Source organism: Stigmatopora argus, chromosome 14 (assembly GCF_051989625.1).
Source record: "Stigmatopora argus isolate UIUO_Sarg chromosome 14, RoL_Sarg_1.0, whole genome shotgun sequence".
Lineage (NCBI taxonomy): Eukaryota > Metazoa > Chordata > Actinopteri > Syngnathiformes > Syngnathidae > Stigmatopora > Stigmatopora argus.
The window spans coordinates 15,587,084-15,730,836 of NC_135400.1; the positions used below are offsets into that span (position 1 = coordinate 15,587,084).

General features: G+C 42.0%; 6 protein-coding genes and 2 long non-coding RNA genes across 11 annotated transcripts in view; 4 read left to right on the forward strand and 4 right to left on the reverse strand.

Moving 5' to 3' along the window:
- sox8a (SRY-box transcription factor 8a) overlaps positions 1 to 3,394 on the reverse strand; it is a 4,302-nt gene extending 908 nt beyond the window's left edge. Inside the window, exons 1-3 of the mRNA XM_077619347.1 lie at positions 2,782 to 3,394; positions 2,327 to 2,613; positions 1 to 1,723 (exon numbers count right to left, since the gene is read on the reverse strand). The exon at positions 1 to 1,723 is cut by the window's left edge and continues 908 nt beyond it. Of these exons, the coding sequence (XP_077475473.1) occupies positions 1,047 to 1,723; positions 2,327 to 2,613; positions 2,782 to 3,209 (1,392 nt within the window). The 5' untranslated portion in view covers positions 3,210 to 3,394 and the 3' untranslated portion in view covers positions 1 to 1,046. The remainder of the gene's footprint in view (positions 1,724 to 2,326; positions 2,614 to 2,781) is intronic.
- Positions 3,395 to 43,892: 40,498 nt separating this feature from the next.
- On the reverse strand, positions 43,893 to 50,790 carry LOC144088562 (arf-GAP with dual PH domain-containing protein 1-like). Its single transcript, XM_077619041.1, has 11 exons — positions 50,632 to 50,790; positions 50,003 to 50,133; positions 49,271 to 49,362; positions 48,274 to 48,356; positions 47,256 to 47,368; positions 46,396 to 46,542; positions 46,030 to 46,113; positions 45,878 to 45,940; positions 45,739 to 45,810; positions 44,858 to 45,086; positions 43,893 to 44,766 (listed from the first exon to the last, which is right to left on the reverse strand). The coding sequence occupies exons 1-11, from the start codon at positions 50,720 to 50,722 to the stop codon at positions 44,738 to 44,740; spliced, it is 1,134 nt and encodes a 377-aa protein (XP_077475167.1). The 5' UTR covers positions 50,723 to 50,790; the 3' UTR covers positions 43,893 to 44,737.
- On the forward strand, positions 47,192 to 50,810 carry LOC144088563 (uncharacterized). Its single transcript, XR_013304900.1, has 3 exons — positions 47,192 to 47,318; positions 48,565 to 48,742; positions 50,719 to 50,810. It is a non-coding gene; the product is annotated as an uncharacterized LOC144088563 (long non-coding RNA).
- Positions 50,811 to 51,226: 416 nt separating this feature from the next.
- rnps1 (RNA binding protein S1, serine-rich domain) lies at positions 51,227 to 54,096 on the reverse strand. Of its 2 annotated transcripts, none has more exons than XM_077619675.1 (7): positions 53,992 to 54,096; positions 53,051 to 53,197; positions 52,762 to 52,920; positions 52,507 to 52,624; positions 52,272 to 52,425; positions 51,970 to 52,111; positions 51,227 to 51,545 (listed from the first exon to the last, which is right to left on the reverse strand). In XM_077619675.1, coding segments are annotated over exons 1-7 (828 nt in total). In that variant the 5' UTR covers positions 53,994 to 54,096; the 3' UTR covers positions 51,227 to 51,439. The 2 variants fall into 2 exon arrangements, with proteins under 2 accessions (XP_077475801.1, XP_077475800.1); XM_077619674.1 differs by having other exon boundaries at positions 52,762 to 52,923.
- On the forward strand, positions 54,019 to 57,600 carry LOC144088935 (uncharacterized). Its single transcript, XM_077619673.1, has 4 exons — positions 54,019 to 54,222; positions 54,695 to 55,302; positions 55,757 to 55,885; positions 55,959 to 57,600. The coding sequence occupies exons 2-4, from the start codon at positions 54,709 to 54,711 to the stop codon at positions 56,829 to 56,831; spliced, it is 1,596 nt and encodes a 531-aa protein (XP_077475799.1). The 5' UTR covers positions 54,019 to 54,222; positions 54,695 to 54,708; the 3' UTR covers positions 56,832 to 57,600.
- A 320-nt stretch (positions 57,601 to 57,920) lies between these two features.
- On the forward strand, positions 57,921 to 110,053 carry ccp110 (centriolar coiled-coil protein 110). Of its 3 annotated transcripts, none has more exons than XM_077619785.1 (15): positions 57,921 to 58,316; positions 58,757 to 58,916; positions 59,712 to 59,921; positions 60,789 to 61,836; positions 62,323 to 62,444; positions 62,578 to 62,710; positions 62,798 to 62,910; positions 62,977 to 63,093; positions 63,177 to 63,278; positions 63,414 to 63,530; positions 64,823 to 64,893; positions 65,023 to 65,088; positions 65,206 to 65,262; positions 66,261 to 66,339; positions 109,411 to 110,053. In XM_077619785.1, exons 2-14 carry the CDS (start codon positions 58,770 to 58,772, stop codon positions 66,334 to 66,336), a joined length of 2,379 nt encoding a protein of 792 aa, XP_077475911.1. In that variant the 5' UTR covers positions 57,921 to 58,316; positions 58,757 to 58,769; the 3' UTR covers positions 66,337 to 66,339; positions 109,411 to 110,053. The 3 variants fall into 3 exon arrangements, with proteins under 3 accessions (XP_077475911.1, XP_077475910.1, XP_077475909.1); XM_077619784.1 differs by lacking the exon at positions 109,411 to 110,053 and adding an exon at positions 105,954 to 106,640; XM_077619783.1 differs by lacking the exon at positions 109,411 to 110,053 and having other exon boundaries at positions 66,261 to 68,059.
- Positions 110,054 to 113,532: 3,479 nt separating this feature from the next.
- Positions 113,533 to 124,119, forward strand: LOC144088931 (uncharacterized). Its single transcript, XR_013304967.1, has 3 exons — positions 113,533 to 113,696; positions 123,652 to 123,759; positions 123,868 to 124,119. It is a non-coding gene; the product is annotated as an uncharacterized LOC144088931 (long non-coding RNA).
- Positions 114,930 to 139,346, reverse strand: pdgfab (platelet-derived growth factor alpha polypeptide b). Its single transcript, XM_077619672.1, has 6 exons — positions 138,774 to 139,346; positions 138,252 to 138,342; positions 135,839 to 135,985; positions 134,006 to 134,196; positions 125,792 to 125,918; positions 114,930 to 115,412 (listed from the first exon to the last, which is right to left on the reverse strand). The coding sequence occupies exons 1-6, from the start codon at positions 138,837 to 138,839 to the stop codon at positions 115,399 to 115,401; spliced, it is 636 nt and encodes a 211-aa protein (XP_077475798.1). The 5' UTR covers positions 138,840 to 139,346; the 3' UTR covers positions 114,930 to 115,398.
- Positions 139,347 to 143,753: the final 4,407 nt, after the last annotated feature.

The window sequence follows — 143,753 nt, forward strand, 5'->3', positions numbered from 1 at the left end:
CCAAGCCAAAATCGAAAAGAAAACAAAAACATGATAAAAACCACACATTTTATGTGCATAAACCACTAGAAGAGAAGGCAACAATGCAAGAACATAAATATATATTATAAGACTTTTACACTGTCGGTTTGAAACCTGTCGCTAAGAGCTGTTAAGACTTGATGCATGGAAATTCCAAAATGGTTCACGTCACAGGAATGAGTTAGTAGCCGTTTTTTTTTTAACGCTGCCCGCCATTTTGTTTTGCTCTCAAACGAAGTTGAGCGGAATGGCGTCCTTGGAAAAATGGGAGCGGAATGTTACGTTTCCGACTCTACGCTGTTGGTTAGCGTTGTCGTCGTCCAATCAGCAATCGGAGAGGCAATGGGAAGTTTTATAGCTTTCAAATAATGGCGTCTCAATAAATAATTGCATGAAAATTGACTTAAAAATCTCAACTTTGGGCAAATGCATCGTTTTGGAAGCATTTGATAGGATTCGAAGACCCTGCGAATTCCCAAATTTCTTATGATAATTGCTCAAAATGGCGAATTAGAGAGCACTTCAAGTTTTAGAGTTAAACCCTTTTATGAGCATTACGGTATGGCATAAATACGTTTGAATGTTTTGACTCGATTCTTTTCACCGTACCGTCCAATTCCCCAAATCTTAAACTCAACGAGCATAGACTCCAATTCATTTCAACCGGACGCCGCTCCAATAATCGGCGCCAATTCAACCACTGGCCATCGCCATGAAAAAACCCGCCCGTACCCGCTTTACGGCCGGCTTTTCTGTTAGTTCTCGGACGCGCGTGTGAAAGAAGCTAGTGTTTCAACTTGAAGTGCATGCTGTAAAAACAAAAATTACAAGGGGGGCGGGGTGAATATACAGGCTGGGAGGAGCCAATCCGTCCTCACGGAGGCGCCGCCAATAGTTTTCTTGGTGGAAAAAGTCAAGTGTTGCAAAGATAAAGTCTCTGGTAGAAAATCAGCAGGCACTTTTTTTTTTTGCTCGCGGCGCTCCCCGCGTTTTCCCACGGGAGCGCCAGGCGTCCCTTGCGCCCGTCAGGGGCGCGTCAGCGTGGTGTAGACGGGCTGGTCCCAGCCCGAGGCGCCGGGCCCGTGAGACGGCGCCACCGACAGGCCGCCCAGGACGGGGCTGCCGTAGGCCCGCCGGGGCGAGTGGAAGTAGGGGTACTGGTAGAGACCCGAGGGGTAGCCCGTGTAAGGGTTGTAGTAGTTGGGGGCCTGCGCGTCGCTATAGTCACACTGGGAGGCGGGGAAGGGGGCCGGCGAGGGGGCCGCCGCGCAGGCCGCGCCGCCGTAGGCGCCGTAGTCGGCCGCCGGGGGCGAGTGCTCGTCGTAGCGGCCGGGGCTCAGCTGCTCCGTTTTGATGTGGAGGCGGTGCTCGGGCGGCGAGGAGCCGGAGACGGGGACGGGGACGGCGCCCGGAGCGCCGCCGTTCTTGCGGTTCCACGCCGAGCCGGCGTAGGAGGCGGCGTAAGACGCCTGTTCCCCCGCCGCCGAGGTCAGGGGGAGGTACTGGTCGAACTCGTGCACGTCGAAGGCCTCCATGTTGCTGATGACGTCCGTGCTCAGCTCCGAGATGTCCACGTTGCTGAAGTCGATGTTCTGGCGACCGTCGGCCGGGCGCCGCCCGTCGTGTTTGGGTTCGTGCTTGGCGTTGTGGTGGCCGTCCGTTTTCGGGGTGGTGGGCGGGGTCGGCGGCCCGTGGGGTTGACCTGGCGGAAAGTAAGCGGTGGCACGTAACGTAACGGGAAACTGAAAGCGGACGTTGAACTAAGCTGGATCTGTTTGCGTGCATTTTAATTCATGTTGACATTGTTTTTGTCAAATTCAATGGAAAATGTTATTAAATCATGTAAAATTATATGCAATAGAGAGGAAAAAAAGCCTATATACAGAAATTTTCAAACTATAAATTGTAAGTCGCACCACCCAATGAACAGGAAAAATATAGTGTGATTAGAAAGAGTGACATTTTTGGTCGGCCATTTTTTTAAATAGTTAACAATAGTAAATGGAGAACAACAGGCTAAATAGCTATCGGCAACAGAACCTAAAAAACAATGTAACAGGCTGTCGGTGGTCAGAGAGAAAAAAATGAAATGTCCCACTTTAGTATTTGGCAGCAATGAAAAAAAAAAGGGATTTATAGTCCAGAAAATACGCTAATTAGAACACAGATGGCATTCGGGCCAATTTGTGAAATTTGTGATCTTCCTGATTCATAAAGCGATGTTCGCATATGCGTTTTACGAACTCGCGTCCTTTAAAAAGTCGCTTGCGTTCGTGCCAAAATACGGTTAATTGCCGTAACGAACCTGGGTGGTGGTGGCCGTCGCCCATCCCTCCGAGTCCGGCCATCCCGGGTTCGGCTTTGTACATGTGATGATGATGAGGAGGCGGTGGAGGAGGAGGAGGATGAGGATGATGATGATGATTCTGTTGCTGGGCCAGCTCGGCACCGGAGTCCGAGTCGCTCTGGCCCGGCTTGACGTTCTTCCTCCGCCGGGGTTGGTACTTGTAGTCCGGGTGGTCCTTCTTGTGCTGGACTCTCAATCGCTCGGCCTCGTCCACGAACGGTCGCTTTTCGCTCTCGGAAAGCAAACTGTTGAAAAACGGAGAAACGGACTAAGACCAAAAAACGTGGAATAGGTGCCTAAAAATGCATTTTTTTTGTCAATTTAAGGGCGGGGAAAAGTTTTCGAAAACACGGTACATTCCTCGGGAATTCGTCGGAACCCACAATTGGTTAAAAGTGTAAATTCTTACTCACCGCCAAAGTTTTCCTAGCGTCTTGCTGAGTTCGGCGTTGTGCAGGTGCGGGTATTGGTCGGCCAGCTTCCTCCTCGCCGCCTGCGCCCAAACCATGAAGGCGTTCATGGGCCTCTTGACGTGCGGCTTATTCTTCAGCCCGCCGTTGCCTCGCACGGGCATGGGCACCAGCGACCAGTCGTAGCCCTTCAGCACCTGCGACACGGCGTCCCGGATGCAAGCCGGAAAGCGCTCGTCGTCCTCCGCGTCCAGCTTCTTGCCCAAGCCGGCCAGCAGAGAGGCGGCGGCGGCGGCGTGGCCGTCGGAACCGCCGGGCGAGGACGGCGCGTCCGAGTCGGACTCGTCCTGGGACATGGAGCTGCTGGTTCCCGCGGGGCTGCACGGTTGCCCGCCCGTGCACTTGTCCTGCTCCTCGGCCATTTTCAACATGGTTGCGTGCGCCCTTTTACGCACGGCGCGTCAAAAGTCGCCTCCTTCTTCCTGCTGGCGGCGACGACAAAAACAACAACAGCAATCTTCCGCAGTTAGCGTTTGTTTTCATTCATCCTGGGCTGACGCTTTCCAAACACGAGCGCGAGTGAGCTGAACTCCTCCGTGTGAGCCGCACGTCTCATTTGGACGTTTCACTTCACGCTCCCTGGCCCCGCCCCCCGCCCGCTATTGGCCGCAAGTGAGCCGAGCGCTCGAGCCTTCCATTGGTTCCCGTTGACTTCTCCTTCTCCGGCCCCGCCTTCTTTTTTTTTAGCAGTTTTAATGAAGTGCGCACGACGTGACCGACCGTCATGTGCCACCATTTAACTGCATTGTAAAGACGGCTAAGCTAATTCAATCAGAAGTTTCGGAAGCTTGGGGAGTTGATTCCGGATTATGTTTAGATTTATGTTAGGGGTGTCACGACCCTGCTAATAAAGGCAAAATGTGATGGATTTGGAACCAGAAAGAGCAGGATCAAATCCAGCTGATTCCGTACTGAAACCAGGATATGTTGAATTTAAAAGAAATCTTTTAGGGTGTGCTTGGTACGGTTGGTCGCTCGAGTTGTCCTGGGAGTTCGATTCCAGGCGACGACCGCACGCTCTGGAGTTGCCCTTGGGAAAGGCACTGAATCCTAATTTTCTCCGGGTGAGCTAGCTGACAAGCACCGTTGCTAAATGCTGTAAATGTCGAGGTGAATGGCTGCTAATGTAAACAGGCTTTGAACATGGTGTTATTATGTGAGGGTAAGCAATTCTATGGCGCCACTTTCAAAATAAAATACAGGTTGCTACAAGCGTATGTACGTTTTGGAGTATTTGTTTGAATTTTGCGACTTGTATTTTCTTTCGTATTCAGAAAGGAAATTTTACGTTGGGTAACTTAGTTTGGTGAGGCATGACTGTATAGAAATATAAATATATTATTAAACATCAGTATAAAATAATGTTTTTGCAACAACAACAAAAAATCAATTTTCACCTGATTTAAATCCCCCAAAGCAGGGAGATGAGGCTCACGGGCCAGACATGGCTCTTTAGAGGGGTGCATAAGGCTCTCCGCTAACGTTTAAGCTAACATGTGGAACCCACTGCTGAAAGAGCTTTAGTCATATTTTTTTGAATTTATGAAAACAATTTCCATACTTGAAAAATGTTAACATGACAAAATAATGCCAATTTTTAAATTCCGAGTATGAAAGAATAACATGCAAAAATAGCAATTGTTTACGGCTCTCTCGGTCCGAAAGGTCGCCGACCCCCATGTCCATTTGCAATATCGCCGCCGCACAACAATTCGGTAGTGTGACGTTGAGGTGAGAAATTTTCCCAGCGGTCCCGCGTGGAAATCCAGCAGCGCTTTGGAGTGGCGCCAAGCCAAATCTCCGTCCAATGACGTTTGACGGCGCTGGTTTTAATCAGGGTTAGCGCTACCCCCAGCGACAGCCGCCATGTGCCGGGACCTCCCGTTGACCCTTCACCCCCGCCGCCGCCCAAAACGTCTCCTATTAAAAACGCCATAATGAGCGCTTTACCGGGCCAATTGCAGGCTTTTATTAAAAGCTGTTAGCCGTCGGCCGCGCTATTGGACGAATGGTGGCGGACTGAAGGAAACAATTAGTCGTGAAAAGTTTGAGGGTGTGTTTTTGGCCTTTGGCCACAGTGTTTTTTCTTTTTTTTTTTAATGTCAAAAGCATAAAAGAGCTCAAGTGTTTCCAGATTCTTCTCTGCCATTTCTCAACTCTTTCTTTCTGGCAGTGGTTTGGTGTTGCTTTGAATTAGGAAGGACGAACAACAAGGTTTTGGAAGCCGTTTTAGTAGCGGGATCGCTCGCTAGGAGATCTGCGGAACGTCAGGTGTCTCCGCCGTACGCCGACGGGATGATCGCTTTCCCATGTTCTTTAAAAAAAAAAAAAAAATGTAATCTTCGCCAAGCATGAAAGCGCCGGGGCAAAAGGTGCCGTCGTCGCCGTGTGTTGCGAGGGTTGTTAAGGAAATTGACAAGTGGGAAAAGCGGCAACCTCCGACTGGGAAATGGGAAATTGAAGGCGGCTCAATGTCGGGATTCCGACTCCCACAGTAACTTGAGGAAAAAAAGACTTGTCTTGGCAGTTTTTCTTCATGCATTTGTCACACTGATTTCCAGAAAACTTGGAAAAACGCTGACCTTTGACCTGGAAAGGCTGCGCTAGGACCTTGAAATGGTCTTTTTTTTAACCGTTTCCTATTTGTTCCGTCCAAAACAATGCATCTGGAAACGCCCTTTTTGTGACATCACAACCAGAATTGATTATCATTTCCCCTGGTGTGTGTTTTTAGTGGGCGGGGCCAAGAAATCTGAGATCGAAAGACTAATTATCATTTGATTTTATTGATTAGACTTCCCTTTTTGGAAGAATTGGGTTTCCGAAATTTGGTCCACATTAATTTTTGATATTTGTTTTGGTACTATTTCTTAGCAGATTAGGCTGTTTTTGATAAACATCTAATGCAATGTATTTTTGCCTATTAAGATGGTTACTCAGTCATTTAGTTAGTTTTTCACTTAGTTGGTTATTTGCTTTTTTTAACCCATTATAGTCAGTTGTTTTCGCTTCGTTGTTTCCAACTATCTATTAGCTGTAAAAGTATTGTTTAAATTGAAGTAGTATTTATGTAGTTACTTTATTGATTAGACTTCCCTTTTTGGAAGAATTGGGTTTCTGAAATTTGGTCCACATTAATTTTTGTCATTTTTTTTTGTACTATTTCTTAGCAGATTTGGCTGTTTTTGATAAACATCTAATGCAATGTATTTTTGCCTATTAAGATGGTTACTCATTCATTTAGTTAGTTTTTCACTTAGTTGGTTAGTTGTTGTTTTTTAACCCATTACAGTCAGTTGTTTTCGCTTCGTTGTTTCCAACTATCTATTAGCTGTAAAGTATTGTTTAAATTGAAGTATTTATTTAGTTACTCAAAAGTTGCGGCAAAGTGGAAGTCTGTCAGAAACACTTCCCTGACTTAAACCCAACAAAGCAAACCAACTCTCTGGAAACTCATGGACGCTTTTTGATTTCCAATCCAAAATGATTGGCGTCGGCAACAAATGTTCCAACGCCGAAGCTACCAGGTAGCGAGCGTCTGGCGCTTATTTTCCGCTTGGAAGCGGATGCGAGTGCGAGCGCGAGCGCGAAGGACGCCACTTTTTAGCCGCGTACCTTGTCCCCGAGTTTTGCCAAAGAAGCGTGGGCGTGCGTTTTGCGTTTTCCATTCTCTCCAATCGGCGAAACACTTCCCCCTCAAAGCCTTCCCTCGTCTCGCCGCCCTCTCGTCTTCACAGCATATGCTCAGAATAAAACTTGCGGTAGGCTTGTGTTTTTCCTTATTCGCACAACGGCCACTTTCCTTTGCCAGCGAATTGGACGGCGCGGGACATATACTGTAGATACGGGAAATGTAGCTAGAAAAAGCTAAGACGTTGTTAGTGTTAGCTCATTTTGGCCAATGTCAACGAAGAAAAAAAAATGATTCAATGATGGCGAGCTTTATTTACAGTGACAAACTTATAAAGTTGCTATTTTTTTCTAAAAAAGTGCAGAAAAGCGGTCAGCAATGTTCCCTCTAATTTTTCGTTGGTCTGAGCAGAAAGTCAACCTCCCTGAGCGCACTGAGTACCAGTGTGAGCGACATCATCGGTACTCGGATGATTCGCCTAAAGACGTTTCGCCGACGGACGTTTGACAGACGGGCAGGTCGCCGAATGAACGTTCGGCGGAACGTCCATTCGGCGACCTGTCCATTTTTCATGTAAAACATGCTGTAAAACACGAAAAACATAAGTGGACAGAGCTGCTGCCACTTCCTGCCGCTTAAACGGCGCCATCATGGGGAAAGGGGTAAAAAAAAAAAATAATAAAAAAAAATCCGATTTTTCTTTTTTTTTACTGCGCGCCATATGATTGCTGCTGCGCAGCGAGGACGAGAGTAGTGCGCAATTGCGCACGCGCGCAGCTTAGAGGGAACACTGGCGGTCAGTCAGTCTGTCATTTTCAAAGTTGTGTAGTAATCAGAGCCTGCGATGGAAGTTGAATGGAGTCGTCATATATATAAGGTTTAAGTTTGATTTATTTAATGATCTCATCTCATTTTCTGAACCGCTTTATCCTCACAAGGGTCGCGGGGGGTGCTTGTGCTTATCCCAGATGACTTTAGGCCAGAAGCAGGGGATACCCTGAATGAGTGGCCAGCCAATCACAGGGCATGAGGAGACATACAACCAATCACTCATAGCTAGGGGCAATTTAGCATACGGTTAGCCTAGCTAGCATGTTTTTGGAATGTGGGAGGAAACCGGAGTACCCGGAGAAAACCCACAAAGGCCATGCAAACTCCACACAGGTGGACCGGATTGACCGAATTTGAACCCAAGTCTCCCAATGTGAGGCTGACGCACTAACCACTCATCCACCGTGCCGCCCGATATGTCAATATTTGATATCATATAGTCAATATGTCTTCAAAATGATTGTATTTTTTAATTCTACTATAATTCATAGACACTGTTAAATATGCTACAATTGTTTCTCCCCTGATCATGATTTTTTTGTTTTTGTTTTGAATACTTGTTTTCAAAAACCCTGCTGGTGAAAAAAAAACAATTGCAGTTTTTAATGTACTTTTTAACGTTTTCAGTGCAGGTGATTAGATTAGATTTGAAGTTTATTTCATCCCGTATTGGGTAAATTTCTTGGTGGCTGTAGCAAGACAGACACAAGACACACAAGACATTGTAGACCTAGGTAAGAAACTGGAGCAACTATTAAACTAGTCCCAGTTCAAATGGATTGGCAGTCCATTACTGTCAATGGCGGTTAGAAATGCAATTCAATGATACTTTTGTAAACAAGCAAACATTACCGGTCTCATCGTGCATGCTTGTCCAATCCGCGTCACATGTTTTCTTCCCCCCGGGCATGAAAATAAGGAAGTCCAGTGTTTCTTGCGGTCGGCCATCCGTGCATAACTTCAGTATTCTTCAACCGATGCCACAGACGAGCCGCCCGGGGCCACCTCGCGCGCCTACAAATAAATCACTGCGCTCCCACAACGCAAACTGTTTTTTTGCTTCCGGAAAACCGGTCGGTTACGGGGGTTACGGGGGTCACGCGGCGTGGGAGTCCGCGCTAGTTTCCTGTTGTCGTTTTTGAGCTAGGCGGACCCGTGGGGACAAAGGATTACATAGAAGTACAGACGCTCCCCTACTTACGAACATTCAACTTACGAACAACGGTACATACGAACATGTCTGCAAATTGCGTTTAAGTCCAAAAATGTTCGCAAGTCCAATTTTGTATTTCGCCTTTTTCGGAGTAGTACTTCTTTTCGCCGCTAATACCGACGCCTGGCGCTGTGAGAGCTCAGCTCACCCAGCATCTACCTTCTTCGTTGCAATGCGAAAGTGCGTGAATGTATCTCCAGTGTGCAAAGAACCTTTTTCATTTGTATCATTAAATATCTCATGCATCCAATATTGAATATGGTTGGTAAAAAGCTAAAGTCTTCTATTGAGGGAGTTGCAAGGAAGAGGCATGCCATTTCATTTGAAACGAGTGGCAATAATAACGAAGCTTGATGCGCGTGAGAGTGGTGAGCGTTGCACATTCAGTACCATTTATAAACAGAAAGATCGAGCAGCAGGACCCAAATATTGAACGTTGCACAAAGTTTGCAAATCAATTGAATGATGCCATACAGTGCTACTGCATCATTTATGATGAAAAAAAGAAGAAAACTGTGCAATTGTCATTAGGTCGCTTCTTTTGGCCAGTTTCTAATACATAAATCTCTCTCTCTCTACAGTACTGTACATATTCTGTCCATTTTATTAAAAATTTTTTTTTTCAGTACAAACCAATGCGTGTTACTTATACAAGCCTTAAACATACAAATGCACTTATATAAACCTTCAATATACTTATATCGGCCTTAAACATAAATTATAATACAAAATATAGCACTGAATCAACTTACAAACAAATTCAACTTATGAACAATCGCTCGGAACCAATTGCGTTCGTAAGTAGGGGAGCGTCTGTACTTAAGTAGCATCGAGGGCTTGAAGTGTCTCAGTCCAAGTGGACCTCTCCATCCTTTGGGGTGCTTAAGAGGAACACACCTGCTGTCAATTTCGCCTATCGTCAATTCTGGCAAAGAGGATTGAAACAATGAACTGGATGTTGTCAATAAACTCGTATTCTAATCGCCACACAAGTAGCTAATCGCCACACTAGTAGCTAATCGCCACACAAGTAGCTAATCGCCACACTAGTAGCTAATCGCCACACTAGCAGCTAATCGCCACACAAGTAGCTAATCGCCACACTAGTAGCTAATCGCCACACTAGTAGCTAATCGCCACACAAGTAGCTAATCGCCACACTAGTAGCTAATTGCCACACTAGTAGCTAATCGCCACACTAGCAGCTAATCGCCACACTAGTAGCTAATTGCCACACTAGTAGCTAATCGCCACACTAGTAGCTAATCGCCACACTAATAGCTAATCGCCACACTAGCAGCTAATCGCCACACTAGTAGCTAATCGCCACACTAGCAGCTAATCGCCACACTAGTAGCTAATTGCCACACTAGTAGCTAATCGCCACACTAGTAGCTAATCGCCACACTAGTAGCTAATCGCCACACTAGTAGCTAATCGCCACACTAGCAGCTAATCGCCACACTAGTAGATAGTTAATTTTAGATTAGATAACTTTATTCATGTATTCGGGAAAATTTCACTGTCACAGTAGCAAGAGGGTGAGAATACAGACACAGGATAAGACAATTTTGGACCCTGGGTGTAAAATGCACAAACCCTGAACCACAAAAATAGAGAATTTGAAAAATATTAACTGTTAGTTAATTAATTAATCAAATAAAAAAAATAAAAAAAATACAAATAAACTAATTGTAGCACACCTTTTTCATGTCTATTGCCCTTTTTTACACTTGGCATTAAGTTGCGTTCTTGGATAATTGGATGGAACCTAAAACCAGACTTTTCCGGCCTTGGGTGACATGAATAATTATCAAGTCCATCATCATAAGAAATTTTGTTACAGCGAGCAAAAAATTTACGGCCTCGTTTTAGACTAGATGCGGTGGCTAGACAACCCGTAATAGATTGCGCCATGGCAAAAAACGCGGAGACCCGGGAAAGGTGGAGAACACGTTGGAGCACTTAGAAAAGTACTTTTAAGATACTTGTCTCCATCACAAGTCGGGCCAAAACACTCCCGCCCTTCATATTTGACGTGAACGTGTGCATTAATGAGCTGCGCCTCGGCGAGTATGCGGGTGTATTTATTGCGGCTGTAAATGGCGCTCGCTTGCTACACTTGACGGCTCTAATGACTTTTATTTTTTATTTTTTTTAAGTCAGTCACCAGTCAGTCTGGGTTGAAACCGTGGGGAACATGACTGGATGTTATTTCTACATGTAACGATAGTCGCTTTCTAGCCGTCAACGTTCTCTGGCTTTTCTTTTTTATTGGATGTATATTTTCAATCTTTCAGTGATTTGCAAATTCACTTTGCATTGCCCTTTCCAGCCGGCTAATTTAAATACAGAAGTAGGCTGCATTTGCCCGTTAGGTGTCATTTATTAACAAAGTCCCCTGAGGACCATATGGCGTTTATATTTATTTTTTTCCTTGACACATACCATGCCATGAAATGTAAATTTATATGTTTTCTGACTGAGGTGTACTTGTCGTAGTTTTTATTGGGAAAAAGTTGTGTAAAAAGAGTGCAGTGATGATTATAATGCGCGATGATAAGAAATAAAAGCTTGTTTTTATTAAGGGCACATTTTTAAAATTAGGTTTTCGATGTAAATGTCTTTGAAAAATAATAAAAAGCAATATGTTAATGTGGTAAAAATAAAAAGTCCTGTTGCATAAAAATTGCAATAGTGATTTAAAACCAAATACATTGGCAGGAAGGAAGAAGTTTGAAATTAATTGGAGTGAACTATTAATTAATTATATCTAATAATATTTCCTGGTGCCCTGTGATTAGCTTCCTTTCAGTACCCATTGCTGGGATAGGCTCCAGCACCCTTGTGAGGATAACCAGCTTGGAGAAATAATGAAATAATTCATATATCCAATCAATGAAATGACTTAAATTGAAATAAAATGTGGATTGTATTCTAGTGGAAACAATTTTTATGTTAGCATTGGCGCTAATGATCCTGCTAAAAGTGATTGACGTGTACATATTGCTCATCAGACTTTCATAATAATGATGGCTTTTCATAATTGAATAGAAAGAGGCGGCCCTTTTTTTGTTGCCCCGAATCTTCCTCGCCGCGCATCTCGGCCGTCAGCGCATCAATGCCGGCCGGGGTGCCGTGGTCGGCGCGCGCCTCGGGAAGATTACAAAGAGGCGCTTTGTGAGGCGGGCGGGATGCAGCTGCTGAAATCTGACTAGATCCAGCTGAAGAGAGAAGGGAGCAGGTGGGTCAACAACACCGCTCGGCCCGTTCCCAGAATATCGGGCTGCAGCGGCAGCAGCGGCGGCGGCGGCGGCAGGCCCAAGCCCCTCCCCCCAGACGCACAAATCCCAGCCCGTAAACATGTAGGAAGCACACATGTAATGTCAACGCAAACAACATCCAAAAGTTGAGTATCGACTAGGCAAAAGGTTCAAAACACTGCGATTGATTGGCTGACAACCAAGGCCCCGCCTACTGCCCGTCGTTGGCTGGGATAGGCTCCAGCACCCCCAGTAGCCAGGAAATTATAAATATATTTTTGGGAATTCTATAGAACTTTGCATCTCGTAAGTATAAGCGGTACAGAAAATGAAGGCGGGGTCAAAACAAAGCCACCTGATTGGCTGGCAACCAATTTAACTACTGCCTATAGTTGGCTGGGATAGACTCCAGCACCCCCAGCAGTAAGTAAATGAATGAGTGGTACAGAAAATGAATGAAAGGTCAAAACAATGCCACGTGTTTGGCTAGCAACCAATTCAACTACTATTCGTAGTTGGCTTGGATATGCTCCAGCACCCCCAGCGGCAAGAACATTTTTTTTGTTTTTGTTTGAATTCTATAGATCTTTCCGTCTCGTGAGGATAAGCCGGTAGAGAAAATGAATGAAGCTTCAAAACAAGTGGCAACAATTATCTTGGCGCTCAATAGACGTGCAGTTTTATGGACACGCTTCTCTCGTGCACTGACGTGTTTATTGGTATTCTTGCAATATCCCCACACTTTAGAAAGCTGCGGGTATGTTTTTCATTTTGTCGGGCTTCTCTGCGGGCAGCCCATGTCCTTGAAAGGCAATCGGGAGGTTGAAGAAAAGGAAAAAAGATTTGCTTTTGGAATCTTTGGACTCTTACCGAGTATCTGTGCTCTAAAAAATGGCCACTTTACCAGTAAAAAAAATGGTTCTCAAATTTCCTGTCCAGGTCATTCTTGACTCAAAAGGAGAATTTGCACGATTGAAGTTGTCATTCATTCAAAGAAATAACGAAATGAAAGATAATTTAATTTGACAACAAATGGGTTTCAAAATAGCTTCAAAAATTCCCTTTCTTTGTTACGTCTAAATTTAATCAGGCACCTTTTTAGGGCCTTTATGGAGAATGAAAAACAGCTATGACTCACCATAATTTCATGGATTTTGTAGTTTTGTCATGCAATCCTCCTACTCAAAAATAATAAAATAAAATAAACAATCTAACAACATGTTCCCAACTTTGTGTAGCCCCAAGACGGCACGCAATGGCTCCTTCTATGTTAGCGACGGCACGCAATGGCTTCTTCCATGTTAGTGCTTACCGAACCATCTTCACATGACTATAATGCCGTATTTGTCGAGGTTATCAAACGTGTCTTAATGGAGACTATGCTCCATTTGTTTGACGTTGGGAATAGTCGGCAAAAGTTCGGGTTGGTCCGTTTTGTTGCGGCGTAGATGGGGGTGCGTGGCCGACATCCAGCTTAATCATGTGCAGAGACTCGACTTTGTTCAACATGTGTACGCTCCGTGGGAACTGCCAGCGGGAATAAGGACGTTTCCTCTTTGTTTGATAATCCCAAAAGTCATATGCTAATGGGATGCCAAGGAGTTGGAAGCCACCATCAGCTGCGTTAAATATGTTTCTGACTGGTTTTCGACGCAAATGTGGGGCACGCCTTAGCCCGATCCCTGAAAACCAATGTATTTCCCCCCCTTTGAAAGAACCCAGTGTTTGACCTCAAGTCTGACACCAAGTATTAGCATGTGGCTAGTCGGGTATGTCATCGCTTGCTTCTCTGTCAATATTGGTTATGATGACGATAATGGGCGTAATACAGAAGAAAAATGAAATGTTGGCTGTAAGATGATTGGTCCAGTGGTTCAGAGACGGGAGTTGACGTATGCTAATTGCTATTGAGTTCCAGGTAGGAACTAAGAAGGTGCTTTGGCTAATTTAGCACTCTTTTTGAAGGGAACTACACAGTCACCTCTAGAGCCAGCCCTTGTTGATGTTTTGAATTTTTGGGTGTAAAACCTTGCAGTGGAGGAGGAGCTTTGTGTTGGATAATATGTTTCTGACATCCTGACTGGTTTTGGAGGCAAATGTGGGGCACGCCCTAGCACGATCCCTGAAAAACAATGTATTTCCCCCCCTTTGAACGAACCCAGTCTCAGACATCAAGTCTGACACCAAGTATTAGCATGTGGCTAGTCGGGTATGTCATCGTTTGCTTCTTGGTTATGATGAAGATAACGGGCGTAATACAGAAGAAAAATGAAATGTTGGCTTTAAGATGATTGGTCAAGAAGTTCAGAGACGGGAGTTGACGTATGCTAATTGCTATTGAGTTCCAGGTATGAATTGAGAAGGTGCTTTGGCTAATTTAGCATTCTTTTTGAAGGGAACTACACAGTCACCTCTAGAGCCAGCCCTTGTTGATGTTTTGAATTTTTTGGTGTAAAACCTTGCAGTGGAGGAGGAGCTTTGTGTTGGATAGTTTGATAACCCATCTTTGTGTTTTGTTGCTAGCATACATGACGCCCGCGTACACCCGCTAAACTGTTTTGACACTGGACACGCAGTAACATCGGCGTATTAGCACGTACAACACCCAACGTTTGCTAACATTTGACATTTTGATCCATACGTTTTAGCTGGAACGTAGGCCGAAAAACAGTAAAACGGGGGGTGCTATGAAGCAATACGTTAAACTAATTAATGTTTCCCAACGAGTGTCCCATGACAGATGCTTGTGGTCGAAAAACAGCAAAACAGGGGGTGCTATGAAGCAATAGACTAAACTAATCAATGTTTCCCAACGAGTGTCCCAAGACAGATGCTCGATGACATCGATCTCTTAATATTACGCGAAAATCACTTTCGTACAGAGTTAACGTGGCCAAAAAAGGATGTCGGTGAAACCGTGCAACTTCAAGTTTCGTTCAAACTAGCCAACGACACGACTTTAATCTTGCGATATCACCATCGGAATCTTTTGAATGTGGATTTAATCTTCATTATCGTTCAGTTTGAGTCTCGTAATATGACATTTTTCCTCTGGAAATGTGACAATTTATGACTTCTTGGCACCGTGGTTGGGAAACGCTGATCTAAATGATGACTCTGCGATCAGAATAGTCGAATCAAAGATAAATCTGACCGCCTCCCTCTCATATCGCGCCGCCATTTCTCACATCTGCTTCCCGGAGCAACGGCGGGGAAGTCTCGGCGAGGGTTCCCGGCGGACCCCGAGCGCCATGTGCGAGCACATGTGAGGCCACAACCATTTTTTCTTTCTTTTATCTTCCCTTTTCAAAGGGCAGTGCCGAGGAAGTGTTGAGAAGTTGACGGCGTTCCCCCCCCCCTTTGTTTGTTTGCTTCGGAGAAGACGAGAGAACAAGACAAAAGATTTAGCATGTTTTTTTTTTAACCATTTCCAAACCGCAGTCCGGTTCGTCTTTTCTCGTCAACCGAACGTGTAAAGAGAACTGTCGGCGAACGGGGAAGTAACGCGCGTAGGTGTAACTGCCGCATCTGCGGCCGTCATTTCCCTATTTGTCGGCCGACCGCGGCGGAATTTCTTCGCCGATGGGCATCGAGCGCTTTGCATCCCGAAACCGACGGTGAAAACGGGACGCGGGACGCTATTTGTCTATGCAAAAGTCAAAAAGCTTCCCGTCTTGCGCATACCACGCCATGTCGAAATTTGGCAAGGAAAATAAGATGCAAAACTGCCGTTTGTGGCGAGCGGTTAACAAGTCGGCCTCGCAGTATTGAGTTTCTGGGTTCGAAACCCGGGTGTATTCCAACGGAAGTGGAGTTTGCATGTTCTGCCCCTGCTTGGGTTTTCTCCGGGTACTTTGGTTTCCTCCCACATTCCAAAGACATGTATGCTAGGATAATTTAGCGCTCTATATTGTCCCTAACTATGAGTAATTGGTTGTTTTTGTCCTTGTACGCTGTGATTGGCTGTCCACCGCCTGGGACCCATGATTGGTTGGGATGGGCTCCAGCACCCCCTGACTCTTGTGAGGATAGGCAGCTGTATTTTTGTCCAGGTGCTTCGGTTTCCTCCCACATTCATGCATGCTAGGCTAATTTAGCGCTCTAAATCACGTGTCAAATTTGCGGCCTGGGGGCCAAATCTGGCCCGCTGCATCATTTTGTGTGGCCCGGGAAAGTAAATCATGAGTGCCGACTTTCTGTTTTAGGATCAAATTAAAATGAAGAGTATAGATGTATATTAAATTTCCTGATTTTCCCCCTTTTAAATCAATCATTGTCATTTTTGTAATCCATTTCTTCTGTGTTTTTAGTTCAAAAATCATTTTGTAAAATCTCAAAATATATATAAAAAAGCTAAAATAAACATTGTTTTAGATCTATAAAAAACGGAATATTCAGTTCTTTTAATCCATTTATTTTAAAAAAATCTAAATATTATATCTAAAATGGTGGGAACCAACCCGAGTCTGACACCCTTCTAAATTGTCCATAGCTGGTTGCTGATTGGATAACTTTATTCATCCCGTATTCGGGAAATTTCATTGTGACAGTAGCAAAAGGGTGAGAATGCAGATACAGGAAGGGCATAGTTATGACTGATTGGTTGTTTGTGTCCTTGTGCCCTGTGATTGGCTGTCCACTGATTCAGGGTGCCCCCAGCCTGGGGCCCATGATTGGTTGGGATGGGCTCCAGCACCCCAAACGGTTTGCATTTTACGGTATATGGGGATTTCGGGAGGTACGACTGAGTTCCAAGTTTTTTTGGTTGTTTTTAGGTGACAGCAAGAGTTTTTTGCTTCTATTATTCAATTTTCTTTGGCCCCGCAAGACTATTTTGGTGAAGTTTCTCTGGTAGAGCTTTTGCTGCCAAGCATATCATTTCCCTTAAGTGCTGACAACTGTACAAACCCAAGTTTGATTTGAGCCAATGTAATTACAGGCAATTAAAGAAGGGAGAAAAAGAAAAACACGCTCCCATTTTACAGATCTGGCACGTCATTACGCCGTCTGTCTACAATTTCTCTTTCAAATTGAGCGCGTTGCCGCGTGGGTGCTCGTTTTGACCGAATCCAAGTGCCCAATTTGGACTTTTATTTTCCCGATTCCATGTACATTTCAAGTGAGTTTACATTAGCAGAAGATATGAAACATCCCCCAAATGACATTTGCACCAATTGCAAATGGAACTATTTCCTATGTTGATTTAAGTCAGGGTAACCTTCACATGACTCCATTTTTTTTCTGATTTAATGACTCATTCCATTCCGTTATTCCGTATTTTTCGATCACTTTCAGCGACCTGGATGGATTTAGTAATAATTTAATAAGAGATTTTGTGGGGGAGGCTTTTCCCAAGTGACCAGAAATATTTTGTTCAAAAATATTGATGATCATTAGCCTTAAAAAAGAATTCCCGGGTCGATTCCCACGCCTTCCACCGCTCCCTCGGTCTTTCCCCGACACACCTCGCTTCGCTCCTCTTTGGACATCAAACCACTTGGCAGTGTTTTTGTTATGAGATCATCTGCTGATGGATGGATTTATTGCGTCCTCGACTCCCTGGCTTTTGATATTTCAGCAAATTGACATTTTGAAATTCTTTTTGGTCTCCGCAAACGTCATTCCGTGTCATAAAGGATACTTTTGATGCTACGTTTCATCTCTAGGATTTTTTAAAGAGGTGGGAGATGATGGGAAGTGGATTTAGATCACTGAACAATGTTAGAAAAGGATTTGGTATGGAAATAATTTATTGGTACGTCTGGAATTAGGTATGACAAAAGAGTGTGGATTGCAAATGGGGATTTTTGGGGGGTTTGCTGTAAGTTCAGATAAGATAATATATACTCTATAAAGTATGGAAGCTATAAAAATATATAGTGAAAAGTAGTAGAAAGTAAAGTACAGTAATCCCTCGAATATCACGGTTAATGTAGACCAGACATAATCGAAAAATCGCAAAGTAGGGTCACCCCTATTTAAAAAATAATAATAATTAATAGCAAAAACATTGCTAAATAATGAATTCGTGATAACTGAAGTCGCGATAATCGAGGGATTACTGTAAAGTGTGGAAACTAAAGTGGCTTAGATGTTAATGACAAAAAAGTCTGTTTGTTTACATTCTAAAACTGCTTTGGAAAGTAACTTTATCTGTCAAGTAATATAAAAAAAGGGCTTCCAAAGATGACATTGTTCCAAATAAATTAGACTTTTTACAAAGCAACTTATAGAAATGACATTTCTCCTTCAAATTTCCAGAAATTAACGACCATAAAATTAGGAAAAATGTCCATACTACTAATCGCTGTAATATAGTGAAAGCTAAAATGCCATTTTTTAGGATATATTTGTTAGCTAGTCATTGCTAATGAGTCAGCACCTTCAGAAAACATTAAAAACCTTGAAGTAAAAACTCTCAGGGGTGAGAGTTTATTCCTAAACATTTAGAAAATGTAAAAAACAAAACAAATAAACAAATACTAAGAGGCCGTGTGACTGATTTTGGAAAATCTACATATATTTCCAATGACTCATCCTTCCAGCAGGTTTAGTGGGTACAAAAACCGAACCCCGACTTTAAGCTCCTTAAGGAGCTTCTCAAAGCTATTGCAAACAAAAGCGCTGAGTCATATTTTGGTCCAAACATCCAAAGTTGTCTCCTCCCCGCCGTCCATCTCGCCGTCCGGCGTAAGTGAGTGAGTGAGTCATTCTTTGGGAAAAGCATCTCCGCCGAGACTCTTCCCTTTTCCGCCGCTGTCGACCAAGGGTGAGGTCGTTCTCCGGGCCGGACCACACAGAGCGCGTGGACACGCCTCCTTTTCGCCGTCAAAACGCCTTGAGCGCCCCAACCTTGTCGCATCGTGGCGGACAGATGCCGTCGGTCGGGGGGTTTTCGGTCTTTGTTGCCGCCGACGCTATTAGCGCCAGTTGAAGGTGCTGCCAAGCCACAAGAAAGCTTTCAATTGCTGAAGTATCTTGAAGGCTCCACTTTTACATAACTTTGAGCATCCTCGACTTATTCCAGAAGAGTTTACGCCATGTTAGAACGTTTCACCTATGAGTCAACGGATTGGAATCCCGTACTCCGAAGTATGCTCGGCGACGTTTGTCTTGTAAAATGCTGACCTGTAAAAGTGTTTTGTTAAGGTTAGATTAGGTTAGAACTTTATTTCATCCCGTATTGGTGTCATGTTTTTTTGGGGGGGGGAATGTGGGAGGAAACCGGAGTACCCGGAGGAAACCCACGCAGGCCCAGGGAGAACATGCAAACTCCACACAGGTGGACGTGACCTGGATTTGAACCCAGGACCCCAGAGCTGCGAGGCTGACGCGCTAACCATTCACTCCACCGGGCAACTGGAATATGTAATTTATTTTTAGAAATAAATGAATAAATTAAAAAAAAAAAATAAATAAAAAAAAATATTTAAAAAAAAAAATATATATATATACATATTCATCAGTTAGCTTATAACGGCACATTTAAACGTGACAATTTTTCAAATATATCCTTACAAAAACTTATTTTTTAGGTTGCATGACTTATGTCAATCATTCATTTGTAAGCCACATTATAAGAAATAGATTATCATTTAATAGTGTGAAACATTAAAAAAAATGCATTAGACTTTTCTGCATGCATATTTTCATTGATTAGCATTTAATACTTTAAAAGTGGTAAAATGACCCCCCCAAAAATATCACATCTAATTTTCACATTTTTACTCTTAAATTCTGAGTATGGCTCTCAAGGAATAACATTTGAAAATAGGAATTGTTTATGGCGCTCGCTTTCAAAATGCTTCCCGACCCCCGATTTAGACTCTTTAACCGATTCGCCACCATTGACGGGAACGGATGTCTAATGCGCGTTGGCGTTTTATTTTGTTAACGGCGGATCGGTCCAAGGAACCGACTCGCCGTTCCATTCCGTTGCACACGCGCGCCGGCGGTACTGCGATTAGCTTGCGGCTAGCTTGTAAGCCAAGTGTTTTATGAGCAACTGGTCCTGTTGGACTAATTGCTTCCTGAGGGAGTCGCCTCTCCTCCCAATGACTGATTAACGGCCAACATACGCTTTCTCGACAACCTTGACAATCTTTTTTTTTACCGTTTGGCGCCCCTGCGCTGTTTTAAAAAAAAAAAAAATATTCCACTTCCCCACCACAAATCTCTTGTGTACCCACTATAAGTTTCCTTTTTGGGTTTATTAATATGATTTAACGATGATTAGGAGCGCCATGTTTGCGGCGCAGGCATGGCACAGCTGCCATATAAACGGAATAGTCATCTGGTTTAGTTTTTGGCGGCACTGTGCCACATGCCAACGTGTCAAACATATTTTCGGGTGGCGGGTTTATATTTTTCAAGGTCATACTTTCCAATGTACGATTTGTAAAGATTTGTAGCCTGTAAATGGTAACGAGCTAACGCTAACACAAAACTGGCTAGCCTTATAACGCGCCGTCAATGGCCGCCGACTCATTATAAGGCTAGCCAGTTTTGTGTTAGCGTTAGCTCGTTACCATTTTTCTTACCTAAAAAGGTCAACAACCGGGCATTTTTGCCTATTAAAATTATTATTGTTCATTAAAATTGAACAAAAAAAAGGAAACAGCGACTCACAGGTATCAAGTTAATAAAGTGGGCGGATTCGGATATATAGTAATAAAAAAAATCTGATAGCCCCCCCAAAAAATGGAATGCTAAAGGAAAAAAATTATGAAAAAAAAGAAAAAATGTGAAAATATTTTGGGCGTGATTTTGTATTAAAAATATTTAAGGAAATATCTTACACTTGGCTCAAAAAATATTTGTGTAAAATACTTTTTGTCCCTGATTTAGCTCCATAATTTTCTCAGTTCAAATACATTTGACAAGACAAAAAAAATCCCTATCTTAACGAATTGAAAACATTTTTTCAATTAATTTTCCACTGCTCACACCCAAAGAATGAAAAAGAATAGAAACAAACTTTTTATTATGATGAAAGATGGAAACCTACTCCTTTTTTTAACTTCATCGTTCATGCAGCCCTAAAAAAATAATATTCTGCATAAATAAAAGTCGTAGTTGTCTTGTGACATTGTGTGAGCACGAATTAGAGAATTTACATATATAGTACACCTCTACTTACGAAATTTTCAAGTTACGAAAAAAGTCTTGGAACCAATTCATTTCGTAAGTAGAGGTACGACTCTACTATTTTCTGTTGTAGTAATGGAAAGGGCAAATGTTTTTAAAAATCCACATGTTCCGTAACAGTGAAATATTTGTAATTTCCCCATTATTTGCCGATCGAATTTTGCTACCGTCGATTCCCGGCCTCTTCCGGCCGCGTTTTCCGCTCGGGTCAACGTGTGCGTGCTTGCGTGATGATGCCACTGGGAGCCCGAAGCAGATGCTTTTCAAAAGAACATGTTCTCCAAACAGGAAGATGTGTAGGCCCGCTGATCCGTGGGGTGCACGCTCCCTTCTAGCCTGCGGGGCGGGGCGGGGTCTGGGAGGAAGGGGTGGTCTCCCTCAAGGCTGCACACTCATCTGGATGTCATCACATCGGAAACCTTCCATCCTCCAGAAGAACCACTTGGTGGGCCTTGAAACATCTTCCCTCACAAGTTGCTTTTTACCTTGTTGTCATTTTTAAGACCACGATGTCTACTATTACATTTTGTTTTAGGGGACTATATGTGAAATTTTCTCGCGTTAGCCTTGCAGTTGACCTCACATGGAGTGAAAACACAAAATTTCATATAGAATCATTTTAGCCCCAAAACTCATTTTGACCCAATTCTAGATTATAAAATGCGCCGCTGAATAACAACCAATGTAAAAATGCGCAAACCCTCGACCACAAGAATAGTATTAATTAAAATACAATAGTTAACAAAGGAATTAGTGCTCAAACTTTAGCATGTTTTAGATGTCTTTTGGTACTTTTTGAACCAGAAGAATAGGAAAAAATTGAAAAAATATGGGAGGAGGGCCTCTCGCGTGACCGGACGTTTCGTTGAAAGACGTTTGGTCCCCGGACGTTTGGTCGACCGGACGTTTGGTAGAACGGACTTTTGGTAGAACGGGTTCGCATGCAATTGATAGATTTTAACATTGGGTGAATAGGGATTTAATGACTATTATTTAACATCGAGTGAATAGGGTTAGGGTTAAACAAATGAAAGTCTCGTGACTCAAACCTCGGGACTCGTGAACATGGCGACCAAACGTCCATTCTACCAAACGTCCGTTCTACCAAACGTCCGGTCGACCAAACGTCCGGTCGACCAAACGTCCGGGGACCAAACGTCTTTCGACGAAACGTCCGAGTACCGCCTCTCGTGCACCCCTAAATAAATTTCCCCCTGGGTGGTTGGCCACTTTGCCCATGACAAAAACCGGCCCTGCATACTACCATTCCAACTCATCTTGAGTTTTTTAGTTCCCAAATCGACACATTATCTCCCATTGACGGCAGTAGACGTCCATTCCAAACATGAACATCCCAACCGACGTCTTGATTGTCTCTCATTTTCAAACCTCCCGTTCCATTCCATTTTTTCCTCCCCCAATTTTTCTGCCCAAAAACACCACGTCCCGTCCATTTTTCAGCCCGACCGTGAGGGGGTGGAGCCATTTTTTTGCATTAGCGGAATCACATTTGCAAAAGATCGGGCATTCCAGGAGCTCTTCATTGGATTAGCCGTAATGTCGTCAATGCAAGAATGTACTCTAATAAATGGAAAAGCGGCCCATGAATTAGTTATTCCCGTCAGCAAATTCCCACGCCGCCGTCCGCCATGCCCCCCCCCCTCCCCGCCATCCACGTTGCCTCCGCCGTCTGCGATATGACGCATAATTATACTAATTTCTCTCAATTGCATTAGCTGAAGGCCCGCAGGAAAGAAAGGACTTCTTTCTACGAGGCGGAGATGCGCCATCGGCCTCCCTGCAGCTCTGAGAGGGAATACGTGGGGGTGGAGGTGAAGGGGGTCACGGGGAGGGGGATCACACCGTGACCCCTGGACACCCCCGATCCTCATTTGCCTGCGCTCTTTCCTCCTCCTCCTCCTCCTCCTTCATTCCCTGCAGCCCTGATCTCCTCTTTTCTTTTCTCATTCCATATCTTCCTCCCACTCCCTTTGCTTCATGTCAGCTGAAAACACGGCCTTGTTTCCCGTCGTCCCCGATTGGCCGCTTGCATTCCCTTTTTTTTTCCCCAAAAAGTTATATTTCGGAAAAATATTTTTCTTTCAGACCTCGGGAAGAAATTGTTTTAATAGACCAAGTGGTGCGGTTTTGGACGTGATGAATTTATCTCATGATGTGAGCGCTAAATATTAGCATTGTGATTGAAAATCCAAAGTCATAAAAAGATACAAAGGAATCTGGAATTTTGCATTTTGAACTTGTTTTAAGTGAGTGGTTGGTATAGTGGGCTCACAGTTGTAGGGTCGTGGGTTCGATCCCAGCCATAAAAATATACAAAGAAATCTTGAATTTTGCATTTTGAACTTGTTTTAAGTGAGTGGTTGGTATAGCCGGCTCACAGTTGTAGGGTCGTGGATTCGATCCCAGGTGGGTCCTCCCTGTGGAGTTTGAATGTGGTTGAATAGCCGGCTCACAGTTGTAGGGTCGTGGGTTCGATCCCAGGTGGGTCCTCACTGTGGAGTTTGCATGTGGTTGGCATAACCGGCTCACAGTTGTAGGGTCGTGGGTTTGATCCCAGGTGGGTTCTCACTGTGGAGTTTGCATGTGGTTGTTATAACCGGCTCACAGTTGTAGGGTCGTGGGTTCGAACCCAGGTGGGTCCTCACTGTGTGGAGTTTTCATGTTCTCCTTGTGCTTACATGGGATTTCTCTGAGTACTACGGTTTCCCCCAAAACACGAATGCTAGGCTAATATTGTGCCCGGCGATTGGCCGCCGACCAATCAGTGCCCCCCACCCGACGGCCCAAAGTTGGCTTCGAGTTAAACCTTGGCAATCCTCCATTTTTTCTGATAGGACGCGCCGTTTCCTGCGTCAGCAAAGCGCCCGTAATGAAGGTCGGCATGGAATTCCTCACCCTCGAGCTGACAACAAATAAATCAGCCGCGATACGTGTGAGGACCGATTGTTGCGCCGGCCGCGGAGCAGATCTGATTAGAGGTGGTCTCGCGCCGTCATTTGATGGCGAATTCTTTGGCCGCCGCATCTCGATGGTGAAAAGTCGGCTGCGGCGGCCTCCCAAATGCAGATGTCAGATAGCGCCCGTCCCGTGGCGTCCCATCCCGTCCGTCTTGTCCTCCCCCTCCGTCCATGATCTCTCCTCCACTCTTTTGATTTATTCATTTTGTGCACGGTGGCCGGCCAGGCGGGACAATGGCGTCTTTCATAATTGGAGCTGTGTTCCCACTGGCCCGCCATCCACGGAGCCCCTCATTCCGGGGTGGGGGTGGGGGGGGGGGGGGGGGGACTTCTGATCCAATGGCCATGTTGGAAACTTCCGTGCTCTGCTTGTTTGTTTCTTAACCTACTTTGGAGTAGCAACACTGTAAACTTCAAGCTGTTCTCACTCACTTCCCGTTTTGGTCTTTATGACTATTACTTTAACGTGTGTTTGTTCTTGGTGTCTGATAAATGAACAAACTGACCCCTACAAAAGCAACGTATCCTCCAGTACATTTTTTTCCCCTGTTAATTGCATATTCTTTGGCGAGCGCGTCTTACGTTCAGGTGCATACATACCGAATAGGCCCGAATATAAGACGACCGATATAAGATTACCGATTATTATGAGGCAACCCCCTCTTTTTCAGTCTTATTGCATTGCAAAATCATTGTCTTATATTCGAGCCAATTCGGCATACATAATATATATACTTTTTTTATGATGACTGAACTTATGCATTCGTGACATTTGTGAATTCTATCCGTACATAATACATACTGTGAATATGTTACATTAACAGTTGTCTAGTTTGTCCATAGTTCTCTAACGTGTCTCTCGTTTCTGATAAATTTCCCACAAAAATGCTACTTATACTCCAGGGTGACTTGTAATTTTTTTCCCTTTTATTGTGCATTGTTTGGGGAGTGTGACTTATACTCATCTATATCTATATATATATATATATATATATATATATATATATATGTATATCTGTATATGTATGTGTCTATATATATATATACATATACACATACATATACATTTACATATATATATATGTAAATGTATATGTGTATATGTATATATATATATATATATATATACACACACACATACATATACAATACACATACAAATATACACACATACACATACATATATATATATGTATGTATATGTATATATATGTATATATATATATGTATATGTGTATATGTATGTGTATATGTATATATATATATATATATATATACACACACATACATATACACATACACATACACACTCACACACACATACACATACACATACACAGACACACATACACATACAAATATACACACATACACATACATATATATATATATATATATATACATATATATATATATACATATATATACATATATATATATATATTCACAGCTATACATATATATATTATTACCCACAAAAATGAAACGGATGCCATTTCTAGTCATTAAACAACGTTACACGATGGCGCCAATTTTCGGCCTCTAAAAAAACGAGCCCGATTCGTCGTATTAAAAGACAAAAAGGCAGATAAAATGTCGAGGCCAAATGGGGAGGCAGCAGTGGGCAGCAGTTTGTCAGCAGCCCATTCATCCAACGGGCGCGCAGCTGCTGCCTCAACACAGGTCCGCTTCTTCCAGGTGTGTGTGCGCGTGCGCGTGCCGATGTGTTGCTGTGTGCGGACAATCAGCTGCCTATTTCAGCCATCTGCAAAGACAAGTGCTACTATCTCCGCGCCATTGACGGGGCGCTACAGGTGCCCGCCACCACTGGCCCGGGCGCACATCTGCTTGGCCCCTGCAGCCACTAAATGAAGGCCCCTGTAGGGGAGCCAAAAGAACCCTGAGCCCCACAAGTCGGCCTTCACGCCAAAAGGGGGGCGTCGCCGCATTCATTGCCGGAACGGGCCGCGAGTTCGCCACCGCGTCGCCGCTCATTAACGGCGTCTGGGGCGGGATTGGGAACAGTCGCCGCACTGTTATTTGCCCGCCGACGACGACCCGACGGGCATCTTTCTGTACCAAAGGCGTCTTGGCGGATAAGCCCGAGTCTGTTTTTCCAACAAAAAAAAGGGCGATGACAAAAAACTGTCGGTCTAAAAGGAGGTCATTTATAAACATTTTTATTAGCTGAAAGAACATTTGTTGGTTGTGGAAAGTGGCCATTCCCAAGGGTGGCGCGTTGTTGGTGTGCTTTGAGAGATCGTCACATTTGCCGTGGGAAGTTGAGCAATTTCTTACAAATGTTGTAAAATACTTTTTACAGTGGTTTCACGTTTTAAGAAATGAAGTCACTTTTGTAACTTGAATTTTTTTTTTGTAAGTAGAGACGCTGTTTACACGTAAAAACCCTAACACACGTGGTGGCCCGGGGGCCAAATCTGGCCCGCTAAATCATTTTGTGTGGCCCGGGAAAGTAAATAATGAGTGCCGACTTTCTGTTTTAGGATCAAATTAAAATGAAGAGTATAGATGTATATTACATTTCCAGATTTTCCCCCTTTTAAATCAATAATTGTCATTTTTTAATCATTTTTTTCTGTGTTTTTAGTTCAAAATTCATTTTGTAAAATCTAAAAATAGATTTAAAAAAAAAGCTATAATCTATAAAAAACTGAAAATTCTGGGATTTTAATCCAGTTCTTTTAATCCATTTATAAATAAAAAAAATCTAAATATTATATCTAAAATGGTCCGGCCCACATGAAATCAAGTTGATGTTAAAGCGGCCCGCGAACCAACACCCCTACCCTAACACGTTTCAATACGTTAAAAATGAAACCCTAACCCAAGTTTAACCTCACAAGGCTCGCGGGGGGTGCTGGAGCCTACTTTAGACACCCTGAGTTTGTGTCCAGCCAGGATCCAAACAAACAATCACTCATAGCTAAAGACAACTTAGCATACACTTAGCCTAGCTTGCTGAAAGCAGAGTCCCCAGTAAAAACCCACGTAGGTAAGGTTGTTATCCACTGGAAATTAAACCCTAGATCTCCAAGCTGTGAGGCGGACACGCTATCCACTTTGCCTGACATCGTTGTGGACGAATGTATCGCTTCCTCCTGGTAATATTTGCATGAAGATAGCAGAGGCAAAGCGGCAACGGGCGGTTTGTCCGCAATATCAGCTGTTCCACCCCCTGTTGTTGATTTATGTCGGATAATATGATAGATTTGCATGTGGTGGACTTTGGTGGGGTTGTTGTGCGCCCCTCCCTCCCCTGGCCTGGCCTCCCTATCTGGGTGGGCCGCAGTTTATGGCTTCCAGAAGCGGGTCATCGCCGGGCTGTGGGACCGTTAGCGGCTCAAGCCACGTGGAATGACACTTGGACTTCCTGCGTGCAACGGGGCGGCATGGGGGGCCTCGGGGGGGCCCTGGCTGACCCTTGACCCTACGCACATGTCACGCTCGCCCTCACTTCCCCGAGGCCTTTTCATCATCAATTTGGAGTGTTTTCTTAATATTTGGATTTTGATGAGAGTTATCTTTACTAAAAAACTAATGAGGAGCGGTGTAGAACATGGGTGACTTATTATTGTTATTATGGTATAACATGATTATTTATTTTTAGAAAAATTCTATTAGTTCTGATGATTATAGTCATTTTATACCCCGGCATTACCAATTTTTTTTCACTCTGACCGCCGTTTTTTAGGCTATAGTTGTTAAAAAAACGTAATATTTTACATGAACAATTGCCTATTTTACTAATACTTTGACGTGAAAGTTTTTTTATTGGTTTCTGATCAATAAATCGACTTTCCCCCCAAAAATGCAAATTATACTCCAGTGCAACTTCTAATTTTTTCCCCTCTTTTATTTTGACGAGTGCGGCTTATACTCCGGTGCAATTTATGGTAAAAAAAATACAGTGTACATTTTCTATAATATTTATTTTCGGAAATAATGCATTATTTTACTCACATCATACATTACAGTCACCCCTTTTATTTTGGAGAGTGTGACTTATACTCAGGTGCAACTTATAGTCCAAAAAATAGTGTACATTTTCTCTACTATTTATTAATGCATTATTTTAATCACATCATACAATGCAAGCACAATGTATTTTTCTGTACTGCAACCTCCTTCAAATATTATTAATTCCATTTTAGCCTCCAATAAGTTTTCAGGAATGAATTTCCCGCTTGCTATTTATTTTATTTATTTTATTTTAGTTCCCCTTTGATAGGTTTTGACATTTGCTGGTTTCCAAACTTCCCAAATTTGAAATATTCTGTCTCCGGTTGAGCATAAATTGCACCTTATCAGCTCGCGAGACGATTCAATGACATACTCGTGCTCCTCCGCTCGCCATAACGCGATTAAATACAGTCAAATGACATAATCGTAGCCACCGCAATTAGCCGAGCAGGCTCGTCGATAAAGACGGCAGTATATACACAGCGGCAGATTTTTTTTTTTTTAAGTGCGCCCCAAATTGCGGCCATTAAATGCTAACGGCTGTGTTTTGGATTATTAGATTTATTGGACATAATTAGATGGTGAGGATGGAAATGCTTTGCGAGTGTGGACTTTATAAATGGTTTTAGATTGACGCATTTTTCAGGCAAGTAGTTTTAAGTTGAATGTGTGCTTACATGAAATTTTAAGTAATACTATTGTATGTATGTGTGTATATATAAATATATATATATACATTTTATATCTGTAGATGTACAGTATATACTTAAACTCAACTACAGATTTTAATTTGGATTTTATGCTACCCTACCATATTTCCTGATGACTTAGCTTAACATAACATCAATCCTCTATTTGACACACAGTTAGTTCTGATTAGTTTCATTTTTTGAGTTTGTGGTTTTTCCATGGAAAACGTGTACAAGTAAAACTGGTTCACTTGAAATTTTAAGTTATGCTACCTCGTTTTTTTTTTAGTCCCATTTTATCGCATCCCTCGAGGAGATAAAACTAACGTTCTGAGGTAGAAAAGGTACTTGTTTGTAATTCACCCAATTGGACGACGTCTGCCATTTTTTACTGGATTGACTTCTGTCAAAGGCAGAAAAGTCATGCCGGCTCCTCAACGTGGTTGTCCAATGAGGTAGCGGCTGGAGAACGACTTCAGGTGTCGTCTCCTCCAAGAGTGTTTATGAGTCTGCACGCCGGTGAAATCCAAGTAATTGTTTATGACATAGCCGGAGCCGGGTTCCAGGTAATGACTTGAGGGTGCCCTGGGACTGTAAAATCACTTCCTGTCTAGGGGAAGCTCCTCCCCCTCTTAAAGAGCGTATAAAAATAGGTGATTCATGTTACATTTTGGAAATCTGTACGCCGTTAAGCATCATTAGAAAACCAATGGTTCACACTCGTTTGGAATCAGTCTGCTCAAATTTCAGCCAATTAAAAAAAAATTGCTTATGTGCAGAATAATACGATTTTAAAACCATATAAAAATAAAATAACACAGCCTTCACCAATTGCTAAAATACGATTTTATATCCCAAAACTATATTCATGCATTCTTTAAAAAAACAACAGAAGACTAAAAACTGGAAAATGCTAAGCTATGCTAGGCTAAGACGTCACTTCAAGAAGCAAACATTTTTTGCGCGCGACTTTCATCGTCATCAGTTTTTATTAGCATAGCTACCAAGTAGCAAAAAAAAATTAAAAACAATTTTAAAAAAAAAACAGTCCCTGCTGAAGGACCATCCAAAAACTGAACCCTCAATTCCCATTGCCTCTTACGCAAAGTGACATACGCGCACACCCGCCGTAAAGCCGACAACAGCAGACACCCGAGCCGCCCCGCACACACATGTGCGTGTTCGCGCAGCTGCACATGCTTAACCGCCGTATGTACATCTGTCCATAATGCATCTGTCAGTGGCGCACATCTGCGAGTCTGCGCTCTCGCTCGTTTGGCCTGGTGTCAATCCTCAGCTGAGCGCGGCACGCTAACCTGGTGCTAACTCTTGTCCCGGGCCTAATTTTGTGGCTATTGATCCACTCGCTGGCTTTGATAGGACGACCGAGGCGGAAACGCTTGCCGAGTAATTCACATTCAAATCGCTTAAGACAGGGGTAGGGAACCTGTGGCTTGGGAGCCACTTGTCGCTCTTTGGATGGGTGCGTACGGCTCTAACCGTTAAAAGTTGTTCCCAATTCAAATAAAAATACCTTATACCGTCGTACCTCTACTAACAAAATTAATTGGCTCTAAGACTCTTTTCGTAACTTGAAAATTTCGTAAGTAGAGGTGCACTTTATATGTCAATTCTCTAATTCGTTCCACGGTCCTCACACAACCGACTAAATCCTTTAAAATGGGTCAAAGTGTCCCAATTTTGCATGAAAGATGTGACGAAAAACACAAAAATTATAAGGAAATGATTTATTAATGTCTTAAAATAAATAACGCATATGAAAATATGCCCTGCGCCGCTAAAATATCTCCCTCCGCGGGCGTTATGGATGTAATACCCGTGTTTGTCCGCCAGATGGAGGTAAGAGCCCGTTATACCAGGGCCGAAAGCCGTCCACTTTGTAGTACATTTTAGATTTTTACGTGTGCCCTATGTGTGTGTGAAAATGTGTGCCATGTTGTGATTTAATCGCTTAATAAGGGGAATTCTAAATAAAATAACGGATAAGGAAATGCATTTACCTTTGGGGGGATTTCATAACATGGATTTTTTTTGTATCTCGAGTCACTCATTTGCATATTAAAAATTTCGTAACCTGAAATTTCGTAAGTAGAGGTACGACTCTATAAAAATAAATGACCCATTTATAAGATGATATCTGATTGAAATGTAACCAATCAACTCAAAAACCTATCAACCTTGAAGTGAAAGTGTCTGAAGTGAGAGTTTACTCATCTCGTTTAAACGGATTTGGTTCTTCTTTGTCTAAATGGCAACAAACTAGTTAAAAAACGGCCTGTTTTTTTTAGTTACACACACCATCGTTATCGTCTCAACCGGCTGAGAAGTATCACCGCCGAATAGCTTTTTCGCGGGTGTCCGTTTGTCCGTTAGCCTCGGTGATCCCCCACCATCACCACGGCAACCGCTCTTTTAGCTAGCGCTTGTTACCAGACAGCCGGACGCACCGCATGGGCGCCGAAAACTTAAAAATCACCATCCGGGTGATCCGAGCTCCCGACCGCAAGAGCTTTTCTCAGGATAGTCTTTGGGACTCATCTGATAATTGGTGGAAACAAGAGAAACGACTCTAATTTGACCCAATTGTAGACGTATAGCGGCTCACTTGAGCTGACTGCATCTCAAACTGTCAGCGGCGACTATTTTTTGAGGAGATCCAGGAGGAAAATACTTGCGAACACACCCCGCACTTTTAAGATAATGGCCTCGGATCGGCTTTCAGGGACATCAGATCGTCATTTGCCGACTTTGATCACCAGGAAAGCAAAATGCCACGCTTGGCGGATTGTTTTCTACCATTAAAGATTTGGGAAAGCACTTATTTAACATGTTCAATGTTTCGCTAAGCAGATCCAGGAAGAAAAATGAGCATTCATAGATCAAAAAAACATTGAAGTTTTTTGAGGCGGTTCTTGATGGGCTTCTTTTGTTTCAGCAAGTTGACATTTTTATTTTTCTGTTTTAATTTTAGGCTCTCTTAACGTGTGGACTACTGTTGCATATGCTATTATATACCGTATATGCTACCTAGTTATAAGTAGCTTTACAAGTGCAGTGTTGACCGAAAAGGGAAGTCAGGACAGATTTGACTATTACGACTGTTTATTCTACAACTGCGGCCAAAAGTTTTTGTGCTAGATGGTATTCTAACGAGATTAAAAGTGAACTATTACAAGGTTAAAATCTAAACATGACAAACTTTAAATTATAGATGATACTATGAAAAGATTCAAATTGGGAAACAGTCATTTTGTTGATTATTCTTCTCTAACATGAATCGGAAGTTGTTTGGTTTCGAGGTCAACTTTTGCTGACGTCATGTTTGTGTGAGAACCAATTTTTTTTGCTTAATGTTAGATTTAAATCATATTTGGAGAAAAGTCATAGAATTATGCGATTTAAAAACATTACATAATTTTGTTCAGGGTCTGCAGATATCAATTTTTGGTAACATTATGTCAGTGTGAAAATTAGATTTTGGGGCTTTATGTGATTCATGCTGATAAAACTTTGATAACATTGCTTATTTTTAATATAGGCAACATAGTTTAAAATGAAAATATTTTCAGATGTGTCCCTTGAGATTTTTTCTATGCAAAAAAGCTAAAAAAAGGTTGGAAAAAAACACTGTCGTATGCTACCCAAGTATAACTAGCGTTGCAAATGCACTATTTACCGTAAGGATTCACTTAAACTCTGGAAAAGGGAAGTCAGGACAGATTTGGATGTGACTGTTTCTACTGTATATTCGACAAATGTGGCCAGAATTTTTGTTCTCTATAATCTTATGTACCGTATGTTACCTACCGTATGCTACCTAGTTATAAATAGCATTACAAGTCCAGCATTTACTGAAAGGATTTCCCAAAAAACTGGAAGAGGGAAGTCAGGACAGTTGAATAAGGGTCTCAAAACCTTTGACCGCATTTATTATGACTTTGTACGTACGTCAATGCGATTAATTGCAAGTTCTCTTGCTATAAATCGCGATTCTATTTTTTTAATCAGCATTGCCCAGTCCTAGTAAAAACAACATTGCGCAATAATGACTTTGGAAAAAATTCTCAAATGTATTTCGATGGTCAGTCTGAGTTGAGTCTCCTTAACGAGAGTGATTTAGACAGAAAGAAAAACAAGCCACCGCGCGCTCAAAGCGATAGCCGAGGGTGTCGGAGCGGCGGGCACAGACGGACGTGGCTCGCTAAAGCCCCTCCAGCGCCGAAAGGTGTCTGGCAAGACGCCCAAACGCGCTGGACCAAACACGTGGGGCGTCCGTCTCACGCTCCAGCTGTGGAAAGGCAGCCAACCACGTCACTCGGTCGGTCCAGCCTTCAAAATCAAGACGTCTACTGTAACAGACGTGATGGAAATCCACACCGGTTCGCCGGGATGTTTTGTGGGAGAAACTTACCGCTGCGTCGTTTAAGTTGCTGAGAGAATTTGCTGCTGACTTTTTAAAGCCCTGATGACAAAAACAGAAAATGTCAAGAAAGGACAGGAAAACGTACGGTGGTACCTCGAGATACGAGCTTAATTCGGTCCGGGACTGAGCTCGTATGTCGATTTACTTGTAACTCAAATGAACATTTCCCATAGGAATGAACTAAAAGCAAATTAATTCTAATTTTGTTTTAAATTTTGATACATTTCTTGGCTCTATTTGCCCCGCCTCCACCCTGACTTTCAGATGCAACCTATGGAGGGTTGTTTGCTTTTGTCTTCCCTTCAAAATATTCCCAAAATGATGCACACAAATGTCCTCACAATTGGATAACGCATGACCACTTGCCAACGAAAAGTAGTATATACTCCTCTCGTATTAGCGAACCAGCTCCGCCATTTGCACTGACTAACGGGAAAAAAAACACTGAAAAAAATGCAAGGCTCCGCCCAGTGCTCGTAGAGACATTACACGAGGGAGTTGCGACCAGAGAGACAGTAGGCCTGATGTCCGTCCGCTGTATGCTCGTATATCAAAAAGATAAATATTTGCCCAAAGTTTTACTCGTATCTCAAATTGCTCATATATCGGGACACTCGTATGTTGAGGTATTACTGTAATGGACTTGGGTGCTTCTGCGCTTTGGTATGTTTTGTCGTCCCAAGCCAAAGCCAGTCCAAATTTCATCTCCGAGCGCTCCTTCACGCTTTCCCGTCTGCAAGCTGACAATTCAATACGATTACGACTCCATTTTACGAGAAAACTCCCCGGGGCGATTTGGCGATGACACCAACAGGTGACGGGGCCACGTGTTTTTTTTTTCACTTTGGCGGCCTGTCGTTGTTGATGGCTCAACTTCATGCCAATGGGGCTAATTAGCCAGGACCCATACAGTTCTGGGTTTGAGCCATAGAGTTGCACTCAAGACTAAAACTGGGATAAGACTTGCTCAAGTTAAAAATGACTAAGAGCAAGTCAAAGTTTTTGGGGTCAAGGTCAAGACCAAGATGAAGTCTTTTGGAAATTCATATGGGAGTGCTTATCAAGTATTTCCTGTTCCATGCCCCAATGAAGATTTAATTACTTTGCGCCCAACCAAAAAAAATGTATTTATCTATAAAAGTCTAAGTTCACCTCTGCATAAGATTGTAGCCTTGTTAAAATGAAAGAAATGAGAATCAAACAGAAATTTAAGACTTGGTTTATTGTCAGAAACAAACCAAAAAAGACACGTTTGGAGTTTTTGGTGTCAACAAAGGTGAATACATTTTTTTACTTATCCTTTTTTTAAATTTTATTTTCCAATCCACGTCCCCACAGGAAGTCCTACGATTTAACCGTTCTTATCTTGAAGCGGATATTCTTCAAAATTGGCTAGACTTGGTTTATTGTCAGAAACGAACCAAAAAAGACTCGTTTAGAGTTTTTGGTGTCAACAAAGGTGAAGAAATTTTTTATTTATCCTTTTTTTAAATTTTATTTTCCAATCAACGTCCCCACAGGAAGTCCTACGATTTAACCGTTCTTATCTTGAAGCGGATATTCTTCAAAATTGGCTAGACTTGGTTTATTGTCAGAAATGAACCAAAAAAGACACGTTTAGAGTTTTTGGTGTCAACAAAGGTGAAGAAATTTTTTATTTATCCTTTTTTTAAATTTTATTTTCCAATCCACTTCCCCACAGGAAGTCCTACGATTTAACCGTTCTTATCTTGAAGCCGATATTCTCCAAAATTGGCTTGAATGTTTCACGCTTTCTCGCGTTTGACTTCCCAAAATTGGGCCAATTGATGGCTCTTGATGTCTTTGAACTTTTGACCTCCGAGGCATCATGGAACAATTTCCGTTGTCCATTTTTTCGGGGGGGGGCGTCCCAACACGTGTTCGCCTCTGGTGACAATTTGCTTTTCCTCTTAGGATTTTCACAGATATGAAATTCAAGCGACTCTGGGACGGTCTGATATTCTCCATTATTATGATATAGCTTCAATATATTAGCCATTTTGGCTCTTGTTGCATACGTCGTGATGGCAGCCTTTGGGTTTTCTTGTGGTGAGCCCCCACAAACAATCCCACCTGGCTGCCATTGAGGTTAAAGCACTCACCCAAAGCAGAGAGAGACAATCACACGCAGGTGGCTCCTCTAATGACCCATGATCCTCGGTGACCTGGACAGGAAGTGGCCCAATGACCCGGCACCCCCTGGCCGTGGTCCTTCCTGTCCCCATGATGCCTTCCAGGAATGAAGGATGCCTTTTTTTTGTTTTCTCCTCGTCCTTCGTCAGCCCAAATAGACAGAAAAAAAACATTTTTAGTGATTCCAGGTACAGCTTTAGCACCCCTTCATCCATTTTTGTTTGCGCAACATCCAAATAAGTTTTGTTTTTGTTGACAGTTTGCGCATTTACGTGAAAGGTGTCTTTTGGATTTCATTTTTTTGCAAGAGGGAAGCCAACTTGCGGCTTTCTTCGAGTTTTGACGGGACGGCCTTTTGGACGCCACGCCTCTTGTTGCGCGTTTGGCCGTCGTGGAAGGAAATCCCAATGAAGACGAATGCGAGGGAGTCACGAGCGTGCTGGGATGTTGTGCAGCCGCGCGAGGGAAGCCGACGTGGCCATCTTTCTGTCTGTGTGATGGAAAACAAATCTTTTGGTGGAAAGCAGTCGCTCAATGCCGCGCGCAGGCGGCCTTGTGCGCCACATTGTCTTCGTCTGCATCCAACACGCTTGCAGCGACCGCGATCGTAACTCAAAACATAATTATTTTTCCCCCCCCCATTTTTTCAGTGTTTTTTTCCCATTTAGTCAGTGCGAATGGCGGAGCTCGATCGCTAATACGAGAGGAGTATATACTACTTCTCTTTGGCAAGTGGTCGTGTGTTATCCTCTTGTGTGGACATTTGTGTGCATCATTTTGCGAATATTTTGAAGGAAAAACAAAAGCAAACAACCCTCGATAGGTTGCATCTGAAAGTCAGGGTGGAGGCGGGGCCAATAGAGCCAACCCGGGAGAAGAAAGGTATCAAAATGTCAAACTAAATTAGAATTAAGTTTAGTGTAAGGTTAGATGAAACTTATTTTTGAGTGTGTCTGCATTGTAATCCAAGTTCTGTTCAATGTGTTTATGTTATGTTACGAGCGCGTTGCCATGCAAAAAGTCACTCCCATCAAATCTGTCTAATTTTAGTACTATTAAACACATTTTAGCACTATTGCTTTTGCCGAGTAAACGCAGCTTATGGAGAAGCACCACCAATTTCGTCACACGCAGTTTCTGGGTGTGATGACAAGTAGGCTTTTTTGTGTTGTTGATAATGACGACAGGGCCTATGTCCAATTATTATTATTATTATTATTATTATTATTAAACCACTAGTTATTTGTTATTTTGTTAACAGATGGCAAATTAGAACAAATCAAAATATTTTTCCAATCCAATATCCTGTTTTTGGTGTTTTTTCAGAGGATTGGAACGAATTAATTGTTAAAAAAAATCATTTCTATGGGAAACGTTCATTTGAGTTACAAGTAAATTGACATACGAGCTCAGTCCCGGAAGGAATTAAGCTCTTATCTTGAGGTACCACTGCATATATATATATATATATATATATATATATATATATATATATATATATATATATATATATATATATATATATATATATATATATATATATATATATATATATATATATATATATATATATATATATATATATATATATATATATATATATATATATATATATATATATATATATATATATATATATATATATATATATATATATATATATATATATATATATATATATATATATATATATATATATATATATATATATATATATATATATATATATATATATATATATATATATATATATATATATATATATATATATATATATATATATATATATATATATATATATATATATATATATATATATATATATATATATATATATATATATATATATATATATATATTTTTTTTTTTAATATATAGAGCCTAATCAAACAAAATGGACGTGAACATCAGTCGCCGTTTCTGGCACCAGAGAAGTTACAGTTTGCAGACACCGGAAAATGCGCAATTTTGGGATGAGCTCGGAGCGCCAGGCCTGCCAAGCGACCCCGAATAATTCCGATGACCGCCTGCCACATGGCATCTGTCTGCCTAATAATCCCAATTTGATCTCCATTTATCATCAAAGTATTGCATAATTGAGTGTTTGCGCGGTAAGACGATCCTCGTCTCCTCGTCCTTCTTCAGTCGGGAGGCGAGGAGTGAAAGGGCCCCCGTGAAAAAAAGGAAAAAAAGCCCGACGACAACTGCGGCTTCGCGCCGCGGTTCTGGCCGGGCTGGCGCTGGGACGCGGCCAATCGCCGGCTTTGTGAGAAGACCAGAGCGCGGAGCGAGGAGGAGCGACCCGGACGAGGGCGACCCGCTCGCTTCGGCGCCAGTTGTCGCCGCCTTAATCCTCCTGGCGCGATGACCTCATCGCAGCCGTCGGGCCTCCGTGGCTGGCGTGACCTCGCCTCGCTTGGGCCAATCAAAATGTTTTGGTTTCGCCAAAACTGCCAGTACGGATGCGTGTTAGGTTGACAGGAATTTGGAAATGACAACTGGTTAGCCATTAACAAAAGTGCAATGCAATTCAGTGCAATCGCAAAGAGCTGGGGCAGATTTTTTTTTTATATGTTGACCATAACATGACACAATTAGCCTTTCAAACGTAACACCAGACTTGGCTGAAATATATTCATTCATTTTCTGAAATGCTTATCCTCACAAGGGTCACAGGGGGCGCTGTAGCCTATCCCAGCTAACTACGGGCACCAACTTGAATCGATGACCAACCAATTATGAGGATTATTTTCCAAGTTACACTAGTTGTTGCTAGGCAGACTTCATCTGACTCAACTTGTTTCATGTGTCAAAACTTCTATTGCATATAAAATTATTCTCTTATTAGGATTATTTTCCAAGTTACACTAGTTGTTGCTAGGCAGACTTCATCTGACTCAACTTGTATCATGTGTCAAAACTTCTATTGAATATAAAATTATTCTCTTATTAGGATTATTTTCCAAGTTACACTTGTTGTTGCTAGGCAGACTTCATCTGACTCAACTTGTATCATGTGTCAAAACTTCTATTGAATGTAAAATTAATCTCGACATGAAACAAACATTTTTTTGGTGAGGAAATGATTTTTTTCAAGTGCAAATGAGGAAATTGTACACCGTCAAATGTCTGGCGTGGAAGTGGATGTTTTCGGTCGGCTGAGCGGGTCAGCGGAACCACACGTTTGGCCTCAGGAGAACCACAAGGCGGAACTTCATTTCAGGCCGCTGATCGTGATGGTTTTTGACGGACTCGCCACCGCACGTTTCGGTTTTAACGTGCTTAAAAAGTCGACCACTCGTTCCATCTTTTTTTAAGAATAACCACGAATGTTCCTTCGCCTTCTTCAAACCGATCAAGTGTCTAATTCCTTCTTTGGAGCCCGGAAACGACAACCCTGACATGATTTTCTAATCCTAATATAATAAGGCCCTATTGGATACGTTACATTTTCACTGTGAAAGTTGAAGAAAAACTATAAATTACACGAAAAATGGACATACAGTCCTACCTCTACTTACGAAATTAATTGGTTTTTTCGCAACTTGAAAATTTCGTAAGTAGAGGTGTACTTTATATGTAAATTCTCTCATTCGTTCCACGGTCCTCACACAACTACCAACTAAACCCTTTAAAATTGGTCAAAAATGATAGAAAATTATAAGGAAATGATAAGGAAAGCATATGAAAATGTGCCCGGCGCCACTGAAATATCTCCCTCCGCAGCCATTGCAGATGTAATACTTGTGTTTGTCCGCCAGATGGCGGGCAAGAGCCCGTTTTACCAGGGCCGAAAGCCGTCCACTTTGTAGTACATTTTCTACCTTTACATGTGCCCTGTGTGTGTGTGTGAGAGAAAATATGTGCTACGTTGCATTTGTATAGTTTTTATCCGCTTAATACGGGAAAATCAAAATAAAATAACGGATAAGGAAATGCATTTACAGTTTGGGGAATTTGCTAACTTGGATCTTTTTCGTATCTCGAGTCACTCATTTGCATGTAAAAAAAATGTTGTAACCTGAAAATTTCATACCTAGAGCCATTCGTAAATAGAAGTACGACTACGTGTTTATCATTTCAAGACGCATGAAAAAATCTCTTGCACCACCGACAAAAAGTCGGCCATTTTAGTTTAACTGGGACATTTTGTGCTGGTGAAGGGAATGCGTCATCAAAACAGCAGCCTGATTTGCATCCCGTCTCCTCCATATAGTACCAAAGACCATCCGACCCTAAACAAACTAGCCGCTAAACACAGATGTACACAATGTAAGGCAATGTACAGTAGGGCAACACACCCGCACACACACACACACACACACACCCGCATACACACACAAGACGCGTGTGGTGAAAATAAAGAGACACTTGCTCTTGTTGGCAGCTCCTCCCCTCACACACACCGCCTCCACTCCCTCATCCCAGCTGTCACAACTGCAACAACTCCACAAATACGCAACACACACATTCACAGTCGCTCACCCACACACACACACACACACACACACACACACTCGGACGTACGCGGGCACAGCACTTTTTCCCGCTCACACCTATTCCCGCTCGCCACGGCCGACTCCAGTTGGTGCCCACTCGCGACTGCCATTTGTGTGTTTTTGTCGAGATGTGTGTGTGAGTGTGTGTATTTGTCAAGTTGCCATCTGACACCCGGCGTCCAATCCGTCATTTTGCTGAATAGTGTATATCCGAAAATTTGGATGAGTGATTCAGTCAGTGGTGTAGGTCAATCTTTTTTTTTTTTAAACATGAGCCATAGAGGTCATAAATCCGATCGCCACGGCAACGTAATCTGACGCCATCGGGAAGCATCGCAGATTAGGCGGATTATTTCCGAGACGTGTTTGGAGGTTTTGGAAAATTTAGTTTTTCAGCAAAAAGGTGCACCATTCGTTAGACAGATGACAAATGTAGCAAAAATTGTATTTAAATATATATGTATGTCCTGGGATGTAAATATTTATTAGTGTGATGTTTTTTTTCCTAGGGGGCGGAGTCTTTGGAGGCCGTCTGGAAATCGGGAGAAATCAATCTGGATTGTGCTTGGAAATCGGGAGATTTACGACAAAATCGGTACATATGCGGGAATTGAACCAGGCATGTTAGCATCGACAGATCACGTAAATGCAGTCCCACTTCAGTCCAGTAGAGGGTGGTAACGGGACAGAAAGCAGAATTACTGTATGAAAAGAATTAATTAGCAGCTTTATCTTAATTAATCCATCTTCCTTTTGTCTTCCAATTTTTTGACGGCAGAAAATGCCAACTAATTCTTTCAATCTAAATGTAATTAAGTAAATAACCAGTGGCTGATATTGGAAGCTTGTTTTGGGAGACCAAATTTGGCGATTCTAGCTCCGCTTGCCTCATTTCTGCCGAACGTCTGGATCCTTTTAAGTCTCCGGGGACCGTCGGTAACGTAATATTATTTGCAAGACTTCGGAATAGTGCCGACGGACCCCATGCCGAGGAACGCCGACATTAAACGCGTTACGAGCGAGCCTCTTGGATGCTGCAATGACGTGTGTGGAAAGCGGCTGGTCGTAAAAAGTGTCACTTTTACGGCGGCCCGCTAAGAAAATTCAGTGCGCTGACAAATGTTGAGGTTTGGATTGGTCCCGAGCGGGTAAAAAAAGGCCTCGAACGGAGCACGCCGAAGCAATTTGACGGTAAATTGACGTTTGCGCTTTGCCCGAAACGTAACGTGGCGTACACTCCAAGTCGTAAATGGGAGCATACTGTGAGACCAATTAAATTGCTCATTTGGAACTCTCGTACCTCCAAAATAATCCGGACTCGGGGAAATTTTGGACCACTTGCTTGCTAGTAAATGTCCAAATCAATTAAGCGGGAAGGTTGGCGGCGAATAAACATTGCTTCATTCGCTCTCCATTTGCCGTCAATGGCAGTTTATTTACTTTTTGGGGTTATTTTTGAGAGCTCAAATGATGTTTAACCTATGAAATCTGAATTAGTTAGTTGATTGATTTTATAAGGGCAGCACATATTAATGAACATATTTATATTCATGTTAATGAACATATATATATATATGTGAATATGTAAGATTGTAGTCGCCGGCTAATTTCCATCTTTAGTCACGTGACTATGACCAGGCAATCCAGTTGAAGTGGGAGGGATGGCAGCAAATGAATATGATTTTTTAGTTGTATTTTTTTTTAAAGAAAAGAAAGACAAATCTTCATTTTTGGGTGTCCAAATGTTAAGTAAAATCAAAATATATGGCATGTAGTGATAATAGGCGATCCTACTTTGCGGTTTTTCAATTATCGCGGCCATGTTTGGTCTACATCACGTGTCAAAGTGGCGGCCCGGGGGCCAAATCTGGCCCGCCGCATCATTTTGTGTGGCCCGGGAGAGTAAATCATGAGTGTTGACTTTCTGTTTTAGGATGAAATTAAAATGAAGAGTATAGATGTATATCACATTTCCTGATATTCCCCCTTTTAAATCAATAATTGTCATTTTTTAATCATTTTTGTCTGTTTTTAGTTCAAAAATCGTTTTGTAAAATCTAAAAATATATTTAAAAAAAGCTAAAATAAACATTGTTTTAGATCTATAAAAAAATGAATATTCAGCGCTTTTAATCCAGTTCTTTTAATCCATTTATTTAAAAAAAAATCAAAATATTATATCTAAAATGGTCCGGCCGACATGACATCAAGTTGACGTTAAAGCGGCCCGCGAACCAACCCGAGTCTGACACCCTTGGTCTACAATCCGTGAAAAATGAGGGATTACTGTACATGAAAACAAAATGCTCTGAAATATGGAATTCCAAAATATACAGTACACAACTAGTGTATTTAAGAAATAGAAAGCACCCATATGGAAAATCCCCGTCCCGAATGTGAATGTGGAGTCCTTCCAGCATGCAGTTTTTCTCGCACATTTTCTGATGCCTCGGGGAGCAAAGCAGCGCCAGGCAGTACCAGTCCGGAAAAGGCGGTCCTTGCCAAGGGGGTAGCGGCTGGGCGGCGGGACGGCGGGACGGCGGGGTTCCCCACGACCCCCCTTCTGAAAGAGCGGCTCGCTCCCCAGAGATCAACAGTTGCAGACGGCTGCACGGCGCTCAGACCAACATTTAGGGACACCTGACCCCGCCCACGCAAACCAACGAATGGCCTGCACGCATACGGCTTAGCAAAAGCTGGTCAAAAAAAACATTTGTACATTGTACATTTGAAAGCGAGGGAAATATGATACAGTATTTCAATAAAGTTGCGAGAGTGTGGCTCTTTGTCTCCCTCTAGTGGTAGGCAATCGAATCACTGCCCGACAATTCGGTTGTATTTAACTTTGACATTCTTCGTGACGGAAGTTTGTTTTCTTAAACATTTTATTTATTGGGGAATCATTAACTATATTTCATTTTTTTGTATATTTGTAACTTTTGATGTTTTCAGTACTTTAATACTTTACTTTACCATTTGAACTTCTTTCTTTCTGGTCTGTTCCGTTTAAAAAAAAATCTCCAATGTTAAGCATGTTATCTATCTTAAATGAGTTGTAACTATGCGCCTCCCGTTTCGTAATGACAAGACGGCGACGTGTTCCCTCCTAAACGTCCAGTTGTTGCCACGGTGACAGCTGCCCAGGCCGGCAGAATAAATCTCAGCTGTCAGTCGCAATATGCCGCGGAAGGTTGGCGGATGATTTGGTGCGAGATTAGGCAAGCAAACTTCAACTTTTGGGGCTCGGACGGCTAAAAAAGAGAGCAGAACTGCCATGTTTCCATCATGGATGAAGTCAAACCAAAATGGCCGAAACCTTGCCCGTGTAGCAAACTCCTCCTAATATTATTTTAAAGCCATAAAAGTAATATCTGTCTCATTTAATGAGCATATCAGGCTTTGTATATGCGGAGCCGACATCTTCGCCTAACATAAACGAGCTGTGGCAACTGCTCCATAAGTGGTACGTTGATCTTGGACTCTTCAAACGTGTGCCGCAATTATAAGATTGCATCCGGCGCCCTTTGGTGCTGATGAGACAGGGTTAGGTCTGCGAGGGTGTTAAGCTGTAAACCAAATCATCATGATAAAATTGCAAAAAGCTAAAAAAAAATAAAAAAAAATTGAATTGTTGCAACCTTGTGATTGGCTGGCCATCAATTCAGGGTGTGTGCCCCACCTGCAGCCTATAGTTGGCGACTCATGTGAGGATCATCGGTCCGACAAATGAATGAACTTGCAAATCACAAGGAAAATAAGTTCATGTATTTGAAAAGTCAAGTGTGTCAAGGTGTTCGTGTGTTACCCTCTGGTGGCGCTTTGGTGTAATTACACTGACTTCCACAGGCCAAATGTATCTACACGAAAAATAACAATAATAATAATAATAATCCAATCTGACAAAGAGCTGTCTTGGTGGACATTTTCTCCCGGCTCGGCATGGAACGTGTATGAATGATATAAATGTTCTATTAAAGGTTTTTGCGTTGCAGGAGTTTGGGGTTCCCTTCACGGAGACCAGCCCCAGGTCAGGTCTCAACGTAGACTTGGTCTTCACCGCCGTGGCCAAGTAAGGAACACCTTTCTCTGTTATAAATTCCCCCCAAATTGTGCTTTATACGTATATTTTGCACAGTGTAAATTAAGTATAGCATGGAAGAAATTAGGAGGATTAAAAATAGACACATTTGTGTTCAAGTTCGTGTTCATTGTTGACTTTAATATTTAAGCGTTGACAATTTCGGAGCATATTTAAGATGTGCAAGAAAAACACAAAACAGTATTCTAATGTGTATACTTGTTCATAAAAAAATACAAAGTACTTGGCAAAAATAAGTTTTCAAGCATTTGGTGAAGTCGTTTTGTTGAAATTGACAGTTCCTCAAATAATACTTGAATAAATAAACATAATAGAGATGAATACTCCAAGTAAGTGTAGTTACAAATGGTGCTTGTTGACAAATTGCATTTTGCTAACCAAAATAGCAGCATTAGCAAGGTGCGTGTTGTAAACAAGTTTTCTGCACATTACAGTAATCCCTCGAATATCGCGGTTAATGTAGACCAGACCAACGTGGATTTTCACATTTTTTTGAACTAAAAATAAATTATTTTTCCCCCAGAAAAAAAATCAGCGGTGCAGTGAAGCCGCGATATTCGAGGGATTACTGTACACTCTTTAAAACAATGAGGCGCGAATTAGCATTTGTAGCTTAGCACAATGTCGGTCAAACTATTGAACAATTAAAACAATGTCTTCCTACTGTAAAATAAAAAAACTGGCAGTTTTTAGGAATTTTCAGTCATCTGGACTTTAAACCATGTAAGTCTATAAAAATGTTGCATAGCATTGAAGTTGCAGGAACAAAACAAAATGTCTCCCCGTACTGTTAAAAAAATACCTAAGCAGCAAAACTGGCACTTTTTAAGACTTTTGGAGTGCAAGAAAAATAAATAATGTAGGTTTTAAGCCATATATAAGTAAGTCTGTTTGTTCTTACTTGCGCGTTCGACAGGGAACATTTAGAAGAATCCTTGTTAGTCGACTCCTTCTTCTAAAAGCCAAACAGTCACGGTTTGTGTTTAAAATGGGCCTCCACTGCGGAAAGAACAAACACGCGTCATTCAGTATAGCACACCCCACCGGCTGCCAAAGACGGTGACGGCCGTCCTATCTTTCGGTAAAATACCAGCGTAGTCTTGAGGAAGCATGGGTCGCTCCACCACGGTCTGAAAGGTCGCTATCCATTCGCTCCGATCCCGCTCGCTCTCGCACGCCAAAAGGAACTTCCTGTCCGGCGTGGCTAGGGTGATCCCGAACTGCCAATGGGAGCCCTGAACGCCCGGCGGGAGGCCCGGCAGGACGCCGTAGCCGCTGTCCTCGCTGCCGATGAACACTTCGCCTCGGGCGTAGGCGTCCTTGCGAGGCGGTTTGTTACGTTAGAGACGCAAATACAGAAATGCCTCGAGATACGAGCTCAATGCGTTCGTGTGTCAAAATCACTCGTATCTCAAATCAATTTTTCTCATATAAAATAACTACTGTATTTTCTGGACTATAAGTCGCACCAGCCAACAAATGCATAATTAAAGTAGGAAAAAACATATATAAGTCGCACTGGAGTATAAGTCGCATTTTTGGGGGAAATTTATTTGATAAAATCCAACACCAAAAACATGTCATCTTGAAAGGCAATTTCAAATAAAAATAATAAGTGTTAATAATTTCACACAAATTGATCCCCCGGCCAAACGATGAAAAAAAAAAACTGCGACTTATAATCCGAAAAATACGGTAAACACAAATGAATCTGTTCCCAACCTCTGGAAAAAACCCACCAAAAACAGGATATTACAATGAAAAAATATTTTTTTTAATTGTTCAAATTCACTACGTACTCACAAAATAACAAATGTCTATCTAGTAGTGGTTATGATCTTCAATACTAAAATGTGACGTTATTCTGTACAGACAGGAAACAAATGCTCTGAATTTTCCTCGTATGTTGGGACACTCATATGTCAAAGTATTACTGTCTGGGAAGGAAGGAAGTAATTGTGAGGTACTCACCAGCGGATCTCTGAAGTACATGAGCCTCCTATCGTCCAGAGCGAACCATCTCTTCCTAAAACACTCAGTTTGCTGTCAAAAAGATAAGCGCCGTGACCATTTTGCACCCCACAACAACAGGCAAAACGGCGTCTGTCACCTTAGGACCGGTCTTTTCCATCAAGCCCTGCTTGACGTAGTTCCTGGTTAACTTGGGCGACAACTGGAAAACAGAAAGAAGCAAAAGTAGAGGAGTTTTTGACCCGATGCGATTGCAACACAACAAATTATTGGGGTGTGAAATGGACTTACAACATCTGCGGGTGCTCCCGGGAAAGCCACTTGGAGGTAGTGTAACCGGGCTGCTCGAATGGCGTTGAACCAGTCCACCATTTCCTTCACGAGAGGACACCAAAATTACTAAGTGACATTGAACGTTGCACGCCAACTAGGAGAAAATTGCAAAGTGAACGTTGCTAGGATTTCTTTTTGAAAAACCTAACCTGCAGATATTGATATTTTTATTCAATAAACAACAGCCCACGGCTTTAAAATGTAATACTATATTGATATCCTTTTTTTATGTGATAAGGGTCCAACAATGAGCCAAATGTGAGCACTGCCTAAACAATGGTACTATATGAGCGAATATACTCATTGCGTGCTGTTGAACGCCACCTTGCCGTCCTCGTGATAAACAAAGATATTGCGAGTGCTGTTGTCCTTCAAATAGGTTATTTGAAGCCCGTGGGCGGTGCCAATTTTGGTTGGCTGGAAGCTGGCGTTCACCGAACTCAAGTCCATGATGGCTTTGGGCTCTCGAGCCTGGAAAGAAAACCAAAATCCTGACTTTGTTATCGGCTCGTTGTCGTTTCCGAGCAATGTCTTGCAAAAATAATCCAGAGTGGTGGTGTCAAATGTGCGGCTGGCGGGCCGCTAGTGGCCCGCTGGGGGGGTTTGATCCGGCTCGTGGGGGGTTTCTGTCTAACGGGTACTTTTGTAGCTCAATCATACTGTGTGTGTATTCATCTCATCTAATTTTCTGAACCGCTTTATCCTCATTAGGGTTGCAGGGGGTGCTGGAGCCTATCCCAGATGACTCTGGCCCCGAAGCGGGGGACACCCAGATGTTTTTGGAATGTGAGAGGAAACCAGACTACCCGGAGGAAACCAACGCAGAACATGCAAACTCCACATAGGTGGACCGGCCTGGATTCGAACCCAGGACCCCAGAGCTGCGAGGCCGACGCGCTAACCACTCACCCACCTGGCCACCTTCTACTGGAAAGTCCCCCAAAATCAAAAGGAAACGATCTAAAATTTACCGTAAGTACCCTAAAATGGAAGCTATTGATTATGACAGATGTCCAATTCACTCAAACTGCTTGCGGATGTTCATCTTTCAGGGCCAATGACGTCAACAGCGACCAGGAAGTGGCCCAAAATAAACCGGTCCGGTCCAGTTGGCATGAATGCGGCCCCCCAAACAAGAGTGTGACACCCCAATGACAGAAGAAAGACAGAAAGTGACTACTAACGTCCTGCTTGTTGAAGTACTTGAGCACCCCCTCCTTTTCGGACAGGACGAACTTTCGCCTGAGGTACTGCCCGTTGTCCCGTCCTCGTTTCCATAGAAACCCCTCGCGGTAGCCTGACGCACCATGAAACAAAAGTGGCAGGGATTAAGCATCATAAACATTAGCTAATGCACAGGTATTTTTGGTAATATAGCTGAGGATTAGTTACTTATTTGTATTTATAAACATCAAATCTATTAGGAGTGGCATTGAGTGATCATGTTTTACTGCCATTGACAGCAATTTACGTTCAACACAGTGGCAGTTAATGGGTTAACATTCTAAAATAAAGAAAAATATATACATATTTTTTTAATCATTTTTAGCCCCGAAAATGACGCGATCGGAGCCGATTTCCGATCACGTCAAATCGGATCCGGGACATCTCAAATCTTGATAAATCGAAAATATTTTAGCGACTGTCATCCGTTTGTCCTTCCTATCAACAATTGGGCTTCATCTCATTTCCTCAATGAAACCAAAAATACTTTTTTTCTCATCTCTCGTCTCTTTCCGCCCATGAGCAGAAATTGCGCTGCAGGAAGACGCGTTATCGTTGCCCAACACGCACCCGAGGCTCAACCACAAAAGGCAACGGAACAAAAAGAAGAAAAAAACAACAACAACACTGTCATGTTCTTTTTTTGGGGGCTTGCTGCTAACGACAGTCATAAAATAGGCAGAAAATAAGCCATAATGTGATTTCTCCCAAAGAAAGGAAGCCTTTTCATTGAAAATAGCAGCAAAAAGAGGAAGATATAACATCTGAAATACATTTCCCGGCAAAGGAAATGATGCTAGCGGCTAATAATTCAATAACGGCGACACAAAAGAGGTGCTTTCTTCTTCGCTGATGCATTTCACAACACAACACAAAGCTCTATTGACAGAAGGCAGTGCAAGTCACGGAATTGGCAAAATACTGTGTTTTCCAGACTAAATGTCACCCTTTTTTGTATCCGGAGTGAGTTTTTGTTACCTGCCGAGTACGGCTCCTGCACCCCCGCAGGCGTGAACTCCTTCCTTTCGTACTTGGCGCGAATCCACTGCTCCCTCAAAAGTCTGCATGCGGGACATTGAATTAAATTGAATGCTTTTTTGTGTATTTTTGACCAATATTTTTCAAAGAAAAAATAAGAGAATATTTACAATTATTGTAAGTTTTCTGTTTTATTTCAAAGAAATGGGGATGTAAATTTGACAATTATTAGAAGTATTAAAAAAGATCAAAATAGTTGTATTTTAAGAGTTTTACCTTCTTGAATTACAGAGAGAGACTAACATCAATCAAATGAAAGAATTTTTGATTCTACAAAAGTCGACTCATCTAAAAAAAATTGCATTGTCACCATCTGATGGCGATGACGCAGCGTTAAAATTGTTTCCGGATGAGACAAGAAATACCACTTGCAGTTTGACTCCGCCCCATTGGAAAAGTTGATTGACAGGTATGTACAATGTATAAATCATTTTTTTTACATTTAAAATTAAATTTTAATTTCAATTAAATTTAAATGTAATTCAATTTAATTGTAATTCAATTTAATTCCATTGAATTCCATTGAATTGAATTAAATTGAATTAATTTGGAAAAGTTGATTGACAGGTATGTACAATGTATAAATCATTGTTTTACATTTAAAATTAAATTTTAATTTCAATTAAATTTAAATGTAATTTAATTGTAATTCAATTTAATTCCATTGAATTCCATTGAATTCCATTGAATTGAATTAAATTGAATTAAATTGAATTGAATTGAATTAAATTGAATTAAATTGAATTAAATTTAAATGTAATTTAAAAAAGACTTCCTGTGTGTGGCTCCAGTTTCTTACCTAGGTCTACAATGTCTTGTGTGTCTTATGTCTGTCTTGCTACTGCAACCAAGAAATTTCCCGAATACGGGATGAAATATTGTTCTAATATAATCTAATCTAAAATAGAAGACATGGTTATTTTTGGGGGTCACTTACGCACAGTCTTTGTGGGAGGGCCGGTAGTAGAAAATGGGGACCTTCTGCTCAAATTTGGCTTTGGCGCCGTGGTTTCCCACAGAGTCCATAAACTGCATGAGAGAAGGAAGTGAAATAAGATGTTTAGCAGCGATACGCTATCTCCATGCACGCGAGCCGCCGCTCTGGTGCTTTTTTTAAATTGTTGCTTTTTAACCCTCCAACCCACTGGTCAGGATTCATAAATTGTAATATTCCGGGAGAAAAATCGTAATATTACCTGATTAAAATGGAACTACTATGAGATTAAAATTGAGAGGACAGGACGAACATTACGTCGGCCTCACAGTGGGGGACCTGGGTTCGAATCCAGGTCGGTCCACCTGTGTGAAGTTTGCATGTTCTCCCCGGGCCTGCGTGGGTTTTCTCCGGGTACTCCAGTTTCCTCCCACATTCCAAAGACATCCATGTTAGGCTGATTTGCCCCTAGCTATGAGTGATTGGTTGTTTGTCTCATTGTGCCCTGCGATTGGCTGGCCACCCATTGGGTCGATGTAAACATTTTTGGAAGATTTTGGAATTGTTTTTGGGGTTCATATGATTCCTGTTGATAAAACTTTGATGATAACGACTTTATAATGCTAATATAGGTGATATCGTTTTAAATGAGAAGATTTGGTGGTGTGCCTTGAGATTTTTTTAATGCAAAAAGTGGACCGCAGCTCAAAAGGTTTGGGGAAAAACTGTTCCAACCTCCAACTGGTCCGTGGTCCAAGGGTCCAACAGAAGAGATTTGACTTTGCTGATCTGAGCGATGTTTCTGTGAAGGCCCGAGCAGCTGTGACATACAAAAACACCCAGAGTATACGACGCCCATTCTGGATCTGTGGCGACAAGAAATTGACTTCTATTTTATTTTTATTTTTTTTCTTCAAATGTCAGCAAAAATGGGCCAAAGTGACCCCAAAACTGGCTGTCTGCACAATGATTGGCTCCTTTTTGAGACTTATTTGCTCATCTTGAAATGTAGACGAGGTCACGGGTGATCACTTACTTACGGGTTTGAATAAAACAATGAAAGCGTGCGAACTTGCCAAAAGTTAGATTTGTAATTAACTGAGATTTGGAAGCAAGCTAGTGAAAAATAGCAAAAAGCATCCTCTGGCTTTTTAGACATGATTTTTTATTTTTAGATGATTAAGAAACACAATTCAGAAAAATAAGAATTCTCTCTTTTTTTTAGGTCCCGTGTGTGCGTTTCTAAGCAACAGGTTGCTAACAAAATTGTAGTTGCAGTACAGGAATTAAATAAGTTGGTGATGATATATTCGCATTTGATTGAGGGAAAAGAACTAGTGTGCCGTAGCATCAATTGAGTGTACCTGTCGTTCCGCAGTCGGCGCACTTTCGATTTCCGGGTTTGTCCAAAAGTTCCATCATTCTCCTCCTGCCATTTTCTCTCTCAAAAGACATCTTCTCGCCTGCTAAGACGTGCCAAAGTCCTGCACGACAAGAAGACGTCGCCGGACTCGGCGCATGGGAAGACGGAAGGAAGGACGAGGTACATTTAACTCGCAACGAGACACACACTATGGCAATATTGTATAGTTAATTTTCGTAGTGGGCAGAGACCTCTAGCGCCAGTAGCGTGTATTACATCCGCACGGACTCTTTTGTACGGAACGCCGTGGTATGTTGGAAATTTAAAAAAAAATCACCTGCATGACTAAAATAAAGAACAATTAAGCCAAATATGATAGTAAATGAGTATGGTTTACAATTTAAGGGTTTTGGATGTTCAGAAACATGTTAAAATGTGCTATACTTATACGTTGGTTCTATTGAGTGTATCCTAAATATTGCATGACCTTGGTGTAGTATATCTTAAGGACACTTTTCCTCAATGCTTTGATTTTTGCAGTCAATGACCTATAAATAATATCATATTTGACAAAAAATCATACAGAAAGAAAGTGCTGATGTTGAACAAGTTTTATTTTTCCAACCACCTAAAAGTCGATACATTGACTCAAAAGGACCAATGCAGTAAAAATGACAAGAAACTCACAATGACATTTGAAAAAAAAATGGGAAAAATTTCCACAACAGCAAGACGTTAACTTTTTGAATTGTTTTCTATTTGTTATAGGAAAATGAAATTTGTAATGGTGCTGGAAACAGCCGAGTGGTTTATCTGGACGAGTTGGAGCTGGAGCGGGAACGGTGACGTCTGCGGCCGGTGGATCTCGAACGGGAACGGCGGCGGACGGGGGAACGTCTCCTCGGTGAGCGGGACCTGGAGGTACATTCGAGGGGAACAAAAAAATGAATAAAATCATCTGAATGTAAGATTTAATGTATATATTTAAAAACTACTTTAGAGTGATTGCTCCGATTTCCAAATATGACCTGAAAAATGCCCCAAAATAAAGTAGAAAGTGAGCCAATAACAACAAGAGAAAGGCCTCAAAATAATCTGCAAGTGACACAGAAATGCTCCAAAAGTAACAGGATTTGACCCGGTATCAATGACTTGAAAAGGCCACAAAAATCAACCAAAAGGGAACTGAAAATGCCATAAAACCAACAGAAGTTAACAGAGCGGCATCATAGAAAATTCCCCTAAAATTGCATTGATTCACATGAAATATTTTCATTTTTAACCCTCCCAAAATAGCTGATTGTCCGATTCCAGTGAATAGATCACGATCAAAACCCACCTTCTCCTCATGCGCGGTGGGCTGCGTCGCCACATGGGCGGCGGAGGGGGCATCCGGCGAGGGGGAGACAGCCGGCGGGGGGGAGGACGCACCCTCTGGGGCAGCACGGCGGCCGCCGTGATCTCCTGCCCGTCGATCTGACCTGCGAGCAAAAGGCGTTGGACGGTGCAATCAGATGCTTCTTGTTACAGCCCAACCCCCGTTGGTTCAACTCTATGTCGCTTGGAACAAAAAGCTACACCAGCAGCGGCCCTTGAGAACCAGTTTGCCCGCCCTCGACCCTAAACCCGAGCGCCACCCACCTCCATCCATGTACTTGAGGGCCTTCTGGGCCTCCTCGGGACTCTCGTACTCCACGTAAGCGAAGCACTTGGACATGTGGGGCACCTGTCGCTCCATGGGCATCTCCACCGACTTGATTTTGCCGTACGTGGCGAAGATCTCCTGGATGTGATCCTGCGGGTGGGGAGAAACGTGTCATTTTGATTCCCAAATACCGGAAGGTCTACGGCCGTCGACGGCGAAGGGGGGGGCGACCTTGGTGACGTTCCTGGTCAGTCTCCCCAGGTGAACTTTGGTGGGTTTTGGGCTGGGGGTTCTCTTCCTCCTCTCCTTGTCCTTATCCTTGTCGTCTCCCCTCTTCTGTGTTTTGGACCTGAAGGACAAGTGTTGATGGTCGTGAGAAAGCAAGCCGATGGAGGCCCGATTGTCAAGTAGGGTTGTCCCCGATCAGAAGCAAACACACACACACACACACACCAACGCACGTCCATAAGATCAAGCTGTACTTACGTCGAGCGCGAGCGGCGGCGGTTGTCGTGGCGCCGGCGGCTGGGACTGGGCGAGCCCGAGGAGCTGGAGGACGACGACGATCTGGAGCTGGACGAGCCCGTGTGGCTGCTTCCGGAAGAACTGGAGCCGCTGGACGAGCCCGAGCTGGAACCGGAGCTGCTGCTGGAAAATGTGGGCAAAACACACCAGAAGCAATTGTTTGAATAAGGCCAATCCGGATGTTTTTTTCTTTCCGTTTCTTTGTCCGTTCTACCCTTCTACGGACGACTTGCGATTGTGGACTTCAAACCTGCTGCTGCTGCTTCCAGTGGACGCGCTGCGGCGTTTCCTGGCTTTATCCCGACCTCTGTCTTTTTCGCCATCCTTGGCCGCAGACTTTTCCTTGCCCCGCTCTTTAGTTTTCTCCTCTTCCTTTCGCTTGGTGGGCGATGGAGCCCTACAAGAAAAAATACCGTCATAAAATTGGCCTAAAAATCAGTTTTTCCGTAGTTTTATGTCGCGATTGAACAAGCTCCAAATCTAACCCGCAAACATTAAACGGCAACAAGTTCCCCAGAAAATAATATTTTTTTTGTTATGCTTATTTATTTATTATTACTATGTGTTATTAATAGTAGTATTTCGCCCTCCATGTTTTATCTTGCACCATCGTCAAATACAAAGCCACCCTGGAGAGTCAATACGCAAATGCAATAGCCAATTTAATAGGAAACCCTCCGTATGATGCATATTGCTGTCCATATGAAAATCCGGTTGCATTATGATCTTGGGGGTGTCCATCGAAATCGATTGTTATTGAGTTTAGGCAGTAGTTGATTTAAATTCATTTAAAATGTTTCAACAATTAATAAATGGCAGTCGCTCATATGCTAGCTTGCTAGCTTCACGACGGCGCATTGTTCCAGAATTCGGTTTTGCTGGAACTTAGTTCTCAACACTAATCGGATTTAAACAGTGATCACACGGAGTGGAGAAATTCCCGAAACAAAAAGAAGAGGGGGATTCAAAAAATAATATGGAAGGGAAAAAAACGCCGCCATCCATTGATTTCATTGAGGCCGATTCGACTCAGGCAAGCGGACACCACGGGGCTGCCGTAAAATCGCAAAAATTCTCGACATATTAAGTATTTATAACACCCTGCTCCACGGTACATCGTTGGAAGCCCTAAACATTAGCAAATAATGTTATTGTATCACATGCAACTATTTAAAATAATTGTAAACTTACATCTTGTTAAATTCAGGTGAAAAAAAAACCCGGGCGACTGCAGGGCCTTGAGAGTCGCTCTCTGATGACGACTGAAGCCGGAAGTGACGACCCTAACTGAGCGCCACTTACAACTCATTTGTTTATTTATGCGCTCCTGGATAAAACTAAAACGGTAGCTTTGTCGGCGGAGCATATTTTCCACCAAAACCCCTCTCCAAACTCATTAATAGTCTTTCTTTCCTCCACAAGGTGAGCTTTGGTTTATTGTAGTGTTGAGTGACGCAAAATTATGTTTTTTTCGGATGTTTGTACAAGAAAGGAAGGTTTGATGTTAATACTAGTACATATTTCCGTATTTATATTGCACGTTTGTTCCCCTAATTCATATATGTTCATTTTTATTTTGTTTTTCATATGCAATGCGTTTGGAAATATGGTCGTTTTAGCTGTCAATTCAATAATCTAACAATAATGTATTGTTTTAAATAAATGAATTAAATTTCTTTACACTTTTTAGGCATGTTTTAATAATGATATAGTCTCCATTTCTACTCTATTTTAATAACTCAGTCATAATGGTGATTGATGAATGACTGATTTATGACATGACATATTTCCCAAAAATGAGCTGTTCCATGTAATAGATAGCGATAGAGTGGTATAAATAAACTTTTCCTATCTCATATATCATATTGCCTATATTATGTTATGTTTTCCACAGATACGATCGACGCCATGGGTCGCCTGGATGACGCCGCCAAGCGCAAAGTGGTGGAGCTGAGGAAAGCCGGCCTGAGCTTCCGCAAGATCAAAGCCGTGTTGGAGCTGGAGAACATCAAGGTGTCGGCGCAGGCTATCTACCTGTTCCTCAGGGAGTTCCAAGGCAGGCGGCCGGGCAGGGTCCGGCCCCTGGAGGTCGGCCGCACCGTGCCACCGGCTCCCGTGCAAAATGTAGTCGGGGGTCTACAGGAAAGCTGGAGCAGCATACGACTGCAACACCTGCTGCGGGACGCGTCGCACCGCGCCGGCTTTACCAAGTTCGCCAAACAGGCGTCCACGGAAGCGGACGGTAACGGCAAAGCATCCGGGGGCGGGCAAAACAGCGCCGACGACCGGCGGCAGCAGAGCGCGGACGATAACGACGTCCAGATTGTGAGCGTCACCTCTCTGGCGCCAAATCAGCAAAGAGCAGAAACCAGCGCCACTTCTTCTCCTGGAACAGCGTCCGTGGCCTTCAGCAGGAGGAGAGCGACCCCTTCCCCCGCCACCAGTTCCATGCTTGCCGCCCGTAAACGCATTTTGGATAAAGCGCTGACGCACAGAATGAAGGTGGGAATCTGTCTTTTCTTGTCACCGTTGTAAAAAAAAAAAAGATAAACAAAAAAGTAATCTGTGCCGCCACAAAAACAGGGAATTTAATATTTTTAATTTACTAGCATAGCTATGGATTGTTTGAACAAAGCTTCGTGTCACCGACCCAAATTGCGCTTGTTGTTGTTAGAAGGGTTCGGGAATGTGACATTCATATCACTGGGTCAGCGCCTTTGTGACATCATTTTAGGTCATTTGACAAAATGGCGGCCCTCGTGAAATAGTAAAAAAGAATCATGACAGGTAGGTTTGTCTCATTGTGCCCTGTGATTGGCTGGCAATCAATCCAGGGTATCCCCCGCCTACTGCCCAAACTTGCCTGGGATAGGCTGAAACACTAATGCGACCCTTGTGAGGATAAGCACTAGGCAAAATGAGTGAATATTAAATTCCTGTGTTTTTGTTCCACCAGGTAACATCATTATTGAGGCGGGATATCCAAAGATCTGATTTAGCTGGAATGTCACCACAACAACAACAACAACAACAACAACAACCATCAGCTGGAGCATCAACACATTATGATCTGACCACAGAGAAGGCGAGAAATGAGATGGTTTGGATTGGACGTCAATATCGGTTAATAAGCTGGGTATGTTTTTCTCGTTTTGCAGAGCGGGCTGCCAGACGGAGACTCGAGCGCGGCGAGGCGCCTCGTCCCGCAGCGAACGGGTCTTTCCACGCGTTCCCTCCACGCGCTGCCTCGAGTCGGTACGCGGCTTCCCGCCCGCGCGCCGCCGCCGCCTCTCGCGTCCTCGTCTCCCGTCGGCGTTCGCGTGCCATCCTCGGGCGGCGAGGCCACTCAGGAGGCGAGGGGCGGACTTCAGGAGCAGATCCGGACGCTGGGCTCGGAGATGCGCGTGCTGGGCTTGGCGGTGAAGATGATAGTGGACCAGCAGAGCCGCATGGAGAGGGAGCAGGCGCAGCAGACGCACATTCAAAAGCAGATCCTCAGCACCCTACAGAGCCTGGCGGCCAAAGCGGGATCCTGCGCCGGCGCACGGCAAGCGCAGGACAAAACTCCGTCCCCTTCCTGTCTGCCCAGCACGTCTTCCGCGTACGGCCAAGACGCGTTCAACTACGGCCAAGTCACCTTCGGCCAGTGCAACCAAATGCAGCCGACCTACGACTCGCTGGAGAGTCTGGAACCCGTGGAGGCCTTCAAACTGCCCGACCTGAACGCCGAGGGTGCCAACGGCTACCCGCCGTGCGCCGGCGGCGCCGCCGTTGACGACCTGCCGCTCGCGCTCACCCCGCCGCAGACTCAACAGGCGTACGCGGACGCGTACCCTCGGCAAAACTGCCTGATCGCGCCCTACGCCCAGTCCTACGCGCCCGCTTACGAGCGCTCGCACGCGCCGGCGTTCCGAGAGGCCGGAAGTAAAACGGCGGATTTCCAAAGCGGCTGTTCGGGAAGGGATCTTCAGGATTGCAGCGTGTCCACGCAGGATCAACACCTCAATATTATCAAGGTGGAAGGACCCTAGACCCATCGTAGCAATTTGTATCCTTTATTTTATTTTTAAAATAACGTATTTATTTCCAACATGACATTAGAATGAATTATTGAAAGTGAATTTGTTTAGGAAAAAAATTGAATCAATCCATTCTAACGTCTGGAACAGTCATCAGGTGGGAAACATTTGAACAAGGAATCAATCAATCAAAAGCCTTTATTGTCATTATACACAGCTGTGATATGATTGGAAATCCAACCCAATCATTTGTTTTTAAAAGATTGGAATACTGTGATAAAAGGTGATGTTATTTCCGTCCCTGCCGTCCAAAAAGGCGCCTCAAATGGCAACCAAGGAGTTAAAAGGAGGCTCAAAATACCCCAAAATGTGCCGGAACCGACAAACGAAGCAGAAGCATCCCGAAAAGTCCCTTAAAATCAATAGGAAATGATCCGAAATGACCTGTAAGTACCCTAAAATGACAAGGAAGTGATTTAAGATGGACTCATTGCCTGCTGTTGACAATAATAAATGTCCAATTCACTTCAACTGTGGATGAGTCAGTGCCAAGGCTTTTAGTGTCCTTATCGTGGACAGCAGGCACATGCAGAGTTGTAAATTAACAGAGAATTTGCACCCCCATCCTCTTGGCTGTTTTGGTGCCTTTTGTACTGATGGGAAAGGAAAAGGCTAAAATCTTACAAGGTTCTACTGTACTATGTACTGTACTCATGGTTGAATGAAAAGTCATATGTAGCATAGCTAATGTTTTTAATCTTTTATTAAAACAAAGAGGTGAGTGAAGTCTTTTTTTAGCTCTTCCAGTGTATACATGGATATTGGCAGTAAATGCCTTCCTTGTTAGTCCAAAAATAATAGTCATAAATGGATTCAATATTTATTTATCATTGAAACGTCGAAGCTAGATGGGAGATATTGACAATGAAATGGTATCATCTATCCAAATCAAAAAGTTCCATTTCATGCTAACATGTAACATATATTCCGCAGCTATTGATTATGATAATATCTTTTATATTGCAGAAATACAATATTACTAAGTTCTAGTGTTCAATGCCATGTGGATAAGGTGACGGTGTGTTCCATTTTGCTGTCTGCTTTACTAACCCCAATCTCCTTTTGTATTTTTAAAGAGTAATTTGTAGCACACGAATGTATATTTATGAAAACGAAACACTCATGGTATAACTCTTTTTAAGGAATTTAAATTGCACTTGCAAAACTTGCAAAATGTTCAATTCTTCAGAAAGGCAATTTGTGAATAGAGCGTATTGGAACGCGGCCTGAGCTCTGTTGCTAGGAGGCGCTGTTTTACCCCGGAAGACGTCGACGCCAGTGATGGACACACCGGGAATAGGAAGACAAACGGGAGATTTTTAATAACTGCAATCGCTTTGTTTTCGTCCCTCCAGCACACACCGCCGAAGTATTATCACCGAAGACCAAACTTGCATCAAAAAGGAGAATCATCGTCGACGTTTCTTCCTAGAATGGGTAGGCAATTAAATGGGTGGATCAGCCGCGTCATGCGTGCGCATCTGTACTAATCATTCATTGATGAGCATGCTAAAATGTCTATTAACTTGCTGTATTTCTTCATAAAATTGAATTTTAAATTTCGCATTTTATATTTAACCCATTCACAGTAAAGATGAGAATTAGAAAATGAGGATCAGTCGAACTCCAACTTGATTTACGGCGAAATGTTTGACCCGGCATTGAGAGTCATTGACCTTGGCCATGTGGATTTTTTTTCAAATGGAAAAAGAATACATCAGATAATAGCCGGCAGACTCTCATTCTATGTGCGGTGCCTCAGTCATGGAATGGCAGGAATTTGATGAGTGTGATGAACATCACTAAAAGCAGACAGTCCTTTCTTTTGTCAAGCAGTCCCATATTGACCCAAGCGTGTGTAACAACTCTACTTTCAGTCCAACGGTGGCGATGTGGATGGAAAGCTATGAGAAATTCTGCGTACGTCGTGTTTCCACGCTCCAGGAGGAGGGCAAATTCAAGAAAAGGACATGTGAGCCACCCGTGACGTACTCATCCGTCATCCTCCACTGTGGGAAAGCTGTTCTGTCTCCTCTGGTAAGAAACAAACGGACATCTTGGGCCTTCCCAGCTGTTTATGTTAATGTATACCTGATATGCAGTGAAATGAATTAAACATATCGACAGACACGCAGCTTAGTCATGTGGCAAGTGTGACCTCTGAATCCTTAATCAGATCATCGCTTGGCTGGGAATGAAAGAACAACTGTTGATGAAGAGCGAGTTTTTGTTTCGACCACGAGCTTAAGTACGGAAATGTGTGTGGGGGAGAAAAAGTTTTGTAATGGGTCCAAAAACTAGCTGAAAACTATTTTGGCATCGCATCTAGTCCATTTGACGACAAAAAAATCCAGTTCACCCATACAGATACTGTGCAAGTACTAATTAATATTTAAGGTACAAGTATATGGCTCATTGAATCACTAAATACAATTCATGCATACCCCACTTCACTTATTTTAAGACTAAGAACATTGGATGCACACATGGACATATTTAACATTGCTATACATAAATATCTAAAATCTAATGATGACTATACAAAGCTTTTACAACGATTAAAGTCATTGTATTCATTTTTTTATATAGTACTGTATATGTGTTCATTACAAAGCAGATGCAAGATTGTTATGAACACCATTTCCCAAGATGCTTAGCAATATTGCGCATACCCACAATGGTTCCCTGCAGTCTGTCAAATCAGGCTTTTTTGACACGAGAGTCGACATATTTATATTATCTATATTTATACAGCTATTGAGAAAGCAAACATTCTAGTTTCCATGTTGAATTCTTAAGCATCACTGAATCAAAGCTCAAACCCTCTTATAGCTGAATGCAGAGCAACGCCAGCAAATGTGCGACCTCAGGCGCAGGGCCGTCCAGCTGGAAACGCGACGGCGGAACCGGCAGAGGAACAAGCCTTCGGGCCAAATTCCAGACCTACGGACAAATTGCACGATGCAGTCGCAGGAATGCACAGGATCTGGTCTGGTTCCACTGGATAATGACCTAAAAGACAGCAACAAACCTGCTTGGAAGGTAAATTCAACTCACCTTTGTCCCGTGGACATCCAGTGTTTGGTTCGTCTATCCAGTTTAAACATATACAATGATCATATGACACATGACCTACTGCCCAACAAGTTGGTCATCAGCCTGCAAAACAACACTAAAACCAATTGAAACCATTTATAAGAAAGCTCTAAGTATTGGACAGAAAGCCAAAACGTACCACCACTGTCAGATATTAGAAGAAAAAAAAATACATACAAACGCCTGAACTGGGACAATACCGTTAAATCTGCAGATGCCACCTTAGTTTACAAAACTATCCAACACAAAGCTCCTCCCCCACTACAAGATTTTGTACAAAAAAATTCCAACACATCAACAAAGGCTGGCTCTAGAGGTGACTGTGTAGTTCCCTTCAAAAATAGTGCAAAATTAGCCAAAGCACCTTTTCAGTTCATACCTGGAACTCAATGCCAATTAACATACGTCAATGCCCGTCTCTGAATCTCTTGGCCAATCATCTTAAAGCCTGACTGTAAGACTAACAGAATTGTAATCACAATGCTGTCTAAAACTGTGCTACTTGTGTGTATGTGTCCTCGTTTATCTTCAACCTACACAAGGGACTAAAGATGGAAATTAGCCCTCGGCTACAATCTTACCTATTTACATATATGTTCATTAATATGTGCTGTCCCTTATTAAATAAATCAAACCCAAACTCAAACCCGCGAACCAGTTGTTGGTTAGCTGTTAAGTGTGGTTTCACGGAGCAGGGTCTTAAAATTTCTCCAATTCTGTTGCGTAAAATGCTTCCCGTTATTTTGTTTGTGGACTGAACTAATCAAAGGATGCTTTAAAAATGGCTCATTAGACATTTTAATCCCGAAACAGATACCTCAAGTGTCGACCGACGCGACGGAAACGTCCAAGAGTCCCCAAGCAACACCATTGGCCGGCTACACCTTGATAACTGGCTTACCCGGACTTCCCACAAACTCCAGATTTGGTCTTCGGCAAACTGCTCCAATCCTTAACGGTTTTGTCACTGCGGACCAGGCAGAGGTTGAAATAGAAGAAAAGAGCGATGAAGAAGAATTTAGTACAGACAGCCTTCTTAAACAATCAAAAGACGACGTGAGGGAACAGTCGTGTAAGGACGGGACTAAAGTTAGCATCCCAAAACTTTCCCCGGAGGCCACCGCGGAGAAAGACCGATCTAGTCCGAAAAACACCGTTGAATTCGGTTTCAGTTTGCACCGAAGCCCCGTTGGCTCTCCTAAAATGACCTTCCCTCCAAATCTGGACACCCCTCAACCACAACAGTCCCAGAGTTTTCCCGATCAGAACATCGGACACCCGACCCCAGAGTCCAGGTTAAGTCCCTTGTTTCAGAAACGAAAACCACGGCCATTTTCCACGGGAAACATGCACATCGCGTTCCCGGGAATACTAGGAGAAGGAACCGCGTTGTCCGATTGGGAAGAAGCGCTCTCTGGAGCCGCAAGATCGCCGGATCGCGTCGACTCGGACTCTAGCGACGGTCTGGGTCTTCTTAGCAGGGGTGGGAGCCATCAATCCAGTCCATCCGAAAGCCACAGCCTTGTCAGTCCGTCATCGGCGAGCCCGTTGGGGCAACACGAGCGGTTGTCTTCGTCGTTTCGCCGGCGCTGCCACACCATGGATGGCCAGTTGCACGGCGACCAATCGGAGAGCATCGACCGCAGCCAAGAAAGGAAGCCTCGCTTCATGGGCGGAGTCACCCTGCGGCCTTCCAGTTGGTGCAACTCTAACAGGGTGGAGAATCCATCGCCCTATCTGCGAAGGTCTCCCATTTCCCCCGAAGTCAATTTCAGGAAGGAGCCCGGCGATCCTCGAAGTTCTCCGAACGAGACCTCGCCGGCTTCCCTCAAACACGTCGTGGACGCACGTGGAAATCTAGGTAGGTGATGGGCTTATCAAAAACTGAAAATAGCTTCCGCATAGGTGTCAAAGTGGCGGCCCAGGGGCCAAATCTGGCCCGCCACATCATTTTGTGTGGCCCGAGAAAGTAAATCATGAGTGCCGACTTTCTGTTTTAGGATCAAATTAAAATTGAGTATAGATGTTAATTAAATTTCCTGATTTCCCCCCTTTTAAATCAATAATTGTCATTTTTTAATCAATTTTTCTGTGTTTTTAGTTCAAAAATCATTTTGTAAAATCTAAAAATATGTAAAAAAAGCTAAAATAAACATTGTTTCAGATCTATAAAAAACTCAATATTCAGGGATTTTAATCCAGTTATTTTAATCCATTTAAAAAAAAAATCTAAATATTATATCTAAAATGGTTCGACCCACATGAAACCGAGTTGACGTTAAGGCGGCCCGCGAACCAACCCGAGTCTGACACCCTTGGTCTAACGCGTTGATGTTTTGGCAAACAGAGGAGACGCAGAGACGAGCGCAGCTTCTGGAGGACATGCAAAGGCGTCTGCAGGAGGAACATGCTTTGCAAATGTCGCTGCTCCTCGCGGAGCAGGAGAAAGAGCAACGGCGCCTCCTCACGGTGAGCACACAACACCAGGAATGAAATCTTCCATTCTTTCCAAACGTGTCCTCGATTCAGAAGATCCAAAGCAGTTCATCTTCTGGATCAGAACCTTTTCATTGCTCACCACTACATTTTTTTCCCGTGAAAGGAGCTTGAAGAGACCGAACGAATACTGAGGGAACAGGAACATGTGAAGCTCCAGAACCCGGATACGTGGAAGTGTGTGTCTACCAGCAGGGCGCTTCCAGTTCTGAGCCCGTCCACGTCAAAACCAGGACAAAGTACGTGTATCGCGTCAGCGTCCTCACTTCTAAACTTTAGATGAACCTCAGATGAATCACTGCTCGTCTTCTCTTTTTTTTTTCCAGGTTTCCCCGGTCCCGTTAGTGTTAACGTGACCTCGCCTTCTGCCAAGTCCCCCGTCTACCTACGTGGAGGGTCCGCATGGGCAGCTCCCAAACCACAAGCGAGGCTAAGCCAGGTCAGGATTTGGTACCTCAAAGCCTTTCCTTGTTCCGATCTTGACAATAGCGTTTTTTGTTGGCAGGTTCCGAAAAGCGAACAGCGGCTAGCATTGTATCGCGTCGGCGCCATCGCCCGCGGCTTCCTCGTGCGCAGACTGCTCAAAACGCACAAGGTTCAACATCTGCGTCAGACTGTTACGGTGAGGACGCGACATCGGAAAATCCAAGATGGCATGAATTCCACATTTACATCAATTAAACCAGTGCATTTCTGTTTTGTCAGGACACGCAAGAGTTCATTGGTTCCTTCCAGACTGAAGGTCCACAGAAGAAAACCACCTTCTCAGCTCAGGATGTTTCCCTTCAAGGCAGGGTCCGAGCCCAGGTACAAACGCGTCGTTACTCGCTAGGGGTGTGACGATATGTCGAAATCGGGATATATCGCCATACTGGCCAAAGTAGCGATTGATGCACTCTCGGCAAGAATCGAAGGTTCAATTTACACGAGTTTTTTTTGCAGTTACGTGCGGCTCTCTACGACATCCACCAGATCTTCTTTGAAATCCCCCTGGAGGATCGCTTGGGCCTGCTGCAGCAGGACAGGGAACTCTGCGCCGAGAAGAGGCAACGTGATATGGTATTTAGTCGGTACCGTTTTTTTTTGCATTTTGTCGTGCTTCTCTCAGAATGGAGTCGAATGGAGTCGAATGGAGTCGAATGGAGTCGAATGGAGTCGAATGGAGTCGAATGGAGTCGAATGGAGTCGAATGGAGTCGAATGGAGTCGAATGGAGTCGAATGGAGTCGAATGGAGTCGAATGGAGTCGAATGGAGTCGAATGGAGTCGAATGGAGTCGAATGGAGTCGAATGGAGTCGAATGGAGTCGAATGGAGTCGAATGGAGTCGAATGGAGTCGAATGGAGTCGAATGGAGTCGAATGGAGTCGAATGGAGTCGAATGGAGTCGAATGGAGTCGAATGGAGTCGAATGGAGTCGAATGGAGTCGAATGGAGTCGAATGGAGTCGAATGGAGTCGAATGGAGTCGAATGGAGTCGAATGGAGTCGAATGGAGTCGAATGGAGTCGAATGGAGTCGAATGGAGTCGAATGGAGTCGAATGGAGTCGAATGGAGTCGAATGGAGTCGAATGGAGTCGAATGGAGTCGAATGGAGTGCTTTTATTGTCATCGTACATGTATAATGAGAGCGTCACCACAAAGTGCACAAATAGCAACAACAAAGAAACTCACAAAAGATAATCAATAAATAATAACAATACATAACACAAGTACTAAATAAATAAATAGTCCACAACATAAATAAGTAGGGAAGTGCACAAATAACAATAAATGAACAGGTAAATTCTCAATAAATAATTATAATAAATAAATAATCAAACAATCTGTACTGAATAAATTAGTCCACATAATAAGTAGTATTCAACATAGATACACAGGCTGTTGAACCAGGGACGTTTTGTTTTGACTTCAGCATTCCTATACAAGACCACCTTAATTTAACTATATTATAGGGCAATTGACTTTTTTTATTCATTAACATTATCTCATAAACCACATACATGTCGTTATGAGTCATGTCAGCCATAACATTTGGTGTTACTTACATGGCCCAAAATGCCATACGGCAGGTCTATATTCTTCTTATTTTTTAAATAATGACCCTTATGAGGATAAAGCACTTAAGAAGAGAAATGGATGTACTCATAATTAAAATTAATATATGAAAGGGAATTTAAAAAATGCAACAAAAAAACAGAAATGCACTGATTTTGGTCTCAAATCGGACTCTAAAGTAGCTCAATAGTATGAAATAACAGTATAAAAAATGGAAAAAATTTAAGAAAGAAAGAAGCAAGCTGCGCACAAAGATGCTTTTGTAAATGTGCTTTTTTATGTGTTCCTTCTGAAGGAAAAAGCCAAGAAGGAAAAGGAGAAAATAGTGTCTGCTGCCACGTTAAGATCTTTGGACCGCAAAAAGAGGTAATGTACAGAAAGGGTGGAGAGGGGAAGAAAAAAAAAAGACCAAGTCTGAATGGGACATTTCTCCAATCGTTTATGTTAGTAATAATGAAATCAAGCACGCTGACATCACCGCCGCTTTCCTTTCAGGGAGGGGGAGTCCCCTGGCCAGGCCCGAAAAGTGGCGCAGAAGCCCAAAAGTCCCACCCCCATCAGGTAGACCGCCAGACATATCCCCTCACAAAAGCTGCTTCTTCAACTCATCTTTTTTTTTTCTCCCCTTGTTCTTTGTCTTTCTTTCCCCGTACCTCGAAATCCGCCCCGATTTGTTAGAGTGCAAAAGTCCAGCCAAGTCCCCAAAAGTGTTCCGAGCCAGCTCAACCGCCAAGGGTGAGTTCACGTCTCCCTCCAATTCATTCCCATGATGAATGGCAGCTTTTACTGTCTATAATGTCATAACAGCAGCTAATCATTTCACCATGTTTACGCGTTTAATTGACTTTGAGCGGGCCATTTTGAAATGAATTGATTTCAGCCCCATGGGCATGGCTTACATTTATTTAAATTCTCAATCCCATATAGCTTGTCCAAATATGGTTCTTGTAGGCCTCAATTTTAATATTCGCTATTCATGCCAGGTCTATATTATGAACATAGTGATATTCAGACTAAGGAGCCATTAAAGTCTTGAATTTCTTTTAAAAATTGACATTTTTTAGCACAATTTTGTTGTATTACACTCCTGTAAAGTGATCACGATTCGCATTAGGCATTTATCCAACCCATAAGTGAAACAAAAGCAAATAATAAACAAACAAGGATTAAAATGTTGACAAAAAAAATGAAAAATGCAGCACATTGATGTGCTTTATAATCCGGTGCATTTTACACTTTAAAAAATGTCATTTCCTTTTTAGAATTTTTTTTCATCATTAAGAAGAAATACACTATAATACATTTTTTGGGGACAAAAAAATTAGAATGCAGCACATTGATGTGCTTTATAATCCGGTGCATTTTACACTTTAAAAAATGTCATTTTCTTATTAGGTTTTTATTTTTTCATCATTAAGAAGAAATACACTATAATACACTTAATTTTATTTTTATTTTTTATAACTCAATAACACTAAAGTTTTTCCCCAATAGCATTTAACCACTTCATTTAAACTAGGACGTCAGAATCGTCCTTCAGTGCCCTTGACGGTGCTCGGCGTCCAATCCATTTTGACTTGGAGGTTTGGCAGCGACCGAGCGATCTGATGATGACGACAGTATCGCATACCGTGACTTTTTTTATCAGCCCTCGTGCATAGGAAAATAATAGATTGGACGTGGATGAATGAAATGAGTTTAGATTGGGGTACTGATTCTTGATCTTCCGGCAGGAGCTGGTACAAAAAGACACCCGAAGCAAGAGTCAAGCGGATGGACAACCTGAAGAAGCAGCATTCGTTGGGATAACAGGTGGCAAACACATCACTCCGCATCATTAGGGGGACGGCATTTTTCCGAAGACTCGCTAGAATCCGAATCGGGAACTCGAACACACGTAAAACGGGCAAGACGGTTCCCCTGCTGATTGACGCCATCATAATATTTTAAGAGTACAGTAATCCCTCGATTATCGCAAATTCACTACTTTGCGATTCCCCCCCCCCCCCCCATTATTTATTGAAAAAAAATTATAAAAACGTGAAAATCCATGCTGAAACTCGTAAGCGGAAGAAATATATATAAAAATATGTGTTTTAGTTTTTTTAAAAGGTCATAAAAATGTTAAAATACATGCTGAAACTCGTAAGAGGAAGCCATCCTTGCTACTAGGATTCAGCACTTAGGAAAAAAAAAAAAAGTTATAATAGGGTTGTCCTTACTTTGCAATTTTTTGATTATCGCGGCCATGTCCGGTCTACATTAAACGCGATATTCGAGGGATTACTTTACCGTCATTTTTCGGCCTATGAGTCGCACCTGAGTGTTATTTTGCCACATTCAAATCATGCAAAAACTGTTAAAGGTTGGAATGCAAGAAAAAACATACGTTAAAGTAATAGTAAAGTCAGAAACAACACACAGAAATAAGCAGCTGTTAATGTTTTTGTTGTTGTTGAAAAAAACACAATTTAAAAAGCTGTTGGCAGTCAAAGTGAAAAAATATAAATAAAAGACTCACTGACACAGCCTCACGCTGCGACTTATAGTCCGGAAAATACATTAATTATGTAGTCATCTTGATTTATGAGTTGAATTTCATACCTACATCCTCATAAACCTCCATAAATATTTTAATGAAAATGTCTATCATACCGTACGCTTGTGTATCATACTTTAAAATCATTTTCAAGTGTTGAAAGTTCATTTCCAAATATTTCAAAAAGTGTGCTATCCAAAAAAAAGGCTTGCGTGAATAATATTCAGCGCTTTTGGGGAATTATGGCAGTATATGAAATGTGCCTAAAGATACAAATGCCTTTATTCTCATGCAACTTTGAATCGTACGTAAATATTTCTCATATCAAACATTGCTTTAAGTAGACATAAAATATACAGTGTGGGGTAAAAAAAAAAATGAAATTGTCAAGCTTTGAAGGGCTTTAAGTGTCTGTTTGTTTCTTTTTAATATCTTTGAATTTGCCTTTTGATCAATGCACATATTTGTCTTAATTTATCACCCAATGAAATTTGAATGTTTGTTTACATACTGGCACTTTAGTGCATCTTAAATATTATTCTAGAGTGCAATAGTCCAATTTTTCAGTTGTGGAGTAGAAATAGATCAGAAAAATATGACCACTTTTATGACTTATTTCATATAGATTGACCACTTTGTTTTTATTTATGAAATATGATTTTACTCTGAATTTTAGGACCTTTTTCGTGCAAAAGTGTTTTTTTATTCTTGGAATGTCAAACCCTTTCCTTTTACTATGTGGCCTTAATCCCCCAATACAGAGCAAATGACAAAGAAATATAAATACATAAATATCCGGTAACGCATGCTTTCATTTTGCGATTCATTTTCCGGCATAATTTATGAAAAAATGCGCTAAATGTGGAAAACCTCCAGTAAATTAGAACTTGTACCGTAATTAGCATAAAATCTGTGTAGGTCCTGACATGGCTGTTTCTTTTCAAATGTCAATTTGATATGTTTTATATGACCATAATAAACGATTCAATCAGATGTGAAGTCATTTTGGACAAAAATGATGATGAACATGCGAATAGGAATTCAAATCGGAGACTTTTCCTGGCGTGACAAAACACGCGTGCCGCTAGTTTCGCTCAAAACCGGAATCGAACGTCTCGTTCTTCAGAATCGTCGTTTGCGGAAAATTGATAAAATATAATAACGGGCGCAACCACGCGCTGGTAGATGATTAGCGTGGAAGCGATTTTCGAGGCCATCAATCTCCCCTCTTCTATTTCTCGTCTTGACGTAAGCACGTTTCCCCTCTCTGACAAGTGCAAACAAAGCTAAGAAGCTAAATGGGACATTGAAGAGTGCCAGTGTTTGGCACCCTGGTCTTCCCGAACTTTCTTCCCAAACAGAACGAGACTTTGAGGAAGAGCGGTCGGCCCAGGCGGAAAACCAAACAGTTTCGCCGGCCACTCGCAGCCGAGAGACGCCGCCGCGTCTTTGGTTGGCGTGCAGAAAGTCTGAGAAAGTGCGGCTCCACGCGGCGCCTGGTCAATATTTGCTCGGCCCGCTTGTTAGCGTGCGGCCGAGTCGCGAGCCTGGACTTGCCCTCCCTCGGTTCCGGCGACCTTTCACGAGCCTTTTTAGGCCAGAATGCGCTGCCACTCAATAGGCACGATTAAGGGCAAAAGTGCTCCATGCCAAATCACACTGGGTGTTTTTTCAAGCTTTTAATGCATTTAAAATGCGATGCTTCATCGAATCATTTGGTCGTTACTTTTTCTTCTTGATTTGCAGTTGTATTCATGTAGGAGTTATCCTACCATTTTATGGGACCGTTTTTTTAGTCAAGTTGTCATGCACGCACACAGCCAAATTATACTACTACTGATAATAATCCAATTAAATAAAAGTAAATTACATATTTTTGCAGAGTTGGCCTGACTGCACACAGCAAAATACTACCACTACTAGCACTACTACTACCACCACCACCACCACCACCACTACTACCACCACCACCACCACCAACACTACTACTATTACTACCACCACCACCAACACTACCACTACTAGCACTACTACTACTACCACCACCAACACCACTACTACCACCACCAACACCACTACTACCACCACCACCACCAACACTACTACTATTACTACCACCACCACCAACACTACCACTACTACTACCACCACCACTACCACTACTATTACTACCACCAACACCACCACCACTACTACTACCACCAACACTACTACTACTATTACTACCACCACCAACACTACTATTACTATTACTACCACCACCAACACTACTACTACTATTACTACAACCACCACCAACACTACTACTACTATTACTACAACCACCACCAACACTACTATTACTACCACCACCAACAACACTACTATTACTACCACCACCACCACCAACGCTACTACTACTATTACTACCACCACCACCACCAACGCTACTACTACTATTACTACAACCACCAACACTACTATTACTACCACCACCACCAATGCTACTACTACTATTACTACTACCACCAACGCCACCACTACTACTACTACACCACCACCATTACTACTACTATTACTACCACCACCAACACTACCACTACTACTACCACCACCACTATTACTACCACCACTACTACTAATAATAATCACATAAAAACAAGAAAAGCATGAGCTTAAATGGTTGTCCGTTGCCTAGTAAAATGCAATTTTCCTCTGTACTTTTTTCATCTATATATAGCAAAAACAAATCAGTTGCAAAAAAGACAAAAATAACTTGTTGGCCACCCGTAAGCTAGTAAACTCGTGCTGGAATTCCAACCCTCCGTTGCCATATCTTTGTTTCCCGTAGAGGGCGCCCAAACGCAACTCAACACAACTTCTTGTCTTGTCTCCCGTCCCCGTGCAGTGCCAACACATAGTTTGGATAGAGAAGTAGAAGTGCTATCAAGTTCCTTCTTGTCTTGAAGCTCCAATCATCTGTTGCTCGTGGCTTTCATTTCATTTTTATTGGAATGATGCTTTTTAAACAGCACAGCAACAAGCTAAACTGGTCTCCCGTCTTCACGTCGACATCCCTTTCTGTGCATCGTCTTTCATGTCGCTGTCACAGGCGGGGTCAATTCCGTGTGTGTGTGTGTGTGTGTGTGTGTGTGGTCACATCGGCATCGATGCCATCTGTCCCGGTGTCTCCGTGGCTGTGGGGTCATACTAACCAACAAACGTGCACACGGAATGTCGACTATTTTGTATTTGTTCATGACTCTGCATAGATGCTCGTAGTGTTTTTCCTCACAGATTTGTAAAATATTTCGGGATTCAAGCAAGCATTCCGTGCTTTATGATCTTTCGACCTGGCAATGCGATACGATTGATGACGAAAATGTTCATTTGCTGCAATCCCTCCATCAAACGGACATTTATGGCCATCCACGGCAGGCAGTTTTAGTAATTTGCTGTTAATTTTCAGTCACTTCTTGTTGATTTTGGGTCACTGAACCGGAAGTGACCTAGGACTGTCCCCTCAACAAATAGGAAGCCACTCAAAATCAAACAGAAAATGACCTGTAATTACCCTAAAATGAACAGAGTGACCTGTAAATTAAGGGCCCCAAAATCGGAAAGACTGGATTTTTACGTTAAAAAAAAAGTTGCTAACAACCTTATTTTCAATAATATCCCTTTTAAAAACCATTCCTCGAACAACTTGATAACCTTTCAGGAAACAATGACATCACTATTGTCACACCCTTACCATCTGATATTGAAAAAAATATATAAATCAAGATTTTTTGGGGGGGGGAGACCAAGCACGCTAACTAAAAACTAGCGTCCTCCTCTTGTTTTTGCCCACCGGTATATACTCCAAGTTAGAAAAGATTAAAAAAAACTGAAAAAAAATGTAGTGAGTTCAAAAAGCGGCCTCGTGCTCAGATCATGTCGCTGCATGTTTGGCATCATACTTCTGAAATATCTCTCACTCGCTTCTCCTTCCTGGCCCGTTAAAAGAGCCGTCAATGCCGTTCGAGCGTCTTGTAAGATTCGCCCAAAAAATACAGGCTCCGCCCCCCCCTGTCCACCCTCGTCGATATGATGGGAAAAGCATGAAACAACAATGTCTGGAGGCCGAGCTGGTCCCGCTTTCATCTTTTGCTGTCTTTCTTCTGGGTGTTATCACCTCTCCAGATGCTCTTTGCAGATCTGCTGCAGGTGTGTGAGGACGGGTGGGCCTTCTGGGACAAATCCTTCTGGCTACCGCCGGTCCTCCAACATCCGCATCGCTCGATAAGTAGGAAGCCACCTGCCGACTGCTTGGAGCACAAAATATTTCAAAAGCGACATTTCGTTCATTTTACCAAACCCCTTACCCTCGTGGGGGGTGCCGAAGCCTATCCCAGCTCACTACAGACGCCAGACATTGGACACCCTGAATCGGTGGCCAGCCAATCGCGGCGCAGAATCAGATAAGCAATTGATCATTCTTACCTAAGGACAATTTAGCAAACAATTAGGCTAGCATGCATGTTTTTGAGACGTGGGAGTACCCGGAGAAAACCCACGAGATTAGGCAAATACCACATAGTGAGGACCCACCTGGGATCGAACCCTCGAGCCCTGAAGTGTGAGGCTAACACGCTCACCACTCGTCCACCTGTTCAACAATAAGAAGTAAATTCATCAACCGTATTTTCCGGACTATAAGTCGTCTTTTTTCATAGTTTGTGCCCTGTGACCAATACTCACGTGGGACTTGTTTTTTGTCTATCTGACCATTAAAAGCCTGTTGATTTTTCTTTTAAACCATAGTGGTCTGAAAAAAACAATTTTTAAAGACACCTATTAAATTCCAACACGATGTGGTTTGGAACCTGTTATTAGGAAAATCACCTGTAAGTGATAAGAAGTTGATTTTGACATTTTAAGGCCACTAATTGTTAATGTTGTGGCCAAAATGACCGCAAAACATGATGTCCATACTTCTGGACAGCAGGTCTTTGAGGTTAACATTATTTTGAAAAGACCCCATTAGCGACTTGTGCTTTTTAAAGTGTGCAAAATGCAACACCCCCGGCTCGCCCGCACATGCAAAACCACTGCGAGGCACGTCTCTGATGTTGTCTTCATATTTTTGACTTTCATCTCTTAAAGGCTTTTTGTCTTGACCTTATTCCGACCTCTCCATTAACACCAAGGGCTCATTTTCTGCTAACTACGAGATTAAAGAAGAAATCTAAGGACTGGCCGTTTACCCTGAACCCCCCCAAAAAAAACGCGGGGGTCACCCAGGCTCTCCCGTAACACACACTCGCTCCCACGCGGCGGAGAAATGACAACATTTGACGGATATCGACTTTGGCTCGTGAGAGTTTTCCAGCCGGTGACTCACGGGGTTTCTGATGGACGCCCGGACCAATTTAGCGCTACTGCCGCCGCGAGCTAGCTAGCTCTACATGTGTGTGTGTGAGAGAGACAAAGTGTATGAATACGCGTCCTGTGCATTGGATCCTTGTGGTTTTACTTTCCAACTTCCCCATTTGGACATTTTCCACTTCGGCCAGTGTGTAAAAGGACAAACGTTGGCACCGAGCTAATGATAGAAACACGCTAGCTGGAAAGACGTTCATTCTGTTTTTTTTCTGCTTTCCAAAGAAAGACGTACAGAAAACCATGTTGGAATCTACCGGAACATTTTTTTTTTAATGTTCAAGATGGCGTTTGATCATTGAAGTGCAGGCGATATTGTACGGCGAAGTGGCTTACCGATAAATTAATAGCAACACTACAACTTTACAACTACTTGCATACGTGTCAACTTACGTATTTTATACGTTTTCAAACTGTGTATGCCGTCTAACAACTTTTGTACTGGATTTTTTTCAAGTACGTTTTTTGTAAAACCCATCTAGTTTGACCCTTTTCGTCTCGGACGAAAACGTCATCGTCGATTGCTAATGTTGGTCACTTCCGCCCTTTTTTACTATATAAATATAGCACGTCAGCAAGCAATGTACCCAGACAGTCAAGCTATTAGCGTCATACAGCGACATCTACAGAATTTTGAATTTAGTGATTGGGCACCTCGTCCGCTTTGGAGAAAATGTTAAGACTTTTAAGTGCGTAAATGTGTTTTATTTTTTTATCGCTTAATAAGGGGAATTGCAATCATCAATAAGGGGAGCAATTGGCCAAGGTTGACAGATATTTATGTTCGACAATAAGTACATTTCTGCGCATAAAGCATTGCCGTGCCGCCATTTTTTAGTCTTTGAGGGATATTTATGGGTACATTTCTCAAAAAAAATGTGAGTAAATTCGTATAAATTCCAATAGAGGGCCTCCAAAAAGGTAACCACGTTGAAAGACTCTGGATGAGTGTAAACTACGTCAAATATTTCACAAAGGTTCAAATATATATATAAAAAATGTACAAGTAATCCTACAAGTACAAGTCTTATTTTAGGAATAGGACAAGTTGGAAATAAAATAGAGAGGGGGTTAGGGCATTGTGTGGTCGGAAAAGGCCGATATACTCGACGTTCCCTTGCTTGTAATCCATCCAAGGGGAAAAAAAATGGCGTGACTAATCTACGAGCGCTTCAAAGCAATCAGAAATTCGCTGGGCTCCGAGCGAGGAGGTTCTTTCCCCCCACCTGGGAACAATAATTGAGACGTCATGGAATTTAACTCTCGCCCGACATCCTTATTTGATGACCACCCAGCCGGCACGGGGGGACCATCGGTTCCGACCCCAAAGCAGCGCCGGCTTCCTCCCGGATGGAACGGCGCTATTCCGGGCTACGGTTTATTCCAAAACTAGCCCAGCGAAATGACTTTTTATTGACCAAGCAAATACTAAATATTCACGAAGCGCTGGCGTACAGTTCCTCGCATTCTCCCTCATCATTTGATGTCATCCACCTCTGTCATCCCACCCGGGATTTCATCCTTCCAGAAATAATCCTAAAACCAATATTGACCCGAGCCGGCGGTTCCGCGGGCGTCCGTGACCCGCGGTCCAGCGGCGGGAGGGCGGGGCTTCAAAGGCGCCGGGGCGGAGGGATTCTTTGGGTTCGGTTTTAGCCGCGGCCGCTGGAGGGCAAACAGCAAAGTCTCCGAGCCGACGTGAATGCTGAGAGACGAGCATTCACGGAAGACGGGACCGCCAGGCGCTCTTTTCCAAACACTCCGGCGTCCACTTGAGCGCCACTTTTCTAACGTTAGAGTAGATGAGATAACTTTATTCATCCCGTATTCGGGAAATTGCACTGTCACAGTAGCAAGAGGGTGAGAATACAGACACAGGAAAAGACAATTTAGACATAGCACGGCAAAAAATGATTAGCTGTCGGAATACCGCCACGTGACTAGCGAATGAGTTAGCAGAGAAAGCTAGGATAAAGGCTCAAAACTGTGAACGGGTTATCCGAATAGAGGTCTATTAATTTTATTCTTATCGCTGTATCTTATAATATTTCGTTTTGGTCTCTGCTGACATAAACTTCGCTCCAGTCACACTTTTTTTATAACTATAAGTCGTAAAGAATACAAAAATGTAACACGCATTTAAGTGCATTTGCGTGTGTGTATGTTTTTATAAAGTAACTATAGTGACGGCTGAATAAGCATCTGTTTACATAAAAGTTTTCAGATAACAGTAGTCTAAAAAAATCCACAGTTGGTCAGTGGTTAAAGAAAAAAATTAAGTTGCAAGCCCAGCCAAACTATGATAAAATTGTGATTTATAGTCCGGAAAATACGGTAGGTTTTTTTTGGCTTCATTTTACATATTTTGGATGCTGCGATTTTCACTCGGGTCTCCTGTTATAGTCTGAGAAATATTGTGATTATATTGATAAGGCAACATTTACGAATTAGCAGTACTGAAGCATTAAATGTGACTCTTTTGTAACCGTGCTGTCCAATTATAGGGACTATTTTCCATATTTACAAACGGCATTAGTTATTTTTCTGCTCATTATTGTACTTCAGTGCCATTGACGAGTTTGGACATCCACTCCATTTTGAGCAAACGATTGCTACTTGTCAACGCTAGCCATTAAGTTAAAGGAATGACTTCAAAAATGCTTTTATCATTTATCATTTTCAGCATAGATTGTGGAAAAAAGTGCTTAGAAAAAGCACAATTGAAACCAGTCATATTTTGACTCCTGCTAGACTTCTCTTTCCTCCTAAATCAAGTTAGCATCTCATCATGTGATTAGCAGTGTACCTCCACGCCATCGAAACTCGGCTTGCGCGGGCCAGCGTCCAATCTCGCACGGAGGCGATGAAGGGGCGGTTTGTGTCCTCCGCACAGACGTGAGGAGTCGCTCGGGGGAGCGAGCGGTGCCAGCCTGTCTTGCCCGAGCGCCTGCCCACGGTTGCACTCTTGCACCAGCTTTCCCATGGCCCCGGGTTCGCCTTTGATGTACCCGCGCTTATGCGGGTGGTTATTTTGCTGTACGTGGATTTAGCTGGGTCATTTTGCCTCGCCCGCTGGCCCAGGTGCCGGCCGGCCTGCCGGCGAACGGGCCCCGCCACCACAATGCAGGGTTCTTTGAGGGCACATCAAAGACCCCCGGTGTTGATTGAGTGATGGGCCCATGTGCCCTGCATGGGGGTAAGGCCTCTTGTTGACTTCAAAGCAACCTCGCTTTTGTTCGCCGTCTTTTGTTAAGCGTCGCTGATGTCAGCTCGGAATTGTTCAATCTGCTAGTCTAAACTATACTTACATTTAAAAACAATACTTATTTTAAAGGTGTATTGAGAACAAAAGAAAAAGCTCAAAAAAGGTTTTTTTAAAATGAAATGTGCAAGTGCAAAAGTTGTAGCTTTAATTTTTTCTCTCTCCCTATTTGTGCTGTGAGCCCCCAAATACTGTTTTTTGTTTCATCTATTGGAAGGGTGTCAGAAGACTCTGGTTGGTTCGCGGGCCGCTTTAACATCAACTTGATTTCACGTGGGCCGGATCATTTTAGATATAATATTTAGATTTTTTTATATAAATTGATTAAAAGCCCTGAATATTCCGTTTTTTATAGATCTAAAACAATGTTTATTTTAGCTTTTTATATATATTTTTAGATTTTACAAAATGATTTTTGAACTAAAATCACAGAAAAATGGATTAAAAAATGACAGTTATTGATTTAAAAGGGGGAAAATCAGGAAATGTAATATACATCTATACTCTTCATTTTAATTTGATCCTAAAACAGAAAGTCGGCACTCATGATTTACTTTCTCGGGCCGCACAAAATGATGCGGCGGGCCAGATTTGGCCCCCGGGCCGCCACTTTGACACCTGTGATCTATTGGATCATCTATTAGTTTTTAGATGTTGAATTTCATTGGAGAAATGGATTCATCATCCGGTCTTGCCTCGTGTCAACTTGGGTATGTCCAGCTTAGACCGGCCAAATCTCAAAGGGGTCAGAATGGTGCATGGTGGGATTCCGAAGACAAAATAGGATGGATTAAGATGGAGTGAGCTGGATAGCGTTGCTTAGGTATTCCTTCTTAAATCTCAACCGCGGGACGATGACGGACAATGAAGGATGACGTGAGGAGGAAGTCGGGGGACTCCAGATAAAACCAAATACTTTGAAGAAGAGAACACCAGCTGGCGTGGATCAGCACCCCCTGCTTGCCTTCTGTTTGGACCCCTCATAAAAAAAGGCCTCGGGGTCCATTAAAGCCCCCCAAAATAATTCCATTCAAATCATCCAAAATGGACAAAAACAAGAAAAATGGCGTTGGAGTTGGAAAGAAGAATTAACCAAGATTAAAGCAGTCAAATCTGCTTTTAATTTGTAGTATCCTTTTTAAATTTGGTTTGGCCTCGCAGTTCTGAGAATGAGAGTTCAATCCCCGGTCGCTTTTGACCTTCCCGTGTGGAGTTAGCATGTTGTCTGTGGGCCTGTGTGGGTTTTCTCTGGGTATTCCAGTTTCCCTCCCACATCCCAAAAACATGCATGCTAGGCTAACTATGCTAAAATGTCCCTTGGCATGATTGGTTGTCAGTCATTGTGCCCTGTGAATGGCTGGCGACCAATTTAAGGTGACCCTGCATGTGGCCGAGAGTTAGCTCGGATGGGCTCCAGCACCCCCATGACCCCTGTGAGGATAAACAGTACAGAAAATGAACGGAGTGTCCTTACAAAGCCCTCTAAAATAATAATAATAATAATTATTATTAAAGACATTTCTAGCAAATTGTGGTTACATCCTACATGTGACAACAATGTCCAAACTTGTGTTACCGGGCAGGTTGGCAAGAAGAAAATCTGGTCTGGGAGGTCTAGAACAACGCCAATATTTTCTGGCAAGTAAATGTCCAATGTTTTAACGAGGAATCTTATCACGTCGCTCTCCAATCTCAACGACCATTTGTAATATATTCACTCATGACAACAATGTCCAAACTTGTGTTACCGGGCAGGTTGGCAAGAAGAAAATCTGGTCAGGGACGTCTAGAACAACGTCAATATATTCTGGCAAGTAAATGTCCAGTGTTTTAACGAGGAATCTTATCACGTCGCTCTCCAATCTCAACGGCCATTTGTAATATATTCACTCAAGTGAGAGCAATCTCCCATTTGGTTCAAGTTGGACAACTTTTCTGGCAATAGGACGGCCTTTAGGAAAGAACTTACGCCGTACAGACAATGAGATGGAGTGAATTTGGCCTCCGAGTGTCAAGAATGCCGCGATCTGTTCTTCAAACGGCTCGGCTTTCTCCTCGAGACGTTGGATCGCGTCTGGGCGACTGGCTCCGAGCTCTTTTTAGCTGGAGCAGACTGGAGGCGGGACGCAAAAAGTGGGCCTCTTTTGTGGGACCGACCGTCCATCCGTCATGGGCTGGAGGTCTCTCGCTGACAGGCGCTCGGTCACCGCCGGGGGAGATGGATGAAGACACTTTGTACCTTTTGAGAGGAAAAAAAACACCAGGAAAAGGAGCCCAGATAACGGAGATTGTTGTCCAGAGGACGACCAGAAGGGCAGTGGACAGAATACGGGGAACAGGGAGAACCTGTTCCTTGAGGATTTGTCGAGTCGGGGTGGTCAGGGTGGCGCTGGGGGTCAGGAGTTTTGCTTTAAAAGGCCCGACGGACAAGTTGGCCCCGCCCACTCCTCGGGGGGCCGCAACACCGTCTCATCCCGAGACCCCGAGTGAAGAGATTCTTCAAGTCCAGGAGCTTTTATTTCAATTGAATTGAATGCTTTTATTGTCATGAGATTCAAAGCTTCAAATTACAATAACAAACAACCAGACAAATAGATCATCAATCATCAAAATAAACACATAATCAATAAATAAGCACTTTTTGAGCTTCTATTTCTTTTGTTCTTAATACACTTTTAAATATAAGTATTGTTTTAATTGTGTTTAAATGTATTGTTTACAATCGCAGTTGAACAATTATAGTAAGATGTCAGAGCTGACGTCACATAAATAAGTAGATACTAAAGTAGCTAAAGTGGTTAGCAGCCAATGGAGTTTTAGGTCAAGATAGGATATTAGTCTTGATTAGGTCACATGTGTCAAAGTGGCGGCCTGGGGGCCAAATCTGGCCCGCCGCATCATTTTGTGTGGCCCGGGAAAGTAAATCATGAGTGCCGACTTTCTTTTTTGGGATCAAATTAAAATGAAGAGTATAGATGTATATTAAATTTCCTGATTTTCCCCCTTTTAAATCAATAATTGTGATTTTTTTAATCCATTTTTTCTGTGTTTTTAGTTCAAAAATCATTTTGTAAAATCTAAAAATATATTTAAAAAAAGCTAAATTAAACATTGTTTTAGATCTATAAAAAACGGAATATTCAGGGCTTTTAATCCAGTTCTTTTAATCCATTTATATAAAAAAAATCTAAATATTATATCTAAAATGGTCTGGCCCACGTGAAATCGAGTTGACGTTAAAGCGGCCCGCGAACCAACCCGAGTCTGACACCCTTGGCCTAGGTGGACAACTCCTGTCTTGGGAAGAAACTGATCTCGAGTCTGTTTGTCTTGGCTGTTATGCTCCTTGGCCTTATTGCTTTTTGGAAGGACCAGACGGCCTGCCGCGGTAGGTCCGCTCTGAATCCGTCGGTAGCCCCCGGCCTTGGGGTCCATCCGGCAAGATCAAGGTGTGTCTTGGACGTAAACAGCGAATCAGCGGCTCCTTTGAAGCCCAGCGCCAGGTCACGCTGACTTCCAGCCCGTTTCCTCCATTGATTGGGAATGTTTATCACATTAGGGAGAGGTCAGAGAGGAGGGGAGGGGCTTCTTTCCCCCCTGACGCTATCCAGAACCTGAGCGCCAACTTTCCGTCCAGTAGCCGCTCTTTAATCTGCCCCTAACCGACCGCCCCGCCCCCTCCCCCCCCCCGGCCCGCCTCCCCGTTTGACCCCCGTGTTGGCCTAATTGTACGTAATGCCGGTGTCATGCCCCACCCAGCCTCTCCTCCTCCATCCTTAGGCTGTGAGAGGCCAATTATTCCCTCATTGTTGACACAGACAAGCTGACAGTCTCCCTCCCACATAACTCCCGTCCATAGCGGCGTCTCCCCTCCATCTCCGTGCGGACCACCTAGGCGTCTGCCGCTCCGCATCATGTTTCTTCGACTTCGGTTTCTCATGTGTGTGTGTGTGTGTGTGGACATCGCAGGCGCACTCCGCATACCAGCCTTGAACGCAACACGACGGTGCATTCGGGGGCGGAAAAGGCAGTCGTCTTACCTCACGTCAGGAACAAAGTTGCCATGTCGAGTCTGGAGATTTGGGGGAGGATTTTTAGAATGTTTCTTGAGTTTTGAAAAGAGATGAGATGGCAGAATTGCAGCTTGTAGGAAGCGTTGAATCATTTGTTAGGCATGGATGTCCAATCCATCTGAACTGGGGTGGTGGATGTCATCATCGGGCGTCTGCTAAACTGAAATTATGCAATGAAACACTCATAAAGGGAAATTAGACCTGAATTTGGAGAGAAACACGCCGGGATTGCAAAATAGTTTTGGCGCTATCGTGAGGTTTTTTTAAACAGAGCAATGCGATTTTCAATCTTCGGCAGGCGATTTTAGAAGAACAGCCTTCAGGAGAAACACGATTAACGTCCAATTTATGAAACTACTTTAGTTACCGTATTTTCTCACATATACGCCGTACTTGTAGCTATAAAAAAAATGATGACTGAATCGAGGGTACGGCTTATATGCGCACAAATTAGACTTCTGAGGTTTTTCAAACAAAGCAATGCAATTTTCAATCTTCGGCAGGCGATTTTAGAAGAACAGCCTTCAGGAGAAACACGATTAACGTCCAATTTATGAAACTACTTTAGTTACCGTATTTTCTCACATATACGCTGTACTTGTAGCTAAAAAAAAAGACTGAATCGAGGGTACGGCTTATATGCGCACAAATTAGACTTCTGAAGTTTTTCAAACAAAGTAATGCAATTTTCAATCTTCGCCAGGCGATTTTAGAAGAACAGCCTAAAGAAGAAACACGATTAACGTCCAATTTATGAAACTACTTTAGTTACCGTATTTCCTCGCATATACGCTGTATTTGTATTTAAAAAAACTGAATCGATAGTACGGCTTATACGCGCACAAATTAGACTTGACATGCACGAAACGCCATAAGCAAGACAATTTATTTCAAAATAGAGGAAAGATAAACAGATAAAACGTTTAACAAAATTGATTTTTGGCTTCTATGAATGAAATTCAACAACAACGTATCTTGCATAAAATATGAAAAAACTCACCTATTTTGCCTGCCATTACGTAGTCGCTTAGGGCGCCGCCATCTTACCGTAGTTTATCATAGACTTGGTGAAAACTAGACCGCTATGTGACTTGAATTTTTCTACGTCTAGGCAACACCCTTTCGGGATGTGCCATCCAGCAATCGATTTATACAATATCTCAGAAATGCCACGTGATGATTTTTTTTTAAAAATAATTGCCCTTCAAAGTAACACATTTGTTCTCCCGATTAAAACCATGAATATGGAGGTGAAAATTGTGAATCAGGGGGCGGCTTATACGAGAGAAATTGTCAAATTCAACGATTTGAAGGCAATTTTAAGGGTATGGCTTATATGCGGAGGCGTGTAATATGCAATTAAAAACAGTACCTGAATTTTTAATCAAGATGTATCATATTTCCCCCTAAAACCAGTGATTCATGACCCCCCAAAAACAGCTGTAAAAGCAGCAAGCATGTCGATTGTCGCTTTGGATGAGCAAGTTTTGAATCACCTTGGGGCTTTATTAGTATACGGCTCCATGTGCTGCCATTGGTATGTTCATGAGCTCGGTTGTTAAAAGCAAGCAGAGACTCCCCTCTCGGACGCCCCCAAGGAATCTGCAACCCGAGCCCGAAGGACCCACCGCGCTGTCGGCGTTACAGTTTGGCTCCGGTGTCTCATTCGTCACGCCGGACGCCGCTTCCAAGCAACCCCCCCCCCCCCCCCTAGGTGGCCACGCTATCTCTGGGGTCCGGAGCGCATAGTCAGGCACCCGATGACCCCTCCCGGGTCCGGCTCCTCTGGCCCTTTCTTCATTCCGACTCGTTAAAACGGCGCTAAGTCACCCGCGTGGCATCTGTCCAACGCACCTGGCTGCCCTCGTAGATCCGCCCGACGATAACTGTCACCGAGCGGAGTCTGCGTGGCACAAGAAGCGAATGTGAACATTCCCGCTCGTAAATCGGATTTGACGGCGGCGGTCGGTGGAGTTCCGCGCCGGGCCGGCGGGGGGCACCGCCGTGCGTTTCGGCATCGTCTGTCCTTTTCCTTAGACAGCAGGTGTCCAAGTGGTGGCCCGGGGGCCAAATCTGGCCCGCCGCATATTTTGTGCGGCCCGTGAAAGTAAATCATGAGTGGCGACTTTCTGTTTTAGGATCAAATTCAAATGATATTTCATGATTTTCTCCTTTGTAAATCAATAGTTGCAATTTTTTTATCCAATTTTTCTTTTTGTTTTTAGTTCAAAAAGCATTTCGTAAAGTATATAAAAATATTTTGTTTTCCACTTTAATAGTGAACATAATTTTGATTGAAATGAAAAACAAATGATTAAAAGATGTTTTCCCTTACTAAGAAAAAAAAAGCTCAAGTAAACATTGTTTTAGATTTTTTTTTTTTAAACCTGAATATTTAGGGCTTTTGGTCCATTTCTTTTAAACCGATTTTTACAAAAAAATCTAAATATTAGATCTAAAATGGTCCGGCCCACATGAACTCGAGTTGACGTTATTGCGGCCCACGAACAAACCCGAGTCTGACACCCTTGCCTTAAACGCTAAATTTAATTGGCCTGCGAGGGCTTATTCCCCGTCAGGCTTCCCCATCAAAATGGTTTGGACGTCTATCGCATCCATGGCAGTTCGTTTATTAGTTAATAATAATTCTGGGAGAAGATTGTCAATGTGCTTCCTTAGTTTGATTTATGTAAGTGCTAATATGTCATTGTGAAAACAGTCCATTTTTTAAAGCAACTCTGGTTTGTCTATCCTCCTCAATAGCAGTGAGTGAGTTCAAAGTGTAGTGGACATGTGCGGGTCGCAGCTCCGAGATGGAGGGTTTGATCCCCGGTGGCTTCTTTTGTAGAGTTGGCATATTCTTCCCGTCCAAGTGTGGGTTTTCTCCGCGTAAGCCCGGTTCTGCCCACATCCCGGCACAAACATGCATGCTAGGCTAATTGCTCTCTAAACAATCTCCCCGTGTGTGCTAATGTTGTGCCCTGCGATTGGCTGGCAACCAATTCAAGGTGTCCACCCCCTATTGCCCAGATTTGATTGGGATAGGCTTCAGCACCCCAGCGACCCATTGTGAGGATAAGCGGATTGGAAAATGAACGATTTTCTTGCTGTCTGGCTTCATTTTCCTTTTCATTTTGGTATTTGGGCTTCCAGTCAAGATTCATAATCATAATAATGTAACTCAAAAATCACCTCCGCTATGAAAGCCTACCGGAGCAATTTAAAAAAATTCTCTGCTCATGCAACAAAATTCATTTGCAATCTGAACACCATCGCAAAAGTGGGATTCAACTCCGATTGCCGCCAATCGTCAGGGTTCCTCTCATTCCCTTTAAATGTACAGTAAAGTGAAGTTTTCCCACTCTTTGCAAATATTTGCCATCCCATTCACAGTGTAAACACCTCTCTATTCGCGTGCACATGGGTATATACGCTGTAAACACTCATGGAAATATCTACGGACAATTCAGCCTATCCACACCAGCACAATTTCCTATAATAACAATCGTATAAATTCTCCTACCCAGCATCCCTGGTGCATTAAACTTACGTCACAGTTTCGCTCCGGGGCAACAAAATTGAAGTGGACAGCGAATAAATATGGCTCCAAATTCGTCTTTGACGGGTCAAGTCGGCCTACTTTGCGGTTTGCCCAGAACCGCTGGGTCGGTGGAGCCCGGGGGGCGTCGTTTAGGGGCCAAACTAAAAACTCCAGCGCGTTAATTGTACGTCTATTACACAGGTGTCAAAGTGGCGGCCCGGGGGCCAAATCTGGCCCGCCGCATCGTTTTGTGCGGCCCGAGAAAGTAAATCATGAGTCCCGATTTTCAGTTTTAGGATCAAATTAAAATGAAGAGTATAGATGTATATTCAATTTCCTTATATTCCCCCTTTTAAATCAATAATTGTCATTTTTTAATCCATTTTTTCTGTGTTTTTAGTTCAAAAATCATTTTGTAAAATCTAAAAATATATAAAAAAAGCTAAAATAAACATTGTTTGAAATCTATAAAAAACGGAATATTCAGGACTTTTGATCCAGTTCTTTTAATCCATTTATAAAAAATAAAAAAATCTAAATATTATATCTAAAACGGTCCGGCCCACGTGAAATCAAGTTGACGTTAAAGCGGTCCGCGAACCAACCCGAGTCTGACACCCCTGCATATGATTATTTTTAAATATGATTATCATTATTATAAATTATATAAATTATTCATGAATCATTATTATTTATAATTTTATTATTACTTCATTATTTTATTCTTTAATTGTATTTATTTATTTTATTGGGCGGCACGGTGTCTTGAGTGATTAGCACGTCGGCCTCACAGCTCTGGGGTCCTGGGTTCAAATCCATTCATCCTTTTAATCCATTTATTAAAAAAAAAATCTAAATATCATATCTAAAATGGTCCGTCCGGCCCACATGAAATCGAGTTGACGTTAAAGCGGCCCGCGAACCAACCCGAGTCTGACACCCTTGTTCTAATACCTGACACTCCTGGGGCCAAACATTTCTTTCCTTCCTCCTGCGCCTAGATGATGATGATGATGATACGGCACCCCGCCCGGGGTCTGAAAAGCCCCTCTGTCCTCATATTTTGCCGACACGCACCGCATCCATATATAGGTGAGAGGAAAATGACGCGGGGCAGATATTTCGGTGAGCGTTGTGTCAATAATGGGGTGGGGGGGTCTTGGATGGGGGGGGTCTTGGTGTTAGGCTAAATCCGCTTTGCACTTGTTTCGCTCTTTAATGGCTCATCTAAACAAGCTGGTGGGAAAGGAGGAAGAAGAGGGGAAAAAAGGGGGGGCGTCAAAGGTGACGAGCCGAAGGGTTGCCAAAATAAATGCATGAATGGCGTCTTTGAGTGACGGCCGCCTTTGAAGCCAGCTATAATTGCGGGCCCCTCGTCCGGCCGTGGAGCCTTGCGGCCGCCGCTGACGCGTCTGGCCGGACGGAAACGTCACGGCTCGACGGCAAACAAAAAGGCCACGGGCCGGGACGTGCCGTGTAAAACTTTGTGGCCGGGGAAAACTGACTTTTTGGGACCGGCGGCGTCGCGACGAGGGAGTTTGAAACAATGAGGGAGGGATTTTTCCGATAAAGGCGAGATGGTTTTATGGGTCTTTGATTGGTTGAGGCTTTCGAGGCAAGCGGCCATTTTTATTCCTTGAAAAAAAATGTAAAAAGGCCATTTAATTCGGATTTTAGGTCATGGAACTAATTTCGAAGTTGGTGTGACAGAATTGCCTAGCCGTAATTATATCTTTTAGTTTATAACACAGGTGTCAAAGTGCCGGCCCGGGGACCAAATCTGGCCCGCTGCATCATTTTGTGCGGCCCGAGACAGTGAATCATGAGGTTCTCTTTTAGGATCAAATTCAAATGATGATAGATGTACATTACATTTCCTGATTTTCCCCTATTTAAAATCAATCATTGAATTTTTTTAATCCAATATTTTTTATTTTGTGTTTTTAGTTCAAAGCGCATTTTGAAAGGTAATGTGGCCCGCGAACCAACCCGAGTTTGACACCCTTGGTTTATAATAATCATGTTGCAAAGATTTAATACATGTAAAATTAATAATAAAATAACACAAATACACGCGTTATGGCCCTCAATGGATTTTTTTAGGACCTTTCAGTCTTTTTTTTTTTTTTTCAGCATTATATTTTAATGGAACGTTTAAGTACTGTTTAGATTTTCCTCTTTATCTCTTTTTTTAATCTCATTAGCTTATATTGACATGTATTGGATGTCTATCCCTGTCAATGGCAATGAAATTCCATCCCTCCCATGAGCAATGACTGCATACGTTAACTTATTATTATTTTTAATTCAAAATCCCCAAGCTTTTCCTCACAAAGCTGCATTCAGGGCCATTAGGTAATCCTCAACTCCTCCTTTGGGGAACATATGAACCCGCGTTAGCCTACTTGTTGCTATCTCGCCGCTCTAAATGCAGACCCTAGTGAGTTTTATTTTTTTATCCTTTTATACGCATGAGGCCAAAACACGAGAATCCGCCAATGTTTTCCACCGCGACCGTGATTAATACCCCTTGATTTCCTCCTTCGAAAATAAACCACACGAGCGTTATTAGAGCAAAACTCCCCGAAGAATATTTGACACAATGTACCTTTCAGCTGTTAATGTTCCACTTGTGTAAAATGGGGGGGGGGGCAACTTTGCCATACAATACCCCTCGGTGTGTACGTACAGTGTCACTTTTTTTTGTCCTGTGGAAAAGTCAACAGTGCGGGATTAGCGAGGCGTTATGGGGAGAGCGCTGTTGCGTTTTTGTCGCAGGGAAGACCACAAAAAAAGCCAAGAACAGCTTTTGAAAGTGAAAAAAAGTCACTTTTGGTCATCTCTAGATGGTAAAATAATGGGCCAAAAACTGCTGTCAGATCTCAGGTTTTTTGTCCAATTGGTGGCACATAAAATGGAAGATTATCTCATAATTGTTAACGTATTTCTCGTTTTCTGAACCGCTTCATCCTCACTAGGCTCGCGGGGGTGCTGGAGCCTATTCCAGCTGACACCCTGAATTTAGGAATGTAACGACATTACTTCCCGCAACTGATTCACTCTTACACAATACAGTCGTACGTTTACTCACGAAATTAATTGGTTCCAAGACTTTTTTGGTAGCTTGGAAATTTTGTAAGTAGAGGTGTACTTTATATGTAAATTCTCTCATTAGTTCCACGGTCCTCCCACAACTACCAACTCAACCCTTTAAAAGTGTCCCAATTCTGTGTGGAAACACACGAACATGAAAGAAAATTATAAGGAAACTATTTATTTATGTCCTAAAATAAATAAAACATATGAAAATATCAGAAATATCTCACACTGGCCATTATCGATGTAATACTTGTGTTTGTCCACCAGATAGCGGAAAGAGCTTGTTCCACCACGGCCGAAAGTCGTCCAAATTGTAGTACATTTGAGACTTTTACGTGTGCCCTGTGTGTGTGTGTGTGAAAATATGTGCATCGTTGCATTCGTAGTATTTAATCACTTAATAATGGGATTTCAAAATAAAATAACGGCAAAGGAAATGCATTTACGTTTTAGGGGATTTCGTAACTTGGATCTTTTTCGTATCTGGAGTCACTCATTTGCATAGAAAAAAATCGTAACCTGAGGCATTTTGTACCTAGAGGCATTCGTAAGTAGAGGTATGACTGTACTCTCCTTTATAGCGATGCACCTGTATATGGTATGGAAAAATCATAAACGTAATCTTTCAGCCCCGAGCCACACACACACACACACACACACACACACAAACACACACACACACACACACACACACACACTTACACACACCTCACACACACATACACACACCTCACACACCTGCACCGGGCCGGGCCTCTCCTGAACTTGTTTGATCTGACAAAAAAGTGATTTTTTTTGTTCTCCCCGTTCACACCTGAACTAATGGTTTCAAGTCCGGTGCCCTCATGTTGAGCATTTAAAAAAAAAATTGGGGCCGGCCGCCAGTGCACACAAAATGTTGCTTTGATACCCGAGTGTATGACAGCTCACGAGGCAAAATGGCTGCAGCTGTAGATTAGTGTTGAAGTGCAAATGAAGCGGCGCAGGAAGACAACATATCCTGGTTATGTTGTTGACGTAAAAGAGGAGAGATTTTGGAGGCTGAATGAAGGAGTGGTTGTTACTTTTGGCTTGCACAGTTTTAGACAGTCTCGTGATGGCAATTTTGTTGGTCTAATAGCCAGGCTTTAAGATGATTGGCTAAGAAGTTCAGAGACGGGAGTTGACGTATGCTAATTGCTATTGGCTTGTTTAGCACTCTTTTACACAGTCACCTATAGAGCCAGCCCTTGTTGATGTGTTGGAATTTTTGTCGTACAAAATCTTGCAGTTTTTCGGCAGTGATTAATGAATCATGTACTAATATATACCATATTTAATTCATATATTTTCATTTGTTGATTTTACATATTCAGGATGTTCATAATTTATTATATTGGGGGAAAATCCAACTTTATTTCATCATCTATCAAAAATTATATACCAATGTTTTACGTCTGTTCATGAACAGTTATTGAAAAATATACAGATTGCACATATTTTATGTAGTAGTATATACATTATGCTATTTCATTTGTGGCTTGACAATGCCAAAATTATTCATTGTTATAGATTATTGTTCACGTAATAATTTGTATCATTTAAATACATTTTCGTCCCCACTCGCCACAAATTGTCTAAAAACAAAAAAAAAAAACATTTTACTTTTGGAGCCAATTTCTTTTTGGTACCTTCCCAAAAGCGCCATTTGAAAAAGACGCCATTTCTTTCTATACGGCATCCCTCAAGAAAATGATTTTTCTTGGCCGCTAAAAACATAACCCCGATCCAATTCTCCCGTATCGCATTCCAACAGCCCAAAAACATCATCATAATTCACGCACCGCGTTTCCCCACCAACAAGAAGCGCGCGCTCGGGGGTGATAAATCCACCTGCGACCGCTGTCTTTCGGCACCCGTTCCATCCCTCTTCCCCCAAACCGTACCGGCCGTCTCCGGGTTCAAATTCAGGCCCGGCGTTCCGCTCACCCGGGACCAGACGGAACCGGGAGCCGAAATTCCGAGCGGCGCGATCTCCAAAAATGCCTTTCCCGATTCTCCGCACATGCCAGACAGCCGGGGAGGAAAGAATAACAGGCCTTTACTGCCTCGGAGCCTCAGACGCACCGACGGATCATCGTTACGGTGCATTCCGGCATCGGGAGTACAAATAGACGGACTGATAGGGCAAGCCAGATAAAAGATTCCCCGTAGGCTCGTGCCAGAGCCCGTGAGGTGTGATGGAAATTCCTGGGAAGGAAATCCGAGTTTGAACATATTTATATTCATGTTCGTGAACACATATAGTATGTAAATATGCAAGTCTGCAGGGATGTTTTGTTGAGGTGAAATGGTAAATACGCTAAATTTGAGTTCAGGGCCTTTCCCAATGGAACAGCCTGGAATCGAACCGTCGACCCTTTGTGCCCAGGACGATTCCAGTCACCAACTGTGCCATGGAAGTCACTTCTTTTTATATTATAGTATTTATAGTATTTATTATAGTACTCTGAGTTGTAGTACATATGCCTGGTCCATTTTTTTTCCATTCATTCGTTTTTCTGAACCGCCTATACTCACCAGGATCATGGGGGTGCTGGAGCCTATCCCAGCTGACTTCGGGACACCCTGAATCGGTGTCCAACCAGCTAGCCTAGCATGCATTTTTGGCCGATGTTTAAGGAAACCAGAGTGCCCGGAGAAAACCCACGCAGGCCCAGGGGGAACTCCACACAGACCCACCTGGATTTGAACCCAGGACCCCAGAACTGTGAGACAGCTGCGCTAACCGTCATGACACATTGTTTTGGTATCGCGTTGAATGTTAGGCTAATTTTGAAAAAATGTGGGTAATCCCTGGTGTAATCTCAAGTAGCAAAAATGCTTAAAAAAAATACAAGACAGAAGGAAATGTCATTTTTGCGCTTCCTTCTTTTCAATTCTGCCTCCAATTGCGGATGGCGTTCATCGGGCCACGATCGGTCTCCACGTTGCCCGCACGTGGAGCGGCCCAGCGGTCCATTTATTACCTGAATTCTTTTGACGTGCGCTGGTCAGTCAGTCATCTGGCGCTCTTGAGATGAAAGCCATGGCGGCGGCGGCGGCTGGTGTGCTTTTCATTTGAATTCTGGACTCCACCCAGTCCGTCCGTCGTATGTCCTCTTCCTTTTTACCGGCGCCAAAATCCAAGGCCTTGTTTTCATCAACTTTTATCGCTGGGCTCGTACGTCTGACTTGAAAATATACGCTCCGTAGCAAGAAACTTTGTGGGAAACTAGCACATGTGGATTCCGGCGGTGTTTCCCAACTCCTTAAACCTGTGATCCTCTTAGGGCCGTGTTTTTTCCCAACCTTTTTTGAACTGCGTTGAAAAAAATCTCAAAGGACGCCATCACCGGAAAGTCTTTGCATTTTAAACGATGTGGCCCATTTTAACAATAGTCATTCTCATCAACATTTTATCAGCAGGCATCACATAAAGCTCCAAAATCTAATTTGTCACACTGTCCTAATTCACCAAAAGTTGATGTCTGCGGACCCTGAAAAACGATGATATAAAAATAAGTCATGTCATGTTTTAAATCGGATCATTTTATGACCTTTCTCCAAATATGACTTAAATCTCCTAATATTACGCAAAAAAATGTTGCGCTCAGACAAAGTTGATTACCTCAAAAATTGGAATCTTGTAAAAGAATCAGCTATAATTTCATCATATTTTAATTTTAACCTTGCAATAGTTACATTTTAATCTCATTAAATTCATATTCAGTTTTCTGTCTGAAAATGACATTATATGACTTCTTGCAATTTCCCGCGGCACACCATTGTTGGGAAACACTGCTCTAGGGGGTCCAATCTTGTTCATACTGTACGTATAGAATTTAACATTTTTGTATTTTTTTCGATTCCGTCAGCAACTGCAAGATGCTTCAAAATCTTTTGACTATTTGACCTTCGAATTATAAATGTACACAACCCAGTCCAACATTCCAAATGAGGCATTTTTAATTGCGATCAGGCATATTCCATCCCATCGTAGCCGTTGCCATATTATGGCGAACAATTGGGTAATCCCTTTTGTTTCCTTCACCGAAGCCATCCAGGAAGTTGGACTTGTCTCTATTTCCCCGTTTCCTTGTCTTTTCGACATGATGTCATCCCTCGCACGTGCGCCCCCGCCGACCTGAGCCCGGCTCTCCAAATCCAGCGGTTTTCAGTCCTGAGCCGAATCTCTCCGTCGTGACTTTGAGCCACGTTAATAGCGGCCGCGGGATAACTGCTTCCAGCGCCTGGCAAACTTATTGTCGCGGGATGAGAAACAGGCGCGGCGGTGGCGGTGGCGGCGGCGTGAGGGAAAAACTCAATGACCTGCGTGCCAGTTTTGACTGCACCGTTTGAGTTTTAACCGGCTTTGCGCGCCCCCCTTTTACCCGCACACCTCGGTTGCTTTCCATGAGCTAAGTAGCATGTGAACACCTGCTATTTTGGAAAGGACGCGCCCATTGTCGAGGCTTGTGTAAATCATGGCGGGCCACCGTTACGTGACGGACACCTCCGACCGTGAAAAAAAAATGGGGGGGACGGGGGGCAAAGACAACATGTGCTAAGAGTCCAGGAATTTTTTTTCACTCCTCCTTCCTTATTCAAACTTGACCTCACGCCACACACGATCACTGAGGTGTAAAAACAAGCTGATGGAGTTATGAGGAGGCTAATGTCTTTGTATGTGAATTCATGAAAATAGATAAGGCGTGTTTATATTCATGACAGGGCATTGGTCAGAATTTTGACTTGCAGGACGGACAGGGGGAGGGAGGGCAGGACGGTGTATGTTACAACGGATGCCAGGTATGATGAGTGATAGGTTCATTATTAGATATACTTCATACCTGTCAACCTCTGCCGATAACTGCCCTTATAAATGATTATTGATTCCCCTTACAAACCCCCAAAAAACCTTACAAACACCGTACGACTCGTACGGTGTTTGTAAGGTTTTTGGGGGGTTTGTAAGGGGAATCAATAATCATTTATAAGGGCAGTTATCGGCAGAGGTTGACAGGTATGTATACTTTAATAAAAGGAAAGACATCGGAGACATAATCCAGCGTTAACTTGCAAGTGAGAATCGGTCCTGACTCGTCCCTGTCACGGATCATTCTAAAGAAACCAATCATCTTCTGTCCATTTAGTTGCATTAAAATCAAAACAATTAAGGTTATCTTATTCAAAACAATTGCATAAGCGTCTAACCGGATAACACAATTAAGGTAAAAAAAACAACTGCAACAACAATTGCATAACAGGGCTTCAAAACAACAATTAACAAAAACAACTGCATAAGAATTTAAACAAGCAAGCCTCCATTAAGCAAACAATTCCATATTAGGTGAAAGAAGCAACACTATTTTAAAACAATATGCGAGTATTTTCGGAAGTCGATTCGATTATCGCCATCTGATCCGGAATCGAAGTCAAAGCAATTTAAGAGTCCTTCACAGATCTTCATTGCGAACCCAGATCAACAGTCCTCGGAGCCCGGGACAGGGTGAACTGTCAGGTCAATAGTCCTCGGAATAGGGCAAAACAATTAAACGTCCTCGGGGCCAGCTGCAGGGGGAAGTGTCCTTCGGTACCAGTTATACTGAGCGTTTGTCTGCTTATAATTATTAATATTTCACATATACATATAATGATTAATATTTCAAGCACATTTATAATAGTACCCAAAATAACCCCAACAATGAGAGAAGGTGCTTTGGCTAATTTAGCACTTTTTTGAAGGGAACTACACAGTCACCTCTAGAGCCAGCCCTTGTTGATCTGTTGGAATTTTTGGGTACAAAATCTTGCAGAGGAGGAGGAGCTTTGTGATGGAAGATTTTGTAAAGTAGGGTGGCATCTGCAGATTGTTGATAGTATTGTCCCAGTTCAGGTGTTTGTGTATTTTTTTTAAAAATATCTGACAGTGGTGGTGCGTTTTTGGCTTTCTGTCCAATAGTTTCTGAGCTTGCTTATAAATGCTTTCAATTGGTTTTAGTGTTGTTTTGGAGGCCGATGATTAACTTGTTAAGCAGTAGGTCATGTGTGATATGAACATTGTGTCAAAATATTTGCTGAGTCGGGTGTTAGATTGTTTCTACTCAACCTAAAATTGGACACATTGAATTTAATTTTATTTAGCTTGTTTTTATCTGTCGTTTGAAGACAAGTTGAGAGTCAAGAGTAATTCCTAGGTGTTGACATTTTTGGGCTACATTGATTGTTTTTCCTCGGACAAAAACGTTGGTGTCGCTCTTTTTGAAAAGTACAGTCATACCTTGAGATGCGAGCTCGTATGTCGATTTACTCATATCTCAGATCAATGTTTCCCAAAGAAATGAACTTTAAAAAAAGTTTGAATCTTACCTTACACTAAATTTAAACCTTCTTTTACAATAACCAAGGCAAATTGGTTAATGTATTCCATACGCCTTATCTTTGCACTACCCTTCATTACACTGGCTTGCTTTGGGCTCATTGTGTTTCCCTTAATTCTGCACTGACCAAAGCCAAAAAAATAACACAGAAAAAATGCAACGCTCCGCCCAGTGATCGTAGAGATCTTTACACGAGGGAGATGCGGAAAAAAAGTCAGCTGAAATCATAAACAGCCTCTTGTGTCTTGTATGCTCGTATCTCAAAATTTGTCTCGTATCTCTAGGCAAATATTGGCTCTGAATTTTACTCTTATCTCAAATCCCGCGTATTTCAATGCACTCTTATGTCAAGGTATTACTGTACATACAGACAGTCTTAGATATGTTTAAGTGTAGTTGGGATTTTTCAAGCCAGTTATTCACATTTGTCATTGCATCGGAGTCTCAGTTTTTTTTTGTCTTTTGTGTGGACATACTTCACGTATCTTTATTTTAGCCCCGCCCCCAAACAATGCAAAATCCCTCTTTTCATAACGTTGACAATTTATGAGGTGAAAAATGAGGTGGCACCTTGACGAGATAAATGTTTCGGGCTGTCGGAAAGGAGGCAATAATGTTCCTCTTTTGGGGGGGGTCGTATTAGGCCCCTCCCTCCCACCCGAGTTCCTTGGCAGCTAATGGCTTCATTATGATTTTATTAGCCGGCCTCAAATGAGCTCACCCAGTGCGCCCAAGTGAAAACAGACGGGTTGCCATTAAAAACAGATCGGGCTCGACTTCTGAATCCCGTTAAAAAACGCCCCGCAGAAGTAAAGCGGTCATTAGCAAGTGAATCAACTGGAGTAATTAACTCCCTCTCCCACAGTTAAGCGGGGGGGGAAAAGGGTTCCCGCGCCCCTCAGACGTGGATTCCGCGCTGACGTAACTTTTTGGTTTACCTGCAGTCCCCCGGCCAGGAAGTGAGAAATCGCTTTTGGTGCGACGCGAGATAGGAAAACAGGAAGTTGAGGTAAAATAAACAGCGTTTTTTGGGGGGGCCGAGGGGCTCGCGTCGGCCCGGACAAGGGGCTTCTTTGTAGCTTTGGTCTTTTTGATTGAAGCAAGAAAAACAGAAAATTCCCAATTGGGGACTTGTTTTTTACCCGTGAACGCCAATTGGGTTACGGGCGCTTTGCCCTTTCAAAATGGAAGCCCAGGAAATGGGGAAAAGCAGGCGCTTTTCAAACGCGTCTGCCAGGGGCAATAACAATGTGGAATGAGGGGCTCTTATAAATATACTTTTTGACGGGGGGGCTCACGCTGACTGGGAGGATTTTTGTTCAAAACTAGTTAAGACACACACTATTTGCTCAAAATCTGTAGCCTATTTTAACACTAATTCTTCCGTGTGCGGTCGATTGGTCAGCGGTCTTTTGGTCGTCGTCTTTTGGAGACCAAAAGACCGGCGACCAATCGACCGTGTTCACACTGACCTTACGCGGCCAAAGTCAAAGTCTACCGCGAACATCTTTGGATTCAAGTAACGCCAAAATGAGTTATCTAGCCGCGTTAATGTTCTATTTTTGCAACTCTGCCAATCTGTCGCTTGTCTCGCTGATGCTTTGGACATTTTAAATGTTGACTTTTGGGTGAGCGGAGCACCTGGTGAGTCTTTCTAGCGTCGAGGCTTTAAGGCCAACGAGTGTGGTCGTGTCGCCGTTTGAAGATCCTGTTGCCGCTTGGGTTCAGTGAAACTCCGTCCTCTGCTCGTTGGGTGACTTGTAGCCCAGTTGATAGAAAAGACAGATAGGCGTGCCCGCACGGGTCTTCTTTCTCGGCGATAACGCGCAAAGATGCCCAATTTCGGTTAAAAAAACGATTTAAGACAAGACGCAGGTTTGCGTATAACCGGCAAGTCATTGCAAAAGATTTTAAATCCAAACTAAAGCAGTCTGACCGATTCTGATTATTGTACGTTGGATATTTTCTACTTTGTTTACTTCTTAAAGCAAGGGTGTCAGACTCGGGTTGGTTCGTGAGCCGCATTAACGTCAACTCGATTTCATGTGGGCCGGGCCATTTTAGATATAATATTTATAGTTTTTTTTAATAAATGGATTAAAAGCCCTGAATATTCATTTTTTTATAGATCTAAAACAATGTTTTAGCTTTTTTTAATATATTTTTAGATTTTACAAAATGATTTTAGAACTAAAAACACTGAAAAAATTTATTAAAAAATTACAATTACTGATTTAAAAGGGGGAAAATCAGGAAATTTAATATACATCTATACTCTTGTTTTTAATTTAATCCTAAAACAGAAAGTCGGCACTCATCATTTACTTTCTCGGCCCGCACAAAATGAAATACGGTAGTTTTAAAATGGCGCCGTGATGACGGAGTCCCAACTTCTATGGATTGCGCGTCTCCAGGTTTTTGGTCTTCAGGTGTGGCAAGAAGGTCAAAAGCTTCGGGCCGAGGTCACCAAACGACACGGCGAGTCAGGCTTTGCGCCCGCGGCCGATCTGATAGACTCCGGCCTCGTTTCCTCTCTCGATTGTCCCTCCTTTGTCTCACTTACTTGCCGTTTGTCTCGTGGCCGTCCTTCATCCTCCCTTTCAAGCTCGACCCGCCGCCTCGTAGATCTGTCACTCGCGTGTCTTTGACTTCCTGTCGCTCATAAATAAAATAGAGGAGAGGGAGGGAAGCGCCGTTGTCAGACAAGTGGAATTTTGCTCTGGTTTGACCCCGCGCCGCCTCACCCCCAAGCCGTTGGCGGCGCTCCAGCACATTGTAACAGTAATCGTGACAATCCTGGCTGCTTTCCACTAGATGCCCTTGAGATGGACATTCCTGTCTGGCGCGGTTCTCCCGTTTTTTTGGGTTTTTTAAATCCGATTTGAAGTCAAACGTTTCGAGTGGCGGTAGCGGGAAGGTCTTCGACTCCCCGCGGAAACGTAAACGAAGAAAGAAACTCGAAAGGGATCACATCTGGCTAATAATGTCCCGTTATTATAAAGTTTAATGGAGGTCAAATGTGGGTTTTCCAAGCGGAGGTGTGAAAAAAAAGCGGCCGTTTGGGAGTTACGGCCGTCGTAAAAATATCCATTTTGTTGTCACTCTCATGCAAGAAAATGTGTTAATTGTGTGAAAGCCAATTTGTGGCCTTTAGTTCATTGCGACTTAAAAGCGTCAACATGTACAAATACAACAATAGTGTCGCTTTAAAAGTTTATTCAAGTCGTTGGCTCGCAATGATGAGAAGACGTCCAATCTCTATGAAGTGGGAAGGATTCCCGTCAATCCATTTCTTACGACATTTTGGATATTTGAAAACAAGTTGGATATTTTCAAATTCTGCATGGGGGACAGTTGGTCATTTATCGGAAACGTAGAACGTTCTGCGTTAAAGTAAGAGCAAAATAAGGGACAAAAGACAAAATAGGCACCCGTTAATGTAACGGATTAACATTTTTTAGATAACTATAGCCTAAAACCTGCAACACAACAAGCTGGCAACTAGTTAGTTAAAAAAAATGCACCTTATTTGTCGCTCACAAAAATGATGACTGAATCCAAGGTACGGCTTATATGCGCACAAATGAGACTTGACATGCACGAAACTGCAAGGTGACGAAACGCCATAACGCAAGACAGTGTGGTTGATATGGTCATTTATTTAAAATAGAGAAAAGTGGAACAGCTAAAACGCTAATCAAAATTTATTTTGACATCTATGAATGAAATTCAGGAAAAAAACGTATCTTGCATAAAACGTGAAAAAACTCACTTAGGCAACACCCTTTTCGGAACGTGCAATCCAGCAATCGATTTATACAGTATCTCAGAAATATCATTTTTCTTAAGATGTTCCCTTCAAAGTAGCATATTAGTACTTCCTATTAAAACTATGAATATGGATTTGAAAATCGTGAATCAGGGGGCGGCTTATACGAGAGAAATTGTCAAATTCAACCATTTTAAGGCAATTTTAAGGTTACGGCTTATACGCGGAGGCGGCTAATATGCGAGAAAATACGGTAAATAAAAGAATATATCAGTCGCAGGCCTAGACAAAATACGGTAAAAGTCGCAAAAATGCCGTCTAATATTTTTTTTCACGGAGTTGCTGGTACGCACTTTTCAGGGTGTTTCCCAATGATGTCATGATAAAGATCAGAAAAGCTTTGATGCCCTGCAAATAGTCGTTTGGAAATCCCAGTCTTGACCTTCAGGGGAAGCCAAAAGGTTCCCCACTTCCTCCCAAAAGTATCTTACTCAAAGAAAACCAGATCTAAACTTCCTCCGCTGTCCCTTTTTAAGATCCCCGCTGGTTTTTCTGTAAATAAGACCCGACCATTGTTCAACGCAAACGTCACCATCTTCGTATCGTAAAAGGACCGGCCTCAAACGGGCGCAGACGGAGAGACAGATTTCTCCATTTCAAAAAAATTCCAAGCGCCTCTCTTTGATCCTGGTTACAACCTAAAAATTCCATCACACGCTCGGTATGCAACCCGGGGGGAGGCGGAAAAAAAAAAGAAAAACTGGCAAGAATGTCACGGCTTCATAAAACAGGAGCGAGTCGGATAATGTGTTTCTTTGTAATTCGGGCAAAGTGACCCCTCGACCTTGTAAACAGCCCTAGATGTTTTTTTTCTGCCCGGAGCCCCCCGAAGTGACGGCGTTTCCTCCTCGGTGATTAAGAGCCGACCGGGAAAGACGAGCGCCGTGTTTTTCTTCGGCGAGAAGTTGACGGGTCGCCTCGTGCCAGCGCCGTTCGGACTGGGCGCGGGGCACCTGTCGAGGAAGGCCCGGCCGGCGGACATTTGATACCCCTCAAACAAAAAACGTGTCGTGGAGAACTTCCATACTCCTCTCCTTTCGCACTAGCACGGGCGGGCTAGCCGCTTTGCCCCGAGTAGAGAATGGCGGGCATAAAGCTGTCAGCGAGTGGACGCGGTGGTGTAACGGCCTCGCCGCTCGGTCCCCATGGAGACTTTGCAGGAATGTCCCACATGGCCTCCCTCAAAGCCAACAAAATGTCTCGACTCCGGCTGTTTAATATGCAGCCGCCACCCGTCTCTGCTCCGGCACCCTCCAGAAAATTTGCAAGGAAACGGCTTTAGCGCCCCCCGTGTCGACGCCGTGCCCGATAATGACATGTCTTTGAAACGTCGTTGGTGTGTCTTTGATATGTCTATGTTGTGTCTTTGATATGTCTATGGTGTCTCTTTGATATGTCTTTGATATGTCTTGGATACATCTTGGATACGTCTTGGATACGTCTTTGATACGTCTTTAATACACCTTTGATACACCTTTGATACGTCTTTGATACATTTTTGATACGTCTTTGATACGTCTTTGATACGTCCTTGATACGTCCTTGATACGTCTTTGATGCGTCTTTGATACGTCCTTGATACATATTTGATGCGTCTTTAATACATTTTTGATGTGTCTTTGATACGTCTTTGATATGCCTTTGATTCATATTTGATACACCTTTGATTCATATTTGATACACCTTTGATACGTCTTTGATACATTTTTGATACGTCTTTGATACGCCCTTGATACGTCCTTGATACGTCTTTGATGCGTCTTTGATACGTCCTTGATACATATTTGATGCGTCTTTAATACATTTTTGATGTGTCTTTGATACGTCTTTGATATGCCTTTGATTCATATTTGACGTCTTTGATATGTCTTTGGTATGCCTTTGATACATATTTGACGTGTATTTGATGTCTTTCATACGTCTTTATATGCCTTTGATATGCCTTTGATACATATATGACGTGTATTTGATGTCTTTGATGAGCAACGGGAAAAATGATCTCCCGATGCTTGACGAGTTTCTTTACAACGATTCCTTACAAACGCGACACTTGTGGGAGGGGAGCATAGTTTGTTAAGAACATCATCGGATGATTGGCTTTTCCATCAACGCTCTTGTGGATTTTGCATTCTGACAACGGTGAAAATAGGTCGAAGGTCTTTGTAAAATGCCAATCGTTCTGTCGATGACCCGTCGGAGGGACGAGTCGCCACTCAGACATTCCTTGTCATGCACAATTGCCTCCGTGTGTTTGAAGCTCTTTCTTTAATGGGAACAATTTGTACCCTTCCAATAGAACTACTGCTATTCCAGATTTATTTTAATTTAATCGTAAGCCTTGTTGTGGTGATGCCGCTCACTTTTCATCTTAGGGACGATTTGTTCCAGAGTCCAAATTTTTATGGACTTTCCAGGCAAGATCAACATATCCCGTTTTTATCCTCGCGGGTGCGAGGCAGTCTGTCTTTGGGGACTTTCATGGGGGCGAATTAACCAATGGGATTGTGGATAGGAAATGGAGGAAAGTGCAGTTGATTACTACTTTCGCTCTCCCGTATTTATTTTCCCGCTTGATACTCTCACTTGAAAGTGAGTGACAGACAAGCTGCATTTTCCAGCACAGGTTTCCTGTCTTTGAAAAAGAGGGCGGGGCTTCGGGATACAAAAACAGAGTGCGGGGTGAGAAGGTCGCACGAATGACGGAAAAGAGGCTAATTGAGAGCTAACGCCGCGGATGCGCCTTTGTAGTCGGGATTTTACAGATTGACAGGCTGACAAAAACGCGGGAAGCGGCGAAGGTGTCGAAGGAGGGAATTTCCGTGAAAATTGGACGAGACTCGACACGCCGGCGGGGTCGGGGAGGGAGTAACGCGACCCCCAAATAGCAAGAGCGCTCAGCCGTTAAATCACGCTCTATCAGCCAACCCAGATACGACACAAGCACGATACTCGCCCGTTTATCTCATGGTACGCAACGGCGCATCGTGCGGCCGGCAACGTTATCGGCGTTAGATGAACGATGCGACACCTCGACGGAGGACTCGTGCCAAGTTTTGAGGCGCATTTTGCAACCAACCAATGGGGAATCGTTTGGAACAACTTCCTAGCTCAAAGCGGCGTTGTTGATTTTTATGGTTTTGGTCTTTGCGTTAGTCTCGCAGAAGTCTTGGTTTGGGAAGTTCGACATTGTTATTGAGGGTGTGTATTGACCAATGAAAACTGGACTAGACTTGGCTCATCACTGACACGTGACTGAATCAGCGGAATAGAAAATTAAATGGATCGGATGAAGTATTGCGGAACCGTGATGACTTTTGATAAGATTTCACATGTTTTTTATTTCTTGCTAAATTAGATTAGATTAGATAACTTTATTCATTCCGTATTCGAGAAATTTCGCTGTCACAGTAGCATGAGGGTGAGAATACAGACACAGAAAAGACATTCTAGACATAAATAAATAGGTAAGAAATAAGTTAATAAACGAATAAATAAGCGTGTTGCTGACATTTATATATATATACACATACACACATACACACACATACACATACATATATACATTATATACATATACATTATATACATATATATACATATACATAGAGGATATGTCGTTATTATAGCACGCTTTCAACTAATATTCTTTCTTGCTTGCTAGCTAACAAAGAACAAGCAAGTGGAGGAAAAAGCACAAAAATAAAAACGGTTCTTTTAGGTGAGCTTTTTATTATAATTCATCACTTTAAATCATTTCAAAGTTTACTGAAATTCTTTGTGGTAGAAACTCACATGTAGAAAATGCTTGATTTCAGTTGTAAACTGCCCTGTAGTTTAAGTATGATTTTTCGAGAACTTGGATCACTACCCGTGACTTAATCCCTATCGTAACATTTATTCTTAAAAACAAAATGTTTAAAAAAAAAACAGCTAAAGTACAGGTGTACCGATATCCCTCAACTTATCTTACCTCAATTTCCAGGCAAAACACGTTCCAAATGTCCATTGTAAGAACACAATATTTCCTCATCTGCTTTCAAAACAAGACAAAACCACCTGGTGTTGTGAGTCTACAGCCAATCCGATTCTTTTATTATGACCCCCGAATGACATTTCCAGATTTCGGCTCGCCGAACTCATGCCGGGATCAAATCAAAACACGACCCCCGGCGAAAACATTTCTGTGTTTCCCCTTTGGCGGACACATGTCGGATGTCACAAGGCCATCATGGGAAAGTGATGCCTTTGCGCCCCTTATTTATGTCTCGCCAAGAGCCCTAATAACCGTCTGGCCTTGAAAGCACTTCCATTAGTCTTCAAATGTCAAAACACAGAGGGGGTATAACATTACCGCCTCGGACATCCACAAGCAGGACAAGCGAGGACACGCCCCCGCTTCCTTTCACACCGCCGTCCTTTATCATTTTAACAGTCACATTACACGATCTGTTACACCGCTCCCCCTCGTTTCATGTCGTCTGGCCGTTCCCCATTTATTTTCGCGCCTCGTGCTTACCGTGGAAAAGCCAGTGGCGCCCTGAAAAAGCCGCCAACTTTCAGTCCGTTTCTCCACTCGTGCTCCGCCTCCTTCCCACCTTTTGTCGAGGACACCAGAAGGTTTGCGTCTCGGATTCATCTGAGAAAAAGTTTGCGTTTTAATGGGTGCGACAGATGCAAAGTACAGTGTTGCCTCGACTCGCGGAATTAATTGGTTCCAGAAGTGGTTTTGTAACTTGAATTTTTCATAAGTCAAGACGCATTCCATGTGTGAAAGCCTTAATCTGGTCCAAAAGGGTGTTGTTGTTTTTTTATGTAGATTTTGCCTTTCGTAACTTGAAATTATTTTGTATCCTGAAATGGAATTTTCCCATCGAGGCGTTTCGTAACCTGAATATTTTGTAAGTAGAGGTAGCAGTTTATTTGCCTTGTCCAGTCAATCCAAGTCCGCCGTTTTGCTGAATACCAAATAATTGCCAGTTCTTTGCAAGCGTTTCAGTTCCTAAAATGTCCTCTAGGCGCACGATCTTCCGAGAAACCGCATCGTACATCCAGGCCAATGAGTTTGGCCTGGACAAATCTGGTTCTCGTCCTCAAAAGGTCAAAAATATCAAGACGCATCATGTGTGAAAGCCTTAATCTGGTCCAAAGGGGTGTTGTTTTTGTTGTTGTTTTTTATGTAGATTTTGCGTTTCGTAACTTGAATTTTTTTTTGTATCCTAAAACGGAATTTTCCCATCGAGGCGTTTCATGACCTGAATATTTTGTAAGTAGAGGTAGCAGTTTATTTGCCTTGTCCAGTCAATCCAAGTCCGCCGTTTTGCTGAATACCAAACAATTGCCAGTTCTTTGCAAGCGTTTCAGTTCCTAAAATGTCCTCTAGGCGCACGATCTTCCGAGAAACCGCATCGTACATCCAGGCCAATGAGTTTGGCCTGGACAAATCTGGTTCTCGTCCTCAAAAGGTCAAAAATATCAAGACGCATCATGTGTGAAAGCCTTAATCTGGTCCAAAGGGGTGTTGTTTTTGTTGTTGTTTTTTATGTAGATTTTGCGTTTCGTAACTTGAATTTTTTTTTGTATCCTAAAACGGAATTTTCCCATCGAGGCGTTTCATGACCTGAATATTTTATAAGTAGAGGTAGCAGTTTATTTGCCTTGTCCAGTCAATCCAAGTCCGCCATTTTGCTGAATACCAAACAATTGCCAGTTCTTTGCGAGCGTTTCAGTTCCTAAAATGTCCTCTAGGCGCACGATCTTCCGAGAAACCGCATCGTACATCCAGCCCGATAACTTCGGCCTGGACAAATCCGGTTCTCGTCCTCAAAAGGTCAAAAATATCAACGAACAAGTCCATCAATTCCCTCTTTTCCTTCCAAGTGAACAAATCTCAGCCCGTGAGACAAAGACAGACTTTTCAAGACAAAGCCCAATCAATTTAATACTCGTCTCGGGGCGGTCCGATCATTTTACAGGCGAATTGGCGAGTCGGCCTCCTTCTTAAGAACCCGAGCATTTTCCCACACTTTGTCAGGCAAGAAAGCAACAACAGTCATTGAATACGGACACGTAACCCGTTGACCTTCGCCGCCACTCAGGCGGAAAGCAGACACGCCGAGGAATGTCGTGACTTTGACGGAAAGCCGCCCTGAGATCGTCACTCGCCAATGCGCCGATTTAAAAAGATGATGGCGTTTTGGCCTTCTAAAGCCTCCCATCTGTGGATTGGAATTGCGTCTGAACGGCTGATTATTTTCATCTGGAAAGCTTGCGCAGAGGCATCGTGGCTCGGGAATATCGCTCGGGGTTGGGCTCATCGAAAAAAAAATAGGTGTCGTTCCACTCGGTGACGGAGAGAAGACATTGGCCATCCAAAGCCGCGAGATGTTTCCACTCGCGTTGCGTTCAACACGTGGCTTCCGAAGACAGACGCAATCCCAAAGAGCCCAATTCTCACCACCAAAGTCTTTGCGGTTCGCTTTGGCCCTTCCCCTTCCTGCCCGCCATTGGCCGCGAGAGAGGATGTGCCGCAGACGAGCCTCCCGACCGACCGTTTTTTGCCTCCGTCTCGATTCAGGCGCGGAAAGAAAACAAAATCACATCTGTGTCAGAACCCCGAGAATTCCAGCGTTCGGGCTGGAATTCGGCCGGCGTTGAGACGTCCGCGGGGTGCCGCCGCTCGGAGGTGCTCGCTCTGCTTTTACAACGTTGTCGCTTTCACGCAACGGTGACGCTAATGGAAGAAATGCCGTGGCTTAATCCTCTCGACTGGATCTTCTGGTTTTCCGTTGGTGTCGAGTGTCCAATCTGCATTTGTGTTCGAAGTCCCAAAGCCGCCAATCTGCGGTCTTTGGTTCTCTCCCAACCATCCAGTATTGAGCTTTTTCTTTCTTTTCGTACTCATGAGGACTTGCATTCTTTTTGCTCCTATTTGCTCTTATTTGCTCTTATTTTCAGAAATCACTCAACCTTGCAGCCAGCACCGTAAAAAAAATCCATTTGAATTCGCTTGAAGTTCAGATTTAGTCAGAATTAAAGATAGATGTTACGGTCTGATGAAGGTTTCGGTTGAGTCTTGGAATCGAAAGCAGTCTTAAAACACGTTTTGAGGGCCTTTGCCTTATCTTCGTCACGGTTCCCTAAATTGTTGGGCTAGTTAAGAACTTGCTATACTGAGCTTCGTCTGCTTATAATGATTAATGTGCCACATATACATATAATGACTAATATGCACATATATAATAATATCCCAGGATAACCCCAACAACCAGAATTGATTTTCTGTTCTTGAACTTGGCCAAGTTGATCATAGGTAGCAGCAACGGAGATTTTGGAATAGAGAATGTTGTCATTTTTCCGTTTGACTCGGTCTTAGCATACCGGGATTTTGTACACGAGTATTCGGGTTGATATTTAAGACGACCGGCGCACTAACCGAGCCAAGCCGCCCTGAAGTGCGTGTGACGGAGTGTCAGCCAGCTGTGACCGACCCAGAAAGACAAGGAGGAGGAGAGGGAATGCGATAGCGGCGATAGCATCACATCGAGGCAGAAACGGGCTTCGCAAATTGCGCCGGATGTTTAACCTTTAACCCTTACCCCGATGACTTTTTTTTTTGTTAAGCAAAAGGGAAATTAGTCAAGCGGCCACATCAAAACAAACGTGAGCGAGACATCTCTCGGGGTCGGCCGACAAGCGTCACACGTCAGCCGGCGCTCGGCGGTGTCTGCTTGGAATTGTTTACAGCTGTCCGGATAACATCAGCAAAAACACAAGTGTGTACTCACGCCAGTCTCGGAGCATCTTTCCCCCTCCCCATTTTTCTGTTTTAAAAAAACAGACCGTCTTCTTGCATAACAGGCATCGTGCAAAAATTGGGTATGGTTTATTATTTTACAATGGGTTCCTTATCTTAATGACTGGCATTGGCGTTAATGGATTTAAAGTTTACAAGCAGGGGGATCGGCGAAGAACTAAAAGACAATTGTTGCGCTTTTAAAAAAAATCTTTTTAAAAATGGGTGTTTAACAAATAAAAGATGGAGTTTACACACTTAGAGAAGGTGAAGAAATTCAGTCATGTCTCGTCTATTAGGATCCAACAGCTGTTTCTGGCCACCATAAAAAAATTCAACTCTCTACGTTGCACGGTTTGGACAAACGTAGCGAGAGAATCTTAACATACACCCATGAATCACGCTTTATAAGGATTATAGACAAAAATTTAAACAGAAGACACGATTCATCACGATTAAAAATTCTAATTGCTTGATAGAAGTCATTCATATCAATATTGATAACAATAGAAGTAACTTTAAAGAACAAAAAGAAAATGTTTAGCCAGAGGTCAGAGGTCGAGGCAGGCCGTATTTAAGATTTTAGTGCGGGCCATATTCCATATTTTCATAGTTCGCTATGGCCCTAAAATGTGTTTATTCATGCATTCATTCATTTTCCGAAATGCTTTTCCTCAGGGTCGTGGGGGGTGCTGGAGCCTATCATCTATCAATCTTATCTATAGCCTTTCAATCATAGCTAGGTTTGGGCAATTTAGAGTGTTCAACCAGCTAGCCTAGCATGCAGGTTTTTGTGAAGTGGGAGGAAACTGGAGTACCTGGAGAAAACCCACACAAACAAAATGCAAATTGCACACAGTGAGGACCAAACCGACTTGGGATCGAACCCAGGACCCCAGAACTGTGAGCCCCAGGCACTAGGCCGCCCCATTTATTTATTTTCCATGAACCACACAGCAACTTGGTCTTATTAACAATCGGAACATTCCGCGGAAACACATCAATTTCAGCTTTCATTTTATTTTGAACTAACCGCTTGGCTTTGTGGCAGCGAAACGACCAGACCAATCACTTCACTGGCATCCCAGTTGAAATAGACGCGATGCCTATCACCATGGAAAGCCTCCAAAAGTCAGTTGAAGGTAGATGAAAAGTATTTAGAAAAGAACATGAGGGTCGCCTCAAAAGGTTTTGGAACAAAAAAAGGATTGAAGAACAAACGCGGCGCTGTCAAGTGGAAGATCGGACAAAGCGGACGGGCCTCGCCGTCCTTCCTCCCCCGCTGTCATTCCGCCGACCTCCCGGCTCAAAGCCGTCCCCCCCCCCCCCGCCTTCGGCCTCGCTTCACTTCAAAGGCGCTCGCGTGGAGGCGGGCCTTATCGCAACCGACATCTTATCGCCAGCACACAAGCACCTTTTTAAAACATATTTAACAGGAAGCCGAGAGTCTATTAAACAGGAAAGTTTTTTTTTTGTTTTTTTTTCAGTTTTCCCGTGCAGCTTTTCTTTGATTGGAGCCAGGAATCGTTGGACTACGTTGGAAGACACATTTGCATTTTTCCGCTTAGTTCTGTGGCGGTTGCGGCCGTTTTACTTCGGTTTGGAGGAATTCGTACTTTGAGCGTGCTGAGTAGGCTTAAGAATTGTTTTTGTTGGGCTCGTTCCGATTGGTTGGTAGCGTCCGCTGGTTTTGTGTTCCCTGATGTTATTAATGTTGGATTTACGAGTCGTAAATGAATTGGCCCGTTTTGTTTTGACAGCTTTAAAGTGGCAAAAACGCGATATGTGTCACTGTAAATTGCAAAAAAAATAAAAGCTAGCATAAGATTTGAGCTCGTTCAATGGCAGCCATGTTATGAAAAGGAATGATATCGTGTTTTACGACCATCGAACCACAAATGTAACCGACTAAAAAATCCGACTCTTCTTTCATTAGGAAAAATGCGTTTGATTCCACTTGATTCTGTTCTTTTGTCGTCCACAGTGGAAAATAAGTTGGCTTTATCCAAATCACCTGTTTTCTATAGATAAATATTTATCCATATTTTTTGTAGCCGTGATACCTCGCACCCTTGTGAGGATAAACAATCCGGAAAGCGAGACTTTTTGCACAGCAACGCGCTCATAACATAAACATATTTAAATGAACTTGGATTACGTGACCGGACGTTTCGTCAAAAGACGTTTGGTCGACCGGATATTTGGTAGAACGGACGTTTGGTAGAACGGACGTTTGGTAGAACGGACGTCTGGTAGAACGGACGTCTGGTAGAACGGACGTCTGGTAGAACGGACGTCTGGTAGAACGGACGTTTGGTCGCCGGGTTCGGTAACAACAGTAACAACCCGGCGACCAAACGTCCGTTCTACCAAACGTCCGTTCTACCAAACGTCCGTTCGACCAAACGTCCGTTCGACCAAACGTCCGGTCGACCAAACGTCCGGGGACCAAACGTCTTTCGACCAAACGTCCGAGTACCTTTGGATTATGTTGCAGACACACTCAAAAATAAGATTCATCTAACCTTACACTAAACTTAATTCTAATTTTGTTTGACATTTTGATACCTTTCTTGGCTCTATTTGCCCCGCCTCCATCCTGACTTTCAGATGCAACCTATCCAGGGTTGTTTGCTTTTATATTCCTTTCGAAATATTCCCAAAATGATTCATACAAATCTCCTCACAATAGGATAACGCACGACCACTTGCCAACGAGAAGTAGTATATACTCCTCTCGTATTAGCGAACAAGCTCCGCCATTCGCACTGACTAAGGGAAAAAAAAACACTGAAAAAATGCAAGGCTCCGCCCAGTGCTCGTAGAGACACAGTGGCGACCCATATTGTCATAGCACGGTCCCTGTCTATCACCGTTGACTGTCGCTAACGAGTTCAAGTGATGAACTCATTCTTAAGCTGAGAAAAACAAGCGGGCACTGAACTCCACCCACGTCCACTATATTGTTTCTGCCACTGTAAACAGATGACGTTCCAAAATTGAAGCGGGGTTTCCTCACACCCCGAGCACGAGTACGAAAGCGATGATGCGGGTGGAAAATGTGACCCGAAAGAGCGAATTTGCGAGAGAGAAAAAAACACGGCGCGGCAATTGTGTCAGTAGGCCAAAAAAACATTTACTACGAGGTCGAAACATCCATAAAACTCTGTCCGCCTGTCTTCAGAATTCACAACGATGTAATTTTCGCATAAAAAAGTGTCACGCCAGCTCTTGTGAGAATTGAGTAGGAGTTTTTTAGAGGAATTACGGCACTGTAATTAGCTGGAAATTGCTGTATTTTGGGGGGTTTGCGTCCAATGTCAAAACAAGGCCCGACCGCTTAACCGCTGGGAAAATAATGGCGCAATTTTCAGGACGACAAGACTCGCTGCCGACGGCGTATGCAAATGAATAAGCGTCCACTTTGCAAAAATGGCGGTTGCTGTTTGTTTTTCCGAGGATGTGTGAAAGCACGGTGGGCTTTAAAATTGTCCAAAAAGCAGAAAGAAAAGCCCAACAAAATGTCCTTGTCATCCATCGTTGCCACACGGAGACTGCGCTTTTCCTGTCTTGACCAAACGTGAGTATTGAAATTTTCATTTAACTCCCGAGTCGCTGTAGATGTCCAAACCATTTAGACTGGGAGGGTCGGCGTCAGTGACGGATTGACCGAAGAGTAAGTCTCTGAGTGCCGTTTCCTTTTCTGAACACATGCGAGTCCTTGACTTTTTAAAGGGAATGATAGGAAGTGTCTGATTGTAGCAAAATGAGTTCCCAATGACATTGTTTTAAATGAAAAGAGGAAATTATTTTAAACTTTGAGGGCTAACCGTGAATGGTCACGTTATAGTAAATCGGACATTTAGCGCCATCAACGACTCAACAAATTGAGTGCGACCAATCCGAGTTTTTGTCCAAACTGAGTGCGAACAATCCGAGTTTTTTTGTCCAAACGGTGTCGACGCCAACCGGGTCCTTCAAGGTCATTCTGGGGTTATCAAAAAGTGAGCAGCGCTAATGATCGCACCACCGTAAATAATCAAAGAACGTCGGCTACTAAACACACGCACATACGCACACAAACACACACTTTCCGCGGCGGCAGTGACACATCGCGAGCTTTCCCGCTTTCTTCCCGCAAACCAAACACTTCATTCTAATTGTAACACTTGTGATTTATTTGATGTGTGAAGGAAAAGTGGCTCACCCTGGAAAACACTCTTGCACAGCCTTTGGAATTAAACACAGTCCTTAAAACGCATGACAAGCCAATTCATTGTTTTTTTATCCTCGCCTTCATTGTAAAGGATTATTTTCAACTTTTTTGTTAATTTGACGAAGTGTATTTTCCCATATTTATAAGGATAGATCGTAAGTACAGTAATCCCTCGAATATCGCGGATATTATAGACCGGACATGACCGCAAAGTAGGATCACCCCTATTATTACTATATAGCCTACTACATGTCTTCGCGCCTATATAAAAATACAAGTAAAATTATCAACAAGTATATTTATTAAATACTACTAATTTTCAAGATGTATTCTTTGATTTAGTCAGATAGTCTTTTTCTTACATTTTGCATGTCTAAAAAGCTGAATTTCCCCAATGTTTTTCAGTTTCTAGATTACACTTTTATGAATATTTAGATAAATTAAGGAAATATAACTTTCTGAGGATGAAAATTTTCATATCCAAAACATACTTTTTTCCCGGTTTGAATGAATAAGAAAAAGTTGATATTTCAGGAGTACTTTTGATATTCTTAGATATTTTTTCCGAGATAAAGATATCTATTTTCTAGTTAAATATGTCAAATTTTCCTGGTTTCACTCACAAACCAATTTAGGACACTTCTGAGCCTGGAATCGAACCGCCGACCTTTTGTTCCCAGGACCACCCGAGCTAGCGCTTGCTAAAAAATATGATTATTTTCTTGCAGGCTCTCAACGTGAAATCATCTCTCGATATAACATTTTGCACCCTTGTCCCACTTTTCATGAGGGACACCCCCACATTGCCCGGATAAGCCCCGCCCCCCACCCCGTGGCCTCTGGCTTTTGAGGAAAGGCAGATCGGGCCTTTGAAGACCACGACGACAGGCGAGTTTGTCCCGAGCGGCGCCCATGAATGCGTCTCTTTGTCCGCTCGGACGTTTTGACATCCCGCCTCCCGCCCCGCCGGCCCTCGCGCCCTCGCCGTGGCATAAACGACCTCGCTAATTACGTATTTAAGGTATTTGGCCGCGGCGAAAAGCCACGGAAGATGGCGGGGTGGTCTCATGGTTATCATTACCGCTCGGCGTTTTGTGTAAACACGGGATTAGGCCTGGCGAGGGTTGACGGAGATGAAGCGGGACGGCGAAGTTTCGGCACTGGCAAAACGTGGGTCGCGGCGGGGAAGCCACGTTTTGTGGCTAATCGGGACGCTCCATCTCCGGAGCAAAGTGAATGGACCAATCAGCATCCTTTCAAAAGCGGGATAAAAATCTTGCCAACAACAAAGAAGAAAATGACTTTGTATACAACTTTATCTTGAAAGAAACGAAACTTTTCAAGATAGTGAAACTAAAGCGTCATTTATTTCAGGAGAAAAAGATATCAATTTTTAAATGTCATCTTTCAAAACTAGGAAATTTGACTTCTTTAACTAGAATTAAAGGAAATGATAGGAAGTGTCTAATTGGTAGAAAAAACATATTTATTTCAGGAGAAAAAGATATCATTTTTAAATGTCATCTCTCAAAACTAGGAAATTTGACTTCTTTAATTCTAGTCAAATTTCCTAGTTTTGAAAGATGACATTTAAAAATTGATATCTTTTTCTCCTGAAATAATCGATGTTTTTGTTTTTGCTACCAATTAGACACTTTCTATCATTCCCTTTAATTCTCGTTAAAGAAGTCAAATTTCCTAGGAAATTTGACTTCTTTAATTCTAGTTAAAGAAGTCAAATTTCTTAGTTTTGAAAGATGACATTTCAAAAATGATATCTTTTTCCCCTGAAATAAATGTTTTGTTTTTGCTACCAATTAGACACTTCCTATCATTCCCTTTAATTCTAGCTAAAGAAGTCAAATTTCTTAGTTTTGAAAGACGACATTTAAAAAATGATATATTTTTCCCCTGAAATAAATGATGTTTTTGTTTTTGCTACCAATTAGACACTTCCTATCATTCCCTTTAATTCTAGCTAAAGAAGTCAAATTTCTTAGTTTTGAAAGACGACATTTAAAAAATGATATCTTTTTCTCCTGAACTAAATGACGTTTTTGTTTGACTATCCCAACACAGACAAATCTAACAAACAGTTCTTCAGGTCTTCTGAAACTCCCCCGTAAAGCCCCAAATATTCCACCCAAATCTTTTCTGAATCCAGCCATTTTTTTTTCTTGGGAACTCCTGTCGTTTCTTCACACGGATCCATCAGGGTCACCTTTCCCCAACCTCCGAGCTTTTCCTTTTCTTCCAGATTTTTCGAGCTACCTGCACGGGAAGCAAGGTGTTCCCATGTTTATAGTCAACACAAGTGAAGAATGGACTCTACCACTTTACACCGCGGGTGACCCCCACTCGGCCCTCAACTCTGACCCCGTCCTTGTATTATGGGGACTCACCCAATCATTTCACCAAAATTCCAGCCGTCCACATTTCACACTGAGCGTAGCGCCTTTGAATTCTCAAACACTCACACACTCACACACACACACACTCTCTCACACACACACACACACACACACACACACACACACACACACACACACACACACAGAGTCCATTCACCACCCCTCTTTACACCTCGTCTGCCTCTTGGTCCCCTCCGGCATTGTTTATGAAAGTATGTCCACTTAGCGCAGCTCTGGCACCCCCACCGACACCCCCGACTTATTATCCACATCCTGAGTCCACTTGGCTTTCTCTTTCTGCGTCTCGCCGTCTCTCCTGGACCTCCATTCCGAGTTCTCAATGGGGTTTCGCTCGATGAATGAAGTTGTGCATGTCACGTACACACTGGTAGGGGGTGATGTGTGTGTGTTTGTGTGTATGTGTGTGTGTGTGTGTTTGGTCTTGATCAACCTTGAGGGTGACACTAAAAAAAACATTCATTCTAAAAATTACATTTAAAATTTAATCTTAAATCTAATTTAAAAAAATTGAGAATTTTTTGCTAAAGTCACATGGAAAAATAAAGATAAGTCATATATATAAATATTTTTTTTCTTATTTTAATTTATTGAAAAAGGAAATTGGGAGGAAAAAAAGGCTCTTTTTACATTTTTAAAGGAAAAATGTTTTGTTTGATTGAATAAAATAACAAAGAATTTTTGGGGAAATTTTTGGAAAATTTTAATGAGGGAGAAATAGTAAATATGTGCTCAATTTTTAGCACTGTTGATCTCATTTTCAAGTATGATCAGAATTTTATTTGATACAGTTCGTGAACGTACTTTCACGGGCCGCACAAAATGAGGGGATGGGCCAAATCTGGCCCCCGGGCCTTGAGTTTGACACGTGGATGATTGGATGACTTTTTAATATTCTAAACTTTTTTTGCAGGAATATTTGAGGTGGATTCCACTCATACAAACTCTATCACTAGCTAAAGTGACTGTTCGAATACATTTGAAACAAAATCACTCGCGTATATGAATTTTTTTGCGACAAAAAAATTGTGACTCCGAAACACATCATGAGCAGAAATACATTTATTATCGAACATAAATAGATAAATTATGATTATTGTTGTCCTTATCCGATAAAGAAAAGTTTAGCTCTCTCTTTGTATAAAAAAAAACCCAAAAACAAACCAACAGAAACAAAACAAAATGGCCTAAATCATTCCTTTTTTATCATCTGGCTTGCAAAAACAAAAACACCGGCGCTAGCATACAAAAAAGCACCTTTGACGCCGTTTTGTCGCTCCTTTAGACTTTGTCAGCTCTCCGCCGATAGCGTAGCATTTTTGGGGGTGAGCGGGTGTCACGTCGGCCATTTTGGAGATGGCAAAATAACAGTTCCTTCCACCATTGTGGGAACAAGGAGCTCATTCATGACCCGCTTATTCATTCACCCTTTAAGGTGGTGGTGGACTTTGCTCTTTGCGTGTTTGTGCTAGAGTGCTAAGTGGCAGACTGGGTGGGCGGGGCACCCTTATCAGCACCGTCGTGAAAAATAACTCGCGTCTCTTTACATTACCGATAGCATTCGCCCGTTCATCTCCGTTGACAGCGATAGACGTCCCGTCCAATCGGGTACGGAGGGCCCAATGTTGTTTATAAAATGTCGCTCGCTTATTAAATTTTGCTAACGAAGATTTTTCTTGCGCTATATGTCGAGAAATTACTCGTATGGATTCACAAATCGTCTGAAACCATGGTTACACGCGGGTTTTGGTGGGCCTAAAAGATACGGACGCTGCACTTCCACTCCCATCCACTAGTTGGCAGCAGGTAGCCAAGTGAAATGAGTGTTAACCAACTTGTTTTCCATTGAAAAAGCCAAAATGCTAACACAAAACAGTGTTCTACCTCAGTATTTTTGCGTATAAGTTATGTTAGAAAGTTCTATTCAGTTGCTGGAGCCTAACCCAGCTGTCAGACTACACCTTAGACTGGTCGCCAGTCAATCGTAGGGCACACAGAGAGACAAACGACTATCCACACTCCCAATCATAGCACCACCGGCGGGAATCGAGCCCGCGCCGGCCAGCACCGAAGTCGGGTGAGTGAAACGAGCCGGCTGCAAAATTCTGAGTTAAGTTATTTTTTTGTCTTTTGGGCCTGTGAGGCTTGGTATAACTGGAATGCTTAAGCTAATGTTTTGACCTCCCACTTTTTTCCAAATAACTTTACCTAGGTCTACAATGTCGTCTGTGTCTGTGCTTGCTACTGCAACCAAGGAAATTTCCCGAATACGGGATGAAATAAAGGTATAATCTCATCTAAACTAATCGTCTGCTATATATACTTTTAACTTGTTTATTTTTTTCATATTTAGAATCCAGTGCCGCCTCGTGGTGTAGCGGTTCACTTGTCTGACTTCGTGCAGGCAGGCGTGGGCTCGATTCCCGCTGGTTGCGCTATGATTGGGACTCCGGATGATCGTCTGTCTCTCTGTGAGCCCTACGATTGACTGGCGACCAGTCCAGGGTGTATTCTGGCTTTCCCCCGAAGACAGCTGGGTTCGGCTCCAGCAACCCCCGCAACCCTTTCGAGGATTCAGAATAAAGGTAAGGCCTACAATGGTTTTTGTGATAAGCAGGTCAGCACTAAATACGGAGAAAATGTTTTAATAATGCATAGAAATAGGTCTACTTTAGTGGTGAATGAGCGTTCAGAAATAAATATAAATGTACTTTCATCTCCATTTTTATGAGTTTATATTCTAACTCAAGATAGAAAAATTGCAATATTCATCTTAAAGTGGAATAGTCGGGATTACTCGAATCTAATCGTGACCTGCGATACGAATCGAGGAGGCCATACACACGCCTGATAGACGTCGCTATCGGTTTTTGCTACCAATTTTCTTATAGCTGCATCCATGTATAGTAAGGCTTTTTTCCTTAAAAAAAACGACCATGCGTAGTAAGGCTTTTTTCTTTAAAAAACGACCATGTATAGTAAGGCTTTTTTTCTTAAAAAACGACCATGTATACTAAGGCTTTTTTTCTTAAAAAACGACCATGTATAGTAAGGCTTTTTTCCTTAAAAAAACGACCATGCGTAGTAAGACTTTTTTCTTTAAAAAACGACCATGTATAGTAAGGCTTTTTTTCTTAAAAAACGACCATGTATAGTAAGGCTTTTTTTCCTTAAAAAACGACCATGTATAGTAAGGCTTTTTTTCTTAAAAAACGACCATGTATACTAAGGCTTTTTTTCTTAAAAAAACGACCATGTATAGTAAGGCTTTTTTTCTTAAAAAACGACCATGTAAAGTAAGGCTTTTTTTCTTAAAAAACGACCATGTATAGTAAGGCTTTTTTTCTTAAAAAACGACCATGTAAAGTAAGGCTTTTTTTTCTTAAAAAACAACATAGTAAGGCATTTCTCTTAAGTGATCAATCTTCTCAATTGTGTTATGGAAAGGCATATTTTGATGGTTCCCCTGCAGTTATGACAAAATATTCCCGTTTTGAAGAGATGATGCTGACCTCAATACTCCTGTGACGGTAATCACCGCTACTTTGGATGCGTTTTTATGATTAATTTTCAGCAGGAACGTATTTTGACGCTTCCACAAATCATGTGTCACGGATTTTTGAGAGCTTCTGGACAGAAGCAGCCAAAATTAATAGGCGTAACACCCAAAAATGGTGCAACAAGCGCAAAGTAGCCATTTCTGACGGGTAGCAAAATCTGACAGAACGCCAGCCGGGCCGTCCCCGTCCTCGCAGATCGGACTCGAACGGCGAAAATATGGCGTATGGACTAGATCAAATAAAGACATTCAATAAGCATTGAAAAGTAAGCGTAATATATTTCATAACAAAAATAAAGCATCTTTCTGCAACTGGCTTTTCCCACGTGGCGCCACACCACGGTTATCCAAAGCGTACACAAAACTGGATACACCCTCGGTAATAATAGACGAGAGCGAAAACCGGTGCGCTCCTCTGGAGTGTCCACATAAATAGTTTGTCAGGAGCATCCGGTCCGGTCTGTACATGCGCGCCGATTTCCCGTTTGTCCGTTCGTCCGTCCGGCGTCCTTGCGCCAGCGCGCTTTGTCTTCCAGCCACGTTAGCGTCCAAAACAGCAAATTCCCTTTGTGTCGTTCGCTCCTCTTCATCACTGGGTAGTCTTATCATTATTATTATTATTATTTTTTAGAAAAGAAAAGCACCTTTGGCATCACTATTTCTTCTGTTCATCAGTCCCGAAAGGGAAAAAGTTCTTTGTTTCACGCCGATGCGCTGCGGTGGCGTCCTCACCTCACGTCCACTGTGGGGGAAAATGAGAGAGAGAGACTTAAAAAGATGCATGCATTTGCCAAATTTATTCTCCATCCGTGTTCTCCTAATACAACTGACCATTGGAACGCAAAGAATTGAAGTAATTTGGGTCACAATTAGGGCGTTAACTCCTGAAAAAAAGACCTGCTATACATAGTCATTTTTTAAGGAAAAAAGCCTTACTACATAGTGATTTTTTTAAAGAAAAATAGCCTTACTATACTATGTCGTTTTTTAAGAAAAAGAGCCTTACTATACTATGTCATTTTTAAGAAAAAATAGCCATACTATACTATGTCGTTTTTTAAGAAAAAAAGCCTTACTATACTATGTCATTTTTTAAGAAAAAAAGCCTTACTATACTATGTCGTTTTTAAGAAAAAAAAGCCTTACTCTACTATGTCATTTTTTAAGGAAAGAAGCCTTACTATACTATGTCAATTTTTAAGAAAAAAAGCCTTACTATACTATGTCGTTTTTAAGAAAAAAAAGCCTTACTATACTATGTCGTTTTTTAAGAAAAAAAGCCTTACTATACTATGTCGTTTTTTAAGAAAAAGAAGCCTTACTATACTATGTCGTTTTTTAAGAAAAAAAAGCCTTACTATACTATGTCATTTTTAAGAAAAAATAGCCATACTATACTATGTCGTTTTTTAAGAAAAAAAGCCTTACTATACTATGTCATTTTTTAAGAAAAAAAGCCTTACTATACTATGTCGTTTTTAAGAAAAAAAAGCCTTACTCTACTATGTCATTTTTTAAGGAAAGAAGCCTTACTATACTATGTCGATTTTTAAGAAAAAAAGCCTTACTATACTATGTCGTTTTTAAGAAAAAAAAGCCTTACTATACTATGTCGTTTTTTAAGAAAAAAAAGCCTTACTATACTATGTCGTTTTTTAAGAAAAAAAGCCTTACTATACTATGTCGTTTTTTAAGAAAAAAAGCCTTACTATACTATGTCGTTTTTAAGGAAAAAAAGCCTTACTATACTATGTCGTTTTTAAAAAGAAAAAAGCCTTACTATAGTATGTCGTTTTTAAGGAAAAAAAAGCCTTACTATACTATGTTGTTTTTTAAGAAAAAAAAGCCTTACTATACTATGTCGTTTTTTAAGAAAAAAAAGTCTTACTATACTATGTCGTTTTTTAAGAAAAAAAAGCCTTACTATACTATGTCGTTTTTTAAGAAAAAAAAGCCTTACTATACTATGTCGTTTTTTAAGAAAAAGAGCCTTACTATACTATGTCATTTTTAAGAAAAAATAGCCATACTATACTATGTCGTTTTTTAAGAAAAAAAGCCTTACTATACTATGTCATTTTTTAAGAAAAAAAGCCTTACTATACTATGTCGTTTTTAAGAAAAAAAAGCCTTACTATACTATGTCATTTTTTAAGGAAAGAAGCCTTACTATACTATGTCGATTTTTAAGAAAAAAAGCCTTACTATACTATGTCGTTTTTAAGAAAAAAAAGCCTTACTATACTATGTCGTTTTTTAAGAAAAAAAAGCCTTACTATACTATGTCGTTTTTTAAGAAAAAGAGCCTTACTATACTATGTCATTTTTTAAGAAAAAATAGCCATACTATACTATGTCGTTTTTTAAGAAAAAAAGCCTTACTATACTATGTCATTTTTTAAGAAAAAAAGCCTTACTATACTATGTCATTTTTTAAGAAAAAAAAGCCTTACTATACTATGTCGTTTTTTAAGAAAAAAAGCCTTACTATACTATGTCGTTTTTTTAAGAAAAAAAGCCTTACTATACTATGTCGTTTTTAAGGAAAAAAAGCCTTACTATACTATGTCGTTTTTAAAAAGAAAAAAGCCTTACTATACTATGTCGTTTTTAAGGAAAAAAAGCCTTACTATACTATGTTGTTTTTTAAGAAAAAAAGCCTTACTATACTATGTCGTTTTTTAAGAAAAAAAAGCCTTACTATACTATGTCGTTTTTTAAGAAAAAAAAGCCTTACTATACTATGTCGTTTTTTAAGAAAAAAAAGCCTTACTATACTATGTCGTTTTTTAAGAAAAAGAGCCTTACTATACTATGTCATTTTTAAGAAAAAATAGCCATACTATACTATGTCGTTTTTTAAGAAAAAAAGCCTTACTATACTATGTCATTTTTTAAGAAAAAAAGCCTTACTATACTATGTCGTTTTTAAGAAAAAAAAGCCTTACTCTACTATGTCATTTTTTAAGGAAAGAAGCCTTACTATACTATGTCGATTTTTAAGAAAAAAAGCCTTACTATACTATGTCGTTTTTAAGAAAAAAAAGCCTTACTATACTATGTCGTTTTTTAAGAAAAAAAAGCCTTACTATACTATGTCGTTTTTTAAGAAAAAAAGCCTTACTATACTATGTCGTTTTTTAAGAAAAAAAGCCTTACTATACTATGTCGTTTTTAAGGAAAAAAAGCCTTACTATACTATGTCGTTTTTAAAAAGAAAAAAGCCTTACTATACTATGTCGTTTTTAAGGAAAAAAAGCCTTACTATACTATGTTGTTTTTTAAGAAAAAAAAGCCTTACTATACTATGTCGTTTTTTAAGAAAAAAAAGTCTTACTATACTATGTCGTTTTTTAAGAAAAAAAAGCCTTACTATACTATGTCGTTTTTTAAGAAAAAAAAGCCTTACTATACTATGTCGTTTTTTAAGAAAAAGAGCCTTACTATACTATGTCATTTTTAAGAAAAAATAGCCATACTATACTATGTCGTTTTTTAAGAAAAAAAGCCTTACTATACTATGTCATTTTTTAAGAAAAAAAGCCTTACTATACTATGTCGTTTTTAAGAAAAAAAAGCCTTACTATACTATGTCATTTTTTAAGGAAAGAAGCCTTACTATACTATGTCGATTTTTAAGAAAAAAAGCCTTACTATACTATGTCGTTTTTAAGAAAAAAAAGCCTTACTATACTATGTCGTTTTTTAAGAAAAAAAAGCCTTACTATACTATGTCGTTTTTTAAGAAAAAGAGCCTTACTATACTATGTCATTTTTTAAGAAAAAATAGCCATACTATACTATGTCGTTTTTTAAGAAAAAAAGCCTTACTATACTATGTCATTTTTTAAGAAAAAAAGCCTTACTATACTATGTCGTTTTTTAAGAAAAAAAAGCCTTACTATACTATGTCGTTTTTTAAGAAAAAAAGCCTTACTATACTATGTCGTTTTTTAAGAAAAAAAGCCTTACTATACTATGTCGTTTTTAAGGAAAAAAAGCCTTACTATACTATGTCGTTTTTAAAAAGAAAAAAGCCTTACTATACTATGTCGTTTTTAAGGGAAAAAAGCCTTACTATACTATGTTGTTTTTTAAGAAAAAAAGCCTTACTATACTATGTCGTTTTTTAAGAAAAAAAAGCCTTACTATACTATGTCGTTTTTTAAGAAAAAAAAGCCTTACTATACTATGTCGTTTTTTAAGAAAAAAAAGCCTTACTATACTATGTCGTTTTTTAAGAAAAAGAGCCTTACTATACTATGTCATTTTTAAGAAAAAATAGCCATACTATACTATGTCGTTTTTTAAGAAAAAAAAGCCTTACTATACTATGTCATTTTTTAAGAAAAAAAGCCTTACTATACTATGTCGTTTTTAAGAAAAAAAAGCCTTACTCTACTATGTCATTTTTTAAGGAAAGAAGCCTTACTATACTATGTCGATTTTTAAGAAAAAAAGCCTTACTATACTATGTCGTTTTTAAGAAAAAAAAGCCTTACTATACTATGTCGTTTTTTAAGAAAAAAAAGCCTTACTATACTATGTCGTTTTTTAAGAAAAAAAGCCTTACTATACTATGTCGTTTTTTAAGAAAAAAAGCCTTACTATACTATGTCGTTTTTAAGGAAAAAAAGCCTTACTATACTATGTCGTTTTTAAAAAGAAAAAAGCCTTACTATACTATGTCGTTTTTAAGGAAAAAAAGCCTTACTATACTATGTTGTTTTTTAAGAAAAAAAAGCCTTACTATACTATGTCGTTTTTTAAGAAAAAAAAGTCTTACTATACTATGTCGTTTTTTAAGAAAAAAAAGCCTTACTATACTATGTCGTTTTTTAAGAAAAAAAAGCCTTACTATACTATGTCGTTTTTTAAGAAAAAGAGCCTTACTATACTATGTCATTTTTAAGAAAAAATAGCCATACTATACTATGTCGTTTTTTAAGAAAAAAAGCCTTACTATACTGTCATTTTTTAAGAAAAAAAGCCTTACTATACTATGTCGTTTTTAAGAAAAAAAAGCCTTACTATACTGTCATTTTTTAAGGAAAGAAGCCTTACTATACTATGTCGATTTTTAAGAAAAAAAGCCTTACTATACTATGTCGTTTTTAAGAAAAAAAAGCCTTACTATACTATGTCGTTTTTTAAGAAAAAAAAGCCTTACTATACTATGTCGTTTTTTAAGAAAAAGAGCCTTACTATACTATGTCATTTTTTAAGAAAAAATAGCCATACTATACTATGTCGTTTTTTAAGAAAAAAAGCCTTACTATACTATGTCATTTTTTAAGAAAAAAAGCCTTACTATACTATGTCGTTTTTAAGAAAAAAAAGCCTTACTATACTATGTCATTTTTTAAGGAAAGAAGCCTTACTATACTATGTCGATTTTTAAGAAAAAAAGCCTTACTATACTATGTCGTTTTTAAGAAAAAAAAGCCTTACTATACTATGTCGTTTTTTAAGAAAAAAAAGCCTTACTATACTATGTCGTTTTTTAAGAAAAAGAGCCTTACTATACTATGTCATTTTTTAAGAAAAAATAGCCATACTATACTATGTCGTTTTTTAAGAAAAAAAGCCTTACTATACTATGTCATTTTTTAAGAAAAAAAGCCTTACTATACTATGTCGTTTTTTAAGAAAAAAAAGCCTTACTATACTATGTCGTTTTTTAAGAAAAAAAGCCTTACTATACTATGTCGTTTTTTAAGAAAAAAAGCCTTACTATACTATGTCGTTTTTAAGGAAAAAAAGCCTTACTATACTATGTCGTTTTTAAAAAGAAAAAAGCCTTACTATACTATGTCGTTTTTAAGGAAAAAAAGCCTTACTATACTATGTTGTTTTTTAAGAAAAAAAGCCTTACTATACTATGTCGTTTTTTAAGAAAAAAAAGCCTTACTATACTATGTCGTTTTTTAAGAAAAAAAAGCCTTACTATACTATGTCGTTTTTTAAGAAAAAAAAGCCTTACTATACTATGTCGTTTTTTAAGAAAAAGAGCCTTACTATACTATGTCATTTTTAAGAAAAAATAGCCATACTATACTATGTCGTTTTTTAAGAAAAAAAGCCTTACTATACTATGTCATTTTTTAAGAAAAAAGCCTTACTATACTATGTCGTTTTTAAGAAAAAAAAGCCTTACTCTACTATGTCATTTTTTAAGGAAAGAAGCCTTACTATACTATGTCGATTTTTAAGAAAAAAAGCCTTACTATACTATGTCGTTTTTAAGAAAAAAAAGCCTTACTATACTATGTCGTTTTTTAAGAAAAAAAAGCCTTACTATACTATGTCGTTTTTTAAGAAAAAAAGCCTTACTATACTATGTCGTTTTTTAAGAAAAAAAGCCTTACTATACTATGTCGTTTTTAAGGAAAAAAAGCCTTACTATACTATGTCGTTTTTAAAAAGAAAAAAGCCTTACTATACTATGTCGTTTTTAAGGAAAAAAAGCCTTACTATACTATGTTGTTTTTTAAGAAAAAAAAGCCTTACTATACTATGTCGTTTTTTAAGAAAAAAAAGTCTTACTATACTATGTCGTTTTTTAAGAAAAAAAAGCCTTACTATACTATGTCGTTTTTTAAGAAAAAAAAGCCTTACTATACTATGTCGTTTTTTAAGAAAAAGAGCCTTACTATACTATGTCATTTTTAAGAAAAAATAGCCATACTATACTATGTCGTTTTTTAAGAAAAAAAGCCTTACTATACTGTCATTTTTTAAGAAAAAAAGCCTTACTATACTATGTCGTTTTTAAGAAAAAAAAGCCTTACTATACTATGTCATTTTTTAAGGAAAGAAGCCTTACTATACTATGTCGATTTTTAAGAAAAAAAGCCTTACTATACTATGTCGTTTTTAAGAAAAAAAAGCCTTACTATACTATGTCGTTTTTTAAGAAAAAAAAGCCTTACTATACTATGTCGTTTTTTAAGAAAAAGAGCCTTACTATACTATGTCATTTTTTAAGAAAAAATAGCCATACTATACTATGTCGTTTTTTAAGAAAAAAAGCCTTACTATACTATGTCATTTTTTAAGAAAAAAAGCCTTACTATACTATGTCGTTTTTTAAGAAAAAAAAGCCTTACTATACTATGTCGTTTTTTAAGAAAAAAAGCCTTACTATACTATGTCGTTTTTTAAGAAAAAAAGCCTTACTATACTATGTCGTTTTTAAGGAAAAAAAGCCTTACTATACTATGTCGTTTTTAAAAAGAAAAAAGCCTTACTATACTATGTCGTTTTTAAGGAAAAAAAGCCTTACTATACTATGTTGTTTTTTAAGAAAAAAAGCCTTACTATACTATGTCGTTTTTTAAGAAAAAAAAGCCTTACTATACTATGTCGTTTTTTAAGAAAAAAAAGCCTTACTATACTATGTCGTTTTTTAAGAAAAAAAAGCCTTACTATACTATGTCGTTTTTTAAGAAAAAGAGCCTTACTATACTGTCATTTTTAAGAAAAAATAGCCATACTATACTATGTCGTTTTTTAAGAAAAAAAGCCTTACTATACTATGTCATTTTTTAAGAAAAAAGCCTTACTATACTATGTCGTTTTTAAGAAAAAAAAGCCTTACTATACTATGTCATTTTTTAAGGAAAGAAGCCTTACTATACTATGTCGATTTTTAAGAAAAAAAGCCTTACTATACTATGTCGTTTTTAAGAAAAAAAAGCCTTACTATACTATGTCGTTTTTTAAGAAAAAAAAGCCTTACTATACTATGTCGTTTTTTAAGAAAAAGAGCCTTACTATACTATGTCATTTTTTAAGAAAAAATAGCCATACTATACTATGTCGTTTTTTAAGAAAAAAAGCCTTACTATACTATGTCATTTTTTAAGAAAAAAAGCCTTACTATACCATGTCGTTTTTTAAGAAAAAAAGCCTTACTATACTATGTCGTTTTTAAGGAAAAAAAGCCTTACTATACTATGTTGTTTTTTAAGAAAAAAAGCCTTACTATACTATGTCGTTTTTTAAGAAAAAAAGCCTTACTATACTATGTCGTTTTTTAAGAAAAAAAGCCTTACTATACTATGTCGTTTTTTAAGAAAAAAAAGCCTTACTATACTATGTCGTTTTTTAAGAAAAAGAGCCTTACTATACTATGTCATTTTTTAAGAAAAAATAGCCATACTATACTATGTCGTTTTTTAAGAAAAAAAGCCTTACTATACTATGTCATTTTTTAAGAAAAAAAGCCTTACTATACCATGTCGTTTTTTAAGAAAAAAAGCCTTACTATACTATGTCGTTTTTAAGGAAAAAAAGCCTTACTATACTATGTTGTTTTTTAAGAAAAAAAGCCTTACTATACTATGTCGTTTTTTAAGAAAAAAAGCCTTACTATACTATGTCGTTTTTTAAGAAAAAAAGCCTTACTATACTATGTCGTTTTTTAAGAAAAAAAGCCTTACTATACTATGTCGTTTTTAAGGAAAAAAAGCCTTACTATACTATGTTGTTTTTTAAGAAAAAAAGCCTTACTATACTATGTCGTTTTTTAAGAAAAAAAGCCTTACTAAACTATGTCGTTTTTAAAGAAAAAAACCCTTACTATATATATTATGTCGTTTTTTAAGAAAAAAAAGCCTTACTATATACTATGTCGTTTTTTAAGAAAAAAAGCCTTACTATACTATGTCATTTTTTAAGAAAAAAAAGCCTTACTATATATACTATGACGTTTTTTAAGAAAAAAGCCTTACTATAATACCATGTCGTTTTTAAGAAAAAAAGCCTTACTATACTATGTTGTTTTTTAAGAAAAAAGCCTTACTATACTATGTCGTTTTTTAAAGAAAAAAAAGCCTTACTATACATGGTCATTTTTTAAAGAAAAAAGGCCTTACTGTACATGGTCTTTTTAAAAAAAGAAAATAAGCCTTACAATTCTGCCCCGGGACAGAAGCTATGACACTAATAAATACTTGAGATGCCTTATCTGCTCCCAGGGAGAGAAAGGCTTCAGATCAAGAAGGCGGAGGAAGAAAAGTGAGGGGGGACTCTTCAGCTGGTGTCCTGCCAAACAGCCTTTGGACATCCCGGATCATTTACAATGGGTGAGTTCAACTCGTTTCTTTCAGAGGGTCGCTAACATTTGGGCATTCAGTTATACTTGTGATCAGGCAATCACCTTTTGAGTACCTCCCTACATTTTTCCTTTTCAGCTATTCATATAGTACAACTTGGCAGGTGCAGGATTTGAACCAACTACCTTTCGTACTGAATGCAGGTGCTCTACCTCATGAGCTAAGTGGCCAACCCACCTACCTGCTATGCCATGGACTGGTTCAATCTTTTTCCTTTTCAGCTGTAATGTGACACATAAGAGGGCACTCGCGTAATTTGGCTAAGTGTGCAAGCCGCCTCCCTACTCAGCATGGTCCTGTCCAATAAAACTTTTTGGGTGGCTTATTTGAGATCCTAGCTAATAGCCAGTGTTTTAGGATTTTTTAAAACTCATTTTGATGTAATGATTCAATGTAAATTTTATTTGTAAAGTTTTTTTTAGTAAAAGGTAATTAGTCTTTTGTCGCAGGTGTCTCTCCCCGCCGAAGGCGGGGAGAGGCACCAAGAGTACGTCTGCGGGACGCGAACCAGCCTCTACTCGGCGGTAGGCGCATACTCCACTGTGTGCGCCAAGGGGCCCACCCACACACCCACTAAACTTGGACAGGCCAAGTATTTTCGGTAAGAGGGCGATCGACTCATTTAACTAAGTATATAAGCCACCTCTCAACTAACCAACTACCTTTCGCACAGTAAGTTGATACTCTACCTAGTGAGCTAAGTACTACCCAATCCACCACCCTACTATCTAATGGACTGGCTCAATATTTTCCCTTTCTTAGCTATAAAGTGTCAACTTAGAGGAAGCGAGATTCGATCCAACTACCTTTCGCACAGTAAGTTGATGCTCAACCTCCTGAGCTAAGTGTACTACCCACCGTCCTACCATCCCATGGACTGGCTTAATATTTTTATTTTTTTTAGCTCCAAAGTGAAAATTTGGAGAAAGCGAGATTCAAACCAACTACCTTTCACACAGTAAGCTAATTTTCTACCTCATGAGCTAAGTGGCCATCCCACCTACCTGCTATGCAATGAACTGGCTCAATATTTTTCCTTTTCAGCTGTAAAGTGAAAACTGAGAGTAAGCGGGATTCGAACCAAATACCTTTCACATGGTAACAGGGCATTTAGCCTTGTGAGCTAAGTAATCACCCACCTCACTACCATAGCATGGACACAAACAACAAAGAGACATCTAAGTTTACCAATAGCGTTTGGACACAATGGACATGGACCAATGCAAACATAAATTGGTTGACATAGTATAGTAAGGCAGTTTTCTTAAAAAACGACATTGCATAGTAAGGCTTTTTTCTTAAAAAACGACATAGTATAGTAAGGCTATTTTTCTTAAAAAACGACATAGTATAGTAAGGCTTTTCCCCCCCCTAAAAAACGACATAGTATAGTAAGGCTTTTTTTTCTTAAAAAACGACATAGTATAGTAAGGCTCTTTTTCTTAAAAAAACGACATAGTATAGTAAGGCTTTTTGTCTTAAAAATGACATAGTATAGTAAGGCTTTTTTTTCTTAAAAAACAACATAGTATAGTAAGGCTTTTTTTCTTAAAAAACGACATAGTAAGGCTTTTTTTCTTTTAAAAAACGACATAGTATAGTAAGGCTTTTTTTCTTAAAAAAACGACATAGTATAGTAAGGCTTTTTTTCTTAAAAAAACGACATAGTATAGTAAGGCTCTTTGTCTTAAAAAACGACATAGTATAGTAATGCTTTTTTCTTAAAAAACAACATAGTATAGTAAGGCTTTTTTCTGAAAAAACGACAGTATAGTCAGGCTTTTTTTCTTAAAAAGCGACATAGTATAGTAAGGCTTTTTTTCTTAAAAGACGACATAGTAAGGCTTTTTTTTTTTTTTAAACGACATAGTATAGTAAGGCTTTTTTTCTTAAAAACGACATAGTATAGTAAGGCTCTTTTTCTTAAAAAACTACATATATATAGTAGGTTTTTTAGGGTGAAAACATCCTAATGCTAGACTTGAGCCAGTGAGAAATGTACCTGTTTCAGCATTGGAGGGCTCCACCACGTGATGCTGCGACGTGCAATCGCATTCTAGGTGGTCTTCTAACCGCACGAAGACCTCTTTCAGCCGGGGCCTCCTTTTCACGTACTCCAACTTGGCCACCTGCAGGGACAAAGTTGAGAGAGCTCGTTAACTGACGGAAAGGGGAAGGCAAAACACGCACTAACATCCGCCAAAAGTGAGGAGGAACCGCGTCCAACTAGCCAAAAGCGACTTAGTTTGTGCACCAGGACTCAACTTGCATACTGTGTCAAACATATGGCACGTGGGCCAGAAGATGCCCACTAGGGAATCAAATTCCATTCCTTTAAACTTGGAGGACGGGCAGTGATAATTTTATTAGCACCATGGAAGATGCTAAATGTCCAATCCAACAGGCAGGATCCAGACCAAGAATCCTCCTGGTCTCGTTTGGCAGAAGACGCCCTCCTACCGCTCGGTGGCGAATTAGTCACGCCGACAATTAAACATACCGAGACTGTCTGGTAAAACAAAGCGTGTTGACACTCATGCCAGTGTTGTGAAACAAAAGCTCATGGGGGGGTTACCCTTCGCTCGAGTCTACAACGTGAGTGAACGTTTTACCCTTTGTAAATCTGTCTTGCTATACAGGACAGGCTGGAAAAAAAATGGGGGGGAAAGGGAGTGAACAAGCAAGGAGGTATGCGCTGAGCAAACAGAGGACAATGGCGTCTGGCTCGAGAGATGGCGTGTTTACCGTCATCGGGCCTTGACACGGAGAGGGCGACGGGATCGGCGACGGAGGGAGCGCCAATGCGAACCCCTTCGCCGCGTGTTTGCAAACAACGGGGGTTATTTGAGGAAGCGGGCGGACGGGGGGGACCGAGCGTGATCAAGAACGGCATCGGATGACATTCATGTGTTACCTATTAACGGTGAGTTTCTAGGTTACCCGCAAAAGAAACGCAAACAGATAAGGTGACGGACACTGTACCTTATTGTCCTCGGCAAAACGCAAAGACAGTAAGCCCGTCAGACATTAATTAACTTGTGGTCATACTTAATCAGCACACAGATGAACGCGACCCTGGAATGGGTTCACTTCGGTGCAAGATCGAGTTCAAAGCTAGGTGAAGACATGCTCTCGTGTAGCATTATCGCCACCTACTGCTTGGGAGTACGCAAGTTAGACGTCACCCAAAACTGTCTTTAGCTTTGTCAACCGTTCAGATCAATCTTAGTTTACAAAATCTTTCATCACATAGCTCCTCCTCCACTACAAGATTTTGTACGCAAAAATAACAAGACATCAACAAGGGCTGGCTCTATAGGGGACTGTGTAGTTCCCTTCAAAAAGAGTGCTAAATTAGCCAAAACACATTCATAGCTGGAATTCAATAGCAATTAGCATACATCAACTCCCGTCTATGAACCTCTTGGCCAATCACCTCAAAGCAACAAAATTGCCATCACAACACTGTCTAAAATCTTCAACCTACACAAGGGACTAAAGATGGAAATTAGCCCCCAGCTACAATCTTACATATTTACATACAATTGTTCATGAACATAAATATGAATACGTACTGTCCCTTATTAAATAAATAAATCCAAGCCAAGTCGACTCATGCAAGTTGCAAACTTTGAACTGAAAGCATTCTACGACTCTATTAGCGAAAATCTAGCATCGCACGTGTTGCGTAAAGGTGTTCAGAAGCAAGCCCCGCCCCCTTCCCCGGCAAGATTTATCTGGCCTGGACTTCTTCGCTCTGTGTACAAAGGCATCTTAACCGGCACGGAGTCAATGACTTCCCACATAAAACACAGATCAGAAAAGAGACCCCCATGCTACGAGCAGGGGGCCCCGACACTCTTTGTATAAATCAAGCTGCTCCCGAGAAAGCCGGGGCCCTGAGAAAGAGTCCCTCGAGTGGCTTGGGGGGAGTGATATCCGATATCCGCCGGGTTGGGGTGAGGCGAGGGGCTCTGGGAAGCGGACCCCTCCCTTCGCTTTGGTGAGTCCGGGCCCCCCCCACCCCTCTTCAGACAAGAGCCTCTGTGTGAAGCTGATTGTCTCACTGGCCTTTAATTGGGAATTCCCTCAGCGCCGATGAGAGCGTGACGGAAAGTTTTACTCGGGCCTTCCAAGGAAAACACGACTGGGATGCGGACAGAAAAAAGCAGCCAAAAGAAATCCGATTGCGTGTTTGTTTAGAGAACGGAGCGGCACGGCCACTCAAGATACGGGCTCAACACCCGTGGAAAAAGACAGAAGTTGGAGGAACTTTGACAACCGGATAGGTTCTTCGTCAAGCCGTCACAACGTGGGCTCCGATTGGCGAGCGACGGGGGGTATCGCCGAAGAAAGGGCGTAACCCGCAATGTCCACGAAGACATGGCGTGCGAAACATAACGGATGGCCAGATGTGGATCGAATATCAAAGAATCCCGCTCCGATCACGACTTTATGATCCTCCACGGAACAATGGCAGAGGTCACGGAGGTCAACGGCGAGACAAGGAGGGAGTGGACAAGGACAGTCAGACACCAGTGGGGGACCTGGGAGTGGAGTTATCATTATTATTTTCATACCTGTCAACTTTGGCCATTTGTAATTTGTATTAGTAATTTGCAATTTCCCTTATTTAGCAATAAAAAATTACAAATGCAATGCGGCACATATTTACTCTCTTAAAAGTAACATTTTCTTCAAAGTAGACGGGGCGCCTAATCCGTCGGTGCGCCTTTTGTATGCACTACATTCTAGATTTGTTAGAATTTTTCGATTTTAAATTTTATTTATATTTACATTTTTGAAATTTCCCAAATATGGGATGATTTTAAATTCTAATCTATTCTAATCTAATCTACTCTACTCTAATCGCTATATGACGCTGACTGTTTGGGTACATTGCTTGCTAACACGCTATACGATGATGTTTTCGTTTGCTACCAGTGACCGAGACGATCCGGATTAGAGCCGAAATGGGTAAAACGAGATCGGTTTTACAAAAAACTTACTTAAAAAATCCTGTACAAAACGTATTAGACGGCATACACAATTTGAAATGATTAAAAACCGTATAAAATACGCGCAAAATGTATACGTTGCCAGGTATGTATTTTTAATGACCAATAATAGCCAATATCAAATATTTGTCCATTGGAGTGTAATCCAATCCCAATCCAATCAAATTTGACTAGTACCCTAAAACATTAGCGGTTCTTTAAAACATAGACAACATGGCTGACCTGGTCTTTCTTATCCGCCAGTTCTTTTCCATACTTAACAGCCTGAGTTATGGTAGCCCAAGAGTTCTGAGAGTCTGACCCGGTGTCACCGGGGTAACAGCCAAAGCCACGGCGGGTCATGGGGGGGGGGGCGGTGCGAGCCGGCACCCCCGCACTCAGCGGAGCGGCCACATCCGCCCGGCCTGGGCTTTGATCGGGCGGCCATCCACACTTCATTACTCTGTCTTCCTCGCACACCAACGGCCTTGTCGCCACGCCGCGGTGGGGGCGGGGCTTAGCGGCGTTGCATAGTGCGCGCTCTGTCTCGCTCACGCAGACGAAAACAATCTCCCGCTTGGGTTTACACAGATGTGAGTCGATGACCCCGGAGGACCTCTGCCAAATACTTGTACATCGAACGTGGCGTGGTGCCCAAATTCGCTACCGTGATTAGATGAAGGAAGCGATCTCCTAGGGCGGGGGTGTCAAACTCGGTGTGGATGGCGGGCCAAATTCATGCCAACGCCATCCCGTGTGGGCCGGACCGGCGTTTGCCAGCATTGGCCGTGCCGGACGTCCGTCAATGGCACTGAAAGATGAGCATCCAAAGCTAGTTGGACAGTTAGCATTGTCAATAGCAGGCTATGAGTTCATTTTGCGTCACTTCCTTGTCATTTTCGGGTACTTATAGGCCACTTCCGCTAAATTTTGGATCATTTCCTATTGATTTTGAGGGAAATTACTTAAATGGTTGCCGGGTACTGCTGATTTTTGGGGCATGTTCAAATGACTTCTTGTTGGTTTTGGGGCATTTTCAGGCGACATCGTGTTGGTTTTGGGGATATTTTCAGGTGAGATCTTGTTGGTTTTGGGGCATTTTCAGGCGACCTCTTGTTGGTTTTGGGGCATTTTCAGGTGACTATGGTTTTGGGGCATTTTCAGGTGACAATGGTTTCGGGGCATTTTCAGGTGACCTCTTTTTGGTTTTGGGGCATTTTCAGGCGACATTGTGTTGGTTTTGGGCAATTTTCAAGCAACATCGTGATGGTTTTGGGCCATTTTCAGATGACTTGTTGGTTTTGGGGCATCTTCAGGTGAACTCTTGTTGGTTTTGGGGCATTTTCTGGTGACCTCTTGTTGGTTTTGGGCAAATTTCAAGCAACATCTTGATGGTTTTGGGCCATTTTCAGATGACTTGTTGGTTTTGGGGCATCTTCAGGTGAATTGTTGGTTTTGGGGCATTTTCTGTGACCTCTTGTTGGTTTTGGGGCATTTTGTGGTGACCTCTTCTTGGTTTTGGAGCATTTTCAGGTGACCTCTTGTTGGTTTTGGGGCATTTTCTGGTGACTTTTTGGTTTTGAGCCATTTTCAAGTGACCTTTTGTTGGTTTTGGGGCATTTTCAGGCGACCTCTTGTTGGTTTTGGGGCATTTCAGGTGACTTCTTGTTGGTTTTGGGGCATTTTCAGATGACTTGTTGGTTTTGGGGCATCTTCAGGTGAACTCTTGTTGGTTTTGGGGCATTTTCTGGTGACCTCTTGTTGGTTTTGGGCAAATTTCAAGCAACATCTTGATGGTTTTGGGCCATTTTCAGATGACTTGTTGGTTTTGGGGCATCTTCAGGTGAATTGTTGGTTTTGGGGCATTTTCTGGTGACCTCTTGTTGGTTTTGGGGCATTTTGTGGTGACCTCTTCTTGGTTTTGGAGCATTTTCAGGTGACCTCTTGTTGGTTTTGGGGCATTTTCTGGTGACTTTTTGGTTTTGAGCCATTTTCAAGTGACCTTTTGTTGGTTTTGGGGCATTTTCAGGCGACCTCTTGTTGGTTTTGGGGCATTTCAGGTGACTTCTTGTTGGTTTTGGGGCATTTTCAGATGACTTGTTGGTTTTGGGGCATCTTCAGGTGAATTGTTGGTTTTGGGGCATTTTCTGGTGACCTCTTGTTGGTTTTGGGGCATTTTGTGGTGACCTCTTCTTGGTTTTGGAGCATTTTCAGGTGACCTCTTGTTGGTTTTGGGGCATTTTCTGGTGACTTTTTGGTTTTGAGCCATTTTCAAGTGACCTTTTGTTGGTTTTGGGGCATTTTCAGGCGACCTCTTGTTGGTTTTGGGGCATTTCAGGTGACTTCTTGTTGGTTTTGGGGCATTTTCAGATGACTTGTTGGTTTTGGGGCATCTTCAGGTGAATTGTTGGTTTTGGGGCATTTTCTGGTGACCTCTTGTTGGTTTTGGGGCATTTTGTGGTGACCTCTTGTTGGTTTTGGGGCATTTTGTGGTGACCTCTTCTTGGTTTTGGAGCATTTTCAGGTGACCTCTTGTTGGTTTTGGGGCATTTTCTGGTGACTTTTTGGTTTTGAGCCATTTTCAAGTGACCTTTTGTTGGTTTTGGGGCATTTTCAGGCGACCTCTTGTTGGTTTTGGGGCATTTCAGGTGACTTCTTGTTGGTTTTGGGGCATTTTCAGATGACTTGTTGGTTTTGGGGCATCTTCAGGTGAATTGTTGGTTTTGGGGCATTTTCTGGTGACCTCTTGTTGGTTTTGGGGCATTTTGTGGTGACCTCTTCTTGGTTTTGGAGCATTTTCAGGTGACCTCTTGTTGGTTTTGGGGCATTTTCTGGTGACTTTTTGGTTTTGAGCCATTTTCAAGTGACCTTTTGTTGGTTTTGGGGCATTTTCAGGCGACCTCTTGTTGGTTTTGGGGCATTTCAGGTGACTTCTTGTTGGTTTTGGGGCATTTTCTTTCTGGCTGTAATCAAATCAAAACCTGTTGCTACAAGTCCGCGAGCCTTCTTATCGCTCATTTGGATAAAAATGAATGAGAAAAAACTGCCAAAGCGCTAAAGCCAATTTGAGCGTGTCGGCCAATGAGTGGCAACCTTGTCGTGGCCTGTTTACAGAAAGAAAGGCTTTGCTATTCCTGCGAGCGCACGCAAGTACACAACGTGCCAAAGAATGCAAGAGCACACTCCCGCGTGTTCTTACTTCCTGTCTGAAAAGTATTAGTAATCCATGGGGAGAATAGGGCATGATTCACGCCTTTTCAAAGTCTTTTCAGCGTACGTCTTCATTCAAGTCGTCCTTTGTGCTCGGCCGCCAGATTTACGGGACGGCCTTGTGCGACCAGAAGCGTCAAAGGAAAATTTTGCTCTGAAATAAATCCATAAATAAAAGGTCCCTTTGGACAAATGCAAAGTGGCAGCGAGTGTGTTCTTTTCCTAGCCGCCACCCGCCGCTAGGAAAACAAATGCGGGATGTTTTTAGATTTCTAATAAATGTGAGGACACGCACAAAGTCAGCGTCTATTCGGGGAGGAAATGATTCAAAAGAAGCCGGTTGTTTCCTTTTTGGGCTCAAAAGTTAGGGGGGAAAAATTAAGGGTTTTAAGGGAAGAAGAGGATGTTTTCTTGAGTGGCGGGCTAGGCCACGTGACACGACGTCGGAGGTTCTGGGTTCGAATGTGGTTCGGCGTGTCTTCGGCTCAAAAATGCAGAAAGAACTAAATCTGGCGTAGACCAGTTTTTCCCATGGGAAATTGCAAGAAGTCATACAATGTAATATTCAGGGAGAAAAATGAATGTGAATATAACGAGATTTTAATTTAGAACTTTTACAGGGTTAAAATAAAAATATGATGAACGTAAAATTATAGATTGTTCTATTACAAGATTCAAATTGGGAAAATTATTTGGTAAAGTCTGCGTGAGCACAACATTTTTGGGGCGTAATATTAGGAGATTTCTGTTATATTTGGAGAAAAGTCATTCAATTATGCGATTAAAAACGACTTATTTTTGCATCAATCGAACAGGAAGTTTTTCAGGGTCCGCAGACATCAATTTTTGGTGAGACATTAATATGTCTCCGAATACGGGATGAAATAAAGTTCTAATCTAATTAGGTCAGTGTGATCAAATTATATTTTGGAGTCATTTTAAAGCTTTATGAGATTCCTGCTGATAAAACGTTGATAATAATGAGTATTGTTAATATAGGCGACATTGTTTTAAATGAAAAGACTTTCCAATGGTTTCTCTCGAGATTTTTTCAATGCAAAAAGTGTGACGCAGCTCAAAATAGGTTGGAGGAAAAAAACAACTGGCGTGGACAAGGTAGTGATAAGACACCTATAAATTCCGGCGCCGAGGCGAGGACAGAGCGTCATGCCGATGATTAAAGAGCTTCCCAAAAACAAAAACAAAGTCCAGACTCTAACGCGAGTATTTCTGAGATCACGGCCGCCGTGCCGGTTATGTCCAAACAGAGCTCACTTTTGACCGACGGCGGGCTGCGGCGAGCGCCGTCTTGACGTTTAGCAGAAGCCGAGACGCTTCTGGGAATCGTGCGGGAACGGAAAGGACTTTTCGGTCGAGGCGTTCTTTGTCGCGGGACATCAGGCGGAAGAAGAGACGAACCGAAGAATTTGGTGCGACTCAGCCAAGAGAAAAGATTCATTTTTTATCAAATCGCAATTCATTCATTTGCTCTTTTTCCGAACCGATTTTCCTCACGAGGGTCGCGGGGGGGTGCTGGAGCCTATCCCAGCTGACTTGGCGACACCCTGAGTTGCTGGCCTATCAATGGCAGTGCACGAGGAGACGGACGACCAATCATAGCTAGAGGCAATTTAGAGTGTTCAAGCAGCTAGCCTAGCATGCTTGTTTTTGAAATGTGGGAGGAAAGCAGAATACCCGGAGAAAACCCAGGGACAGCATGCAAACTCCACACACACACACTCCTTACTTTGTTAATAGATGGCGAATTAGAACAAATAAAAATGTTTTTCCAATCCTATATCCTGTTTTGGGTGTTTTTTCAGAAGGTTGGAACCAATTCATTTGTTTTCAGTTCATTTCTATGGCAAACGTTCGAGTAAATCGACATACGAGCTCAGTCCCTGAACAAATTAAGCTCGTATCTCGAGGTACATCTGTGATTGGAGATTTGCATGGCGCCCGTCGAGGAAGCATGAAGAGGGTTGACCTCTGTGACCTTTGCGGCCTACCTTAACGGTGCGGTGGTGCTTGCGCGAAGGATGGCAGCGCATGTTGCTGGTGTTGCAGCAGCCCGTGCAGCGCTTGACCTCCACGCAGGGCGGCCATATCAGGAAGTTGGCCGAGGTGGGGTCCACTTGGCTGCGGGGGATCTCGTAGATCACCGTCCGCGTCTTGCACGCCGCCGGGACCGCCTCCTCCACTGGAAGGAGAGAGAAAGGGACACGCCCATCGTTTAGGGAGGAGCCAAAAGCCATCGTACAGTGCCCGTACGTACGCCGCTGCATTCCTTTAAATTTGATGAGTCATTTCGAGTCGGATCAGATGAGAATTTTTGATCAATTGGAGCAAACGGGTCGCTGGCGAGGTTCGATGGCGCCGCGCGACTTTTGACGGAGAAATCCGACGGGAGGCGTCGGCGAGCCGCGACTTGACGCGGCGAATGTCTGGAATTTCCACGCTGGAGGACATATTCCTCTCCAGACGCGCGTCTCGCTTCTCGTGGACGAGGACGTCCTCGTAAAGAGCAGCTGTGCCGCCGTTAAAAAGCCAGACAATGTTGCGACGAGGGTTAAAAAGCCACGGAAAGTGGTGACAATGAAACGGAAAAAGTGAAAAGTTACACTCCTACATGACTTTGTTTGGTTTGATAAAGATTGTATACTTTTTTTTAAGGTAAATGGTTTTTAAAGAGCCCTGCGATTGGCTGGTCACCGATTCAGGGTTGGCTGGGATGGGCTCCAGCACCCCCCGTGAACCTTGCGAGGATAAGCGGTTCAGAAAAATGAATGCATGCTTCTTAAAGACAAATCTGGATGAAATCCAGAATGCAAATATAAAATAAAGCATGCTAACTATACATTTCTATATCAGTGTCAAAGTGGCGGCCCGGGGGCCAAATCTGGCTTGCCGCATCATTTTGTGTGGCCCGGGAAAGTAAATCATGAGTGCCGACTTTCTGTTTTAGGATCAAATTAAAATGAAGAGTATAGACGTATATTAAAATTCCTGATTTTCCCCCTTTTATATCAATCATTGTCATTTTTTAATCCATTTTTTCTGTGTTTTTAGTTCAAAAATCATTTTGTAAAATCTAAAAAATATATATAAAAAAAGCTAAAATAAACATTGTTTTAGATCTATGAAAAACGGAATATTCAGGGCTTTTAATCCAGTTCTTTTAATCCATTTATATAAAAAAAAAAATCTAAATATTATATCTAAAATGGTCCGGCCCACGTGAAATCAAGTTGACGTTAAAGCGGCCTGCGAACCAACCCGAGTCTGACACCCCTACATATGATTATTTTTAAATATGATTATCATTATTATAAATTATTCATGAATTATTATTATTTATAATTTTATTATTACTTCATTATTTTATTCTTTAATTGTATTTATTTATTTTATTGGGCGGCGCGTTGTCTTGAGTGATTAGCACGTCGGCCTCACAGCTCTGGGGTCCTGGGTTCAAATCCAGGTCGGTCCACCTGTGTGGAGTTTGCATGTTCTCCCCAGGCCTGCCTGGGTTTTCTCCGGGTACTCCGGTTTTCTCCCACATTACAAACATGCATGCTAGGCTAGCTGGCTAACACTGTAAATTGCCCCTAGCTATGATTGATTGTCCTTTGTCTCCTTGTCCCCTGTGATTGGCTGGCCACCCATTCAGGGGTGTCCCCTGCCTCTAGCCCGAAGTCAGCTGGGATAGGCTCCAGCACCCCCCGCGACCCTAGTGATGATAAAGCGGATCAGAAAATTAATGATTTTAAAAAAAAAATCCACGTGTGCTTTTAAGGAACCCGGCCGGAAGAGACTGAAATGTAATGTTCTCGTTTTCTTACCCAGACTTCGCTTTCGGCGACTGTGTAGCTGCGAGCTCTTCAGGTCGCTATAGTAACCGGCGTGACGGGAGGAATTCTTGTGCTGATGCTGGTGGTTGTGCTGGCGCTTGTGATGCTTGGGCCCCTCGATCACATCGTTTCCCGTACCTCGTCCAAACAGAAGGTCAATACAGTCAATTTCCCATTCGGACCTTCAGAGTAAAAGAAGCCCGCCTGTGGCTAGCAAAATTCAAAGTAAATACAAGTGGAAAATCAAAACCACTGGAAAAACTAAATGAAGAAAAGAGATTAAAAAGAAAAATGAGAAATGAATATAAAGACAAAAATAGGGAATAAGGTTAAAAATGTAGCGCAGATTAGCATTTGCAGTTAACATCACAGAATAGCATCAGCATTAACGTCAATATTAATTATAATGTATATATTTACGCTGCACTAGAGTATAAGTTGCATTTTTTGTGAGAGCATTTATTTTATTTTATGAGAAACCAGGAAAACAACATATGTTAAAGTAACAGTAATAAAATGTTACCATAACAGTGTTTCAGATAAATGATTAAAAAATGTTTTTTATTGACTTTTGAATCCCCTTTAATTGACGTGACATTTATTTATTAGTTGATTTTGAACTGGAGCCGCTTCGGGCCTCCACGCCCGCCATGTCGGATGACTCATCGCCTTGTCATTAAAGCCCTCATTTGACGTACTTTGCGCCTAATTAGTGGTTTTAACGCCTACCATTAAGCAAATGTTTCCCTCTGCGGGGAACAACAGTGCGTTTTTCAACAAAAAAAAACACTTGCTCAGCTTTTTGGAAACTCATCCGATAAGCCCGTTTTTGCTCGGCGCCCCACGACATGACACACAATCCCACTAACGCGGCGGCGAGGAGGGCGTGGCCTAAGCACACGTCCACACCTGCGCTTTTGTGCGTAAACATGAGCTACATAAACTCCCGTTGTCGCCCGCCACGTACGAGCGGCGAGCAAAAAAAGTGGCGCCCGGGGCCGGTGGATGACGGCGATAGACGTCCAATTTAATTGGACTGGGAGGGGCGAATCAGTGTTGGTGTTTTGGCACCGCGAACGATCTCTCTTGGATATTATTCCGTTACAAAGTGACCCAAAAAACAACTTCAGACTTCAAAATATTAGGATTTTTTTGGTGACTTTTGGACGAAATCTCAAATTTTGACCCGATTTTAGCGTTACAATGACAGCCAATCAAATGCTAGCCCCCGGACGGGTAATCCAAACATCCTTAACGGCTGATTCATGAAAGTCCCACGACGGTTCCCACATTATTTCCGTCCCAGTTTTTTGTCACGTCTCCCACGACCCCCCGAAATAGACGCCGTCCTCTCCTCACGTGCGTCCACTCGCAGCCAGCGTTTGCCACAAACAAAACTGTGTAATGGCCGCCCCAGCTGACCCCGAGACAGATTTACGTCCTGGTAATAATAATCAGCTTACTACTGTTACCCCGAGAGGCATTCCTCCCTTTGAAGCCAGACGGGATCATTTCATTAGAAACAAGCGTTCTCATGGTCCAGAAACTTCAGGGGGTCTTTTTGGGACGTGACCAATCAAGTGCACTAAAACGGGGGTTCCAATCCTTAATATGACCCCGGTACGTTACAAAACAATCGATAAGGAAGTCTCAAATTTGCTTCAAATTGGAGAAGAAATTGGCAAAATACGCCTTTTTGGTCAATTAAATGCCTTAGACTTTGACATTAGTGCATTTATAAGCCTGGTGGGCCACTAGGCTTTTCTCCCTCAGCAGGCTAAAGTCAGTACTGCAAAAGAAATGATCTATATTAAACCGCATTATAACTGTCCCAGCTGTCTGCCATTGCACTGAATTGCATTGTATTTGTTTTTGTGTAAACAATCACTCAAAAACTTGACTCTACATTCAAGTTTTGTTGATAAATAGCTTACAATAACACTTAATGGTCATGTCAACTTGTCAAAAATGATTGGACGCCCATCACCGTCAATGATATTCAGAGTCGAGACTATTAAAATGACTTAAGAAATATAGATAAAAAGATTTTTTAACCTAATTAGTATCTTCTGTTTAGTGGATTTTTAGTTGATGTCCCCGAGGACAAAACTGTAACCACGCGTTACCACGGTAACCACAGCTTGTATGCTAACCTCCCATTTTTTTTAAAAAAAGCAAAAAAAAACTGAATCAAAAGAGGGGGTCTGGTGCAGATACTTTAGATATTACTACGCAGTTACTTGGCGTTACTATGGTGATACCCAGGTTCCTAAATTAGCCAAGTGGAATTAATAATAACCTCAAAAACGGCCAATTGAGTTTATGAAGCAAATATGTGTTCCCGTGTAAATTGGAATTGAACCCAGTCCCCCAAAAAGTGAAAGGATCAAGAGGCAGAATTTACCTACGGAGTCAATTTCTAGCAACCGCTGGAGGTCGCTGATGCTGTGGATTTCACTGTGGGACAATCGGTCGATCAGCTCCTGGGGAAAGTCCTTCAAAAAAAAAAAGCAAGAACGAGGAGAGAACCAAAGTCAGACACTTGAGTGGAGGGGAAAGTTGCAAAAATTTCAATAATGATATATATTTTTTTAAAACACACTAGTTCAAACAACTCTAATTGCCAAAGCCATTTTTCTTCACAACACTACTTTTAGTGCGAGTGCAGCAAACGTGTGCAAAGTGCGCAGTTGTTTTTTTTTGCACTTGTTGCGCTCGTGCAAAAAAGCTCGCTGTGTGTTGCTGCTGACCCCAACTATTTATATCAGAACCCCCACCGCCCCCCCTAAACCCCCGCAGCAGTTCCCATGAAGTTTGCCCACTTGGCTCGGGCTACAAACAAATTAGGCGACAAAAGCCCAAAATAACCGGACGTTCTTTCTCGATTTTAAGGGAGTGGGGGTGGAGGGGGTGCTTGGTTGCTCACCTGAGCGTTGGACAACAACAGGTACGTCGTCCACAGCAGGAAATAATAAATTGCGGCGGTTCTCATCTCCCTTTTAATTTGGACCGAACCCCAAATAAAACCAAGCGGTGGTGGAGGAGCCGCCTCGCAGTCGCTCCTGGCCCCCGAAGACCCTCGACCATCCCCTCCGGGCGGGGGCAGAGAAAAGCGACAGGTTTTGCTGCTCCACTCGAAACGGGATCGGTTTTTTTTTAGCTTTCGTTTTTCTTGTGGTTTTGGTTTGTTTTTACTCCCGATTGACGCAGCTCGGCATAACTCCGGGATTTAAAAAAAAAAGTGGGCCAATCCCGAGTGGTGGTGCACTTGTCCTTTGCGACTTGAAACCCAAGGATCCGTTCTCGCAATTCTCGTTTTTGGGGGGAAAGAAAAATGGAAAAGACGTAATCCAGTGGAGAAGAAGATCCGGTAGGAAAGCAGGCGGGTGGTTGAAAAGTGGTGGTCCGGTGGTGGGGGAAGAAGCATCCACGACCGACGCGCACTGGACTGGAAATGGAGTGAGAGAGCGTGCGAGTTGCTGCTGGTTATTATAGAGAGAGAGAGGCGAGGCGAGGCGAGGCGAGGCGCAGAACAGCGCAACTCAGCGCAGCTCGGCACTCGACACTTGCGCCTCCCCTCGCGGACGTCGCTCTGTCTGTCTGTCTGTGTCCCTCCGCCAGGGGAGCTAGTTGCTTGGCCAACTAACAGCCACCAATTATGCCATTATGCCATTATACACCACCTCCAAAAATACTTAACTCTTCAGAAGCAACATTTCAAAACAGTAAAAAAAAAATCATAATCTGACAGCCAGGAATTAGGCTCCCATCCCGCTTTTTACACCAACTCCAAAAATACTTAACTATTAAGGTGCAGCAATTCAAAACATTCATTCATTTTCTGAACCGATTTATCCTCATTAGGGTCAAGGGGTGCTGGAGCTTATCCCAGCTGACTCTGGGCCAGAGGCGGGGGACATCCTGAATGGGTGGCCAGCCAATCGCAGGGTACAATGAGACGAAGGACAACCAATCATAGCTAGGGGAAATTTAGAATGTTAGCCAGGTAGCATAGCATGCACGTTTGTAACGTGGGAGGAAACCAGAGTACCCGGAGAAAACCCAAGCAGGCTCAGGGAGAACATGAAAACTTGACACATGTGGACCGACCTGGATTTGAACCCCGGACCCCAGAGCTGCGAGGCCGACGCGCTAACCACTCATTTCAAAACAGTAAAAAATAAAATAAAATTAAAACAAGATGGCGGGCCGGTGGGTGAGTGATTAGTGCATTGGCCTCACACTTATGTTCTCATGGGCTTGCGTGGGTTTTCCCTGGGTACTCCGGTTTCCTCCCACAATTCCAAAACATACATGCTAAGCTAATTAAACACTCGGAATTGCTTAACCCAAGCTATGATTGGTCGCCCTTTGTCTCCTTGTGCCGTGCAATTGGCCAGCCACCCAATTCAGGGCTTCTCCTGCCTCGTGCACAAAGTCAGCTGAGATAAGCTCACGATCCCCCTGTAACCCTTGTGAGGATAAGCGGTTGAGAAAAAAATGAATGAACGAATATTCTGACAAGATGACTCACCTTGACGGAGAGGAGGTTGGGAACATTCCATGAATGACATCTCAAGTCCACCCAAAATTGCCAAACGTGCCGTCGCGAAAGCTAGACAGATGCATCGTCTCTTCCAGTCAGCGTCGTCACGGCGACGTCACTCCCGGGGATGAGCGCTGTGAGTCACGCCTCGTATCCCGACCTGAGGAGAAACGGAAAGGGAAAATAAATAAAAATCAATAAGCGGGTGGATGTGAGGACTTCCTCAAGCTGTCGCGTCATCGGGTCGCCGTCTCATAGTGTATTATTCATTCATTTTCTGCACCGCTAAGCCTCATAAAAGGTCGTGGGGGGTGCCAGAGCTTATGCCAGCCAACTATGGGGATACACTGAATTCATGGCCAGCCAATCACAAGGCACAATGAGGCAAACAACCAATCACTCTTACCGAGGGACACTTTAGAGCAAGGGTGTCAGACTGGGGTTGGTTCGCGGGCCGCTTTAACGTCAACTTGATTTCATGTGGGCCGGACCATTTCAGATATATTTCGATTTTTTTAAAATAAATGGATTAAAAGAACTGGATTAAAAGCCCTGAATATTCAGTTTTTTATAGATCTAAAACAATGTTTATTTTAGCTTTTTTAATATATTTTTAGATTTTACACAATGATTTTGGAACCAAAAACATAAAAAAATTGATTAAAAAATGACAATTATTGATTTAAAAAGGGGAAAAAAATCAGGAAATATAATATACATCTATACTCTTCATTTTAATTTCATCCTAAAACAGAAAGTCGGCAATTATGATTTACTTTCCCGGGCCGCACAAAATGATGCAGCGGGCCAGATTTGGCCCCCGGGCCGCCACTTTGACACAGTGCTTTAGAGTCTTCGATTAGCTTAGCATGAACGTTTTGAGGATGTGGGAGGAAACCGGAGTACCCGTAAAAAAACCCATGCAGGTACCGGGAGAACACGCAAGCTTGGAAACGCATCAAGCATTGGAATTTTTTACGTTTTATTTCGTACTGATGTGTGTTTTCTGACATTTTTTTATACTACATACAATATTTGCTAATATGTCTGAGACATTTTCTGTCATTTTTACTTTTTATGCGGTCAAAGATGGAACATGAAGCACGCAAAAATAAAATTTGACTATCTTTATTCCTGCTTTTCTTATTCACATGCTCACAGGCAACATGTGTACTGGCAACCATGTGCCCAACAAACATTTTTGACCCTATAAAAATGACTTTTATAGGTACGAGCGCACAGTAAAGGCAGCCGTAAAGAGACGGCGGAGAAGACGAGTCAAGCGGTGATGACTCCCGTTTCCCCGCGGGCCACACATTGAGTTCTTCACGGGGGCAAGAGTGGGAGGAAGCTTTAGTGGCGGTGGGAGGTAGGATTTAGGAATGAGATATGAGTGGACGCTAAGTGAGGAGAAAGTGCTTGTTTTCTCGCTCTGTCAAAAGGCACATTCATTTCCCGTGATTCAACTTTTTGTCCGGGGTAATGGAAAGAAAGTCCCCATCCGGTACGAGTTGAATCTAAAGGCTTGGGTGAAAATCCAAATTGGGGACGGGTCGTCCGCAATCGGAGTGAAATGTGCTGATCTTTACAGTATGCTCAAGGCTCACGTTACTTAGTGGAGGAGCGTCCTTGTTGACGCAAGCTTTTTATCAACGCCGTTTGAGCTCTGATCCTGAGACCGTTACACCTTGCCGTGACCATAAAAGACGATAACGCAGGCTGAGACGTAAGCCTGCCGAGGTATTGAGTTCAATTCAATGCCTTTATTGTTATCATACAAGTACAACGAGTTGCACGTAATGAGTTGTCAACAAGAGTGCGTAGTCAACATGAGTGAGTAGTCAACATAATTAAGTAGTCAACAAGGGTAAGTAGTCAACAAGGGTAAGTAGTCAACAAGGGTAAGTAGTCAACAAGGGTAAGTAGTCAACGTAAGTAGTCAACATAAGTAGTCAACATAAGTGGTCAACATAAGTAGTCAACATAAGTAGTCAACATAAGTAGTCAACATAAGTAGTCAACATAAGTAGTCAACATAAGTAGTCAACAAAAGTAGTCAACAAAAGTAGTCAACAAAAGTAGTCAGCAAAAGTAGTCAACAAAAGTAGTCAGCATAAGTAGTCAGCATAAGTAGTCAACATAAGTAGTCAACATAAGTGGTCAACATAAGTAGTCAACATAAGTAGTCAACATAAGTAGTCAGCATAAGTAGTCAGCATAAGTAGTCAGCATAAGTAGTCAGCATAAGTGGTCAGCATAAGTGGTCAACATAAGTAGTCAACATAAGTAGTCAACATAAGTAGTCAACATAAGTAGTCAACATAAGTAGTCAACATAAGTAGTCAACATAAGTAGTCAACATGATTAAGTAGTCAACATAATTAAGTAGTCAACATAAGTAGTCAACATAAGTAGTCAACATAAGTAGTCAACATAAGTAGTCAACATAAGTAGTCAACATAAGTAGTCAACATAAGTAGTCAACATAAGTAGTCAACATAAGTAGTCAACATAAGTAGTCAACATGATTAAGTAGTCAACATAATTAAGTAGTCAACATAAGTAGTCAACATAAGTACAAGAGTAAGTAGTCAACAAGGGTAAGTAGTCAACATAAGTAGTCAACATTAGTCAACATAAGTAGTCAACATGATTAAGTAGTCAACAAGAGTGAGTAGTCAACATGGGTGAGTAGTCAACATGGTTGAATAGTCAACATGGGTGGGTAAGTAGTCAACATGGGATTGTATGATCGTAGTCAGCATGGGTGGGTAAGTAGTCAACAAGGGTAAGTAGTCAACAAGGGTAAGTAGTCAACAAGGGTAAGTAGTCAACAAGAGTAAGTAGTCATCATAAGTAAGTAGTCATCATAAGTAAGTAGTCATCATAAGTAAGTAGTCATCATAAGTAAGTAGTCATCATAAGTAGTCAACATAATTAAGTAGTCACGTAAATAAGTAGTCAGGTACAAAAAGTGACTAAAGTGGTTAGCAGCCTATGGAGTTTTAGTGCAAGTACAAGATAAGAAATGAGTCTGGATTAAGTCTTCCTAGGTGAGGAACTCGGTGACAGTTCTTGGGAAGCAACTGTCCTTGAGTCTCTTTGTCTTGGCTGTTATGGACCTGTAGCAACGGCCAGAGGGCAGCAGATTGAAGCTGGGAAGTGTACGAATTGCCTCGCTGCCTTGCAAATCCATGAGCGGGAAGTGCGGGTCACGCTGACGGCAACCCGCACTCCTCCTCAGGCTTCAACCGCAAGTCAATCACGTCGGCCCGTAATCACAAAGTCGGGCCCATTAGCGGCTTTCAAAGAGCAGCTCGCGTCTGCCGACGGGCCCTTTTAGAAGCGCCGCTTCCTTTT

Bases quoted from the DNA above. Each gene is read 5' to 3' on its own strand.
- pdgfab (XM_077619672.1), bottom strand. From the start codon at position 138,839: ATGAGAACCGCCGCAATTTATTATTTCCTGCTGTGGACGACGTACCTG. The intron at 134,197-135,838 runs GTAAGAAAACGA...CTCTCCTTCCAG, and splicing joins TCGCCGAAAGCGAAGTCTGG to TGGAGGAGGCGGTCCCGGCG. The intron at 125,919-134,005 runs GTAGGCCGCAAA...TTGTCCCTGCAG, and splicing joins AGCACCACCGCACCGTTAAG to GTGGCCAAGTTGGAGTACGT.
- LOC144088935 (XM_077619673.1), top strand. From the start codon at position 54,709: ATGGGTCGCCTGGATGACGCCGCCAAGCGCAAAGTGGTGGAGCTGAGG. The intron at 55,303-55,756 runs GTGGGAATCTGT...TTGTTCCACCAG, and splicing joins CGCTGACGCACAGAATGAAG to GTAACATCATTATTGAGGCG. The intron at 55,886-55,958 runs GCGAGAAATGAG...CTCGTTTTGCAG, and splicing joins ATGATCTGACCACAGAGAAG to AGCGGGCTGCCAGACGGAGA.
- rnps1 (XM_077619674.1), bottom strand. The intron at 52,625-52,761 runs GTAAGTACAGCT...CTTGTCCTTCAG, and splicing joins CGCCGCCGCTCGCGCTCGAC to GTCCAAAACACAGAAGAGGG. The intron at 51,546-51,969 runs GTGGGTTTTGAT...ATGTACCTCCAG, and splicing joins CCACCGCGCATGAGGAGAAG to GTCCCGCTCACCGAGGAGAC.
- ccp110 (XM_077619785.1), top strand. From the start codon at position 58,770: ATGTGGATGGAAAGCTATGAGAAATTCTGCGTACGTCGTGTTTCCACG. The intron at 58,917-59,711 runs GTAAGAAACAAA...ACCCTCTTATAG, and splicing joins AAGCTGTTCTGTCTCCTCTG to CTGAATGCAGAGCAACGCCA. The intron at 59,922-60,788 runs GTAAATTCAACT...ATCCCGAAACAG, and splicing joins GCAACAAACCTGCTTGGAAG to ATACCTCAAGTGTCGACCGA.
- LOC144088562 (XM_077619041.1), bottom strand. From the start codon at position 50,722: ATGTCTTTTGAGAGAGAAAATGGCAGGAGGAGAATGATGGAACTTTTG. The intron at 46,543-47,255 runs GTTAGTAGTCAC...TTTTCTTTCCAG, and splicing joins AGTACTTCAACAAGCAGGAC to GCTCGAGAGCCCAAAGCCAT. The intron at 45,941-46,029 runs GTAAGTCCATTT...TCTGTTTTCCAG, and splicing joins CGGGAGCACCCGCAGATGTT to TTGTCGCCCAAGTTAACCAG.